The 114,127-nt window shown below is 43.1% G+C and overlaps 1 protein-coding gene across 1 annotated transcript; it reads right to left on the bottom strand.

Annotated features, from left to right (window-relative positions):
* Window positions 1-41,065: 41,065 nt before the first annotated feature.
* On the bottom strand, window positions 41,066-92,771 carry CFDP1 (craniofacial development protein 1). The gene is made up of 7 exons (XM_072117724.1): window positions 92,599-92,771; window positions 81,381-81,540; window positions 79,014-79,236; window positions 78,341-78,471; window positions 57,502-57,621; window positions 42,515-42,673; window positions 41,066-41,479 (listed from the first exon to the last, which is right to left on the bottom strand). The coding sequence occupies exons 1-7, from the start codon at window positions 92,657-92,659 to the stop codon at window positions 41,389-41,391; spliced, it is 945 nt and encodes a 314-aa protein (XP_071973825.1). The 5' UTR covers window positions 92,660-92,771; the 3' UTR covers window positions 41,066-41,388.
* Window positions 92,772-114,127: the final 21,356 nt, after the last annotated feature.

The following is a 114,127-nucleotide window of genomic DNA, read 5'->3' as shown; positions in this document are numbered from 1 at the left end:
TTTTCTCATTTTCATGAAAATCGCCAAAACTCACATTTTGAGGGACAACTCAGCTTTCAAGTGACTTTGAAAGGCTTAAATAATAGTAATACCCCACAAATTACCCCACTATCGAAACTTCACCCCTCAATGTATGTAAAATAACTTCTATTAAGTCTATTAACCCTTTAAGTGTTTCACTTGGGTTAAAACAATATGGACCTGCAATTTAGAAACTTTAGAATTTTTTGGGAAAATACATTTATTTAGGCCAAAACTGACAGTTTCATAATAAATGAAATGATGAAACGCTCTGCAACATTTGATGCCCAATTTCTCCTGAGTGTGCTGATACCCCATACGTGGTGGTAAACTGATGTATGGAGCGGCCGGCCGGGCATAGGATCAAAGCAGCGCTATTCACAGCAGATTTGTATTGTCACATTGTACAAGCTATACATTTTAATTTTTTTGGTAATGCGAACATATGAGGGCTTATTATATACGGGATGAGATCTAATGTTTAGATAATTCATTTTGGGGGTCTATAGCTTATTCATGAGATTTTATTAACAATTAAGATTTTATTTCAAGGGGTACACAAACAAAATCATCAATTTTTATTTTGGATTTTTAGCACTTCAAAATACTTTATTCTCTGGTTCACTACGATTATGGCGATACCTCATTTATATAGTTTTTCTTATCTTTGCTCAATTTTACTGAGCAAAACCAATATTGGAGAAAATCGCATTGTTTTTACTATGGACAATTTTTCAGGGCCAGAACTTATGTATTTTTTCTGTTGTCAGATCTGATTAAGGGCTTATTTTTTGCAAAAAAAAGTTGTATCATATTAGGGAATGTAGCTTTTTTTGATCACTTTTTAGAACATTTTTTGTGATGGTGTTTGATGAAAAATTGTATATTAAGGGAAGTTTTTCTTTTTTTTTTTACGTCGTTCACCGAGCGGGTTCAATATGGATTTAGATTTATTGTACAGATTAATACAGACACGGTGATACCAAATATGTCAATTTTTGTGTTTTATATACTTTATTTGCATTATATGTGTGACTGGGGAGATTATGGGACTTTTATTTTATTTAATTATTATTATAAAATCATTTAATTTTTTTTTTTTTTTTTTACTTTTTTTTACTATTTCCGCCCTTTGGCTTCAACAAGCATTCATCCAATCACTTGTTTCAGCCTTTACACTAAAATGCACATGTATTGCAGTTTACAGTGTAAGTAACTGAGCATGCTGCACATGCTTAGTTACATACAGCCTGGTCCCGCTAGGAGGCGGAACCCGGGGAGAAGGAGAGCCGGCAGCCTCAGGGCACTCGCTGGACCCCGGGGCAGCGGCAGGAGGGATCGGATCCAGAGGTGGTACTCAGAGCCCTTTCTGTGGAAACTCAGGCATCGCCCCAGGACAGAGTTCACCAAATCTTCCTGCAGTCTCAGGCAACTTAAAGGACACCTGTCATCAGGTCTGTGTCACTAGTCCTGTCACCTCTACCTGTTGGAGCAGCTCACAAGGATCCCATCCCAGCCTTTATCTAGTTATTTCATACATTAATCATTGTAAAATCATCTATTCTTTATCATGTAAATGTGGCAGGTCACATGGTCAGAGGCAGTGATGTCACCCCTGTTACCCTTCCCCTCTCCTCCCCCTGCTCATGTCTGTGTGTAATGTATAGTAAAGCATGGCTAGTGTGTGTGTGCTGCATCTGCTGACATGCTGCATCCTCCTAATATACAGGTGAGAGACACAGACATGAGCTACACATGAATCTGACATGTTCTGCTATAACATGGCTGCCTGGACCTGCTGTATCTCTCCTAAACACACACACATGCACACACAGGCTGCAGGGGTGGGGCCACCAGCACCAGGAAGCACATCATTATACAGTCTCACTCCATTATACAGGCTGTCAGTCATGCACTGGGGGTGTGGTTGTGCCTCCCACTCATGAATAGAGTGGACAGCTTGAATATGCTAATGCTTCATTGGACATTTCACAGGTCATTTGCATACAGCTTTAGGACCTCATTGCTTAGGTTTACAGGCATGTAGAGGGACAATAAAGGGATAGAGACAATGCTCTCTAATGGCAGTTTATGAAAATATATTTAGTTTAGGGGGGTTATTTTGCATGACGGGTTCTCTTTAAGAGATTCTGCTCTCAGCACTATTTTACAGCGACACTTGACTGTTTGGTACTGCAGGAAAAGTGAGAAGGTGTTGACAGAAGTGCAGCTTTATATATTAGATGCAACTGTATACTAATCTAGACAAGCAGCTTTAACCCCTTCACGACTTGGCCTTTTTTAGTTTTTTCACTTCCATTTTTCACTCACCAACTTCAAAAATCTATAACTTTTTTATTTTTCCACATAAAGAGCTCTGTTATGGCTTATTTTCTGCGTAACAAATTGCACTTCATAGTGACGGTATTTAATATTCTATGGTGTGTACTGCGAAGCGGGAAAAAAATTCCAAATGCAGTGAAAATGGTGAAAAACCACATTTGTGACGTTTTCTTGTGGGCTTGGATTTTACAGCTTTCACTCTGCGTCCCAAATGACATGTCTACTTTATTCTTTGGGTCGGTACGATCACGTGGATACCAAATTTGTATAGGTTTTATAATGTTTTCATACATTTAAAAAAATTAAAACCTCCTGTACAAAATATTTTTTTTTTATTTTGCCATCTTCTGGGGCCAATAACTTTTTCATAGTTTGGTGTACGGAGCTGTGGATAGTGTCATTTTTTGCGAATTTTGATGCCGTTTTCATTACTGTAATTTTTGGGACTGTGCGACCTTTTGACCTATTTTTCAAAATAGCAAAAAAATGCCATTTTCGACTTTGGACGCTATTTTCCGTTACGGGGTTAAACATAGTGAAAAAACATTATCATATTTTGATAGATCGGTCATTTTCGGACGCGACGATACCTAATGTGTTTATGATTTTTACTGTTTATTTATTTTTATATCAGTTCTAGGGAAAGGGGGGTGATTTGAATTTTTAGGTTTTTTTATTATAATTTTTTTTTTTAAACTTTTTTTTATTTTTACTTTTACTATTTTTCAGACTCCCTAGGGTACTCTAACCCTAGGTAGTCTGATCGATCCTATCATATACTGCCATACTGCAGTATGGCAGTATATGTGGATTTTACTCCCCATGCATTACAATGTGCAATTAGCACATTGTAATGCATGGGTTAAAACGAAGTAGCCTCGGGTGTTCGGAACACCCGAGGTTACCATGGCGACGGATCGCCGCTCCCCGTGACGTCATCGGGGAGCAGCGATCCACGACAAGATGGCGGCGCCCATGCGGCGCCATCTTTTTGAAGCCGCCGGCAGCATTGCCGGCGGCGATCACGGAGAAAACACCCGCGATCGGTGCTAGCACCGATCGCGGGTGTTACCGGTAAGCCTTTGCTGCAATATGCAGCAAAGACTTACCGGCTATGGAGAGGGCTCGGCCCGCAAGCCCTCTCCATGCACCGGGACCCGGCGCGCGCCGTACTAGTACGGCGCGCGTCGGGAAGGGGTTAAAGGGGTTTTCCCATGAACGAAACTTAGGCCCTATCCAGTGCTGAGACCCCCACAGATCCCGAAAATGAGGGGTCAGTCGGACCGCCGAGCTTGACACTTGGCAATTTCCATCAGCTCCATATAGATTAGTGGGGAAGAACGGTCATGTGCAGCCATCTGCTCTATTAATCTGACAGAGCAACGACAGACTCCTTGTTTCCCGATCTGTGGGAACCGCAGCACTGAGACCCACACAGATCAGCAAGTTAGGCCTTATCCCACGGATAGGGCCTAACATTTGTTTGTGGGGAACCCTCTTCAACAATTACATTTTAGTGCTAATTTTAGTGTACAACTACAATGTCCAATGATTGTAAAGTGGCTTAATAAGTAACCACCCTTCTTTTTGGAAATAAAAGACGGTGTATGCTTAATAAAGATTGAGTTAAAATGTTTGCAAATTTTATTCCGTTCTCCTATATATCAAGCTTTGCAATGTCTTAATGCATTAGAACAAATGATTTTATGAAAATGAAACTAAAGTTTAGTGGATTGGTTGTGCGTGTCTGATTCAACTAGATAGGTGAAAGGCCTATATATAGCTTTCCCATCTTGGCCACCTGCTACCAGTCTGTTATCTCTACCTACAAACAAAAAGATATTTATTTTATACAAAACACTGAGCCAACTTGAATGATAATATAAATCTAATTTAGCAACACTGCAATTAGTTTGAAAGTATTGCCTTTGGTATGGCTGCAGTTGACACATACCTGGCACACTGCATTATGCTGATAACATTACAAGACCCTTCTTTCACTCTTTACTTCCCTAGATTCACAAATTTATATGCACATATGACATCAAAAATCAGAGATCTGACTATGAATAATTCTGTCTTAATTTCCTCTCTCACACACATTCTTTCACGCTTCAAATTTAATCCTGGACATAGGTTTTTATTCTATAAAACATTCTCTGGTGTTATCAGTCACATAAAATCAGCTTCTCCTTACCTGTTACCAACTGAAATAAAGAAGAAATGCAAGATTGCATGCATGTAACATACATACTTTGAGAGGCAGTTTGAGAGGAATTTTTGACAAGATCTGTGGTTATATGCTCTTTGTATGTGCAACACCCCTGCCAATGCTTAGGCTAGGTGCTTGTTGCAAGTAGCGCCCTGTCCTTGTCAGGATCTATTTGGTGAGCTACTGCTAGGTAAACTTATTTATTGCAGCTGTAGCCACTGCCTGGTAAGGCAAGAGTTAAGCATGCCAAATATTGATATCCAATGAGATTCCTCGTATTATTGTAAAGCAAGCTGGAAGCTGATTGGAGGGTGCTACCACCTGACCAAGGGAATATATAAACCCCTAGTGGGCAGAAGCACATGGTTTGCAAACTTAGAACTAGTCAGAGAGTGAGAGACTCCATTTTGAAACACTTGTCAGAAAATCAAACAGAGGAGAGTGCAGCTTCTTCAGAGTAGCACCAGCCAGTGTCATAATACCAGGAAGGAGAGGTGCCTCAGGCCACTGCCTAGCACCCAGGGCACGTCAGGAGGCTAAGCCCCCAGAACAGAGCTCCACCATCCACTCTCGGCTCCAACTTTACCAGCCATGCCTTAAGTTACTACCAGGCTGTAAGCAACCTTCCTACATTCCATCTACCTTCCAGCTTGCTTAATCTGTTATGACTACTTTTTGGCTGTTGACTGCTGTTTAAAGTTGAATAAAGAACTGTAAGTTGATTTGCACAACGTGCCTCCGTGTAATCCCTGGATCAGGCTGCTTCAACATCACGGGTTCCCCATCATCCATCATCCAGGGACTCCTACATACACCTCAGGGGTTGCCCCAGGGAGAAACCTATTGGATCAGCCTCTCCCTCCATATTTATTGCACATACCACCTACTGGAGGCCTGCCAGGCTGTAAGCCCGTCCTCCAGTCCCAATACCAAGCACCGTGACCATAGTGTGCCCAAGGCCGCATAAGCCAGCAACCCGGCTGTCTACAACCACCCAAGAAAGGCTAAGCCCCGGTGGGGGATGTTGCAAGGCGTTTGTGCCTTATACTGGCACTTTGAACTGTCGTTTTTTAAATACTGTGCTGCCTTACCCTTCTGCCATATGGGTTAAGGTTCAAGTGTGATTGTGCTTTACAAGATAGTGTGTGTTATTTTACTGCCACCTGCTGTAGAGCACTGCTTCAGCACCTACTAGGTTAATTCCTGCAAAGAACTGTGTCAATTATGCTACATCTGTCGCTGCAGCACTGAAAGCGTTAACCTCTATGCTGCACAGCAAGGAGTGACAGCCTGCCAAAATCCTCACTGGCGGGAAGCTGAGGTTGCTCGCCAAGACCCTCCCCCTGCACGTGTGGCTTGAAGTACTTTGGAGGAGGGCTAATCGGCCATCTTGGATTTTTTGAGGTGTCTGCTGACCCTGTGTGCACCAGCCGGAGTGCCGACACAAGTGCTTTACCTTCAGAGAGGAGCACCTCCTTCCTGCCGACTGTCCAGAGAAGGGACTATTGTGCACCAGAGCTGGCTGTATTGGCTTACCTCCTAAGGAATACTGACTGTGCTTTAAAAGGACCACGTCCCCATTACCAGCCATCGCCCATAGCAACAGACATTGCTAAGCCTCCTAGCCCCTCAGACTTGGGGATACTAGATACTAGCCTGACCATGTTGGATTAGGAAGAAGACATTGTGCTAGAGCGACTCCTATTGCCAAATACTCCGGATAGCCTGCCTAGTTCTACTACGATCAGTGCTACCACAATTATTGTGAGGGAATCTAATCCATTTTTGAATCTGTTCTTCTATCATGTATCTATACAAAGATCTTTGGCTCTATTGATAGAAAAGATCCCTATGAATAGCACCATCCCCCCAAGGACACTGATCATCTTTCAGAGGCTATTGGAATGTGGGTATGGTCAGTAGGCTCCTTTGTCTCAAGAACCTCTAAAAACTGTCTGCAACCTAAATAAATTGGAATCCTCTCAAACACTTGTGAAGGTCTGAGTGATTCACCGAGCAGCTCGTACTATACATTAATTTGAAATCACATCTGAGTAAGGAGATTTTTCTCTAACAGTTATGCCCATGACTATGCCCTACTATCTCGGAGCCCCCTGCTTACCCCACTATGAAGGGAAGTTACACGCTCTCTCCGAGTTCAGGACAAAGATGCCAGCCACCTTCATCCTGTACCTGCTCACAGAAGAGCAGAAAGTGGGCATCCTAACCGGGCAATTAAAGGGACCCACTCTCTGGGAAGACAAGTCTTGGCCCCGAGCAAAATGGCAAAATGTGGTCCAAATTCTCAATAGGCTGCACACCACCTTTGAGAAATGTACTGACGCTGAGCTGAAACAGAAATTCTTTGGAAGAAGACAGAAGCCACAAGAATCTCTTAGAGACTTTGCAGGGAAAGGGCAACAGGAGACATGGAAGGCTATCATCCGCCTTGACACTAAAGAGGTTGAAAATTCCGACAAAGCCCCGCAGGAACAATTTATTAATGGGCTTCTGGAAAAGCATAAATGTCAATTAAAAATGCTGTCTCTTCAACACTCTCAGGCTTCTTTCCTTTAGTTTAGGAAGATCGCGACTGACATCCATGGAGAAAGCTTGCCTGCTAAGCCCCAGGAGGAGCCTGAGGATCTGGAAGATGCCGCTCTAGCCTCTTCTCCAGCGCAACTGGTGTCACACACTGGTATTTTTTGGTATTGTCACACACTGGGGTGCGGGAAGAGTCTCTGAGGCTAAAGTCTGTGGACTCCCTGGACCATCGCGGGGGAAATGATTCTAGCCGCAACCCGGGAGCGGAGTCTAAGTGGACTCCTGGTCTTCGCCAGAGCCCGCCGCAAAGCGGGATGGTCTTGCTGCGGCGGGGAGCCACCAGGTTGCTCCACGGGTGCGACTAGTCCCGCGGTGGCAGCCAAGGTAGCGACACGGGAAGGCAGGACCACGGGAAGGCAGGACCACGGGATAGCAGTACCTCGGAAGGACGGCTGGCAGGACCTCGGAAGGACGGCTGGCAGGACCTCGGAAGGACGGCTGGCAGGACCTCGGAAGGACGGCTGGCAGGACCTCGGAAGGACGGCTGGCAGGACCTCGGAAGGACGGCTGGCAGGACCTGGCATAGACGGCTGGCACGACCTGGCATAGACGGCTGGCACGACCTGGCAAGGACGGCTGGCAGGACCTCGGAAGGACGGCTGGCAGGACCTCGGAAGGACGGCTGGCAGGACCAGGGCCGGTTCTAGACAAAGTGGGGCCCTGGGCAAAACTAAAAATGGGGCCCCAAAATAGAACTATTTTATGACCAGCCACAGTCAGTAGAAGGCTCCTTTAGTATGGTAGAACAATTGGAGATAGATGATAGGGAGATTGATAGGAGATTGATTGGTAGCACGATGGTTCAGTGGTTAGAACTACAGCCTTGCAGTGCTGGTCAACATCTGCAAAGAGTTTGTAAGTTCTCTCTGTATTTGTGTGGGTTTCCTCTGGGTTTCCTCTGGTTTCCTCCCTGTAGACTGATGGCTAAGAATCTGAAGGGGGCTACATTTCAGGGGGTTATATCTCTGGCTCTGTGGCTCACTTCTTTTTTCCTATGAAAGAAGAGAATCTCCTCTTTTATATTAATCTAAAATTGCACCTGATATTCTCACATTAAACCTGAATATCTTTGGAAACAAAATTCAAGATTCATTTGAAAGAAAAGATTCTCCCCTGGGCCCTTGGCAATTCCCCACTTTGCCTACCTGTAGCGCCGGAGGCTTTCTCTTCAGCAGAATGACCTGAAGATCTGGCAGGGGATGCTGGGAGTCGCCGGGCTATATAGTAACCTGGAAATGCCAGCACCAATAAGGAAGACGCTGGCCCTTTAAATTCCTGGAGAGTCGGGTGCTCGCAGCCTGGAAGGAAGGAGGCGCGTGGTCTACACGCCGGGACCCCAGCAGAGCCAAGAGCCTGGAGAGGTGAGTACAGGCAAGGGCAGCAGGGCAGCACATACAGCGGAGCACGGGTGCACCCGCGATCTGCGACATGGATCACGGGGGCACCCGCGACACAGGACCGGACCGGGGGCTGCACAGCGGGACACGGGTGCCCGCGCGATCCGAGACATGGATCGCGGGGTCACCCGTGACAGTTCCCCTCCCTCTAGGGCCCCTCTTCCCTTCTTCTTTAGCCTCTTCTTCCATCTCCTCCAATTCATCTTGGTGACAGGACACCTGATGGGGGAAAGCAGAAAGAAGACAAACCCTAATGAGATGTTTGGACAAGCCGAGGGTATCATGAGAACAACTTGGACGTCTTTTGGCCTGAGACTGGAGTGGCACTTGGAATGCTGGTGCAGCGCTGGGAAGCTGCAGAGCCTGGAGCGACTCTTGGGGAGGAGCAGGCTGGAGTGACTCTCGGGGAGCTTAAGAAGCAGCACTGGGAAGCTGCGAAAGCTTGGGCATAGCTGGAGCAGCACTGGGAAGCTTCAGAGGCTCAGACGGCTTTTGGAACACTGGAGACGCCTCTGGCAGGGCCAGAGGAGACTCTGGGAAGGCCAGAGGAGACTCTGGAGCGGCCTCTGGGAAGGCCGGAGGAGACTCTGGAGCGGCCTCTGGGAAGGCCGGAGGAGACTCTGGAGCGGCCTCTGGGAAGGCCGGAGGAGACTCTGGAGCGGCCTCTGGGAAGGCCGGAGGAGACTCTGGAGCGGCCTCTGGGAAGGCCGGAGCAGCTCTGGAAAGCTGCGGAGGATGAGGCACCGCTGGAGCAGCTCTGGGAAGCTGCTGAGGCTGAGGTGCCGCTGGAGCAGCTCTGGGAAGCTGCGGAGGCTGAGGCGCCACTAGAGCTCTAGGAAGCTGCGGAGGATGAGGCACCGCTGGAGCAGCTCTGGGAAGCTGCGGAGGCTGAGGCACCACTGGAGCAGCTCTGGGAAGCTGCGGAGGATGAGGCACCGCTGGAGCAGCTGTGGGAAGCTGCGGAGGGTGAGGCACCGCTGGAGCAGCTCTGGGAAGCTGCAGAGGATGAGGCACCGCTGGAGCAGCTCTGGGAAGCTGCGGAGGCTGAGGCACCACTGGAGCAGCTCTGGGAGGCTCTGGAGATACCGGGACCAAGCAGGACAGGCGAAGTAGCCGAGCTTGAGGTGGTTCAAACCTGGACTGGATTTTTGCCAGGAACTTGGTATGGGTAACCATGTCCGGGTCACCACTATCCCATAGAGGGTAAGCCCGTCCAGCGCCTCACCAGAGAGCAAAGAAAAAACAAAATGCCAACTTAGTACATTCTGTGTTGGACTGGGAGGACATCAGTTTGATGTGCAGCGAGCACTGGGAAACAAAGCTCCTGCAAAAATTGGGGTTGCCATCAAATTTGTTAGGCATCAAAAATTCGGGTCCAGAGTCTACTGCCGTAAAACATGGCAGGGTGACTGGAGCAACAGGAGGAGGAATCGTGGGAGCCTGCTTTTGGGAGACAATCATCCGTTGAAGGGTAGCAGCGAGTTTGTCCAGGAGTTCTTTTTGGGCAGCAATTTCTTGCGACTGTTGGGTAATACGGCTGGGAAGGTCACCCAGAAGCTGGCGTGGGTCCTTGGCACAGTCCAGGGCTTTAGCAGGATACAAGACCTTGGCGGAGTCTATGGCCGGATCTTGCTGTCAGCACTTAACAAAGGTACAGGTCATATATTGTGTGTGCTTTCTGTGTATATATATAACTTTATAAGAGTAATTATAACATAGTACTTATTATAATATAGTAGACTTTATACGTGTACCTATAGATATTCCAGGTGTTATGTGTTTTACCATATATATACATAGCTAAGTGTTTACAGTGAGTGTGTATATATTAGTGTAACATGTATAACCTATAGCCGTATCCCATTCACACGTGGATCTCTGCCCTGCACGTGTATTGGAGTTGATATATAGATGCTATTGTGCATGAGTCTCTATATGTACATGTATATGGTCAGGTACTGGATGTGACTCCTGCGTCAGGATATATCCAGGAGCTTCTGTAGTGTTAACTATATATTGTATATACATACACATTACTGTGTCTGGGAGGGGTCAGGAGAAGAAGGTTTGTGTGTAGTTGTGTTCTCTATGTATTTTGTATTGTATTTTATGTAGTTACTTTGTCACATGTATGTTGTTAGTAAAGTCTTTTTGTATATAAGTATCTGCGAGGGTTGTATGTTATTCCTGTGATATATGAAGGACTGGAGTGGGTGCTTATGGTAAATAGCACAGACTAAGGGGCTGGACAGAACCACCGAAGCCTAGAGGAACTGAATAGAAACCCAATCCCCCAACCCCCCTTTATCAGTGTGCGGTGCTTAGCAACCAAATATCGCAATACTTATCCACCTCTCATACAGGGTCATATCCAGCACTCGCGTGCCGCTGATCACAATGCTCTGCCGATTGGATACACACTTACCGACAGGTACGATGGGGGGTAATAATGGGAATGGGGCATCCTATAGAGCACTTCTACCCTGAGCAGGAGATGGAACGCATGGGAAGCCCTCTATCTCCTTCACAACTATTGAATCACCCTGATGATATACGGCCTAAGACGCTGACCTATGCAACTTTGACTTATGCACTAACCTGTAATATATGAGAGTTTTTTGTTATCCTGGGGATATGATTTTATAGTCATGGCTGAATACGTTTTATGCATACATTCATACAATTGTTATAGGCACTGCATAGCAGTTGCTATTTTTGGTATGTTGCCTATCTTGTTTACTAATTACTAGGGGTGACTCAGACATTGTATATTTTTGTTTGAAGGAGGTGTGTTGTTGGCCAACCTTACATGGTTGAACCAACCAATTAATATGTACTTTATACATTTTTAATTGCTTTTATGGTGTCCAACATGCCTGTGCTGGATGAAATATTTTTTTGCTTAAATAAAGAGTTATAGTATATTGTTAAAAAAGCGAGAATTAGACTTACCGGTAATTCGTTTTCCATTTAGTCCACTAGGACAGCCCACCTGAAGGATTACCCCTTGACCTCTGGAGAGACAGGAAGAAGAGAAGTTAAATGTCCCTACCCCTGCATCCCTCTTCAGGTTCTACCAAATAACTACACCAAGAAAGGATGCAAGAGATTTGTTAGTATGTTACTTCACACACAAACAAAACCAAATAATAATATCTTGAGGGTTGGGAAAAATGAAAAATGGAATTACCGGTGAGTCTAATTCTTGCTTTCCAAGACGTCCCCCATGATGGCCCACCTGGAGATGTACCAGATGATATTAGGAATTTTTTAGGGAGAGACTACTGCTTGTAGGATTTTTCTACCAAACGATAAGTCTCTAGCCGAGTGTAAGTCCAATCGGTAGTGTTTGGCAAAAGTTCCAGTGCTGGACCAGGTCGCAGCTTTACATATTTTATCAAGAGGTATTCCTGCTCTTTCTGCCCAGGAAGTGGCTACTGCCCTGGTAGAATGGGCTTTAAGGTTCATAGGTGCTTCTAGGCTTTGGAGGGCATAACAATCCCAAATAGCTGGTTTAATCAAGTAGGTGATGGTAATTTTTGACACTTTTCTTCCTCTATTCTTTCCCTGGAACTGAAGAAACAAGTTTGATTCTTTTCGCCAAGCATTTGTCATTTCTAGATAGTGTAGTACTACCCTCTTCACGTCTAGAGTATGCCAGTTGGCTTCTCCTGGAGATTTCAGATTTTGGCAAAAGGAGGGGAGGATAATTTCCTGACTAGGAAAGGATGAGTCAGTTGTTACCTTGGGAAGAAAACTGGGATTGGGGCTTAAAGAGAGCCTATCATCAGAATTTCTGAGATAAGGCTCCTATATAGAAAGTGCCTGGATCTCACCTAATCTTCTGGCTGTTATAGCAACAAGGAAGGCAGTTTTTAGTGTAACGTTTCTTACACTTGAGTTCTGTAAGGGTTTGAAGGGTTCCTGCATGAGCCCATTTAAGACTATTGAAAGTTCTAATGGAGGTGTTTTGATGGGAATGTTAGGTCTAAGTCTAGCAGAAGCTTTTATAAACCTTTTTACCCACCAATGTTCAGCCAGAGAGATGTCAAAGAAGACACTGAGGGCTGAGATCTGGGCTTTTAATGTGCTGGTCTCTAGGCCTTTGAATAAACCTGCTTGTAGAAATTCCAGGATCTGTTGTATATTGGGAGATGGGAGAAGATAGATTAGGTATTTCAGGATGGCAAAAATAAACAAATGTTTTCCAGATTTTTAAGTAGATAGCCGAGGTGACTGGTTTCCTACTTGCCTGTAATGACTTTATCCGGTAGCCCTTTAGCTCTCAACATCTGTTTTTAAGGATCCAAGCCGAAAGCTGAAATGTTTCTGGGTTGGGATGATACACCGCCCATTGATACAGGAGATCTTTCCTCCAGGGAAGTACTAATGGTTCTTCCAATGCCAGTGTCCGTACCTGTCCATCAACCGCGCAACCACAACCAGGCTTGGCGCTAGCTGTCAGACTAGGTAAGTGGTGGCGAACTCACCCTGCGACGTCCCTGCAGCTAAGGCCCTGCCTAAAGCAGATAAACCGCCCTGGTAAGGGCAAACCCACTATCAGGAACCTAACTGACGGTCCCTGAGTGACCCTACATGGAAAACTTACTTCGTCTGGCAGATGCGTGATGGTGGAGTGGACAGGTAACCGGAAACAGATATAGGTCAGTGTTCACACTGGTAACAGAAACCGACACAAGACAGACAGGAAGGTGGGGTCACACCAGAAGATAAACAATACTGAGGGACAAACAACAGATACCGACAGACAAGCGGAGTCAAACAAACCGGGTCAAAACCAAGATGGCGGCAAAGGTACAGAATCGTATAGCAGATAGAATGGTCAGTAGGCAAAGCAGAAGTCAATACACAGAATAGCAAGAAATGCAATGGCAAGAGTATTAGATATACAGATTGGACTGCAATACCAGCACCCAATGGGCAGGATATAAGGCACACTACCTCCAGCACTGACTGGCTCAGCTGTCCATCACTCAAACCGCAGCTGCATACAAAACAAGTTCAAAGACACACCCAGCTTTCCCAGGAACAGAAATGGAGCTGTCAATCACGGGCAGCACTGGGTGTGGTTTTCCAGCAAGAAGCCTAAAGCCTGTTCCCATCAATACAATTTGCGCGTTCTGACAGCCAGGTTTCTCAATGCTGGGAACCAGCTCTTCTGGCCATAGAGGCATAATCAGAATGATCTTGAGTTTTCTTGTCTTATCTTCTCTATTGTTCTCGAGATCAACGGAAATGGAGGAAAGGCATAAACTAGTTTTACCTGCCAGCTGTGACTGAAGGCATCTAGAAGATATTCTGGGCTGTTCTTTTGTAAAGAAAATTAATGGTCAACTTTTCTGTTTTCTCTGGTGGCGAACAGGTCTATAAGAGGGGTTCCCCATCTTTGGGTTAATTGAAAGAACACCTCATGAGGGTCCAGCGTGTGTCTGCTTAGGAAGTCCTCTTCCCTGTTTTCTGACCCCTACTGGTGTATTGCCTTCAGGGAGAGGATGTTTTCTTCTGCCCATAAGAAGAGGTTTTTGGAGAGATTGAGAAGAGTTGGGGAGCGTGTGCCCCCTTGGCGTCTGAGATGGGCCACTGTGGCTGTGTTGTCTGACAGTATTTTCTGCTTGAGACCATTGGCCCTGGACCAGAATTCCTGAAAGTTTTGCTTTCAACTGTCAAGATAGTTGTTATGGACCAATTGATCGATTTTAACCCTTTGGTCAGATTTTCCGTAGTTTTCCACCAGTTTAGAGAATTTTTCACATAGAGGGGGATCTTTATTTTCTTCTCCACTTGGTTTAGATCTTTATCCCAAGACATAAGGATCCCATTTTGTAGATCTCTTGTGTCGTTTTGGGACAATGAAACATAGGTTATACAATCTGTGAGAAGTCCCAGCAATTTCATGGCCTCTCTGACTGAATCACGTTACCTGGGACACAAGGTGTCAGCACCTGTCCAGCAAACGCGCAACCACAACCAGACTTGGCGCTAGCTGTCAGACTACGTAAGTGATGGCGAACTCACCCTGCGATGTCCCTGCGGGCTAAGGCCCTGCCTAAAGCAGATAAACCGCCCTGATAAGGGCGAACCCACTATCAGGAACCTAACTGACGGTCCCTGAGTGACCCTACAACAGGACAGGGGACACTTACTTCCTCTGGCAGCTGCTGGATGGTGGAGCGGACAGGTAACGGAAATACAGGTATAGACCAGTGGTCACACTGGTGCACAGAATACAGACACAGGACAGAACAGGAAACCGGAATACAGGAATAGACCAGTGTACACACTGGTCCACAGAATACAAACACAGGACTGAGACAGGGACAGATATATACAGGACTTCAGGCAGATATTCACAGGTCAGATCCAGATAGGATATACACAGGTCAGGTCAAGATCAAACGGGTAATATACAGGTCAGGTCAAGCAGATATACACAGGTCAGGTCAAGATCAAACGGGTAATATACAGGTCAGGTCAAGCAGATATACACAGGTCAGGTACAGATACAGGTACAAGGCAGGATAAACAGAGACAGGTAAAACTGAGCTCGATACACAGATAGGACAAGACTAAAATTAACCAGCAAGCCTGATGGATACAGGTACAGGAGGGATATACACAGGTCAGACTCAAAATCAAGCAAGATAAACACAGGTCAAACTCAAAATAACCAGCCCCGTATGATGGGAATGGGCAGGTATTTAAAGCCGATCCCGGACACGCCTCCAGCAGCACACTGGAGGAACTGTCCATCAGGCTAGTAACCCTTGCTGGGCAGGACAGAAATGCAAGGAGCAGGGTGTGGCTCAGTTAATCCAAACACAAGAATTAAGCCACAGTTCACACACAAATACGCCATGTATTCCGCCAACTGCGGATAGAGGGACATTCAGGCACGGACGTTACAGTACCCCCCCTTTTATGAGGGGCCACCGGACCCTCACTATTCCCATAGAGGTTGGGAGGAGGGCTTCCACGAAGAAGTGACATGATGCCTACCCTCTGGGCATCATTATCAGAAGACTGGGACCCAAGGTGGAAATTCAGCTTGCAACTCTTCCTGAAGGGAAAAATGTCTCCAGCGAAGAGATAAGAAAGCTTAACCTTAGGCTCATACACAGTCTGGACAGAAATCAAAGGGAGGCGCTGTTCATGCTGCTGCACACATTCAGACAGATTCTGCACCATGTGAGCCAGACTCTGTACCTGACTAACAACAGCTTCCATGGCCTCCATAGTGTAGGTAAGGCTGGTTATTATGTCAGCACCCGTCCAGCAAACGCGCAACCACAACCAGACTTGGCGCTAGCTGTCAGACTACGTAAGTGATGGCGAACTCACCCTGCGACGTCCCTGCGGGCTAAGGCCCTGCCTAAAGCAGATAAACCGCCCTGGTAAGGGCGAACCCACTATCAGGAACCTAACTGACGGTCCCTGAGTGATCCTACAACAGGACAGGGGACACTTACTTCGTCTGGCAGCTGCTGGATGGTGGAGCGGACAGGTAACGGAAATACAGGTATAGACCAGTGGTCACACTGGTGCACAGAATACAGACACAGGACAGAACAGGAAACCGGAATACAGGAATAGACCAGTGTACACACTGGTCCACAGAATACAAACACAGCACTGAGACCGGGACAGATATATACAGGACTTCAGGCAGATATTCACAGGTCAGATCCAGATACAGATAGGATATACACAGGTCAGGTCAAGATCAAACGGGTAATATACAGGTCAGGTCAAGCAGATATACACAGGTCAGGTACAGATACAGGTACAAGGCAGGATAAACAGAGACAGGTAAAACTGAGCTCGATACACAGATAGGACAAGACTAAAATTAACCAGCAAGCCTGATGGATACAGGTACAGGAGGGATATACACAGGTCAGACTCAAAATCAAGATCAAGCAAGATAAACACAGGTCAAACTCAAAATAACCAGCCCCGTATGATGGGAATGGGCAGGTATTTAAAGCCGATCCCGGACACGCCTCCAGCAGCACACTGGAGGAACTGTCCATCAGGCTATTAACCCTTGCTGGGCAGGACAGAAATGCAAGGAGCAGGGTGTGGCTCAGTTAATCCAAACACAAGAATTAAGCCACAGTTCACACACAAATGCGCCATGTATTCCGCCAACTGCGGATAGAGGGACATTCAGGCACGGACGTTACACAAGGCTTAGGGCTTTCTCTTCTGGGAGAAGTGAGCATTCATGTACTGAGTTTAGTAGAATACCCAGGAATTTTATTTTGGTGCTCGGTTGAAGGTTCGATCTTTCGTAATTCACTATCCAACCCAAATGCTCTAGGAATTATAAAGTTGTGTCCCTCTGAGATATCAGATTTTCTTCTGAACTGGATATTAGAAGGAGATTGTCCAGATAAGGTATTAGTAGAATATTCTTCAGTCTTAGAGTAGCTACCACTTCTGCCATCACCTTGGTGAATAGCCTGGGCCCTGAGGAGACCCCGAATGGTAGAGCTCTGAACTGAAAGTGTACTATTCGGTTTTCTGGAGACAGGATTGCGATGCTCAGGTATTTTTGAGAGATGGGGTGGATTGGGACGTGGTAGTATGCGTTTTTCAGGTCTATGGTGCAAAGTGGCGCGTTTTCCAGAATTAAAGGTTTTGTAGATCTTAGGGACTCCATCTTGAATTTCTTGTATTTGATGTGTCTGTTCAGGTTTTTTAGGTTTATAATCATCCTGTAGAATCCGTTTGGCTTTTGTATTAGAAAGAGGAGAGAATAGAACCCTCTTCTCACTTGATGGGATGGTACAGGGGAATTCACATTCTTGTTTAGCAGAGATTGCACTTCTTACCACATGAGAAGGTGGAGTTGTTGCGATGTTTGCGGTGGTAAAGAGTTCAGTTCGATTTTGTAACCTTCCTGCACTACTCCTAGGATCCATGTATTCTTTATGTTTTGGTTCCATTGGGGGGGGGAAAGAGCAAGTCTCCCCCCCCCCCCCCTGGCGTCATTGTTTTCTGGCAGCATTGGGTTGGCTACTTTGGGAGGTGCTGTATCCCCTACTTCTACTTCCACTTGCCTTGCTTGCCTTTACCCTGGTAAGATGGACAATTTTCTTGGGAATCACAAAAAGAAGGTTTCTTCTGGGTTTTATGTTCTGGGAATCCCTTCTTTTTGTCTGCTGCTTTTTCTAACATAGCGTCCAGTTCTAGGCCAAATAAGAATTCGCCTGTGAAGGGTATGCCGTATAGGTTTGACTTTGATCTGAAATCCCTCGACCATTCTATCAGCCAAAGGGCTCTACAGTCTACATTGGAAAGGGCTCCTTCCTTAGCTGGAGAACCTGACACATTCCCCCGAAGCATCAGTGATGAAAGTGATGGCCAACATTAGAAGAGGAAGACTCTCCAGAAGTTTTTCTTTTGGGGCTTTACTGATGATTTGGTTTTCCAACCCATTGAGCCAGCAGGTCATGGTTCTGGCGACTGAAGTGGTTGCGACGTTTGCTTTTAAATTTAGCATCACTGACTCCCACATCTTTTTTAAGATGCTTTACGATTTTCTGTCCATAGGGTCCTTCAGTGGAGTTGCATCCTCCATGGGGAGGTCGGTCTTTTTGACTACCTTTGTGATTTGAACGTCAACTTTTGCAATCAAATTCCACAGTTGAGATTTTTCTTCATCCAAGACCAGTCTATTTCTGAACTCTTTAGCCACTGAGTCATTTTTATGGTTCTTTCCATTCCTCACGAATAAGGTCCTCCAGCACACTTGACTGGGAAGACCCTCTTTTCCTTTGCTTTTTGACATCCGAGGAGTTCATCCTTTACCGACTTTGTTTCCACAGGATCTTTAATATCCAGAGTCTCCCCAACTGCTTTTAGTAAGGAATCTAAGTTATCCAGAGAGAAAGGAAACCTAGATTTGGTTTTCTTATCCTGTATTTACAGGATCTGCTCCTCTTCGCCCTCCTGGAAAGAACAAGAAGCAACCTCATGATCTGAGTCTATCTCTAGGATGGGGCCAGGGGCTTTGAATTTTTTTTTTTTGGAGGAGGTCCTTCTGAAAGGAGAGGGATACTACTGTGTTTTTCACTACCGACTTAAACATGGATCTTAGCTCATCAACAAGAGACGTCTTTTCCTCATGCATGATACTCTGTTTCCCCGAAAATAAGGCACTGTCTTATATTAATTTGTTCTCCTAAATTATTTTCAGGGGATGTCTTATTTTTCCATGAACAACAATTTACATTTATCATTGAACAAAAAAATCAACTTCTCCAACATCATTGTGACTCTCCAAACTCTAAATTTCATGCTGTATTTCTTGTGACTCCATTTCTATTAGAATCATTGGACCCAATCTCTCATGTTTAGTAAAAGCACTTTCCATAAATGACCCTTCTTATCCTGGTAGCTGCTGGTATCACATTTGCAGTACAACAGCCAGTGATATAATTCCATGAATTCTTCCCCATGTCCCAATCTTCTGCAGCATCTAAAAGATTTACCATATATATTCGAGTATAAGCCGAGTTTTTCAGCAGAATTTTTGTGCTGAAAATTCCCCACTCGGCTTATATTCGGGTATATAAAAAACAAAAACTCAATGCTCACCGTTCGGACGGCCTGGGCAGCTCCGCTTCCATCTTCATGTCCGCGGCGGGTTTGCGGCAGCTCAGTCGGCAGCGCCTCTTCTTCTTCAGGCCGGCGCTAGGACCGCGACATCTCTGTGCACACGGAGATGTCGCGGTCCTAGCGGCGGCCTGTAGAAGAAGAGACGCTGCAGACGGAGCTGCCGCGGACCCGCCGAGGACATAGTATCATAGTATATAAGGTTGGAAAAAGACAAGTCCATCAAGTCCAACCTTTAAGAATTAAATAAATGTTTTATCCCCATAACCCGTGATATTTTTGCTCTCCAGAAAGGCATCCAGACCTCTCTTGAACATGTACATAGAGTCCGCCATAACAACCTCCTGCGGCAGAGAGTTCCATAGTCTCACTGCTCTTACAGAAAAGAACCTTTGTCTATGTTGATGGTAAAATCGCCTCTCCTGTAGGCGTAGAGGATGGCCCCTTGTCTTGGTCACAGGCCTAGGTATAAAAAGATCTTTGACATCCTACCTGTCCGTTCAGGTATTTGTACATTGTAATAAGGTCTCCTCTCAGTCGTCTTTTTTCTAAACTGAATAATCCCAAATTTTGTAATCTGTCATTGTATTCTAGTCCCCCTAATAGTTCCCCTAATAATCCTGGTTGCTCTCCTCTGCACCCGTTCCAGCTCTACTATATCCTTTAAACTATGTCTTTATCATGAGAATCTATTCCTCTCTTGATACATCCCATAATTTTATTTGCTTTAGCAGCAGCCGCCCGGCTCTGGTCACTAAAATAAGTTTACCATCCACCAATACCCCCAAGTCCTTTTCAGCGCCAGTTTTACCAAGTAATTGACTGTTTAGCACAGGATTATACTTTTTGTTTCCATGGCCCAAGTGCATAAAATTACATTTATCTACATTAAACCTCATCAACCATTTCTCTGCCCACTCCTCAAGCTTCCACAAATCCCTCTGTAATACTAAACTATCGACCTCATTATTTATTACTTTACACAGCTTAGTATCATCTGCAAATATTGAAACTTGACTGTGTAAACCCACTACAAGGTCCTAAAAAAAAAATATTAAAAAGAAGTGGCCCCAATACTGACCACTGTGGCACACCACTGGTAACGTCAACCCAATCTGTTTTCTATCACTAAGCCAATTAGTTACCAAAATACACTAAGCCTATTCCCAGCAGTCTCCTTTTATATACCAATCTTTTATGTGGCACGGTGTCAAATGCCTTTGAAAAGTCCAGAGCTGCCCGGGCCTTCAGAATGGTGAGTACTGATTTTATTATTTTTAGGGGCTGGCAGGCTGTGTGCAACATGGGGCTGGCAGGCTGTGTGCAACATGGGGCTGGCAGGCTGTGTGCAACATGGGGCTGGCAGGCTGTGTGCAACATGGGGCTGGCAGGCTGTGTGCAACATGGGGCTGGCAGGCTGTGTGCAACATGGGGCTGGCAGGCTGTGTGCAACATGGGGCTGGCAGGCTGTGTGCAACATGGGGCTGGCAGGCTGTGTGCAACATGGGGCTGGCAGGCTGTGTGCAACAGGGGGCTGGCAGGCTGTGTGCAACAGGGGGCTGGCAGGCTGTGTGCAACAGGGGGCTGGCAGGCTGTGTGCAACAGGGGGCTGGCAGGCTGTGTGCAACAGGGGGCTGGCAGGCTGTGTGCAACAGGGGGCTGGCAGGCTGTGTGCAACAGGGGGCTGGCAGGCTGTGTGCAACAGGGGGCTGGCAGGCTGTGTGCAACAGGGGGCTGGCAGGCTGTGTGCAACAGGGGGCTGGCAGGCTGTGTGCAACAGGGGTCTGGCAGGCTGTATGCAACAGGGGGCTGGTAGGCTATATACTGGGAAGGCTGTGACCAATGAATTTCCCACCCTCAGCTTATACTCGAGTCAATAGGTTTTTCCAGTTTTTGTGTTAAAATTAGGGGCCTCGGCTTATACTCGGGTCGGCTTATACTCTAGTATATACGGTACTAATACTAATGTATGACATGGGGGGAGCTGCTGCAATGACAGCCACTAGGTCTTATTTTCAGGGGAGGCCTTATATTTCTAAGCCTGAGCAAAATTGTACTAGGTCTTATTTTCGGCGGATGTCCTATTTTAGGGGAAACGGGGTACTATCAATACAGTCCTTGCATACAGGCTTCTTATACGAGTCAGGAAATTTGTTAAGACAAATATTGCATCTACGGGATTGAGGAGTCTTAGACTTAGACTTATCCTCCCTTTTTTCCTCTCTTCTTCCTGTCCCTGCAGAAGTCAAGGGGTAATCCTCCAGGTTGGCCATCATGGGGGGCGTCTTGGAAAATTGTCTTATGGCACACTTCCAGTTTCTTTAGAGTACATAATTAATACATTGTGTGTTGACATATATCTAACCTTTCCGGTTGTGCAGGGTCTATTGTATAATTGTTAACAATAGTCAAATTAGTCATAGGGCCCCCACAATAGCCAATATAGCCCTCTTAGTAGCTAACATAGTGCTGCCATAATAGCCAAAATAGTCAGAAGGTCCCACAGTAGCCAATATAGTCAGTGTACCACGGTAACGAATATAGTTACAGGGCTCCACAGTAGCCAATACAAGGACAGGGCCCTATAGTAGCCAATATAGTAACAGGACCCCCTTTGTAACTAGTTTAACAATGCATTCTAGTAGCTAATATGGTCACAGACTAGTGCCCCACAGTACCCAGTATCATCACAGTAGCCAACAATAGCCATTATGGTCACAGTGCCCCCTAGTAGTTAATAGTAACAGTGCCATTAATAAAAGTGCTCTCAGAGAGAGAGAGACAGCTTTGTACTGCACCAGATTTATTACAGTGTCTGATACTAGATGATAAATCTCGTTTAGTATGACTGTCTCCATGTAGATCTGCAACACCCCTGCCAACGCATAGGCAGGCTGGTAGTTGCGAATAGTGCCCTCCTCAGGAGCTATTACGGAGATTGATCACCTCCCGAGGAAGGTTCTGGAATCTAAATATGATGTAATTGCAGCTGTAGATACTGCATGGAAAGGCAACAGTTAAATTGGTGTAAGTAATTATCCAATAATGTGGCTATATTGTTAGCTGGAGTGTAATTGGAGAGGTGCTTTCCTTTAAAATAAAGTTTATTGCATATACCACAAACTATACACATTAGGATCCCTAAAACATACAATAATCATGATAGTCATAATACAATAATATTTGTGAACATCAATCCAATACTTCCTTAAACCACATAGGATGCTTACAAATATCAAAACTTCAGAATACGTCCAAAATCAGTAATCCCTGATTACTGAAAAACTTACATCAATGTTACATCCTAATATCTTTTAATCACAACCCAAATACCCCCCCCCCTGTCTTTTTCCAGAGGGCAAGAGCATGGGAAGAAAGAAAAAGAAGAGAAAAAAAAACCTTCCCTTTTCAACAGGCTTCCATTTTTTTAAAAACCCCCATAGTCTTATATACAAAAAAAAAAAATCATTCTCCCCTGATCAAAATTCATCCTTTAAATCTTCCTTCTTTAAATATTTGTACCATATGTCTTATTCCTTTACCTATCCAACTCTTGAAACCCCTTACTTTTCACCTTTCACTATCATATTTTCCCAAATTGGTGTGAATTCTAACCACTCATTGGTACCCAATAATGTCTTACGATAATGTCCAACAATTCATTGCTGTAGCAAAAAGTCTATCTTTTTTTGACTCTGATATGTGGACTGTCTCCATTATCTCTACCATTTTCAACCCTCTATCCTGGAAATCAAATTGCCTAACAAAGCCCCTTGCTATTTCCTCAAGAGTATCCTTCAGGATTGCCGCCACCAGAGAGGCCAAAAATACAGTCTCCAGTCTGGTAGGGCCAAGCCGCCTTTATTTTTGGGACATTTCATGAATCTTTTACCAATTCGTACCCACCAATTCGTGAATTCCGAAATAAATACAGAGCCTGAGGTAAAAATACCATTTCAATCAAGGTAATTCTTGCTGCGTAAGAAAGTTTTAATTTAGCCCAAATTTTGACTTTCGCCCTCCATTTTCTAAATAGAGGTGTTATATTTAACTCCACAAACCTTTCCAAAGAATTTGAAATTACAATTCCCAAATATTTGAAAGTTTTTTCTCCCTCTATCATTTCCACTGGTAGACCCCCAAGGGCATTAGCACAGATTTCGCCCAGTTAATTTTAAGCCCTGAGACTCTCCCAAATCTTTGGAAAATGTCCTTAACCATATTCAAAGCTGAAAGACTACCATGTCGTCCGCATACAAAGATTTTCTCCATCACCATCCACAGAAATTCCTATTCTACACAGTCGAACGCCTTGGTTGCATTGAGGAAAAGTATCCCCCCCCATCCCGGGCCAGCACCGGCAACTCCATACATGCATACAGCCGCCTCAGATTACACAAGGAAGTTTTACCCTCCATAAAACCACATAGATCATCACTCACAACCTCTCTTATAACTCTTGACAGTCTCCTGGCCAAAACTTGTGCCAAAATTTTAACATCTACAATCAAGAGAGAAATAGGTCGGCATGCATTGGGATCCGTTCTATCTTTATCCTGTTTGGGAATTAATATAATATCAGCATCATACATGGACATAGTTAGTTCTCCCCTGTTGATCGATTGTTCATATATTCCCAATAACTCCTTGGCTAATACTTCCTCATATCCGACAGTCAGTCAGGTCCAGGTGCCTTTTTCCCTGGGAGATCCCTAATGACCTCTTCGATCTCCTATAATGAAAGAGGGGCTGCCAATAGTCTTCTACTCTCTTCTTTTAATCCACCCCTTCCAGGAATGATCTAATCTCGTCTTTGGATACTCCTGAAAAAAACTGCAAGATTTCATCTTCCTCTCGTGTTTATTTATGGTAGCAACAATTGTTTGATTTGTACCCTTCTCCTTTATTAACCTCGCTAGAAGCTCACTAGGCTTTTCTCCTTCTAAAAACCACTTGCTCCTACATACCAAGGATGAGCTGTAGACTTTTTGCCCAATGTGCGTTTCATACTCTTCAATTGCTTTCTCCAATATTTCTTTACTCTCCTACGTGGCTAGATCCAGGTACGCACTTTCCCTTTTTTCCACTTCTCTCTTCAAGCTTTCTCCCCTTTGACAAAATTTATTTAAATTGTAGCAACTTCTTTAATATATATTTTCCCTCAGGGCTCTTTTACCACTATCCCACTGCTTTACCTGACCCATACATCACTGGTGATGTTCTATTCTAGTGAGGCAATCGATCTTATTTAAACAAAAAAAAAATAAAAAGGATGCCCTGGAGCTGGAGAGGGTTCAATGTAGAGCCACAAAAAGTATAAGTGGTATGGAGGGTCTCAGTTATGAGGAAAGATTAAAACAACTAGATTTATTTAGTTTGGAAAAGAGACGACTACGAGGGGACATGATTAATTTATATAAATATATGAATGGTCCATACAAAAAATATGGTGTTAAGTTGTTTCAGATTAAATCAAATGACGAGGGGGCACTGTACCGTTTGGAGAAATCAAGGTTTAATCAGCAGAGGCGACAGGGCTTTTTTACTATGAGAACTATCAATCTGTAGAATAGCCTGCCTCATACGCTAGTCACAGCAGGGACAGCAGAGAGCTTCAAGAAGGGTCTAGATGCCTTTTTACACCCAGATAACATTGATGGTTATATAGAATTTTTTCCCCCAAATCCCTTCCTCATGCAATCCCTTCCCTTCCTTGGTTGAACTTGATGGACAAGTATCTTTTTTCAACCGCATAAACTATGATACTATTTTCCAACTATACCGCTCTTGTTTCTTTTCAGCTCTAATTTGTATAATCTGAGGAGTGATCTGAGAAGACCCGAGTCCCATATTACAAATCCATTCATTCCCCAGCGCTAGATCAATTCTGGAAAAGCTTCCGTATACCTTAGAATGGCAGGAATATATTCTGCAAATCATCAAGTTATTTCTTTGGACTATCTCATGAATTTTTTCACGCGCTCCGTATTCAAACAGTGGTGGAATATAAATTGATGCAATAAGGCATTCCACCTCCTGGAGTATGCAATGTAAAAGCACAAATCTTCCCTCTGTATCTATCCACTTATCACAACATATAAATTTGCAGGTATCTTTTATCAATATACAAACCCCCCTAGAGTATACAGAATATCCTGACATGTAAATCTCCTCAACCCATTTCTTTTTAATCCAACTCTCTTCTTCTGTCAAAATATGGGTTTCCTGCAGACATAAAATATCTGCATTGTAACAGGCTACAGCACTAAATACTGCCAACCTCTTAACCCTATCTCTTAATCCTCTCACGTTCCAAGACACAATTTTAACCATTTACATCTGGTGAGAAGAAGAAGAGAGGGGGAAACAGTGAGGAAGGAGAAAAAAAATAAGCCATGCACTTGCCCTGCCTACCCACCCCCACAATAGTTTAGCCCAATAGTTACCTCATCCCGTAACATGGACTCCTACTCTAGCATGACCTGCCCCCTCCCTTCTTCTCTGTACTAAAGTTTCCTATCTATCAGGTGGAAGGTTCATGTCCATCCAACTGTGAACTACTTCTGCACTAAAGAAAAAATGTGTGTTCTCTTTAAAGATCACCCACAATTTTGCCGGAAACAACAGTGCATATTGCACATTATATTCCCTTGCCCCTCTTTTACAGTCTCTAAAACTACCCCGCACCTTTCTTGTTAGGGCAGTATAATCTGAAAAAAGCCTAATCTCTCCCCCTTAACTCTGCTGCTTTTCTACTTGCCTGCATCACACTGTCTCTATCACTAGCGGACATAAATTTAATCAGGATTGGCTGAGGCGGACTACCTGGATGAGGGGGTTTAGACGGAATCCTATGGGCTCTTTCAATAAACTGCTTACCCCAAAAGAATTATTCGCCAAACATTTAATATTTGCTCTCCATGATCCATTCTCCATATCTACCAATTTCTCCTTAAACTGTTTGTTGTCCTGCTTCACTTCCTTAATCTCTGACTGCATTTTACCTATGGTTTCCTCCACTCCTTTTACCTGCTTTTCAGATGACTTAAACTGTAACTGTCAATTCTGAGCAAAAAAAACCTAAAATACATAATTCTACTCCAGGTGTCCCTGGGAATCATTCCTCAAAGTATTTTCCCTCCCGGACCTCATTTAGAACCTCTTTTGGCCCATAGCAACAGTCCTCCTGTCACCTCATCACAAGCTGCTGACCAATGACACAATGGCTATCTATCTATCTATCTATCTATCACATATCTATCTCTTATATGTATGTATGTATGTATGTATCTATATATATTCCATTTATATCTATCTATCTATGTGTCTCTATTGATGTATGTGTCTCTATCTACATGTCTCTATCTATCTATCTCATATCTATCTCTCTATGTGTCTCTAACTACCTATCTATCTATGTGTGTCTATCTACCTATCTAAGTAATACTTCAGCACAGCACATGAAGGCACAGCTTGGAGATTGACACTTCCTTGTGTGAGGTGATGGGGGGGGGGGGTGGCTGCAGTTTCTTTCTGTGTGGATTAGTTGTTTATACACAAGTGTAGGGAAAGCTGATGAGAGAGAAGTGTAGGTGTTTGGTCACTACATTAGTTAGGGCTTCTCAATGCACATGACTGCTGGGGCAGTAGGACATGAGGTAATCAGCTGTATGCAGGGAGAGGGATGGGGGCGTGTCTCTCCTTCTGTAGTCTCAGCTTCTTTATGAAGACGGAATGTCCATAGTAATGGCTATCTGGGCAGTCACTGACATCTAGGGGTAGTCTGCAGAATACAAGAGGAAGGAGCAAGGTTCGGATAACTAATCCAATTGCAAAATTACCTGCCCTACAACATATCAAAAGTTTTTTGAAATGACGGATACACTTTAAGCCTTTCTTTCACCTTATGCATATCATCTCTAAAGAGTGTAATTTCATTTTTTAACCCTCCAACCTCTCCTTCCAAATCCGCAATGGACATATTACAGGTGTCAATTGCTGCCAATATCTTGTCCACTGTGGATATGGACAGCTTCTCTCCCTCCTCTTGCACCACCTCACCCTTCTCTTGTGTACTCTCCTCTTCTTTCCTCATAGATCCTACCTCCCTCCCTTCCTCCTCGGAAGGGGAAGATACCCCACACCATTTTCCATAAACGTTATCACTTTTTTATCCTCTTTAGGGTTCTTCCCCTTGGGTGAGATATTTTTCATTGTGAAAGATTCCCGATTTCCAGGCCAATTCTTTCTGGGAACTATTTCCTTTAGGTGCATTAGCTCCCCGTGTGAACATAGACCTCAGCAGCACAGTGAGGCAAGTATCTCTGACTCTGGTGGTGAAGTGAGCACATCTATGGCGAATTACTCATATAATATATATATTCCATACGTGGACAAAAATGTTGGTACCCCTCATTTAATTGAAGAAAAAACCACATTGGTCACAGATAGCTTGAGCAACTGACAGAAGTAAAAATAAAGGCAGAAATTGCTTTCAACCACGCTTCAACAGAATTAATAAAATAATATAAAACTCATGAAACAGGCCGGGACAGAAATGATGGGACCCTTAATATTTTGTTGCACAACCTTTGCAATCAAATGATTTCTGTAACTGTCAATGATTTCTGCACTTCTAAACGGGTATTGTGGACCACACTCGTGAGCAAACTCATTTTTTTTAGGTATGTTTGGTTTAAAATGCATAAAAACAAATGGTAGATTTCCTTTAACGACAGGGATTTTTTTGTTTTGCATTTCCATTTTTCACTCTCCACCTTCAAAAAGTTCAGCGCCGCGTGAAGGCTTGTTTTCTGCGTAACAAATTGAACTTCATAGTGACAGTATTTAATACTGTACTGGGAACAATTCATGGATCTCTGTACATCAGTCTAAAAAAAATATCTATACTAACCTTCAGGCTTCTTTTTCCCGGCCCAGCGGCTCGGTCTTCTCCTCTTTTGGCCTTGGTACATCATTATAATGTTCATGTGAATGCTTTTAGTGCTCTGGCCTCAGTGCCCTCAGCTGATGTCACAACCAGGAAGTGTGCACCCACTTCAGGAAATGCTTAAAGGATTGTACAGATAGGCCTGATAGATATAAGAGGCTGGAGATCCTGGGCTAGGAAGAAGCATGATATTGGCATCATTGGAATTATTATCAAAGGCTCTCTCTAGCTGTGCTAAAAGAATTTTTGGTCAAGTAACTTTACAGTTACACTCCCCCCACCCCATACTTCCCTTCAAACAGAGATTAACACCCCGTGACACACACCAATAAATCCGTCACAATTCTCAGATTATAGATAACACTATACCACACAAACATATACAGTAACCCAAGGCATCTACAGACACTACCTAACATGATACCAACCGAAGTTACCTTTCCTGTTAACGTAGATTCGGACAAAGGAAGAAACAACAATACACTCACCTCTGCCAATTCCATTAGCTCGATTTCTATTTTAGAGCTTCCCCCCAACACAGAGAGAATCTCCCAGGAAAGGGATTGGAAAGGACACACTTGTCCCACCATTACAGTGGGAGTACAGTGAGTCCAAAAGCCACCTTGCCAATTTTTTTCCCAATGGTCACGAGAACCAAAAGAAAAGAAAGACCCGAGGAAAGAGGGGGAAGGAAGAATCGTCAAAAACAAAAATCACTTACTAAAGATATTAAAATCTTTAACCTATTATTATTCAACCTAACAAAAGAAGAGACAGATTTACTAAGCAAAGGTCTATCTTTTTGCCCCTCCTCCCAATCAGATGAATTCAATCTCTTTCTAGACACGAATCAGTTCATCAGGAAACTGATGCACCACTTTGCCATTTGACAAGACAAACATCCCCAGACAACAAACACCCAGACCCACCAGAGGATCAGATGAATTTGCTCACAAAAACCTCAAACCAAAGTCCTATTTCAATTCTATACATAACAGGGGCCCACATATCTTATTTATCTGTCTCTACAAATTTTAGATCCCTAGACAGATCAAAACAAAAGATGACACACCCAATCTAACAAAGGGAGAAAAGAGATCCCTTATTGACAACCCCTCTATCATTATCAAACTGGTAGATAAAGGGGGCGGTACATTTATCCTAAACAGAGTTGACTATATCATGGAAAGCCAGCACATCCTATTAGATCCCCAATACTACAAATCCTGGATCATGATCCTGGACCTTTTATTTCCATTAGTAAACCAGGCATATAAATGTGGCATCCTTACAAAAAAAAGAAAAAACTTCTCTCTAAAAACCCACAGACAGCTTTTTTATTATTTGCCAAAAAATACATAAATACCCCAATAAACCACCTGGATGCCCCATCATATCAGGGATCAACTCTGTCACATCTAACCTTTCCGAATATAAAGACATTCTACTACAGAGATACGTCCAAGCCCTGCCCTTCTCAAATAATCCTGTATTTGGAACACATACAATGGAGACCATACTTCCTCCTAATAACCATGGATGTATCATCACTATACACAAATATCTAACACGATATGGGTATTCAAGCCGTCTTGCAAATTCTCCAAACCAGCTTCCTTCCACCTGCCACGGCACAAATAGAGTTCATTTTGGAAGGCATTAGATTAATTCTCAAACACAATGCTTTTTCATTCCAGAATGACATCTTTTCACAAGTCAAAGGCACGGCGATGGGGACTAGATTTACACCTAGTTACGCCGATTATTTTATGGAGGTTTTCGAACAAAACCATATAATAGGAAATTCCACATTTAACCACCACATCCAGTTTTTTAAATGCTTTATCGACGAACTGTTCGTCATATGGAAGGGCACAGAATCACAAGCTAAAAAATTTGTTGAACTCCTGGGGGATCTCACTGACAGCAAACCTATCTCTGACACAAATTGAATTCTTGGATCTTTTGATCATGTAGTTAAAGGAGGTTCCCACCCGGCCACTAAAACTTTCTTCAAAATTGTTGATGTTATCAGTTTTTTGGACTTCACCAAAAGAAATGGTTGCGTAATGTGCCGTACAGTCAGTGTAAGACAATACCTTTCAAATACAAACACAATCTAAAATCCTCAGAGACAGACTTCTCCAAAAAGGCTAACCCTCAAAACTCCTCTAACAATTATTGGATGTTTAAATGAAGCACCCGAAGTCCAAATGGTCTCAATGAAGGAATTGAATATACATGATTGAACAATGTTTTTAATCTATATCCAATTTTGTTATTCTTTTCCTTAGGTATACATTTTCATTCTATATCACCATAATATGGCATTATGAATATATATGATAATTACTACTAGCATTTGAGAGTTGCATAATTTAGCATCAAGACCTCTCATCATCTGTAATTGCCATTTATTTGTATACAAATGAGCCTGAGGGGCTCCAGGCTCCATTAACACCATTAGCTCCATTAACAATTACAGTCCTTCATCCTGGTGGTAGATGCCCTTTACGTATACTACCTAACAATAGCTACACCCACCACTCATAATCATAATATAATAATCATACCCCTTCTCCATCACTCTAATATGCCCAAATATTTATTGCTCTGCTTCCATATCCACTAGACACCCACCAATTATAAAATCCCCAAATAAGTATCAGCCATATTATTTTAGACAATAACACCATTTATTCATTTACAATTGTGAGTTTATGGTAATTCTGTCAGTCATACTTATGTTTTCAGATGTTACCAATAATTCCTATAATGTACAGGAGTCTATCCTGCATACTTGGCTGTGCACACTAATAGCTGCTGCTTACAGGGATCTCGCCCTTGTGCATGCACAGTGCCGTGTCTCCATTCAGGGACCGTGAGCGCTTTCAAAAACTTCTGTTCACACAGGCTGCCAATACACATTCGGCACCATATTACACCCCAAGCCTGAAAACTCCAGTCACAAACAGCTACAAATAATGTTCTACATTTTTTCCCTTCCCTTTAGCACTCCCGGGCTTTTAGCCTACAGTCAACAGTGCCCCACAGCTGATACACCTAAAGGTAATTATACTGCTAAAATTATCTGGTCCTATTAATTCTTCTCATGACATTTTACAAATCCACAATACCTATGCAAATGTCTTAATTATAAATTCCTTTTTAGTCACATGATTTACTATGAAAATATGTATTGTTAGATAAATATTTATTTACTATATTTTCCGGAATATAAGACGCTTCTTACTATGGGACGCACCCCAGATTTAGGCCTCAAAAAAAGGAAAAAATATATTTTACACCAATTAAAATATCTCTGTCACACTTAAGCACAGCACACATAGCTCTGCTTCATCTATACATTTACACACACAGTCTGCTTCATCTATGCATTAACACACACAGATCAGCTATACACACAAACAGAAATAAGAACACACTCCACACTACTACATACATTGTGCATTACTATACACAGTAGGCACTGCCAAATACACACACACTGACCGGGTGCTACTATACACATAAATACACACACACAGCTCTACAGTACTATACACATAACACACAGGGAACTACTCTACACATATAAGGAACACACAGGAAACTATACATGAATACACACACAGCTCTGCTATACACACATAAGGAACACACTGGGAACTACTCTACACATGAATACACACAGCTCTACTATACACACATAAGAGACACACAGGAAACGATTCTACACATGAATACACACTGCTTTGCTATACACACATAAGGAACACACTGGGGCAGATTCCTAATATTATAGTATCATAGTTTATACGGTTGAAAAAAAACACTTGTCCATCAAGTTCAACCAAGGAAGGGAAGGGATTTAATGAGGAAGGGATTTAGGGGAAACAATTCTATATAACATAACCATCAATGTTATTTAGGTGTAAAAAGGCATGTAGACCCTTCTTGAAGCTCTCTGCTGTCCCTTCTGTGACCAGAGCCTGAGGCAGGCTATTCCACAGATTGACAGTTCTCATAGTAAAAAAGCCCTGTCGCCTCTGATGATTAAACCTTGATTTCTCCAAATGGAGACAGTGCCCCCTCGTCTTTTGATTTTATTTAATTTGAAACAACTTACCTCCATATTTTTTGTATGGACCATTCATATATTTATATAAATTAATCATGTGTCCTCGTAATCGTCTCTTTTCCAGACTAAATAAATCTAGTTGTTTTAATCTTTCTTCATAACCGAGACCCTCTATACCCCTTATAATTTTTGTGGCTCTACGTTGAACCCTTTTCAGCTCCAGGGCATCCTTTTTATGGACCAGTGCCCAGAAATGGACAGCATATTCCAGGTGTGGCCGAACCAGTGCCTTGTATAGTGGTAATATTACATCCTTATCCCGAGAGTCCATACCACTTTTGATACATGACAAGATCCTACTGGCTTTAGAGGCAGCTTATTGACATTGCATGCTGTTATTCAATTTATGATCTACTAGTACCCCCAGGTCCTTCTCAACAAGCGACTCTCCCAGATTTACTCCCCTAAGGATATATTTTGCCTTTGGATTATTAGCCCCCAGGTGCATAACCTTACATTTATCCACATTAAACCTCATTTGCCAAGTGGATGACCAAACATTCAGTTTGTCCCTGCAGCCTATGAACATCCTCCATAGACTGTATTACACTACACAGCTTGCTGTCATCTGCAAAAATAGACACAGTGCTATTAATTCCTACCTCTATATCATTAATAAATATATTCAATAGTAGTGGGCCAAGCACAGAACCCTGGGGTACACCACTCATAAGTGGTGACCAATCGGAGTAGGAATCATTGACCACAACTCTCTGGATACAATCCTTCAGCCAGTTCTCAATCTAATTGCAAATGTTTTCTGCCAAATCAATAGCCCTAATTTTACCCATCAGTCATCTATGAGGGACAGTGTCAAATGCCTTTGCAAAGTCCAAGAATGCAATATTCACAGCTGCTCCTCCATCCAGGCATCTGCTCACCTCCTCATAAAAGCAGATCAGGTTAGTTTGACAACTTCTATTCTTATAAATACTAATAATTAAACTGCTAACTGAGGCATATCGTGTGAACACATCCCACCTATGGGTGGCTTTAGACTCAATGTGGCCTCCTAAATGTAGACACCAAAGCTGCTATGGTTCAAAATGAATCATAAATAACCTATTGTGTCCACACAGGGTGAACAAACCAAAGCAAAAACACATAAAAAAGATAATGTGAAAGAATCTTTATTAATTAAACATACCAAGACAATGTTAGTAGACAAAGTATAAAAAAAATGTGCAGCCACTGAGTATTGATGTGAGGACAAAGGAATCAACCCTTAGGGCATTACAGAGACCAAACTATTGAGTATTACATAGTAAAGGCTTAAACCACACTTACATTGTAGTATAAAGTGTACCAACTGAAGCGAACACTGCTTCATTGTATGAAGTGCATCAGTGTGGACAGCCTGAGCAAAACAGAGAATGCTTTCTTACCCATATTGTAGATTGGATTGGTGTCTGTGCCCTGGGTGACTTCAGCCCCGACGCACGTTTCGGCTCAAACGTTTTGCATTGATGTACTTAGCAAACAAATCCCAAGAAATTTTTTATCTATGGCCACCTGTCTTTCATTTTGTATTTTGGCTGATTTGATTTCCTTTTTACAGATTTTGGTAAGTTTTTTGTAAGTATTGAAAGCCTCAGGTGACCCGTCAGATTTATATTTTTTAAATGCCCTCTTTTTCTCATTAATTGCCCTTTTAACTGTAGCTGTAAGCCACGCGGGGTGTAATCTAGCCCGTCTATACTTGTTACCTATTGGAATAAATTTAGAAGTATAATGACCCAGAATAGATATGAATTTCTCCCATTTAACATTAGTATCACCATGTGACAGTATCTGATCCCAGTCTATATCCTGTAGAGCAGCCCTGAATTTCTGGAAATTAGCCCTCTTAAAATTCAAAGTTTTTGATTTTCCCACCTGTTTCTGCTTTTTACAGTTTAAGAGGAAAATAATTATATTATGATCACTGTTCCCAAGGGGTTCCCGAACACTGACATTTTGGATAATCTCCTCATTGTTAGAAATCACAAGGTCCAACAATTCATCACCTCTTGTGGGATCTTCTACAAGCCGCTTCATAAAATTATCCTGTAGAAAGTCGATAAAATGTCTCCCCTTCACAGATGAAGACAATCCCTGACCCCAATTTATATTTGGAAAGTTAAAGTCTCCCATTATCACTACGTTCCCCTCCTGTGCAGCCTGCTCCATCTGTTTATATAAGTGACCCTCTATTTCCTCAGAGATGTTAGGGGGTCTATAAATTACACCAAAAATAATTTTCTCACAGCTCTCCTGGTTTCGAATTTCAACCCACAATGTTTCAGCCTCCTCACACTCTTCTGAGACTCCTCATTCACAATCGCTTTTAAGTATCTTCTGACATACAGACATACACCACCTCCCCTCCTATTTGCCCCGTCTTTCCGAAAGAGTGTAAAATCTTGAATATTAACACCCCAACCATGTGATGCATCGAGCCATGTCTCCACTACACCAACATCTAACTGTTCCTCTAATACCAGAGCCTCAAGCTCAGTCATTTTGCCTGTGATACTCCTGGCATTTGTGAACATACACTTTAAATTTTACACATTTTTTTTATCTGATTTAAAGTTATTTTACTGGCACATATACCCTCACCACTGTTTTGCAACTGGTGGATCTCCTTATCCACTGCCTTGGTCCCACATACACCGCCCACCTCACCACCCACCAACATAACCTGCCCCCTCTCTGACCTGTCTACCCCTTCAGTGTCTTCCTTTTCCTCCTCCCCCGATCCTAGTTTAAATACTCCGCCACCCCTGCTAGGATCTTCTCCCCCAGCACAGCAGCCCCCCATCCATTTAGATGCTAGTTATCTGGGGAAAACAGCTTGTACCCCAATGAAAAGTCAGCCCAGTGCTCTAGGAACCCAAATCCCTCTGCTCTACACCAGGATCTGAGCCATGCATTTAACTCCCTGAGCTCCCGCTGTCTGCTCTGTGTAGCGCATGGCACTGGTAGCGTTCCGGAAAATACTATCTTGGAGGTCCTATCTTTAAGCTTTGAACCTAATTCTTTAAGATTATTCTTCTGTCTCCTCCACCTACTATCTATTCTGTCATTGGTACCAACATGGACCACGACAGGTGGGTCATCCCCAGCCCCTCCCAGTAATTTATCCACCCTTTCCACCACATGCCGAACCCTGGCCAGGGAGACAGCAAAGCATTCGGTTATTCTATCCGTCTTCCTTATTATAGAGTCCCCTACAACCACTAGCTGCCTTGGCTTACCTGCACTCCCATCCACCCTATTACTAGCTGGTCTGCTCCCCTGGCTGTCAGGGAGAGTAGGATCTGCTAGGGCTGCCATTTCTGACACTGATGTCCTTACATCATTGCACAATTTTGCAATTTTGCTTGGATGTTCAGAGTCAGAGTTGGCCTTCCTTTTCTTTGACCCCTTTCTACCCCCTCAATTTACAGTAACCCAGCTACCCACCTGGCCCTGCTGGCTTTCCTCTCCACCCTCCACTTCTACCCCGCTTATTGCTTGCTCAGTGAGCAGCATACTCCTCTCAAGACTGTCGATTGCTCGCAGCCGTGCAATATCTTACTCCAGATCTCTAACACGAGCTTCTAGTAGAAAAATATGGGCACATCTGTCACAGCGGTATTCACCCTGGAACTCTTGCTCCAGCAGTGTAAACATGCGGCAGAGTGTGCACTGGAGCATACCACCAATCTTGCTAGCCATATCCTAGAAACAAAAATGTGATGAGTATATAGATTAAGATATATAAAATGTAGATTACTTACAGTCCTGTGGACTTCTCTTTTTCAAACTCTGCTTTTTTCAACTCTCCAATTATGTTCACAAGCCACTTAGAACCACAAGCCAAAATTGAGCAAGCTCAAAACTGAGTAACTCCCACTTAATTTATCAGGTGTGAGCACTAATCCCTCCTTCCAATTAGCAGACCAGGCAAAGAAAGGAAAAAAAAAGCTATTTAAATTGTAACACTGAGAAAAGTGCCCTGCTATTACCTATACACTCAGTCCACAATCACCCAAACAACAGGTCCTTAACACACACAAAAATCTTGAAAGATTAACTTACCCGGTGCAGTCGCAATCCTGCGGTACATTGTCCGACGAGGAGTCGGGTCTGCCGGGATTCACTAAGGTCCATGCGCCTACTATCCACCAGGTGTCGCTGCTGCGCCGAGGTCCGCCGGAGTTCACCTTCTTCTTGCTGGTGCATGTAAGTGTTGATCTTGCGACAGAAATTCTTTTTTAAATTCCGAATCCGTCGGGTTGTCCGACAGCCACGGCCCCAATTTCTGTCGCGTGAAAGCCGGCGATCGTGTGCGCCAAAATCCTGGGGCAATTTAGTGCAAATCGGAAATATTTGGGAAACCCGATGAAAGTGCGCGATTCGGACGCTTAGTAAATTAGCCCCACTAAGAACTACTCTGCACATGAATACATACACAGCTCTACTATACACACAGGGAACTACTCTACACACACAAAACTCCCTTCCTTCCCAACTTCTTCTTCTTACCCTGTCCCAGTGCAGCATGTCCCCATTCTTGGCAGCATCAGGACCTGTGGTGATATAAGAGGCATGTGATCAGTCACATGATTCTGACATCACCGCAGGTCCTGTAGGACACCCAAGAGAGGAGAGAGCAGTGCAGCGGCTCTCCTCTCTGGGAGATCGGATGAAGCGCTATGTCAGGGCATCGTACAATCTCCATTACAGCGGTCAGGAGGGTCTGGCAGTGCTAGATCCTCCTGACCTTCGGTCTATAAGACACAGGCACATTTTAGCAAGATTTTTTTCTTGCTAAAAAGTGCATCTTATATTCCCAAAAATATGGTAGATTGTTTATGGATTGCACGTCCAACACTACCCGTTTTTTTCATTTCATTTATGGGGGAGCCCTCTGGTGCACCAGCAGAAGTCTCGCCAGGGGGAGACTTTTGCTCAGGCCCCAGTCATGTCTGGGGGGGGAGGGGTTGGTCTCTCTCGCCTAGTGTTAGCCCTAGTCCACTCTGTAGGTTGAAATTTCCAAGTTTTACAGAATATTGCCAAAGGCAAATACGATTCATCATATTTTCAAGTACTTGATAAAATATAACTTTCAATGTAACGTTAATAAAATAATTTTTTCTGTGTAAATAAAGATTTAAAAACCCAATATTTGTGTTGAATTGATTCAGTTGTTACTAGATGGGTTTAATTTATTATATAGACATATATTACATACTGTTCCTGTTGGTTAATAGCAGTGGTGGCAAACCTGCCTTATGAAAGTTTATCATTGGAGCTCCGGCCAGGCAGAAAATAGTGTTGCACACCGAGAGCTCCAATGATCCTGGCCCATTGCAGCCTGAAGCTGATTGGCTCTGCTCTCACTAGTTTTGCCTGCCTGGTTTAGTGTCCCAAATCCCCCTGTATGACAGCTGTATGTAGCCACATATGTACTTGCCTGTATCTGAAGTGCTCATCACCTGCACAAGGCAGCCAGGACAACCCAACAGAAAGCACCCTATGCACAATGTAACCGGGTGCTATGCTGCATCACTGACAGTGTCGTGCAGGTGATGAGTGCTGTGGACAGAGGCAAGTGTTTATGTGGCCACTGACAGCTGTCATATGGGTGATCCCAAATCCACTTGTGCCTCCACCCCATAACAACCACTTTGCCCTACAAACCACCTGCCAAATTGGATTCCCCAATCCTTCACCATGCCCCTTCTTTGTATTTACCACATACAAGTTAAACCCCGTAATGGAAAATAGCGTCCAAAGTTGAAAATGGCACTTTTTTGCCATTTTGCAACATATAATAAAATGTTATGAAAAGTGGTCAAAAGGCTGTACAGTCCTCGAAATGGTAGCACTGAAAACGTCATCTCATATCACAAAAAATTACACCACACACAGCTCCGTACAAAGTGTGAAAAATTTAGCGGCAAAAAATTAGCACCAGAAGATGGCAAAATTATCTTTATTTTGTACAGGAGATTTTAATTTGTGTAAATGTATACAAACATTATTAAACCTAAATAAATATATTATCCCTGTGATCATACTGACCCACAGAATAAAGTTGACATTTCGTTTGGGGTGCACAGTGGAAGCTGTATATGGTGGTAATATTCCTCACCGAATGGCAGTAATGTGATATTCATCATTTGTATGGCATAGTATAGCAATATTATTGGTAACATTGGCCTTTCTATACTCTTTATTACCAGAATGATGCTATTTATGTGGGTTTTAAAGGTGGCATCATGATATGGCAGCATTATTTGTCTTATTGTAAGGTGGTATTGTGGCACTATTGGGCTAAATTTCTGTGTTGGCATCTTGTGATTGCAAGAACGATTGCTTGCCACTGTTGCCAATATCCCCAGATTGATACAATGTTTCACAGGAATCCACTGCCTAGTGTAAACAACTAATAGTCTGTGCTCTACCTAGTACACACTACTAGTAGGCTATCCTGCCTTATTTGCAGCTTACAACGACTGCAGTTTGGAGCTTTACATCGATCAGCTGCTATGTCATTTCTATTCCACACTCATATTGTAGTTAAAATACAAAGCTCTATTAGCCCCAACATGTTTCGCCAATTCACTGGCTTCATCAGGGGAAAATGGGCTATAGAAATTTCCAAGGAGATGAAAAAAAGGTTCTTCCCCTTTATTTAACCCCATAGCGCAATAAGACGTACCTGTACGTTTTATTGCGCATGGGGTAGTATGAAGAGGGTTCACGGGCTGAGCCCTCTTCATAAACGCCGGGTGCTTGCTTCACAATGAAGCAAGCACCCGTCGCTAACACCCGCGATCGGTGCTTGTACCAATCGCGTGTGTTAACCTTTTCATCGCCGCCGGCAAGGCTGCCGGCGGCATTAACGAGCCGGCGGCGCGTGGGCGCCGCCATCTTGGCTCCGATCGCCGCTCCCCGTGACGTCATCGGGGAGCGGCGATCCGTTGCCATGACAGCCTCGGATCACACAATGATCCGAGGCTATCATGTTTTAGACCATCTATTACAATGTGCGATCTGCACATTGTAATAGATGGTGTGCAAAATCCCCATATACTGCCATACTGTAGTATGGCAGTATATGGTAGGATCAATCAGACAACCTAGGGTTAAAGTACCCTAGGGAGTCTGAAAAATAGTAAAACATTTTAATAAAAAAAAAATAAAAAATAAAAAATTATATTAAAAAAACCTAAAAATTCAAATCACCCCCCTTTCCCTAGAACTGATATAAATATAAATAAACAGTAAAAATCATAAACACATTAGGTATCGCCGCGTCCGAAAATGCCCGATCTATCAAAATAAGAATGTTTTTTTTTACTGCGTTTAACCCCGTAACGGAAAATAGTGCCCAAAGTCCCAAATGGCATTTTTTTGCCATTTTGAAAAATATAAAAAATCAATAAAAAGTGATCAAAAGGTCGTACAATTCTAAAAATAAAAGCATTGAAAACGTCATCAAAAGTCGCAAACAATGACACCACCCACAGCTCCATACACCAAGGTATGAAAAAGTTATTAACGCAAGAAGACGGCAAAATGACGAATTTTTTTTTTGTACAGGAGGTTTTAATTTTTGTAAATGTATGAAAACATTATAAAACCTGTAAAAATTTGGTATCCATGTGATCGTATTGACCCAATGAAGAAATTAGACATGTCATTTGGAGCGCACAGTGAAAGACGTAAAATCCACGCCCACAAGAAAACGGTGCAAATGCGTTTTTTCACCATTTTCACTGCATTCAGATTTTTTTTCCCGCTTCCCAGTATATGGCATAGACAATTAAATGCCATCACTATGTAGTGCAATTTATAACGCAGAAAACAAGCCATGACAAAGCTCTCTACATGGAAAAATAAAAAAGTTATGGATTTTTTAAAGGTGGGGTGTGAAAAATAAAGACACAAAAACGAAAAAGGGCCTGGTCCTTAAGGGGTTAATGCACAATTTAAAATGACAAAAATTGTTTCACGTGGCTATTTAAACATAGAAAACAGTGGTGGTAACAATGGTGAAAATTTCATACTCCTCCACGGCTAAGAGGAGTATTATTATCCTTCTGGAAAAAATGTAAAGACTTCCTCTAGATGTGAAAATCTGGCACAGATAGCCACCAAGCAGAGGCAGGAACTTTTACCCATTTTTGCTTGCCAAATAGCTGTACCTCAGTCACATTAGTTGGAGGACAGCTATTTTAAGACATGAGAATCTTTTTATTTGAACCATTCCACTGTAGCTTTGGCTATATGGTCCTGCTAGATTGTGAACCTGTGCCCAGTCTTATGTAGTCTCAAACTGATTTTCTCCAGGATTTCCTTGTATTTAGCTTCATTCACCTTAACAACTATGACCAACTTCCCTATCCATTCTGAAGAAAAGCATCCCCACAACATTATTCTGCCACCACAGAATGAATAATCTTTAGGATTTGTAGAATGATGCAGAATGTGATGGCGCTATGTAAATAAATGGTGTGTATGAGGTTTTCAGGATGATGTGAAATTTTGGCTATTCTCCACATATAACGTTTGTCATTTAAGATTTTGGTCTCATCTGAACAGCACACCTTCTTCCCAAGGCTTACTTTGTCCCTTATATTTTTAGAACAGGAATTCTTATGGCTTGCTTTCAAAAATTGCATTTGTCTTTCCAATCTTCCATAAAAGGTCATATTTATGAAAAAGGTTATGTCAACACGGCCGTGTGCTCGAAAACTTTGTGGCCTAAAAGCATCAGAAACCTTCAAATGCACAAGATTTATTAAAAAGCACAAGTCTTTCAACAATCTTCAAAAACTACAAATTTCACTTGTGGAAAATATGGCAATTTTAATAAACAGGTGTGTCCACACTATATACATACACAATTCTGGAGCACCATTACAGACGGAACAGTAACTCAAAACTAATAATTTTCAAGTGACATTTATTTTTCCGAAGAAAAACCTTAAAAAAAAAGTTTAAAATGTTTATGTGACCGTTCGATTATACAGATTTTCATTCTGAACAAAAATGCTAACTCCGACAGTTGTTTGTGGAACTTCTTCACATTCAGTAACCACTAGGGCTTCATATTTTTTAGCCTTATTTCTCTTTCAAGTTCAAATTGCCGGTAATCTACTCGTTCCAGAAATGCTTTCCTCTCAATATATCTGGAAATAAAGAGAAAGAAAGTATTAAAATAAAGAGGCAAGATCACACACCAGTGAGATTCCCTCTTAGTGTGAAAAGGTCACTATAAAATTGAAGTGTCACCTGCAGGCTCCCAATGATATAAAGCAGGAGAAACTGAAACGTTTTATATCTAGATTTTATAGCCAAAGTCCAATGAGTGACTGACAGTCCTTTCTTTCAGTCAGTCACTAATGACTAATATACCATAACAGTTCATATGGAAAACTTAATTTCTAAGATAGTAAAATGATGGTATCATATGATACGAATTATTATATACCTCTGATTGTAAATAAGCCCTCAGACTTGGGTAAAGTTCTTGTTGTGTCTGAGGGGGTTACATAAGATGATCTCTTTCGGAGAATACAGCAGTTACTTTCCCTTCAGGCAAGACGAAACTAGCTATGACAAGAGCATGCTGAATCAGGTCAACAGGCTATACAGTGTTCAATGGTGGAGCTGTGCCAGTGGAGCACACTGAAACATCTAGCACCAGAGGCAGACAAGCCTTTGTACTGTTAGGCTACATTCACACAGCCATATGGGGGACGGACATACGCCATATATATGGCCCCCGCAGACATCAATGGGCGCACGGCACCGAACGGTAGTCGTGCTAGCAGCTCACATGCAGCACCGTACCGCTCTATATAATGGGAAAAGATAGGACATGTCCTACCTTTCCCCGTAATACGGTGCCGTGCGCCATACATCGCTGTGGAAAGGGGCGGGGGTGAGCAGCAGTATGGTGGGCACAATGTCGTGTGAATGTAGCCTTAATATGGAGTACCTATTTAGCATTACTACTCATGAACGCCCGTTACTCTACATTACGTTTGACTAGCTAAGACCCATTTCAAACACACAGTAAAACTGTGATAATCCAGCAATATGGGTTTACAGTCAGAAAAACTGAAATTCCAAAAATGTATGTAAATGAATGACAATTGAAGTTGGCACAGCATGGTCTACATAGTGATTTGCTGTAATCAATGTTTGGAACATGCTCTTACCCATCTTTTCCCCTATTGTGTTGAGCCAATTCTTCTCCAATTCCCTCTTGGTCTTTAAAAGACTCCCAGTCCAACTTTGATTTCTCCAGTGTACTCATCTTCGTCTTTTTGGAGCCTAATTTTCCAAGTATACTGCTCATACCCACAGGTCTCTTCACCCTGTAAAATACAGAAACACAGGTTTCTGCAGGATTCATAAGCAAGACTGGACCCCAGAGGGGTTTTATGACTGAGAAAAAAAACAGAAATTTTAACACTTCGCTCTAGACAGTCCTTGTGACTTAAAGGAAACTGGTTATGAGGAATTAGTCCCACAAACGAACAGACGGCAGGACAGTGCCAAAAATCTGAGATTTCCTTCTATATCTAGTAAATTTCAGTATTATGTAGAAAAATTACTTTAGACACCGAATACAAAATAAGAAGTAAGAAGGCACAGAGGTGGAGAAGAATTACACTGCGACACTCACTGAAGCTCTACAGCTTTTTCAATCTGCTGATAATGTAGGAGGGCAGAAAGCTACCCCATATATTTTTGGTACCGATAATCTATCCAAAGGAGATTTTTTTTTTCTTAGATTTAAAGAATCTCAGGCAACCACTTTGATACTTTGCATTCACACGCATAAAATTTACTTTTTGGTGATGTTCACACAAAAAGAAAAAAAACCATTTTAGGATTATTCACACTGTTTTGATGTGGAGCATTGAAGTAGATATCTTTTGCTTATGAAAAAAAAAAAAAAAAATTAGCAACAGACTCCAATTAAATGAATGGGTGGAATTTTTCTTCAGGTCTAAATCTAAAGATATCATAAACCTATGTCCTGTCATTTTTTGTGTGGTTCCGCTGGCTCAGCAAGCCATAGTGGTTGCAGAAAGAGACTTCCTCTGAAAGTCTCTTTTGGTATCTAGCACCAAAACATAAGCACATGATTCTTGGGGCCTTAGAAGATTGGGTCTGTTTTACAGTCAATCCTACATACTTGATTGAGATCTGAGCAATTTGTTAACAATTTGAATGGGGAAGTAAGAGGTCTCCTTACGGAGACTGCCAATTATGGCCCACGTGTAGAATCTTGTAGCCATGGGTATTCTAGGAAAATATGCAAAGTTTTCCAGGATGGGATAAGGAAAACCATGCCTCTTTCATCTACCTTGTAAGGCAGCTCCCTTGACATCAAGCATGACCTACAAGAAGCCTTATGACATGATGCAGGATTAAAACCAAACTAGTATATCTATTCCAGAAAGAACAGACTCCCAACTGTAGACAGCACTGTTTCGACCTGATTGGGTGTCCTTAGTACAGCGCAAGGAACTAGTTTGGCTGAGTGAGAGGCTTGTAACTGGGGTTGGAAAGTAATAGTTCACCTTACGGAGACTGACAATTAAGGCCACCATGTAGACGTGTGGAGACCTATAGCCATGGATGCTCCACTAGGGGGATTTTGGGAAAATATGCAAAGATTTCCAGGAAAAGGAAAACCACACCTCTTTTAGTCAGCTTCTAATCAGGTCAAAACAGTGCGAGTTCATGTGCCGAAGGGGAAATATGCCAGAGACTCCATCAGTGCATTAATTCGCACATATCGGACATCAGAGAAGAGTTGGAAAGAATGGGACTATAAATCAATGCAGAGATTTACAAAGTGGTCTTAGCATTCATGCATTCAACTACATGACTTTGACCTGGAGGCCACAAGCAGATAAGAGCCAGAGCTCTCTCTAGACTATCCTCACAGGTTTTTAGCATGTTTATTGCCGTCCTATCGTAAAAAAAAGATGCCCCTGTATTTATCAATCAGTTTCATGTCAGTCATTGTAATGTGCAAATCACACATTGTAATTCATAGGTTAAAACCAGACAGCCTCGAGTCTTCATAAGCAACATGATGACCTCACAGGGGGCAGTGATCGAATCTCGCAAGCACCGCCAGTATTTATATGCATCCGGCAGTTTTGCACGGTTGACACCCAATTGGTGTCCGACCATGGGTGTTACCGGTGGGCATTTGCTGCAGCAAACACGCACCTTGTATGAAGAAGGCTCAGCTCATGAGCGCCCTCCATAAATCCACAGTCAGAATGTGACGTAATACTACATCACATGTGGGTAAGGGGTTGAAAGTGAAATATTTATACAATTAAATACTTTTGAGGTACACACCCTTAGACTTTTCCGCCCATTCTCTATGTGTGGCTGTAGTATATCGTCCTCCTGGCTTACCCTATCAGTTCCTTGACCACCTTGCCTCTTGGCTCTCTCATTTTCTATCCAGTGACATTCCAACCATCATCATGGGAGACTTCAACATCCCTATTTACACTCCCATTTCCCCTCCTGCCTCTCAGCTCTTAGAACTAACTACTTCTCTAGGTCTTTAACACCTCTGCAATTCCCCTACTCATAATGAGGGAAACATACTCGATTTGGTCTTCTCCCAACCATCTTCAATATCCAATTTTACCAATTCTTCCTTTCCACTTTCAGACCACAACCTCCTTTATTTTACTTTCAATAATTCTTCACCTTCTCAGAATCCGTCCACCCATCATTCATACCAGAACCCACGTGCAATAGATGCTCACCAACTCACAGAAAACTTACAGTCTGCACTGTCCCCCATCTCCTCTTAAACCTGTCCAAACCTGGCTACTAACCACTATAATCAGAAGTGCACTAGATGAGATGGCACCACTCACCATCCGAAATTTTCAACACAGACGCAGGCAACCTTGGCACACCGAACAAACTTGCTTCCTTTGGCAGTGCTCCAGGATTGCCGAGAAAATCGCGCACAGACTTTCTACACTTCAAATTTATGCTAAAAACCTATAACTCTGCCCTTCACCTTGCTAAACAGATCTATTTTAGTAATCTCATACTCTCTCTCTCTAACAACCCCAAAAGGCTCTTTGATACTCTTCACTCCTTACTAACACCAAAGGTGCAGCCACTGGTCACAGACCTTGGGGCTGAAGATCTGGCCACCTACTTTAAGGACAAAATTGATTGCATTTGTAAGGAAATAATTGCTCAATCCACTCACCCCACTAATCCCCTTCCTCTGGTATCTTACCTTGTTCACTCTCTTCCTTTGAGCCAGTCACAGAGGAAGAAGTGTCCAGGCTCCTTTCCTCTGCTCGACCCACCCCCTCATATCTTGTACAGTCTCTATCCCCAGCAGTCACTTCTCACCTTACTAAAATCTTCAATCTTTGTCTCTCTCTTCTGGTGTTGTCACCTCTTTACTAAAGAAACCTTCACTGGACCCATCCAATGCTACTAACTATAGACCAGTTTCTAAACCTCCCTTTCATCTCCAAACTCCTGGAACGCCTGGTCTATTCTTGACTAACCCGCTATCTCTCAGCTAACTCTCTTCTTGACCCTCTGCAATCTGGTTTCCGTTCTATGCACTCCACTGAAAGTCTCTAATGATCTCCTCACTGCAAAATCCAAAGGTGACTATTCCCTCCTCATCCTTCTGGATCTATCGTCAGCGTTCGATACTGTTGATCACCAGCTCCTCCTCAGGATGCTTCGCTCCATTGGCCTAAAGGACCTTGCACTCTCTTGGTTTTCTTCCTATCTCTCTGATCGCACTTTCAGTGTCTCCTTTTCTGGATCTTTCTCTTCTCATCTTCCTCTCAGTGTCTGTCTGTGTGATCACTATAGCACCAAGGCAGCAGGCCCGCTGTCCTGGGGTTGTGCTAGACTCTGAACTCTTCTTTTCTCCATATATTCACTCTCTTGCCGCTTGCATCTCAGAAACATCTTCAGAATCCACCCATTTCTAACAATTGAAACTTCTAAAATGCTAATTGTTGCACTTATTCACTTTCAACTAGACTACTGTAACTCCCTACTAATCGGTCTTCCACTCACTAAACTCTCTCCTCTACAATTGATTCTTAATGTAGCTGCCAGGCTCGTCTTTCAGACCAAACGCTACACAGATGCATCCAGTTCGTGCCAATCACTGCATTGGCTGCCTGTCTCCTTCGATATTCACTTTAAAATAATAACCCTCATCCACAAAGCTCTGAATAATGCTGCACCTACCCAACTCTCTTCTCAGTCTATTGCCCTTCCAGTGCTCTTCGATCTGCCAGTGACATTAGATTAATCTCTACCTTAATTCGAACCTCTCATGCACGTCTCCAGGACTTCTCCAGAGTAGCTCCAATTCTCTAGAATGCCCTTCCCCGGACTCTAACACTTATCCTCACCCTCCAAAGCTCCATCATATGTCCTATTTCCCATCAGTTATCCGCCAAACAGCAGATATATACCAAGCTCCAGGCTTCTCTGAATCTGCAGTTTTTTTCACCTTGGACCCTGTAAATAAGATGGCGGCTGATGGCTGGTTCAAGCAGCAGAATTTTTATTTATTAACTTGTTTATTAAATTATTTTATATTTTTCCCTTATAAAAAAAAAAAATTACTGGACCAGTATACAATCTCTTGTGTCAACACCCTTATAGTCTGTAAGCTCTTGTGAGAAGGGCCCTCACTTCTTTTGTTCAATGATTGTTTGTGTAATGTAATATAATATCTGTATATGTCCCCTATGATTTGTAAAGCGCTACGGAATTTGATGGCGCTATTATTATTATAATACAACTTTATTGATCCACTGGAAGGAAATTATTTTGTACATAGTGTTCCGGCAATTGTTACACAGTTAGAAACAGGTTTAACGATACAAATACATAAATTCTTTGAGAGGCGCGTTCTTACATGTTGCTAGTTCCTTGATTGCAAACAAACAGTTTCAGGACACACCACAATACAGGTTACATGATCACGGTACTTTTTACGTACAATTACGGTACAAAAATATACCAGTCTGAATAACACAAAGACACATACTAGACAGACATGTGTAGTGGATATTATAGTGTTGTTGTGAAAGTGTGGTGTACTGCTAGACTTGGTTTGGCAGAAGACACACTGCCCTTAACTCCGCTTTGCCAAGAGCGCTTAAACTGCCATTTGTGGCAGGTTGTGGCTGCCATTGGAGCCTTGGTGCAGCATTCCTCCTGACTTGCGGTAAGGCTTTGGTTGTTATCAATTATATTTCAGGTGCTTGATGAAGCAGCTACTGGTGCTATTGGCTGCCACGTTCTGGTGCTCTGTTGCAACCAGTTGTGCAACATGGAGCCCCTGCTGCTGATGAACCGCTTAGTGTGGGGTGATAGAGTGAGAGACCAAGTTAATACCGCAGGGCGTGGTGAGAGGGATGGGGAGGGGGGGGGTTCAAATGCCCCAGTCCTCCAACAAAGTACTTGTTTAATATGACACCAGAATTGTGATTCAAAGTGCAAGGGTTCAGGAGATGTTTGAAGTGTGCCCTCTCTCAGCTGAAGGCAGAATATAGAAGAAGCTGCAGGAAAGATTTTCAATTCACATAAGTAAAAGCACCCTCTCCATCTGTAGCTGCCCGTCGCTGTACATTTTTATAACATATTTTGGCAAAAATGTATTCAGTTTTACCACAAAAAAAAAAAAAAAAGCTTGTCTGTAGTCAACAATTGGTAAATCTTACAAAGAAAAAAATGTATCATTTCAAGTTAAAGTCTCACATGTCATGAAAAACAACAAAAGTAAAAATTGTTATCATTTAAACATAAAAAATTGACCTGGACATTCAGACACCGATGACCATCGGTCACAAAGGGGTTAAAACCGCTAAGCTTCATGCTCTTTTGTGCAGCTGAGAGACTTTCACCTCTGCTGATTTGGTGGGTGTCATTTCAGGCAAGCTTTGCAAAATGCAATGAATGATAATGAGAACTTCTCCCTGCAATGCAACACTGCACTGCCCTCTCCAATATCCCTGCATTGTACTTGTCATTGATCCATGCTTGAAAATAACATTTTTATTGCGGTGGCTGCATACCACATATGCATACTTAATACCATTTCAGATAATGGAAAACAACCGAGCCAAGGAAAAAATAAAAAAATAAAAAGTAAACTACACATATGTTATACTTCTGGAGTCTGCTTCACTGAAACAAATAGAGGACAACAAGGACATTTTTCAACAAAATCAAATAATTTTTATAAAAATGTTTCAAATAATATAAGCAGAACGCCAGCCATCCTACCTCCCACAAAAATACAGACCCAGTGGTTGCCATCTTGGCTTGGATCGTCGCTCCCCAAAATGTCTTTGGGTAGCGACGATCCTTTGCTACGCCTCGGGTCACAGATGTGTAAAATACCCATATACTGCCATACTGTACGATCCATCAAAATTTAGTTGACAATGCCACTTTTTTGCTATTTTGAAAAATATTTAAAAAATTTATATCGAAAGAGATCGAAAGGCTGAACAGTTATAAAAATTGTAGCATTGAAAAAGTCATCAAAAGTCGCAAAAAAAAAAAAAAAAATGACACCACACACAGCTTTGTGCACCAAAGTACGAAAAAGTTATAAGTGCCAGAACATTGCAAAATGAAGAATTCTTTCTTTTTGTACAGGTGATTTTAATTTTTGTAGATGTATGAAGAGATTATAGAAGCTATATAAATTTGGTATCCCGGTTACCCTGTACCGATAAAGTAGACATGTCATTTGGGGCGCAGTAAAATCCAAGCACACAAGAAAACAAAGCAAATCCATTATTTCACCAATTTCACTACATTTGAATTTTTTTTCCTGCTTCCCTGTACACGGCATAGAATATTAAAGGACACCTGACATCAGGTCTCTGTCACTATTTCTGTCACCTCTACCTGTTGGAGCAGCTCACAAGGATCAGCCACAAGGCTGACAAGGCCACATCAGCTCACAAGGATCAGCCTTTATCTAGTCAATTCATACATTAATCATAATAAAGAAAAAGATGATTTTATAATGTAAATGAGGCTGGTCACATGGTCAGAGGCAGTGATGTCACCCCTGTTACCCCACCCCTCTCCTCCCCCTGCTCAAGTCTGTGTGTAATGTATAGTAAAGCATTGCTAGTGTATGTGCTTTATCTGCTGACATGCTGCATCCTCCTAATATACAGACATCAGCTACACAAATACCTGACATGTTCTGCTATAACATGGCTGCATCCTGGAGCTGTTGTATATCTCCTATACGCACACAGGCTGCAGGGGCCACCAGCACCTGGAAGCACATGGAGGAGCCATTACACCATTATACCTCACACCATTATACAGGCTGTCAGTCAAGCACTGGGGGTGTGGCTGTACCTCCCACTCATGAATAAGCTGGACAGCTTGAATATGCTAATGACTCATTGGACATTTCACAGGTCATTTGCATACAGCTTTAGGACCTATTTGCTTAAGTTTACAGGCATGTAGAGGGACAATGAAGGGATAGAGGCAATGCTCTCTAATGGCAGTTTATGAAAATATATTTTGATTAGGGGGTTATTTTGCATGACGGGTTCTCTTTAAATACCGTCACTATGAAGTGCAATTTGTGCAATTTGCCCCTACCCTTGAGGGTGCATTTACATGTGGCATTCTGACGCATGTTTTTTTCATGTTACTATGCGTTTTCCAGATTTTAAAGCATTTTTATTAATTGCTGAAGTGTAAGCAGCTGTGTGTCCTAGTGTTAACTGATTACACTTCAGCAATGAAGAAAAATGCTTTCAAAGCAGGAAAACACTTTGTAACAATGAAAACATGTCAGAATGCATGCCTCAGGACACCATGTGTAAATGCACCCTTAAAAATAATACATATTTGTACACACACGTCTTTATACAATCACACACATTTATATATATTTATGCTCATATATACATGCATTTATATACTTCCATACACACACATAAAGTTCTACTCTCATACACACACTTTTATATACTCTTACACTTATACATAAAACAAACAGGTGTAAACTCATACACACTCATATACACTCACCGGCCACTTTATTAGGTACACCATGCTAGTAACGGGTTGGACCCCCTTTTGCCTTCAGAACTGCCTCAATTCTTCGTGGCATAGATTCAACAAGATGCTGGAAGCATTCCTCAGAGATCTTGGTCCATATTGACATGATGGCATCACACAGTTGCCACAGATTTGTCGGCTGCACATCCATGATGCGAATCTCCCGTTCCACCACATCCCAAAGATGCTCTATTGGATTGAGATCTGGTGACTGTGGAGGCCATTTGAGTACAGTGAACTCATTGTTATGTTCAAGAAACCAGTCTGAGATGATTCCAGCTTTATGACATGGCGCATTATCCTGCTGAAAGTAGCCATCAGATGTTGGGTACATTGTGGTCATAAAGGGATGGACATGGTCAGCAACAATACTCAGGTAGGCTGTGGCGTTGCAACGATGCTTAATTGGTACCAAGGGGCCCAAAGAGTGCCAAGAAAATATTCCCCACACCATGACACCACCACCACCAGCCTGAACCGTTGATACAAGGCAGGATGGATCCATGCTTTCATGTTGTTGATGCCAAATTCTGACCCTACCATGCGAATGTCGCAGCAGAAATCGAGACTCATCAGACCAAGCAACGTTTTTCCAATCTTCTACTGTCCAATTTCGATGAGCTTGTGCAAATTGTAGCCTCAGTTTCCTGTTCTTAGCTGAAAGGAGTGGCACCTGGTGTGGTCTTCTGCTGCTGTAGCCCATCTGCCTCAAAGTTCGACATACTGTGCGTTCAGAGATGCTCTTCTGCCTACCTTGGTTGTAACGCGTGGCGATTTGAGTCCCTGTTGCCTTACTATCAGCTCCACAAGATGTCTGCCCATTCTCCTCTGACCTCAACAAGGCATTTCCGCCCACAGAACTGCCGCTCGATGGATGTTTCTTCTTTTTTGGACCATTCTCTGTAAACCCTAGAGATGGTTGTGCGTGAAAATCCCAGTAGATCAGGAGTTTCTGAAATACTCAGAGCAGCCCTTCTGGCACCAACAACCATGCCACATTCAAAGGCACTCAAATCACCTTTCTTCCCCATACTGATGCTCGGTTTGAACTGCAGGAGATTGTCTTGACCATGTCTACATGCACTGAGTTGCCACCATGTGATTGGCTGATTAGAAATTAAGTGTTAACGAGCAGTTGGACAGGTGTACGTAATAAAGTGGCCGGTGAGTGTAGATGCCAAAGCTTTTTCTGCCCAGGAGGAAGAGACGGCTTGAGTAGAATGAGCTTTTAGTTGCTTGAGGACAAGTAGTCCTTAAGGTTGGTAAGCTAAAGAAATGGTACACTTTATCCAGTTTGCTATTGTGGACTTGCCTGCTGCAGGGCCCTTGCGGTTTCCCTGTAATTGCACTAGGAGATGATCCAACTTTTTAGTAGCTACCAAGTATGTTAGGATACACCTTCTCCCATGTGTGGCATTTCTCCTCTTTGGTGGAGGTAGGATGGTTATAGAATGACAGCAGGACAACTTTTTGTTGAAGATGAAATTTGTACACTACTTTAGGAATGAAACAAGAATAAGGTCTTAGGATAATCCTGTCATCTAGAATCGTGAGATAGGGGTCTTTGCACCAAGCGGATTTCTCCAATCCACTTAGCTATTGTAATTGCTAGTAAAAAGCAGTTTTAAAAGTTGTTTGAGAGAGATTTTTTCTAGCGGTTCAAAGGGATCGATAATTATATGGGATAGGACCACTAAAAGATCCCAATGGCAAGTCATAGTGGAGGTCTCGTTCTTTCTGATGCTTTTAAGAATCTTTTAATCCATGAGTTTTCAGATCACGATGTCCAAAAAGGTGCTAAAAGCCGCCACATGCAACTTCAGAGTGTTTGGTTTCAGGCCTTTTTCAAGGCCCTCTTGGAGGAAATCTAGGATAGACGCTGTGCTGGCAGATAGTGTTCCTGACTTTTCAATAAACCCTTTGAAAGGCAGTTCAACACCTTGATACAGGACATAATCTCATTCCTGCTCTTTAGAAGAGTGGAGGCTGGGACTTGTGGGAGCGTTAAGTAGTCTCCTTTCCACATTTGCAGAAGTACCAGGAACCATTGTCTTCTTGTCCAAAAAGGAGCGACGGAGATCACTGATGCACGCATTTGTTGGATCATCTGTGGGGTCATGGTAATTAGGATGGAAAACACAAAAGGAAGGCCCCGGGTCCAGCACTGGGCTAGGGCATCTACCCCCCCCCCAGGGGGAGTCTGTAACAGATAGCAAAATTTTTGTACTTGCCGGTTCTCCCTTGTAGCAAACAAGTCCATTACTGGAAGGCCCCACCTTTCCACTAGGAGGGAAAAATATTGGGGTTGAGTTTCCATTCTCCTTCTTTCACTTGGACTTGACTTAAGAAGTCCGCTCTCTGGTTTAGCGTGCCCTTCAGGTGAATGGCCGAAATAGAGAGGACATTCTCCTCTGCCCAGTGGAAGATGTTGAGCGTTATCTTGAGAAGATTTGGGCTGTGAGCGAGATAAGGAAGTTGTCGAGGTAGGGTGTTATTTGGATACTGTTCATATGTAGAAACCCCACAACTTCTATCATCACTTTCGTGAATATTCCTGGCGCAGCATTTTATTCAAAATGGCAAAACTTTGAACTGGAAATGAAAAATCTCGCTGTTCAGTTCTGCTGCTAACCTTTGGTACTTCTGGTAGTGGTGGCTAATCGGCACATGGTAATATATGTCCTTTAGGTCGACTGTTACCCTGAACACATCCTTCTCTTTCACACATTCCTTTCCATCTTGAACCTTTTGTAGATTAAGTGTTAGTTTAATTTTCTTAGATTTATGATCACCCTGAAAGTCACATTTCGGTTTCCTCCTTAGGAAGATAGGCGAGTAGAACCCCACCGTCTGTTGAGGTACTTGGATAATCACTTTTTTCTCCAATAGTGACACGATCTTGTTTCTTAGGAGATCCTGCAACCCGGCAAGTTAAAACAGAAAAAACCTGGGGGTGGAAGATCTATTAATTCCAGCTTGTATCCCACCTTCATCAGGTCCAATATCCATGGGGAGATTGTAATTTTCTCCCATTCCTGGTGGAATTCTTTAAGCCTGCCATCGACCGGATGGAATCATTGGGATTATGATTTACTGGTGGATGTTTTTTTGAAAAAGATATTATTGGGCTTTCCCGTTTAGGGACTTTCCTGTGCTGGGACTTCTAATATGAAGGGTCATTCCTAGGTTGATTGTTAGTTTGCATTTGGTTGCGAAAGGCCCAAGGTTGGACTTGATGGACTTGCGTCTCCTTCCAGCCTTATATACTATGATACTATGTTTATAACATTTCTGTTCCTGTTCCCATTTCTGGGAATTTTTTCTCTCTCTGAGGCTTTTTCCAGGATGTCATCCAGTTCCAATCCAAAGAGACGGTCACCTTCACATGGGATTCCCATCAGTTTATTCTTTGAGCCCACATCTCCCGACCAAGTTCTTATCCAGGTACATCTTGCCTTATTGGATAAGGAGGCTGCTCTAGCAGACAGTTTAATCACGTCTTCTGAAGCGTCTGCTATGAAGTTCGTAACTTTATAAATATTTGAAAGGATGAGAGCATCTCCTCCCTAGAAGTTCTATTGGCAAAGTGTCCTTCTAGTTGTTCCAGTCATAAGGCCATGGACCTGGCAGTGCATGTTGCCGCCACGCTGGGTCTAAGGATTGCGGAGAAGGGTTTCCGATTTTTTATGCATGAGATCCTTAAGAAGGCCTGCGTCCTTGAACGGCAAGGACGCTTTCTTTTGAGATGGCTGCAATAGGGGCATCTATCTTAAGAATCTTGCTCCAGAGGTCAGCGTCTTTGCTATCAAAGGGGTATTTCTTTTTGATGTTTTCAGAGATTGTAGCTCTTTTTTCTGGGTCTTTCCATTGTTTGAGGATGAGACATGATATGGTTTTGTGTACTGGGAACACTGGTTTTCTTGGAACCCCACATTTTATCCTAAACGGTCATAGGTTGGATCGGGTCTTCAAGGTCCATTGTTGTATAGACTGCTCTAGGCATCACATCCATGTCCTCCATACAACACAGGGGTAGTCCCTGTGGGGTCTTCTTGAGAGTCGAGGAACATAGGAACATTCTGGTTGTTGAATGTAGGCTCTTTATGTAGAAGGCCCACTTGTGTCATCTTTACTCTTTCTTAGAGCAGACACAACCTCGTCTTTTTAGAAACGAGGGCGACTCGTCCGTCACAACTTTCTTGATACACTTTGTACAAAGGGCCTTTTTATAGGATGAAGAGAGTGATTTATTGCAAATACCACATTAGTTTAAGAGGACTCCTGCAGGAGAGAGCAAACCGGGTATTTGGATATACATGATAAGTAATGTCTGGACCTGCGTGTCCTGCGATTACAAGTGATGCTAACTTGCTTAATGTTACAATTGTTCAATAAAGAATGATACAAAAAAAAAAAAAAAAAGTTATGTTTTATATGCGCTCACCTATTTCTATGTTTATATATCAGATGCATAGCTGATGTTGGATCAGCTTGAGATTGGACCTAGGCCGGCATTGGAATACACTGGGTGTCAGCTGTAACAACTGCCATCCCAATGTAACACCCGGGGTCGGAGTAGTCTCCGATCGAGGGCGTTCAACTCATTAAATGCCCTGGTCAGCGCAACCGCGGCATTTGGCGTGCCTTACATGGGTCTCTCCCCCACGATCGCTCCCCCCCTCACCGTCTTCGCCACAATGGCAGTGCCTGTAAGATGCCGCCGATGGCAGCATTGTAAAAGGCATACTGTCAGCGTAAGCATGTGCATAGGCTGACACAGCTAATACCCTGCAATACAAGGGCTATATATAAGCAGAGCTTGGTTTTTTCAGTACAATTTGCATGCTGAAAAACTTGGCTTATATTCAAGTATGTACAGTATATGGGAGGCACAATGTGCTAAGTTGTGGTGTGAGAGTTATATATAATTTTAATGGGGGAAGAATGTCCATAGTTATTGTGTTGGGGTATATATGACATATGTGGGGGTCAAGTGTGAGGAGTATATAACCATGTCTGTTTTATAAACCCACAGAGATGTGTTGTGGCTCGAAGAAGTTTCCTGGAAGATCAGAACGAATAGAAGAGACATCATCAGGGATGTCATCGGCAAGTTGTTGGATTACTCTGCAGCCTCTGAGCAGGACTGGTATCTGCTACTTTATGGTGATGATATGGTAGTAAATACTGGTCTGTGTGTATAAGTAATTGTCCCTTCACTATGTAATGATCCTGATGTAGCGGTATTTTCAACATATATTGGAATTTAGGAACCAATCTTAAAACTAAAGATACCATTGTTTTTAATCGCAAGCACTTTGAAACAGATATTTGAAACAGCATATATCAATGGTGAATCTATGGCATGGGTGCCAGAGGCAGCACTCAGAGCCCTCTGTGTGGTCACCCACACCATTGGTCAACTCTGGGGTGTACTGTGGCAAACAGGATTCCTGGCCTCCTACTTCCTTCCCAGCCAGGGTCGGACTGGCCCACCGGAGGGCCGGTGGATCCTCCGGTGGGCCCCCGTTACCTCCATTACGGCATTGGCCTCCATACCCATCTTAGGCACTTGCCTGCAGGGTCGGATTGGCCCACAGTAGGCCACAGGTACGTCCGTTACGTCAGGCTTCTCCATCTCTATCTGAGGACCCCGCCAGTGCGCGACAGCACTGGTACTCGATGCGGCTGTAAGCGGCCACTCGAGTACCGTCTTTAAGGTAATGCACAGCACGCACTTTTTTTGTGGCATGCGTTGCACTGTGACCCCTGATGCGCGGCAGCGTGATGATGTACTCACGCTGCCGCAAGTCTTTTTCCTATCGGTCGCATGGTAGTGGGGAGAAGAGAAGTGGAGGACGCAGGAGCGCTGCTAAAGGTAAGCGAGTTTTATTATTTTCAACTACAAGACTAAATATATTATAAGGGGGCCCATTTTAGAACTATAAAAACAGTAAAATTGACCACATATAATAAGGGACCCCATTGCAGGAATAAATACATATATTAAAGGGGCCACTAGAAGATTAAATATAATAATGGGAGTGGTTGCATGAATATATATATAATTAATGGGCACTAGAGGACTATAAGGGGGTGGGCATTGCACATATATTCAGTATAGGAGTAGTAGTACTGTGTCAATATATACAGGATAGGAGTAGCAGTACTTTGCCCATATATACAGGATAGGAGTGGTAGTACTGTGCTGTGTACTTTTATACATGATAGGAATAGTAGTACTGTGCTGTGTACATATATACATGATAGGAATAGTAGTACTGTACACGTTTCAGGGAATAGAACCCCTTAAAGGGAACCTGTCACCAGGAGACCCATTTTTAGCACTCCCCCAGTCCCCACAGAGCATAGTACATACACTGCCAAAGTGTTTTTGTATAAAAAATTGGTTTTACAGAAAAAAAAAGATATGTTATATTGGACCTTTCATTAGCATCTGCTGTGTGACTAGGCAGTTGCCAAAAAGGAGGGACTGGAAAGGAGCAGCCTTGGGAAACATATGACCATTTCAAATATATGAATAACTCCCCACACTCGGGATTGGCTGTAGAGCAGCAGGGGGCGTTGCCAAGCCCAGTGATGGGTGTTTTCATATATTTGAAAAGGTCACATGTAGAAGCTGTTCCCCAAGGGTGGGGGGAAACTGCTCCTTTCCAGACCCTCCCATTTGGCAACTGCCTAGTCACACAGCACATGCTAATGAAAGGTACAATATAACATATCTTTTTTTTCTGTAAAATATTACAAAAAATTTTTTTATACAAAAACACTTTGTCAGTGTATGTACTATGCTCTGTGGGGACTGGGGGAGTGCTAAAAATGGGTCTCCTGGTGACAGGTTCCCTTTAATCAAGCGGACAAATACTATGCCAAGGATACAATACAGATCCTCCAGGGCATTCCATTGAAACACAACCATGTGTGCATTTTTGCAATAACCTCTGCATTCTTACTTTCTACCCTGACAACATTCTACCACATAATTTTTTTCATCTCTTGAAGACTTTTTTTATTCACAAGAACTCACCCTGAACTGGCTTGGGCACAAGTCCTTGAAGGTGAAGGAGCTGGTTCCAGCTGTCCTTTTTCTTGCTGCTTGATGAATGCCTTGGCTTCCCTGGATGTACAATGCACTTCTTTGGATACTCTGTTGAGAAAGCACAAAAACAAACACTAAATCTGCTGCCTTCTCATTTTAGGATTTTTTTTTTTTTTTTTTTAATAGGAATTTTGGCTTGTTTAAGGTAACCTGGACATATATAACTGACTGGTCTGGAATGGAGACCTGTATTTAAAAAAAATACTGTACTGTAATTTTAACGGTGTTTATCTCCGCTTGTGTTTCACCTAGAAACGCACCCCAGTGTTTCTAGGTGCCACAGTTCAGGAAACTGTTTAACCCCTTAGTGCTCTGCGCCGTAGCTGTACCGTGCCAAGTGCTGCGAATAGCGCTAAGCGCAGTACAGCCGGTTCAGCTCTGCTGGTTCAACTGTGCACAGGCATCGGGGGTCGCGGGATGTAACCGGTAATCTACCGCTGACATCCCCTGGTAACACCTGCGGTCGGAGTGGGCTCCAGTCGCGGGTGTTTAACCCGTTAAATGCCGCGGTCAACGTGACCGCGGCATTCGTGGGTCACCGATCGTTGCCATGGCATCTCTGGGGTCCGACCCCAGAGATGCCTGAAGGCAGTGCCTTTAAGATGGCATCTATGACGTCATCTTAAAGGCACAGTGTCAGCCTTTGCATGTGCATAGGCTGACACTGATAATACCCTGCAATACATAAGTATGTCCCATGGTGGAACAAGTAAAAAAAATATATATAAAAAAAATGTTTTTCAATAAAAAATAAGTTTATAAATCACTAAAAATGTCCAAAACATATAAAGAGACATACCGCTCAAAAAAGTCTAAATCATACCACAAACCCCACATATATGGTATCACCATGTCCGTAACAATCCGTAGAATAGAATTAAATAACTATTGAACCCGTACGATGAACACAAACTTTAAAAACCTCGCCAAAAATTATGATTTTTACCTACTGAATCCCACTAAAAATGCAATAAAAAGTGATCAACAAAACATATGTACTCCAGAATGATACTGTTGCAAAGTACAACATGTCCCACAAAAAACAAGCCACCAACCAGCTCTGTTGCCAAAAAAGTGAAAATGTCATGCCACTTGGAAGACGGCGATGCATGATTATAGGGTGATTATACGGATATACGTTGAACACGAAAAAAAAGTAAAAAATACAGAATTTATGCTTTTCTACTCGAGACCTAAAAAAAAGTTCCTAAAAATTTTCAACAATAGGGGATACCAACCCCAAAATGGTAACACTGGAAAAAGCATCTCATCCCGCAAAAAAAATGCCGTCACATTGCCCCAATAACAAAAAAGCGAAAATTTTATAGCCTGCAAAAGGGGCCAATAAGGAAACTAAAATCCTGGCAGCTGCATTGCGCTCCTTCCCTTCTGCCTGAAACCGCGATGATTTAGAATTTCGAAAATGGCAAATTTTTCAAAAAATGTATAATTTTTTCTTTTTTTGTAAATAAATGCAAAAAACTTATCAGCCAAAATTTACCACTAAAATGAAGTACATGTGGGTAAAAAAAAAAAAAAAAAAAATCTCAGAATCGTTTAGATAAGTAACAGTGTTCAAAAGTTATAACCATATAAAGCAACACATGTCAGAATACAAAAAAATGGGACTGAGCCTTAAGCTACAAAATGGCTGCGTCCTTAAGGGATTAAACTTGGACGTTGTCTAGAGAAGAGATTTTCAACCAGTGTGCCGCGACACATGGTCAGGTGTGCCGCGGGGAAAGTTCCCCAAACTATGGTGCCCCCTGTGTTTTGTTTCCTGGCAATGCACAGCGATGCGCAGTTAGGGCTTCTTACAATGTAGGAGACGTGTACAATAACACATGCGCAAGCTTTAAACCTCGAGCAACAAAATGACGTCACCAAGGCCGGTGCATCATCCTGAGAGCGGAGAGACTCTCGCATTTGCCCACCGCCAAGGTAATGCCCACCAATAATGCTGACTATATGAGCTTTTGCCTGAGTATATGAACTGTTGGCAGAATACTCAGCATATGAGCTGGTACTTTTAGTACTCCAGCAGTATACTGCATATAACAATGAGAAATGTAAAATGAGAAATATTATAGTCATGAGGCTGGAGTACTACAAGTACCAGCTCATATGCGGAGTATATGAGCTGGCACTTGTACTCTGGCCTCATGGCCATAGTACTTCTCATTGTACCCCTTTATTATGTGGCTCATATACTGCAAAATAATCAGCACCATATACTACAAACAGGGAGAAACTGAGAACTGTTTGGGGAGAGCTTCGTGTGTGTCTTTCCTCCATTCCTGCCAGGATATCCCTTTTGTGTTTATCGAAACAGGCCCAGGTTTCACACTGAGTGAGTAAAATAAATTTACAATCTCTTTTATTAACCCCTAGGGGACTCAGCCTCTTTTGGCCTTAAGGACGCGCTCCCATTTTTCAAATCTGGCCTGTGTCACTATAAGTGGTTATAGCTTTGGAACGCCATGAGATATCCAGGGGATTTTGAGATTGTTTTCCCGTGACACATTGTACTTCAAATTAGTTTAAAAATTTGGATGAAATCTTTTGCGTTTAGTTATGAAAAAAAACTAAAATTAGCAATAATTTGGAAAAATTCTTTGTTTTCAACGTTTTAAATTCTCTACTTTTGATGCAGATAGTCAAGCACCCAAATTAATTCCTAACTTACATTTCCCAAATGTCTGCTTTATGTTGGCATGGTTTTTTAAGATTCCACATATTTTACTAGAATGTTATGAGGCTCAGAATTTAGGTATCATTTTTCACATTTTTTGTAAAATCACCAAAACTTGCATTTAGATGGACCTGCTCAACTTCTAATTGACACTGAGAGGCCTAAATAATAGCGAGACTCATAAATTACCCCATTATGGAAACTACACCCCTCAACGTATGAAAAACCACTTTTAAGAAGTTTGTTAACCCTTTAGGTGTTTTATAGGGGTTAAAACAAAACGGAGGTGGAGTCTGCAAATTGTAATGTTTTTTCACAATACACTCATTTTGGGTGGAAAATTAAACATTTACAATGGATTAAATGAAAAAAGGCTCCACAAAGTTTGATACCCAATTTCTCCAGAGTACACGGATACCCCATATGTGGTAATTTTGGGGAATCTATAGCTAATTGGTGAGATTTTATTAACTCTTTGTTGGTGGAGGAAATGAAAATCATCAATTTTTGGGAAAATTTTTATGTGGTTTTTTTTGGGCCGTTAACCATATCATAAAAATAGTATATTATTTTTATTCTATGGGTCACCACAATTACGAAAAGACCTCATTTATATAGATTTTTTATTTTTTCCCATTTTTACTGAATAAAAAGTAATTTGGCAAAAATGTTGTTAATTTTAGCATCACCGTCTTTCATATGCATAACTTTTTTATTTTTTGCCTCACAAATCTGGTTAAAGGCTTATTTTTTGCAAGAAGGATTGTTCTTTTAAATGGTCTTATTTTATAGTGCATAACATTTTTTAAATTACTTTTTATAGCATTTTTTATAGGGTATTAATTGAAAATGATCTTTTTTTGGAGCTTTTTTGGGTTGTTTTTTTTACGGGGTTCACTTTGCAGATCTAATAATGATTCTGTTTTATTATGCAGATTGTTACGGACGCAGGGATACCAAATATGTGGGGGTTTTGTGTATTTTATTAAATTGTACTGAATAAAAACTAATTTGGAGAAAATCTTGTTCATTTTAGCATCACCATCTTTTCATATGCATAACTTTTTTATTTTTTGGCTGACAAATCTGGTTAGGGGCTTATTTTTTGCGAGAAGAGTTGTTCTTTTTAGTGGGCTTATTTTAGAGTGCGTAACATTTTTTAAATCACTTTTTAGAGCATTTTTTATAGGGTATTAATTAAAAATGATCTTTTTTCGGAACGTTTTTGCGGGTTTTTTTCTCCGGCGTTTACCGTGCAGGTACAGTAATGATTCTGTTTTATTATAGAGATTGTTACGGACGCGGCAATACCAAATATGTGGGGGTTTTTTGCGTTTTTGTGGTTTTTAATACTTTATTAAGTGTTTTTATGGGAAAGTGACATTTTAGGGGCTTATATTTTAATGTATTTATTTTTTATTTATTATAATGTGTAGTGTTTAGTGTTTTTCACTTTTTTTACTTATACTTACTTGAACTTGAACCAGTGATGCTCTGATCACTGGTTCAAGTTCAATACACTGCTCTACAATACTATTTTATTGTAGAGCAGTGTAAACTGTCTGAGCATGTTTGCGCATGCTCAGACACTTTACAGTCAGACCCGGAAGGGATCTGACTGGCAGGGACATCGGGCAGCTCCGGGGCACATGCCAGTCCTCGGAGCTGCCCAGAAGTGGATCGGATCCCCCGGTAAGCGGCGCGGGGGATCCGATCCACAGCGCAAACACCCTTACAAGCCGCGGTCATGCTTGACCGCGGCGTGTAAGGGGTTAACACCCGTGATCGGAGTCGGCTCCGATCGCGGGTGTTAGCACAGGCTGTCAGCTGTGATAGACAGCTGACAGCCGTTGCTTCTGCCGGCTCCGTTCGTGAGCCGATGCCAGAAGCAGGACGTTATAGCACGTCCCCGTGCGCTTAACATGTAGCCACGGGGACGTACTATAACGTCCTGGTGCGCCTAGGGGTTAACTATATGTATAATATGACTTCTTTAGTGTCATTTTGTGCTATTTTGGTTGGTGGTGTGCCCCAGGATTTTCTAAGTATAAAAAGTGTGCCGCAGCTCAAAAAAGGTTGAAAATCACTGTTCTAGAGATCATAATATAAATATAAATCTCTCTCTCTTATAGATATATACACACACACACACATATATTTATATATACACACACACACACACACACACACACACACACACACACACACAGTACATACTCGTTTATAAGCAGAGTTTTTCAGCACAAAAATGTGATGGACGGGCTGGCTGTACGCTACAGGGGGCAGGGCTGGCTGTACGCTACAGGGGGCAGGGCTGGCTGTACGCTACTGGGAGGTGGCTGGCTATATACTAGGGGGGGGGGGGGGTGCTGTGAACAATGCATTTCCCACCCCTGGCTTATACAACAGTTAATAGGTTTTCCCAGTTTTTGGTGGTAAAATTAGGGGCCTCGGCTTATACTCTGGTAGGCTTATACTCAGGTATATACAGTATAAATAAATATTGTATATACATACAAAAAAAAAATCTAAATAAATATAATTTATATATACACATACACACACATACAGGCGGTCCCCGGGTTACGTACAAGATAGGGTCCGGAGGTTTGTTCTTAAGTTGAATTTGTATGTAAGTCGAAACTGTATATTTTATAATTGTAGATCCAGACCAAAAAAAATTGGCCCCAGTGACAATTGGAGTTTAAACATTTTTTGCTGTAATGGGACCAAGGATTATCCATAAAGCTTCATTACAGACACCTTACAGCTGATCATTGCAGTCTGGGACTATAGTAAAGCATCCAGAGAGCTTCATCAGAGGTCAGAGGGGTCTGTCTGTAACTATGAGTTGTCTGTAAGTCGGGTGTCCTTAAGTAGGGGACCGCCTGTATATGTATACACACTCACTGGAGATCAAAAATAGAGAGCAGCGCACAATGTCAAGGTCATTGCTTAGTCATATGTGAATGTATCCCAACATGAGTAAAATAGAAGTGTTTAAGCGTATTTCATAAATTATAAATATTCAAAAGGACAAATTGAAAATGTAAATGAGATAACTCTAAAAGAACAATGATTAGAGAACACTTTCACTTCGTTATTGGTGGTTTTCTGGCATCTGACAATATGTTTTCACCGACTTTGCCAAAATGGTATGCCATTCCAAAGTGACAGAAATAGTCCAGCAGCAGGATGTCCAGATGAAGGCCAAAGAGTTGACACGATCAGTCATAGCAAGAGAAGTTGGTAATTCCAAGTCTGTGATTTCTAGAATAATGCAACTTCACAACATCTTAAAACTCATTCAAGTCCCCAAAGTTAGCCCTCAAAAGAAAATTCAAGAATAGGAAAATGCAGAGAATCTCAGCTGGAATTGCTCACCAGCTCAGCATTAAACAGGGTAAGGATTTGTCTCATTAATACAGTGACCACTCTGCAGTGACCTGCAGAAGGAATCAAAAAGACTAGAGACAACTTGCTGAAAGCTTGGGGCACAGATCGTGATGTCATCGGGGAGAGTCAATCGGTTGCCATGACAGCCTTGGGTCTTCCTCACACCGGCGGTTGTATGGCTTCTGGATGTTCGTTACAATGCGAACAGTACTATATCCTATGTAAAAAAATGCCATATACTGCAATCCAAAACTTATCGTAAACGCAATGTTGACAGATGGGTTAACAAAATACAAACGGTAATGTAATTAGGCAAATCACCTCTCCTCAGCTGTTGTAATGCGTTTCAAGACGCAATTAAAACGCAATGTTAGGGGAACAGACGGGGCAATCTGTCACAAAGGCCGTGCATACTGAGTGTTGTTTGAAGGGTGCTCGGGACCGGCATGTTGCGGATCGGGTTGACAGATTACTAGGAGAGGCTGGTGAGGAACCAGCGGTCATGGTTCACATGGCACTAATGACAAAGAGGTAGATGGAAGGTCCTCAAAAATTATTTCAGGGATTTAGACCATAAGCTCAGGGCAAGGACCTCAAAAGGTAGGTAGTTTTCTCTGAAATACTACCAGTACCACATCAGAAAGGCAGCGGTAGATCAGGAAGGAACTCTTAATGTTGGAGCGCAAATATGATATAGTGGGTATCAGCGAGACATGGCTGCACAGTAGCTATGACTATGTTACTATAGATGGTTATAGTCTTTTTTTAGAAATGGTGAATTCGTACTCACCGATAATTCGGTTTCCATCAAGTTGTCCGTCATGGGACCAGGACTATACTAGGAGGATGCCCCTTGTCCTCTGTGGGGACAGGAACAAGAGAGGTTAAAGGCCTCCCACCTGCATCCTCCCGCCAGGGTCTACCAAATAACTACACCGGTGGAAGTCTTTTAGGGTGGGATGACAGAACGCAGAATCCTTCCTTCCGACGGAGAGGTCTTGAGCACTTGGTAGGTCTAAACGGTAATGTTAGACAAAAGTAGAGGGTGAAGCCGAGGTGGCCGCCCTGCTCTAGGGAGGCGCCTCTTCTCTCGGCCTGGGAAGCCGACATGGCTCGAATAGAGCCTTCACGTTAGTAGGAACTTCTTTCCCTTTGTTCCATATGACAGGCGGTGAAAACTGATTTCAACCATCTTGCTAAAGACGTCTTGGAGGCTTTCTTCCCCTTATTCTTCCCCTCGAACTGAACAAACAGGTTATGGTCTATGTGCCAGGAGTTTGTGGCCTGTTGGTAAGCTAATACAGAGCGCCTTACATCAAGACAATGCCACAAGGATTCCCTGCTTGAAGTGGGGTTCTCACAAAAGGACAGAAAAGCGATCTCCTGTTCTCTGTGGAACTTGAATACCACTTTGGGGGAGAAACTTGGATCTCAAGTAAGGATAATCCGGTCAGAAAGAATACCCATATAAGGCTCTTTAATGGAGATAGCCTGAAGTTCTCCCAACCTCCTGGCTGTGGTTATTGCAATAAGGAGAGTGGTTTTTAGCGTTAAATTCTTAAAGCTAGCACCGTCTGATGGCTCAAATGGTGACTTGGAAAGGGCATCGAGGACCAAGGTGAGATCCCAGGTAGGAACCCGTTTAAGGATCTCTTGACCCATCTTTGATCTGCAAGAGGATAATTGAAAAAAGCGCTGAGAGCCGAAACCTGGAACTTCAGGGTGCTGGTAGATAACCCTAGTTCCAGGCCTCTCTGAAGGAAGACCAGGATCTGAAAAATATTTGGGTTAGGCTGAGAGGGAGGATTATCCCCCACAAAAGGTGACAAACTTTTTCCAAATCTTGTGATATATGGCAAATGTAACCCTTTTTCTACTTTCCTCGAGAGTAGATACTACAGCCTGAGAGAGCCCCTGGGTCTGGATGGAGAATAGGTCCTTGGTACAGAAAATCCTTCCTCAGAGGTAGTTTCACTGGCTGTTGTAGGGAAACTGTGTCAGAAGGGGATACCAGCTTTTCTTTGGCCAGTTTGGGCAGATAACTAATATTCCAGCGAAAAATATAGAGAGCAATTTGAGTGGTTGAGTGAGTGGTTAATAGGTCTGTTTGAGGATTTCCCCAGAGACTGGTAAGCCGAAGGAAGACCTCCTGGTTGATGCATCACTCGTTGTGAGGGACCTCCCTCCTGCTGAGGTAGTCACCTTCCCGGTTTAGGACTCCTTTCAGTTGAGTCGCTGATAGGGAGAGGATATTCTTTTTTGGAGAGAAGATGGTGCAAGTTAGAGAGGAAAGGACTGGAGATCTTGTTCCGCCTTGCCTTCTTAGATAGGAGACGGCCGTGGTGTTGTCGGATAACATGTGGACATGACAACCTTAAAGGTGAAGGGCATTTGTCCTCAGAGCTTCCAAGACTGCCCTTGACGGCTTCCTTGACTGGGAAGGGGTCCAGGATCCATGGGCGAAGTGAGAAGGGAAGGCAGTGCCAAGGAACTCCTTTCTCCAGATTTTTCATCTTTAGCCACCATTGGAGGTCCCTTTTTACAGAGGACGGGATGGTGACTTTTTTGTCCATGCCTGAAGAGCTTCTGTTCCAGGACCAGAGGATCCAATTTTGCAGAACATGCGAGTGGCTTTGGCTCCAGGCTACCGATGGGAGGCAGGCGGTAAGGAGACCTAGGATTTTCATCGCCCCTCGGACAGATATGGAAGCCATCCTCTGGCATCTTATATTTTCTGCTTTTTCTTGAGGGAGAAAAGACATCTGATAAGCGGAATTCAACAACACTTCAAGAAATTTCTTGTGGTTGGAAGGTGTTAAATATGACTTGAGTGTTCATTAAATCCCCCCAGATCTGAGAGTTTCTTTATGGTAATTTCTCTTGCGACCATAATATCTGATTTAGTTTAGTTTATACGGTTGAAAAAAGACACTTGTCCATCAAGTTCAACCAAGGAAGGGAAGGGATCGGATGAGGAAGGGATTCATGGGAAATAATTCTATATAACATAACCATCAATGTTATTTAGGTTTAAAAAGGCATCTAGACCCTTCTTGAAGCTCTCTGCTGTCCCTACTGTGACCAGCGCCTGAGGAAGGCTATTCCACAGATTGACAGTTCTCATAGTAAAAAAGCCCTGTCGCCTCTGATGATTAAACCTTGATTTCTCCAAACGGAGACAGTGCCCCCTCGTCTTTTGATTTGATTTAATCTGAAACAACTTACCTCCATATTTTTTGTATGGACCATTCATATATTTAAATAAGTTAATCATGTCCCCTCGTAGTGGTCTCTTTTCCAGACTAAATAAATCTAATTGTTTTAATCTTCCTCATAACTAAGACCCTCCATACCCCTTTATCATTTTTGTGGCTCTACGTTGAACCCTCTCCAGCTCCAGGGCATCCTTTTTATGGACCGGTGCCCAGAACTGGACAGCATATTCCAGGTGAGGCCGAACCAATGCCTTGTATAGTGGTAATATTACATCCCTATCACGAGAGTCCATCCCACTTTTGATACATGACAAGATCCTACTAGCTTTAGAGGCAGCTGATTGACATTGCATGCTGTTACTCAATTTATGATCTACTAGAACCCCCAGGTCCTTCTCAACAAGGGACTCTCCCAGATTTACTCCCCCAAGTACATATTTTGCCTTTGGATTATTGGCCCCCAGGTGCATAACCTTACATTTATCCACATTAAACCTCATTTGCCAAGTGGATGACCAAACATTCAGTTTGTCCCTGCTGCCTATGAACATCCTCCATAGACTGTATTACACTACACAGTTTGGTGTCATCTGCAAAAATAGACACAGTGCTATTAATTCCTACCTCTATATTATTAATAAATATATTAAATAGTAGTGGGCCAAGCACAGAACAATGGGGTACACCACTCATAACTGGTGACCATTCTGAGTAGGAATCATTGACCACAACTCTCTGGATACGATCCTTTAGCCAGTTTGCAATCCAATTGCAAATGGTTTCTGCCAAACCAATAGCCCTAATTTTACCCATCAGGCGTCTATGAGGGACAGTGTCAAATGCCTTTGCAAAGTCCAAGAACACAATATCCACAGCTGCTCCTCCATCCAGGCACCTTCCTGTAATAGATGAAGTTGTACAGAAGCTTCAAGTTTATGGTCAGCCGGCTTGATCCGTTGAGCTTCTTGACCAGAAACAGCAGGGAGTAGAACCCCGACCTTTCTTGATCCTGAGGAACCGGAATCACCACTCCTGAGTGTATGAGGGATGAGACTTCCTACCAGATGAGAGAATGAGTAGAAAGGGAAGCAGAGGATAAGGGAGGAATAAATCTTGAGGCGGGGGGGGGTACATTGAATTCTATTCTGTATCCAGTCTGGACGATGTTCAGGACCCAGGGATTTGATGTAATATTTAACCATTGAGGTAGGCCCCTACCCCCCCACCCTGGCATCACTGCTTTTTTACCCCAGTGTTGTCAGAGGAGTTGAAGAAAAGAAAGGGTAGCTCCAGCGACCCAGTTTACCTTTCCCACGAAAGGAATCCTTGGGGTTCTTGTAGGGACAAAAGGAAGCCTTCTTGGTAACCGCCCTGTTCTCTGGAATCCCCTTCTTATTAGAAGCCTTCTCCAAGATGGCGTCCAGCTCTGGACCAAAGACAAAACTGCCGGTGAAGGGAACACTGAAGAGTTTGGATTTGGAGCCTATGTGCCCTCCCCATTGCTTCAGCCACAGGGCCCTTCTTGTCGTGTTAGAGCGCCCTCTTAGCTGCAAACCAAATACCCTCGGCGGAGGAATCTGCTGGGAAAGCAGTGGCGGATCTCAAAAAGGGGACTACTTTCGAGCAGAGCAGTTCCCTCCCAGATGTGGGACTCTAGTTCCTTCAGCCAGAAAAAAAAAAAAAAAAAAAATAGTTCTTGCTACTGAAGTGGCTGACATGTTGGACTTCAGGCTGAGCATGGAAGTCTCCCAGCCTCTTAAGAAGAGCGTCAGATTTCCTGTCCATGGGATCCTTGAGCTGCGCCGAATGCTCAAAGGGAGGGTTCATGTTCTTGACTACTTTAGTCATCTGGACTTCCCTAGTCATCTAGGGAAGGAGTCCCAATCCTTAGAGACCTAATGGTCGAAGACGAGACGTCTCCCAAAATTCTTAGAAATTATGATCTTCTCGGGATCCTTTCACTCCTCTGTGATCAGCCCCTTTAAGGTATCATTAACTGGAAAGACCCGTTGCTTTTTGGCCCTGAGGCCATCGAACAGCTTGTCCTCCAGAGACAGAGGGATCCTCGTCTTCAATTTTAAGGGTCTTGCGAATAGCCTTCAGGAGATTATCTAGCTCATCAACATGAAACAGGTGGAGGAATTCTAGCTTCTGACCTAAATCTTGAGAATCCTGCCCCTCCGTGTCAGCAAAAGAACATGAAAGGGACTCTGAATCACAGTCTTCTTCATCAGAGGAAGAAACAAATGCCAGTCTGGGTTTTTTTCCTGCCTTGCCAAAGCAACCGATGAAACCACTTTCTCTTCAATAAAGGATTTTAATTCCTCCATGAAGGACATCTTTTCTTCACGCATAAAACTCTCAATACATGGCCTGCATATGGGTTTCTTATATGAGTCAGGTATGGAATGAAGATACATATTACATTTCCTAGCAGCGATCCCACTCTTCTCAGAACGGTCAAACTTGCTAGTTTTTTTCGGATCTGTCTTCTTTACCTTTCCCTTTAGACCCTTGATCTTTCTCCTAAAGGGTAGGGGGGTGTAAGGAAGATATTAACTCAGGGTTCAATTAAACAGACTGAAACACATTAGAACATACCATACAGCACCACTTACAGGAACAGGCGGGTGGAGTAGGCCCAATTCTGCCTCATCAGCCATAATGTGTCTGGGATGGCAATGAACGTATACAGCATGCACAGTTCAACGAGACTATCTAGCTATATGAGGCTTAAATACCTTATCGGGGAGCCCATCCCCATGCAGTGGCCACCATGACGCTTCGCAGAGCTTTCGTGATGGTCCGACATCACTTTCTGTAGTGGCCCGGAAGTCGTCACGGAGCGCAAAGGACGCATGGGAGCGGAGCCCAGCGGAGTCTTGCATCCTCGTAGGCCGCAACCCACATCGCCGCTGCAGAGGATGGAACGCCGGATCCACAGATGACCAGGGAAGTACAAGCCGACCGAGGACCGATCCAGAGGGGAATTAAGACTTAGGGGGGCCGGCGTAACCCCAGGTAAGCATGCGACGTCTCTCCTCCCACTTAGGAGGAAAGAGACTTCTCTTTACCTGACCCCTGTAGGGACAGGAAGAACACTGGTGGGAGGATGCGGGTGGTCGGCCTTTAACCTCTCTTCTTCCTGTCCCTACAGAGGTCAAGGGGCATCCAAGTGGGCCGTCATGGGAGGCTGTCATGGAAATGTTAATTTTCAGAGGGAAGCTGTGTGATCCTTATATTTTATAGGGGTTAACATTTAAAGGATTCTTTGGTTATGATTTATGTATGATCTTCTGATGATATGTGAATGTTATAGGCTATAATGGCAACAGAAACTAAGGCCAGTTTCACACAGTACTATTGTCATCATTATTTTGTCAGCACTCGGAAGCCAAAATCAGAAACCGATATTAAACATGGAGGGGGAGATTTATCAATCAGTTTGCATCAGAATTATGCAGTAAAAAACTGACTGAAATTCGGTGTGCCAAATTTGTTAAGGGTTTTAGAGCATTTTAGGCACTTTTACACTTGAATTGGAGCATGACATTGGGAAAAGGCTGAGGAGCAGCAATCAAGTCCAAAAAATAATTTTGGTGCAGCAGACTAGACTAATAATTGGTGCAAAGTGGGATTCGACATTCTTAAACTACTACAGATTTATCATCTAGAATCAGACACAATAATCAACCTGGTACAGCAGAAGCCTTTAGTAGTACTCTGCACTGGTCTTGTGTGCATTAAAGGAAATCTACCATTTGATTTGATGCATTATGAGGGAAAACATACCCCGAGACTGCTGTAGCTACACTGATGCAGGATCATTTCTTGGTTAATCCCTGAGCTGAGTGGTTTTGCTGATAAAACAATTGTACAATTATGATAATGAATCTGTCTCGCTTGCTTCTGTGGCTGGCTCAGCACTGCTCCTAGTACATTAGTTATCCACTGCTTCAGAGGATGATGTAATCCCTGGGTTGTGCCTGAAGGCCGAATAATCAATTGCTGCACCATCCCCCAGCTGCTGTGTATGAGTTATCAAGCTCAGGTTGATTAGTCATGTCTTGATTAAGCTCCATGTGTAATGACAAGCTGTGTAATGTGTTTATCTAGACAGCCAGCCTCACCCAGCTTTTCCAAGGTCCTGAATGTTATAACTGTTTTTTCAGCAAAACCACTCAGTTCAGGGATCAATCAAGACATGATCTTGCATCAGTGTAGCTACAGCACTCTCAAGGTATGTTTGCTTCATAATGCAGCCAATCAAATGGGAGACTTCCTTCAATTTATCTACCCCAGAGTAAACACAAATATTTTCATAGTACCTTTATCAAAATTTAGTTGCTTAACCGCTTGCAGTGACTTAGCGCTCAGTGTCCGATATATCGGCCGCAGAACTGATACCGGTTCAGCTCAAGATCTGAGCCGAACCGGCATCTGGAAACATGGGGTGCCAGCTATGACAAATAGCCGACCCCCCCAGTGTATCACGTTAGACCCCCCCAGTGTCTAACTCGTTAAATGCCGCGGTAAGTGCGGCTGCGGCATTTAACTTCCCTTTGGGGGGGCTGCGAGCGGCCCACGTGCCATTTCCTCGGGGGGGGGGGGGGGGGGAGGGTGTCGCCGATTGTTGCTGTCAGGACCCCAGAGCTGCCTGTAAGAACTGCCTGAAAGATGGCGTCTCTGACGTCATCTTAAAGGAACAGAGCCATAGACTGACAGTATTGCAGAGTATTATCATGAACAAGCAATCAGATGAGAAGAATAAAAGTAAATCATTATTGAACCCACATGATGAACTCCGTTAAAAAAAAAAAAAAAAGTTATAAACCCTCAAAAAATTATGATTTTTACCTATTCCAACCCACAAAAATAAATGCTATAAAAAGTGATTAAAAAAAAAACTTATGTACTCCAGAATGATACTGATGCAAAGTACACCATGTTCCACAAAAAACAAGCCATCAACCAGCTCCGTATCCAAAAAAGTAACAACGTTATGCCACTTGCCACGGCAATGCAGAAATTATAGATTTTTATTTGATAAATTTATACTTTTCTACTCCTGCCCTCAAAAAAAATAAGTTCCTAAATTTTCAACATTAGGGGATACCAACCCCAAAATTGTAACACTGGAAAAAGAATCTCATCCCGCAAAAAAAAACAAAAAAAAAAAAACGTATGGCCCCAATAACGGAAAAGCAAAAATTTTATAGCCTACAAAAGGGGCCAATGAGTAAACTAAAATCCTGGCAGCTTCAGGGCGATCCTTCCCTTCTGCACAGAATCACTTTAATAAGTAACAGTGTTCAAAAGTTATAACCATATAAAGCAACAAGTCAGAATCCAAAAAATCGGGCTGAGCCTTAAGCTATAAAATGGCTGTGTCCTTAAGGGGCTAAAGGGGTTAGGCCAAGAAACAAATTACTCCAAAAAGCTCTCAGAGGTTAAAATATTTCCAAAATATATATGTAATGGTTACCTAGAATTAATCCCTTAAGGACGCAGCCATTTTGTAGCTTAAGGCTCAGCCCGATTTTTTGGATTCTGACTTGCTTCGCTTTATATGGTTATAACGTTTCCCATTTGTCTACTTTACATTTTCATAATTTCTGAAATGTTTGGATAATTTATTTTGATGTCACGCGGCTTACAAATAGAATATCGCTTTTCCGGATTTTCAGAATTGACTATTTTGGGGATAAATACAGTTTAGAATGAAATTTTACATATTTAGTATCAAAACCCCCTATATAACCAACCCATTTTCAAATCTGCACCCCTCGAGCTATCAGAAACAGTTTTTAGGAAGATTGTTAACCCCTTGAGATCTTCATAGTAATTGAATCAAAATGGAGGTGAAATTTAGAATGGTAATATTGTTCCCTTATACATTCATTTAGCCCTAAAATTTACACATTTCCAAAATATGAAAAGAGAAAACCCACCATACAATTTGTTCTGCAATTTCTCCTGAGTACAAAGACCCCCCACATGTGGCTGTGACTTGTTTTATGGGCGCACAGCGAGGTGCAGAAGTAAAGGAGGGCCCTGCAGCTGCCAGGATTTTAGTTTCCACATTGGCCCCTTTTGAAGGCTATAAAATTTTCGCTTTTTCGTTACTGGGGCCATGTGATGCCATTTTTTTTTTGCGGGATGAGATGCTTTTTCCATTGTTACCATTTTGGGGTTGGTATCACCTATTGTTGAAAATTTAGGAACTTTTTTTGAGGGCAGGAGTAGAAAAGCATCAATTCTGTACTGGATTTTTAACTTTTTTTTTTTTGGTGTTCACCGTATAGACTAATAATTATGTTATCTTTATTCTATGGGTTGATACGATTACGGGGATACCAGACATGAAAAAAACCCTAATGTGGGGAAAAATCTATCATTTATGTATTGCCGTCTTCCAAGTGGCATAACATTGTTACTTTTTTGGCTACGGAGCTGGTTGATGGCTTGTTTTTTGCGGGACATGTTATACTTTGCACCAGTATCATGTCGGAGTACATATGGTTTTTTGATCATATTTTATAGCATTTTTTGTGGGATTGAAAAGGTAAAAATCATAATTTTTGGAGGGTTTATAACAGTTTTTTTTTACGGCGTTTATCGTGGGGGTTCAATAATGATTTACTTTTATTCTACGGGTTGTTACGGACGCGGTGATACTATATATGTGGGGTTTGTGTTATGATTTAGACTTTTTTTTTAGTTATATGTCTCTTTATATGTTTTGGGGGTTTGGGGCATTTTTAGTGATTTATGACTTTATTTTTTATTGAATAACTTTTTTTTTTTTTACTTTTTCACTTTTATACCATGGGACATGAACAAGCAATCATCTGATTGCTTCTTCATGATAACATTTTGCAATACTGCAGAATATTGCAGAATATTATCAGTGTCAGCCTATACACTTGCATAGGCTGGCACTGTGCCAGTAAGATGACGTCACAGACGCCATCTTACCGGCAATTCTTGCAAGTAACTCTGGGGTCCAGATCAGACCCCAGAGTTGCTATAGCGACGATCGGCGCCCCCCGAAACGGTTCGGGGGGCCGATCATGGGGGAAAGACCTGCGATCGGAGACAACTCCGATCGCGGGTGTTACACTGGGGTGCCGGCTATCAGTCACAGCCGGCACCCCGTCTTTCCTGATGCTGGTTCGGCTCAGATCTTGAGCCAAACCGGCATCAGCTCAGCGTCCGATATATCGGACGCTGAGCGCTAAGTCACTGAGCGCTAAGTTTAAGAGGTTAAAGATACCTTTCTATTTGTTATTATGATGCTTGTTCAGTCTCCCAGATGTGGGAGGGGCCTAGCCGGGCACATGCACAGCTCTGACAGCGGCAGTTATCGTACAACTCATTGGCCTTACCTCCGCGCTACAGAGCGCTCAGCCTTCAGAGTCTCCTTCTGTGTTCAAATAGTCCCTGCACTTACTGATCCCGATCATAAGCAGGAATAGATGTTATAGATGTTTTATGTCACCTACCAAAGCCCTGACACTGCTTTCCTTTTCCTGGTCACTATATACTTGAATAAGAGATTATAATATATATTACACACACACTACACTGAGGAGTGTCAGGATATAAAGAGATATATATCCAAAATGAAAAAAAAACAAACAAAAAAAAAAAAACGGCAGAACTCCAATTAGTGAATACAAACGTGGCGTATATTTCACCTCTAGCAACTTTTGTCAAGCAATGTGTGTCATGATACATAAAGATATTTATAGTCACAAAGTGATGACATCATATATAAGGTAAACAACATATAAAGTGATCCATACATACATTTACAGCGCATGATCGTATGTAATTTCATTCATATACGAATTGTGCGTCCTCTGCTATGATATAGCGCTCATTGATATACATGATCGTGTAATCAAACATAAGAAAATACAATTATATTTACAATAATATTGTGATTCACCTGTGTGGGCACCTCCTCCTGACATTAACCAAACAAACACTGTTCTCATCTCCATAGCGCAACTGCGCACGTTCGTGAAAAGTAGTGGAGAGCAGATACTCTAATGCGCATAAGCAATACCGATAAGGTATTGGATAAGGGTATACCTCTGGAGCAATTATCCCTCATATGTTCTGTAATAGCATAACATATTAAAGTTTTATCATTGCTCTCTAAATGCCTACTACATATTGTGTATTGGAGCCCAGATAAAGATCAATATGGAAAGTATTTGCAAAAGCGCTAGGATATCCACTGACTATATATCGTATGCTGACAGAATAGACATGCAGCTAGAATAAACAGTACAAAACGGCACAAAAGCATTGTTCCGATCTAGCGGACCTCAGGCACAAAATCCAATAGAAAGAAACGATGCCCGCGCTTCAGGGGATATGCAGGTAAAAACAGTATTCCTTTATTGCGGATCCACATAAAATCCAAACATGGCAAAGGTACAAACGTGTGGTGGCCCAGGTATGGTGACCTATGCGTTTCGCTCGCTTAGGCAGTGGTTCTCAATCTTTCTAATGCTGTGACCTCGCAATACAGTTTCTCATAATAATAATAATAATCTTTATTTATATAACGCCATCAAATTCCGTAGCGCTTTACAAATCATAGGGGACATATACAACTATATTACATTACAAAGAACAAACAGTCATATAGAACAATAGGAGTGATGGCCCTGCTCACAAGAGCTTACAGACTATGAGGATGAGGGGGTGACACAAGAGGTTGTATAATGGTCCAGCCATTCTTTATAAGGGAACAATATAAAATAATTTAATAAATAATTTACTAAACAACGATGTTGCTGCTTGAACCAGCCATCAGCCGCCATCTTATTTACAGGGTCCTAGGTGAAAAAGACTGCAGAAAAGCCTGGAGCTTGGTATATATCAGCTGTTTGCCAGATAACAGATAGGATAGTACATAGGATGGATTAGTAAAGGGAGAGTTGACATTTCATGCGGTTAGCGAGTGTGATATATCATGTTGCGGTGACCCCAAACCATGTACAAGAATATTGTATTTGTGCCAAAAAATGCAATAAAATCGTGCTTCCGATGGCTTTAGGCGACCCCTGTGTTTTGGTCGTTTGACCCCGGCCGGGGTCGCGACCCACAGGTTGAGAACCACTGGCTTAGAGCTTAATCATGGTCTTGGATTTTATGTGGATCCGCAGTAAAGGAATACTGTTTTTACCTGCATATCCCCTGAAGCGCGGGCATCGTTTCTTTCTATTGGATATATATATATATATTTAAACACAGACAAGTATGTTATATACACTACACTCCTCATTAGAGTGTGTGTAATAATATACATAGACACTATATATTCTGGCTCCTGATGCTGGTTGTGTGTGTGTGCTAATTCTAAATGTGACTAAAACAAAAATCATTGGGGACATTCAGCATACACTGGTGCATTAAGCACCAGCATTTGATGTAAACCCCAGAAGGCCACGAGCTGTAATCTGCTCCTAAGTGGAGCACCATCACCAATCCACCTGACACCAGACATTCGCCCTTTACACCGACTAGTTACTGACCTCAGAAGTGACAGGCCATGAGAGTTGAGGTCACTGCTGAGGTCAGTGATTGGCTGCAGTGATATCTTGCCCTTGTAGAACATCCAGCAGCTGATGATTAAACTATGGGTTTAGGCAAGTAGCTGCCTGGTAGCTGACACTAGCCACAAAGGGGCACATTTACTAAGGGCTGTGCACCCGTTTTGTGTCGGACTTTGCACATTCTTTTTAGTGTAAACTGCTTGTACATGTATATAAGAAGTTTCCACGTCAATTATGTGTCACATGATTTTACATCATTTTACATGCAAAATCTGACAGAAGTGTGTCACAAGCCCTATGTTAAAGGTGCACTCTGTTGGGGCAATGCAGGGGGCGACAGATTCATGAAGAACTGATGCCAGAAATCCTGAATCTGGCGCACCCTGCACTATAGACAGGCAAACTGCACTTAGTACAGACTGCACTGTTCTTAGTAAATGTGCCCCAATGTCTTCTCACAACATCATGGTTGGTCAGGCTGACATGCATGTCAGAGGTCTAGATAGGTGCAGGACAGGCAAAACCCGCGTGTATCGTCACTCCAAAGTGACTTCCTCAGGAGTAAGTGGAACTTATGTGTGTGGTTTGCCTCCCCGCATTTATCACATAACACTTTACTGTCAGCCTGACCGGCCATGATGCTGCGAGAATACATTCTTTTGCTCTACTGGTATGCAATTATTTTACCATCGAGTCAGATGTTTCTGATTTCATTTTTTTGTCATACCATTTATTCGGAAGGTCCAGGATTATATTTGACACTTGTCAGGAGTGAGGGTACACAGCTTTGTACTACTCTTTCCCTGAAATTAGGTGCATTAACATGGACCTTTTTAGTGGTTTTTATCATTTTTACCAATAAACTTTGGCACTTTTGTATGTTACTTCGGGCCCTTTAATTGCATATTGTGACTGTGTGACTAAATCATAGCTTGTATGCCAGTTTTTAGGCGTGTACCTATGTATTGTGAAAAGATTGCTAGATAGAAAATAGATAGATGTGAGAGCTCAGCCTGTTGCTTGTGTTATCTCTGCAGCCTCCTGTGTGACCTGACTAATAGTGGAGGGAGGAAAGGGCTGCCACATTGCTATGATCCATGTTAGAGGAGCTCTGTCCTCTGTGCAGCAGATGCTGTAAGCCCTGGTGAAGTGGAGGCTGGAAATAAGCAGTGCAAATCACATCCTTCACTCCTGTAGATGTCTGAGCTCTCTGCCCCTCCTCCTATCTCACTTCCTATTGGCTGCAGCGCGTCAGCTGATCTCTCAGTGTTGAGAGGAGCTGTGAATCCACCAAGGAATATGCAGCAGCTGGCTGAATCTTTGATCAGCTGTGACTCAGAACAGACACAGCAACCAGCAGGGGGAGCCAGCATCCATTACAAAAAGGAGTTCTCAGTAAAGCTGCATATTTTGTAATAAGTGTAAGGGTGAAGACATTTTTGGGCCGTTTTTCCAAATTTGCGCAATTAAAACTGACAAAAACGCATGCATTTTCAAAAAACTGATGTGTTTTGTACGATCTGAAAACGCACTTAGTAAAAACGGCCCAAAAACGCCACGTGTGTCTTCACCCTAAATGCTGAAAGTACAATGTATTGGGCTTAATTACAGCCATGTGCTATGGTGGCACAACCCTTTTAAGATAAATCTTGTTCATTCTCCAGGAGTATAACAGTAGGTTCACTCCCTTTAGACTAAAGTAGCTAGTATGGAAACAATGAAATATAATACTCCTGGAGCAATGGAGTGTCAGAAAACCCAAAGCTAAAGTAAACATATGATATATTTATGTCAGCAATGTTATTGATTAAAATATAGGTGGTGTACAACTTATTGCGGCCTTAAAGAATCTCTTTAATTGCAGTCAAGTAAACTCTAGAAACTCTTACCTGATTTCTTCCCCAGCAAAGTCAAACACTTTAGTAATGGTTACTTTTTTGGAGTCATCTTTCCTCTCAGAATCCTCCTTTGAAGGCTCGCTGGAGTCTTTGTTGGGACATTTGTTTTTTTCGTTCACTTTCTGATAGGAGACATAACACAACGTTAAAAAAAAAAATTCGGGCACCAAAACAATGGAACCAAAGTAAAAATGCATGTCCCTGATCAGTTAACCCCTTTGCAACTGCCAATTTGGGGGGGGGGGGGGGCAGGCAGGCTGCATGCTACGGGGGGGGGGGGGCAGGCAGGCTGCATGCTACGGGGGGGGGCTGGCTGGCTGCATACTACGGGGGGGGGGGGCTGACTGGCTGCATACTACGGGGGGGCTGGCTGGCTGCATACTACGGGGGGGGGGGGGTTCTGACTGGCTGCATACTACGGGGGGGCTGGCTGTGACCAATGCATTTTGCACCCTCAGCTTATATTCAAGTCAACAGATTTTCCCAGTTTTTTGTGGTAAAATTAGGGGCCTCGGCTTATATTCGAGTATATACAGTGTATATCCACTACTTCAAAAGTAAATATTCACTGTATATTAGTTTGCAATTTTGGACCGCTAATCCTGCTGTAACCCATATGTATTTATTTATCTTAATGCAAGAAAAATTCTGAATTCAGTAATACCTGGTTATTTTGTGATACAGAAACAGTAGGCTCGCATTTTGGAGGTTTTCCTACATCAGAAAGAAAACTTGACCATAGATCGTCCTCTCTTTTCCTTTTTGCCTCTTCAATTTTTTTTTTCTTCAACTCATCCAAACTCCCTAAGTTGCTGTCCTCCTCTGTGTTGTCATGATCCTTATCCACTTGGCCTTCGTCTAAGGACAGCACAGCTTTCTTCCTTTTCCTATAATAAGAGGAAGCTTTATTCTCATATCATTTAAAAACATTATATACTTGTTCAATTCCAAGGACCATTGAAGGAAATCTACCATCAAGATGATAAACCAGGGACATAGATACTCATAGATCCAGGCACTATGATATTTGTTATCCATGGAGTCCTTCCTTCTAAAATCAACTTTCCATTCTATACCACAGGGTAATTTGCATAACGTTTGTAAAGCACCATATAAAGTTAGGATAAAAGAAGTCCTGGGGAACACGCATCTACCATCAGTAAACTGATGGTTGATCTCCTTTAAGCCACAGTCGACTTCTTTGTGATTTAAACATTGCTGTGGCTGAAACTCAACCTATGAGTTGCAAAGGATAATATCCACAGCAGCTTCTGCAGGAATAATTAACATTTCACTTATTTGCTGTGGATGAAAACACTCACCGCCATGCAGTATAGTTACCGGGGCTGGAGTCCTGGATGTCTCTGTAAGATCTCGCTTGTCTGCCATGCTGCACATCTGACTTGTAACCAGCACTCAGCAGACCCCCTCTTCCATTTTTAAAGAGAACCCGTCATGCAAAATAACCCCCCTAAACTAAATATATTTTCATAAACTGCCATTAGAGAGCATTGCCTCTATGCCTTCATTGTCCCTCTACATGCCTGTAAACCTAAGCAATGAGGTCCTAAAGCTGTATGCAAATGACCTGTGAAATGTCCAATGAAGCATTAGCATATTCAAGCTGTCCACCTTATTCATGAGTGGGAGGCACAGCCACACCCCCAGTGCATGACTGACAGCCTGTATAATGATGTGAGGCTGTATAATGATGTGCTTCCTGGTGCTGGCGGCCACACCCCCTGCAGCCTGTGTGTGTGTATAGGAGAGATACAACAGCTCCAGGCAGCCATGTTACAGCAGAATATGTCAGATTCATGTGTAGCTGATGTCTGTGTCTCTCACCTGTATATTAGGAGGATGCAGATCAGCAGATACAGCACACACTAGCAATGCTTTACTATACATTACACACAGACATGAGCAGGGGGAGGAGGGGGGAGGGGTAACAGGGGTGACATCACTGCCTCTGACCATGTGACCAGCCTCATTTACATGATAAAAAATATATTATTTTACAATGAATAATGTATGAAATAACTAGATAAAGGCTGGGATGGGATCCTTGTGAGCTGCTCCAACAGGTAGTAGTGACAGGACAAGTGACACAGACCTGATGACAGGTGTCCTTTAAAACTCCCGCCAAGTGGGCGTGGCCCCTGACCTTACTTCCGGTCAGACTGCAAGCGGCGAGATGAACACAGAAAAAAAAGTGACCAAATACAGAAAAAAAACACTTTTCCTTTAAATAATAAAGAAAGGGTGAACCTCACCGCTTTAGAAGATATGCGGCCCGCTTCGGGCGCTCGTAGCCGAAACCGGAAGTGAAACCGAAGTGAGCGCGCTTTCCACTCACCCCCGTTGTCGGCAGCCGCCGGTTCCTACAAGCAAAGTTCCAGCCGCGGTCCTGCACACACAGAGGAAGGAAGCGCCACAATCCTCATCCCCACACGGGAGGATAGAACTGACGGCGTCCCACACTCCTTTCATGGAGAAGGGTAAGTGAGACACCGCAGGGACACCTTCATCACGGCGTGCTCAGGTCTCCTTCCAAGGACAGGAAACCAAACTGAGGTGGAGTAGGAGGAGCCTCTTTTTATGCTCAGGTTTCCTGTACATAAAACGGATCCCTATCTCTCTGGTGGTGCCGTCGTGATGAAGGGGAAATTCACATTGGAAAGGCAAGTTCACAGTTGAAGATTTTTTTCTGCATAGACATCAATCTAATGCTACTGCATTAAAACACAGGGTTCAAAAAGGGTTTTAGACAGTTTTTAAACACTTTTACGAGTAGTTCAACGAAAATGGCGTGGCTTCATGAAAGTAGAGTTATACAGAAAAAAAATTATGCCTATGCGACACAATTCTGATGTAATTTCCTGGAGTAAACTAAGATGTTTACATTACACACATAAGGGATGACCACGAAACTACAGAGCTGCAAACACTTTGGACCACACTTACAAACGCTAGCAGGTCTTGTGAGACTGTGTGGAATCGGTTACCACTTTCAGCATTAATATCTGCTTACCTAGCTGAAAGAGAATTCTTATTCTTCTTTTTATCTTTATTTTGGGATAATTTGGGAAGATGGGATGATTTTTTCTCTCCACCCTCTTGCTCATCAACGTCATCATCATCATCATCTTCTTTCACCAACTCATTCACATCGTCTTCACTGTATTCTCCTCCTAAGACACAAAACAGTTATTCACATTATTAAATTGTTATAATTGATGTTGTTATTTGCATACAACTACACTATTAAATTAGGTTGTGAAGTTTTAGGCTGGGTTGAAACCAAGTTTTTGCTATACAGTACATTGTAAGGACACATTGGGAATCCACATGACACTGATGTATCGGACTATATGCTTATACAGTGGGCAGAGATCGCGATAACGCTTGTACATGTGTCTATTACACTTGTACAGGCAGATTTACTCTTCAAAAATAGCCTGATGGTAATAAATCCGGTTCGTACTATTCTCCTCTCTCCTTCTGATTGGCCGCTACTTGCAGTATATTCACTGCAGTAGCACACAAGCTACTGCCTGTGATCATTCCTCTTTTAACACCATTTACATCTAGTTTATGGTAAAAGAAGTATTACTACCATTCAAGAAAAAAGTTTCCTCTTTTATGGAAAATGAAGTCACTGGCATCCTTCCTCCTGCTGAGTGATGTTTCCACTAAGTGGAGGCTGTAGCGATCGGAAGTTTGTCTCTTCTCAGTGAGCTGGATCATTAGGATCCGGGCTATAGGGCGGGCTATACTGAGCTATCGGCTCCCTACCCAGAGCCAGCTTGTACATAGCAAATTTATTATAAATATAATGAGGGACGAGTCAGGGGGAGGAGTAGGAGAGATTCCAATAAAGGTCACATGTCGTGTACTCCTGCTTGTCCCAACCCTCTTTAACCCCTTACCGACAGAGTAAGTACGTCACGGGCGGCAAGGACTTTCTGCATCGTGATGTACTACTATATCCTCTGGCACCAGCTGCCGAACTGAGCCGCTACCAGAAGCTGCTAGTGTCAGCTGTATATTGCAGCTATATGCACCTATGATCGGAGATTCCTCTGATCGCGGGCATGTGTAGTGATATAAACCCCTCCGCTATTGATCTGCCCTCCGCTAGCCGGGTCCCTCAGCATGCTCAGTGTGTTACATGACACAGTGTAATACATCTGTATTATACGGTGTTAGGTGAAGAAGAGCTTGAACCTAACTTAAGAGCGATCAGAACATTGCTTGTTCAAACAAACCAAAAAACACATATTTGGTATCGCCAAACAATTGTCCATAAGAATCTGTACAATAAATCAGTAACATTATTTGACCCACTAGGGGAACGCCATAAAAACGAAACACGCCAAACATGTACATTTTTCATAAAATCCCTTTACAAAAATGTTCCGAAAAGTAATAAAAAAAAGTTATGTGCGACAAAATGGTACCACTGAAAAGGACAACTCAACACATAAAAAAAAACCTAAACCAGCTCTTTCAACCAAAAAAATAATAAAGTTATGGAGATACGAAAATGAATAAGATTTTCTCTATATTACTTTTTCTTTAGTAAAATTATATAATAATTAAAGAAAAAAAAAAATTATATAAATTAGGTATCACCGTAATCATAATCTATAGAATAAAAAACAGTAGTTACTTACCGGTAATGATGTTTCCTCGAACCACGACGGCACCAACCAGAGAGAGGGATCCGCCCCCAGGGACAGGAAACCTGAGCATAAAAACATGCTCCTCCTATTCTGCCTCAGTGTTTACAGAGACTTGGAAGAGCCATATCATTAGTACATCAGAAACATATAATCTATATATCGTTTTCCATGTATGCGTAATTTATATATATATAATATATATTTCTGTTTTTTTTTTTTTTTTTTTTTTTTTTTTGTATGCAACACCCGTGAATTATCCTATATAACATAGATTTTAGGAAAGAACACCCTGGGTGGGAATATACCAGGTGCCGTCGTGGTTCGAGGAAACATCATTACCGGTAAGTAACTACTGTTTTCCCCTTCACCACGACGGCACCAACCAGAGAGATTTTCAGAGAAAAAGTATTAGGGAGGGATAACAGAGGAGAGAACCTTCCTCCCAAAAGAAAGTTCAGATGACCCCGCCACATTCACCCGATAATGTTTGAAGAAGGTGTGGGGGGTAGTCCAACATGCAGCCTGACAAATTTGGTCCAAGGAGGCATGTCTGAATTCTGCCCAAGAGGTGGCTAGTGCCCGGACAGAATGGGCGTGAATATTCTCTGGGGCAGATTTCTCAGCCAGTTCGTAAGCCAATTGTATAGTGACTCTAATCCATCTGGCGATGGTTGCAGATGAAGCCTTGGAGCCCTTGTTTCTTCCTGAAAAGAGAACAAATAAACTATCTGATTTTCTCCAGGATTTTGAAACCTCTAAGTATTTGAGAATACTGCGTCTAACATCAAGGTTATGAAAAGATTTTTCACCTTCTGACCTAGGATTTGTGCAAAATGATGGAAGTATTACCTCTTGGGACCTATGAAAATTAGAGACCACTTTTGGCAGAAACTCAGGGTCGGGTCTTAGAATAATCCTATCATGTAGGACAGAAAAGTAGGGGGGTCTACATGACAATGCTGCTACTTCACCTACCCTCTTTGCCGAGGTGATGGCTGTTAAAAATACTGATTTTAATGTAAGAAGCTTAATTGGGATACTTTCTAAAGGCTCAAATGGGGGACCAGATAATGATTTCAGGACCAAAGACAGGTCCCAAGGGGGGAGTCTAGATCTAATAGAAGGACGAAGTTTCACTGAGGCCTTAATAAATCTAGATATCCAGGGATGACTAGCTATATCCTGGTCATAAAGAGCTGCTAGGGCTGACACCTGAACCTTCAAAGTTGCTGGTTTTAACCCTTTTTCAAGCCCCAACTGTAAGAAGCCTAGAATAAGCTTAAAGTCTGGGTGATCTATGTGTATGTCATGATTTCCTACAAATGAAAAGAAAGCCTTCCATGTTCTAAAATAAATTTTGTAGGTGATAGGCTTCCTGCTATTCTGCAGAGTGGATATTACCCGAGAAGAAAGTCCCCTCTTTTGTAAGATTAACCTTTCAAGAGCCATGCCGTTAAATGAAGCCCTTTCACTTGAGGATGACAGATAGGACCCTGGAATAACAAGTCTTTCCTGTCGGGCAGTATCCACGGGTCTGCGATTGACATATCCCTGAGACTTGAAAACCAAGCACGGCGTGGCCAAAACGGGGCAATGAGAATCACTCTTGCTTTGTCCCGTTTTATCTTCCCCACCGTTCTTGGTATTAACACCATGGGAGGGAAGGCATAGAGTAGATGGTAGTGTCCCCAATTTTGGGAGAATGCATCTATGGCCAGGGGATGGTCTCTGCGATTCAGGGAAAAGAAGTTTTTTACTTTTCGATTCCCTTTGTTGGCGAAGAGGTCCACTTCTGGATACCCCCACAATTTTGTTATCATGTGGAAAATTTTTTCGTTCAGAGCCCAATCTCCCTGGGAGATGAAATTTCGGCTCAGAAAGTCTGCCTGGACATTTTCTGTACCCCTTATATGTACTGCACTTAGGGATTTGAAGTGGACTTCTGCCAACTGAAAGATCTGGGAAGTAATTTGCATTAGGTGTAACCCTCTTGTGCCTCCCTGTTTGTTTATGTAGGCCACAGTAGTGGTGTTGTCTGACCTTACTAACACCCTCTGTTCCCGTAAGAGTGGAAGTGCTGCTTTTAGCCCTTTTAGTACTGCCAATAACTCTTTTGCATTGGAAGATAGGCTGTCTTCTTGTGGTTCCCAGTTGCCTTGAAAAGACTGATCTACTACTTGAGCCCCCCATCCCCAGGGGCTGGCATCTGTAGTAATTATTCCTTCCCAGTCTAACACCCATGGGAGACCTTGTGTTAAGTTTTGGGGAACTAACCACCAGTCTAGAGATTTTAGTACTATGTCGGGAATTCTTATTTTCTTGTCTAGGGATGTTGGACGCTTGTCCCATGTGATGAGGAGAAAATTTTGGAGTTCCCTTGTATGATACTGAGCCCAGGGGACCGCCTGAATGCTTGCCACTAAACAACCCAGAAGAGACATGGCCCCTCTGATGGAGATTTCGGGAGTGGAGATTAGGTCGGTTACTCCTTTTGTAATTTTCTCTTGCTTTTCTAGAGGAAGGAAAGTTTTTTGACACTGGGAATCCAGCAGCACCCCCAGGAAACTTTTTTGTGTTGACGGGGTTGTACAAGACTTTTCTAGGTTTCTGACCCAACCCAAGAAATCTAGGATTTTGCATACCCTGTCTACCTGGTTCCTTACTGCATGTTCTGAGGCGCCCACTAGTAGGAAATCGTCTAAGTACGGGATGAACAGACCTGGCTCTTTTCTTATAAAGGTTGCCATTTCTGAAATAACCTTTGTAAAAACCCTTGGTGCGATGGCTATGCCAAAGGGAAGTGCTCTGAATTGGAAATGCAAGATCCTTTGACCTACTTGAACCGCAAGTCTTAGGTACTTCTGGTATTCCGGATGAATTGGAATATGGTAATAAGCGTCTGCCAGGTCTATTGACGCCATGAAACATCCTGGGAATAGCAGATTTACCGCAGACTTTAAAGTTTCCATTTTGAAACTTGGGATCTGAAGATGTGAATTTAAACCTTTTAAGTTTATTATAGCTCTTAATGACCCGTTGGGTTTTTTCACCCAGAAAAGAGTTGAATAAAAACCTTGACCCTTTTCCCCCGACGGTACCTGACACAGTACCTTTTTGGAAAGAAGAGTAGCAATTTCTGACATCATTGCTAGTCCACCTTTTCCGGACGGGACTTTTGTAATTCTGAATCTCTGAGGAGGGAACGTTGTAAAGTCCCAGGTTATGCCTTGTGAGATGGTACTTAGGATCCAATTGCTGTCTGATATTGTTTTCCAGGCCGGGAGGAAAAAGGAAAGTCTTCCTCCTACCTGGGGCCTTATGTCATTGTGGATGGGAACGGGCCGGTTTGGGCTGATTCCTAGACTGGTTAAATAAGAACCCTCTATTCCTCTGTGGTCTGGAGGAATTTGGTCTGGAGTCTTTCTCTCTCCTTTCAAACCTTGCCCTACGAAAGGACCGAAAGGATCTTGATTTATAAGGAACATAAGGGGAAGGGAATCCTTTCCTCTTATCCCCCGCTTTTTCTAGCAAATTATCCAGGACGGGACCGAATAAAAAATCTCCATTACAGGGTATATTACACAGTCTGCTCCTAGAGGCCAAATCACCCGACCAGTCTTTTAGCCAGAGGGCTCTTCTTGCAGAGTTTGATAGTGCCGCAGATCTTGCTGATAGTCTCAGACTATCAACCGAGGCGTCTGCTAAAAGAGCCGCTCCTTTCTGTATATTTGCAATAGAGGACTGCAGACTTTCTCTAGGGACTTTATTTTGTATATCATTCCCCAATTGGCCTAACCACATCAATACTGCTCGGGCCGTGCAAGCGGCTGCCACAGCTGGTTTGAACGCATTTGTCGAAGATTCCCAAGTTTTTTTAAGGTATCCATCCGCTTTCCTATCTAAAGGATCCTTTAGGGAACTAATATCTTCAAAGGGTAGGAAAGCCCCACGGCCCATTTTTATGATCGAAGCATCCACTTTAGGTGGAGGGCCCCAGGATGAAGTATTATCCAAATCAAAAGGGTATTTCCTTTTAATTGCTCTGGAAATAAAGGATTTCTTGTCAGGGTTTTCCCACTCCTTTGAAATTAATGTGGAAATAGTGTTATGAATGGGAAAAGTGCGTTTTTTCTTTTCCGCTAAACTTTCAAACATAATGTCCTGGACTGACTTTGGCTCTCTCTTTTCCTCAATGTCCATAGTGGCTCTAATCATTTTTAACAATTGATCAGTGTCCTCCGTTAGGAATAAAGGACGCCCCGTCAATTCCTCCTCAGAGAGCGAAGAGGTTGTTTCATCCTGAATAATACCCTCTTCTTCAGAGTTTGAAGGGTCTTCCGGGGCTGTTACAGTGGAAGGACCCGGAAAATTTTTATCCGGTAATATAGGTGCCGGATTAATCGTTTCTTTTACTGTCAATTGGACCTCTTCTCTAATTACCGAACGAAGGGTCTCCAGCCATGAGGAGGATTCCTCTGAGATAATCTTTCCAATACAGGAAGCACACGTATTTTTTTCATAACCAGACGGCAACTTCCTACTGCACATCCTACATTCCCTGTGGTGTGTTTTCCTAGTGGCTTTCTTGGGAGTTTCTTCTCCCTAAAACCATTAAGAATCAGAACATTAGTGTGTGTAAGTAAAAATGCCCCATCTGGTAACTCACCACACCTTCATTACCGGAGCTGGGTTCTTCAGGGGTTCAGGGAGCTCACGCTTATCCGCCATTCTCCTGGCCTGAGCTGCAAAGCACCAAATGCTTACTCCTGCATGGCGCTTAAATGTGAAGAGAATCCCGCCAGGCCACGCCCCCTTCCGGTTCCAGCTTTGCCGGCTCGTTCTTCTATTGCATATACACATATGCACAGAACGAGCCCAGCCAGCTCCACAAATACCCCGGTGGATATCTCACCGGTGGGTTTTCTCTTCTTTTCCTCCTGTCTTCACGCTGCCCACTCCGTTCCAGGCAGCGCCGATGCGACCCGGAAGTGAAGAGCAAGCACTTCCGGTCGCGCGCATCAGCCACCACAGCGAGGTGCAACACAGGAGGAGAAGGACCACGTGGAGCCAGCCTTCTCCAGAGAGACACGACGCGCCCCCCCGGTAAGTCAGAACTGCGGGCACCCGACGGAACCAACCAGAGGTTCCCTCAGCCCACGCTCAGGTCCCTTCCAGGGACAGGAAACCACTGAGGCAGAATAGGAGGAGCATGTTTTTATGCTCAGGTTTCCTGTCCCTGGGGGCGGATCCCTCTCTCTGGTTGGTGCCGTCGTGGTGAAGGGGAAATGATGTTATTTTTATGGTACCGTGTACGGCCCCCCCCAAAAAAAATACAAAAAGAATATTATTATATAATTATATTATAATATATATAATTATAATTATATTATAAGAATTATATGATATAATTCTTATACAGGCGGTCCCCTACTTAAGGACACCCGACTTACAGACAACCCATAGTTACAGACGGACCTCTCTGCCCACTGTGACCTCTGGTGAAGCTCTCTGGATGCTTTACTATAGTCCCAGACTGCAATGATCAGCTGTAAGGTGTCTGTAATGAAGCTCTATTGATAATCCTTGGTCCCATTACAGCAAAAATTTGGAACTCCAATTGTAAATGGGGCAAAAGAAAAAAATGTGGCTAGAACTTCAATTATAAAATATACAGTTTTGATTACATACAAATTCAACTTAAGAACAAACCTCCGGACCCTATATTGTATGGAACCCGGGGACTGCCTGTATGTCCAAATTGCCAAAAATATAAAAAAGATATAGCCATTAAAAAGTGACAAAGCAAATCTGCTCTAAATGGTGTAACTTCCCTTTAATGCCATGGTGTGTGCTCATACAGCAGGTTACCACCACATATTTTTGGAACACTCAGGACAAATTGGGTATCTTTGTGGAGAGTTTTGGTATTTTATCCACTGAGAATGTGTACATTTTTTTGAAACACATTCCTTTAGGCAAAAAAATTGATATTTCAGAATTGCACTCTATTTTGTTTTAACCCCTGTAAAACAATTAAATGGTTAACAAACTTCATAAAAGTTGTTTTACATATGTTGAGGGGTGTAGTTTTTATAAAGGGGTAATTTATGGGGTTTTACTTTTATTTAGGCCTCTCAAAGTGACTTGAAATCAATAGCATGATTTTTAGTTTTTTATGAAAATGCGAAAAATTGCACCTAAAGTTGAAAGCCCCACAACCTCCTACAAAAATGAGAGGATGCATAATGCATTTATTTTGCTGTTGTGACTCAAGGAACCAGCTGGACCCAACCATTTCCTCCTATAATCCACCGGGTACATCCACTGAAAACAGTTGGCAATTTGTGCCGGCTCAGTCTCTAACCCCGTCAATCTCTGTGCCGTATGTGTATGGCGCAGAGGTGTGGGGGTTGTATGAAGATCTCTCACGGACTGAGACCTCTTCATACTCAGATGGGGTTTGTTGCATATTGCTGCCAGTGGCATTTAAAATTGGCAGCACATGGGCGCCACCATCCTGGATCCGTCAGACCCGAGGCTGTCTCGTTTCTGCAGGCTCATTGTAATGTTTACTGTGCAAAAATGCCATATACTGCAGACCCTAGAGCAGTGATGGCAAACCTTTTAGAGACAGAGTGCCCAAACTACAACAAAGACCCGCTTATTTATCGCAAAGTGCCAACACAGAAATTTAATTTGTGATTTATACTCCCTTCTCTGTCACAGTTTTCATTAATACCAGCACCCTGAGGACACCAATAAAGCAGAAAATAGTCCCAGGTAGAGCTGTCACTTTAAAATACCCCTTTGCACAGCAAGTCCTGGACTGTCTGGGACTGCAGGAAGATACCTGGAGTCATCTCTGGTGATGGCCTGAGTGCCCACAGAAAGGGCTCCGAGTGCCACCTCTGGCACCAGTGCCATAGGTTAGCCATCACTGCCCTAGAGAGTCTAATAAAATATTAAAATAAAAGTTTTAAAAAATAATAAAAAAAGTAAAAAAAACTAAAAGTTCAAATCACCACCCTTTCCCTAGAATTGATATAAAACGTCAATGTTTTATTAGAAAATGAGCCCCAGTGTGTTGATGATAAATGTCCTTGCACACTAACCACGAGTGCAAAAAAAAAAAAACACAACTGTATGACAGCACTTGTGAATGTGTATGCTTATCGAATATGAGCAGAAACTGCACGCTAGTGAACAGGGGCGGAGTGGCCATATGACCCACCTTGGAAAATCCCGGTAGAGCTGTTGGGGCGGGCTGCCTGGCTGGCTGCACGTACACAGGGGCGCGCTGCCTGGCTGGATGCACGTACACAGGGGTGCGCTGCCTGGCTGGCTGGCTGCACGTACACAGGGGCGCGCTGCCTGGCTGGCTGCACGTACACAGGGGCGCGCTGCCTGGCTGGCTGCACGTACACAGGGGCGCGCTGCCTGGCTGGCTGCACGTACACAGGGGCGCGCTGCCTGGCTGGCTGCACGTACACAGGGGCGCGCTGCCTGGCTGGCTGCACGTACACAGGGGCGCGCTGCCTGGCTGGCTGCACGTACACAGGGGCGCGCTGCCTGGCTGGCTGCACGTACACAGGGGCGCGCTGCCTGGCTGGCTGCACGTACACAGGGGCGCGCTGCCTGGCTGGCTGCACGTACACAGGGGCGCGCTGCCTGGCTGGCTGCACGTACACAGGGGCGCGCTGCCTGGCTGGCTGCACGTACACAGGGGCGCGCTGCCTGGCTGGCTGCACGTACACAGGGGCGCGCTGCCTGGCTGGCTGCACGTACACAGGGGCGCGCTGCCTGGCTGGCTGCACGTACACAGGGGCGCGCTGCCTGGCTGGCTGCACGTACACAGGGGCGCGCTGCCTGGCTGGCTGCACGTACACAGGGGCGCGCTGCCTGGCTGGCTGCACGTACACAGGGGCGCGCTGCCTGGCTGGCTGCACGTACACAGGGGCGGGCTGCCTGGCTGGCTGCACGTACACAGGGGCGGGCTGCCTGGCTGGCTGCACGTACACAGGGGCGGGCTGCCTGGCTGGCTGCACGTACACAGGGGCGGGCTGCCTGGCTGGCTGCACGTACACAGGGGCGGGCTGCCTGGCTGGCTGCACGTACACAGGGGCGGGCTGCCTGGCTGGCTGCACGTACACAGGGGCGGGCTGCCTGGCTGGCTGCACGTACACAGGGGCGGGCTGCCTGGCTGGCTGCACGTACACGCTGCACTGTATTGCAGTAAATGGAGTCTTTGCATGTGATTCATTACAATGAGTCACTGGCCCATGTAACGAATCTTCTAAAACCATTCAGCCTCGGGTCTGACGAAGACCCGAGGCTGTAATGGCAACAGATCGCCGCCCCCCCCCCATATCAGAGGTAACACGGTGGCACCCATGGGCCGCCACGTTTTAAGTGCCACCTGCGACTTTGCCGGCGGCAAAGAAGAGGTTAACACCCACCGACTGCGGATGATTGCAATAGGTCTTCATACACCCTTTATAGCTCTGCGGCAGATATATCCGTCGCAGAGCGTGAAGGAGTTAAGGTGTGTTCTTTTAAGAAATAAGCATTATTCCTGTATAAGGGAGGCAGTATGAGTCTTTCTCTGCGGTGTACATGTTGATTAACCCGTTCACGACCCGTGACGTAATAGCACGTCACGGGTCGGCCACGGGTGCATGGGGAGGGCTCACGCGCTGAGCCCTCTCCATAGCCGGTAAGTCTTTGCTGCATATTGCAGCAAAGGCTTACCGGTAACACCCGCGATCGGTGCTAGCACCGATCGTGGGTGTTTTCACAGCGATGGCTGCCGGCAGCCTCAAAAAGAAACTTATATACATAAAATAAACTTATATACTCACCCTCCGTTGGCCCCGATGTCCGCGCGGCTTGTCTTCAGTGTTCCGCGCCGTCTTCTTTCTTCTGCTGGGCGCCGCCATGCTTTTCCCAGCAGCGGCGCATCATACTAGGCGCCTGCCGGGGAAGATCAATGGCGGCTTCCTACTACACGGCATGGAATATTAAATACCATCACTATGAAGTGCAATTTGTTACGCAGAAAATAAGCTGTCACACAGCTCTGTACATGGAAATATAAAAAAGTTATGGATTTTTGATCATGGGGAGTAAAAAATTAAAATGAAAAAACAAAAAAGGGCCAGGTCCTGAAAGGGTTAAGACAGTTTGTGTGGAGTTTAGTAATTCAACCCACATCACATGGCCACGCCTACTTGTTTTGGCCCCGCCCACAGAATTGTGCCACTTTAATAGTGGACCCAGCCTTGCCCTGGTATGGATGGGAGCCTGTCACCTAGACAATCTGGCACAATGCTGCCCAATAATTTATAACATAGTATTTGTATCATGCCTTTAGATTTTTCAGATTATTTAAATCACTTTCCACATTTAGCACCCGAGGCAGTAACACTGAATTGAACTTAGGCACAACCATCCACCAGGCGCTGCCTCTCTGCTCATAATCATGTATTATCACTGGAGCCGAAAGAAGTATATCATAGAAGAACCTGAACCTCAGCACCATGTATGTACACAGCAATATGCACCTACCGGAGGGAACGTAATCCTCATCCTCAGAAGAGGAATAGTCCTCGGAGTCGCAGTCAGACATAACCTTAAATTACTCTCGGCCCCACAGACCGGGTCACCGTACTAAACCGCACTAACCTCCCGGTAACACAGCGCATGACTAAAACCACAGCCGGGTATACAGAGCATGCGCAGTGAACCGCCTCAAAACAAGAGGTCCATTCAGCGGCTTTCTACGGCGCATGAGCGGAGGATGCACAAGCTGTATGCGTTACATAGTGACAGTCATATGTAGATCTATCCTGCGCTGAAGATGAAGATGCTCGCCTTTCAGCCGACTATTGAAAATGAAGAGCAGCGGTTCATGGGAAGCATATAAGCAGAATGCCTCAAAATCTGTTGCTAATAACGCTGCCATCAAATGGGATTTCCAGTAAAGATAGCCCCAGCATTGTTATCCCCCCCCGTCCAAGCCCAACCCACTGTTAGGGGATATAGATGCGTTAGTATGAGAGCCAAGGGTCTGACAAAGTGGGTCAGTCGCTGCTAACTCCTAATGGTTATGGTTCATGACGGTCAAAAACCACAATTTTGCAACAGAAATGCAGATTACCTTATAGGGACAAACTAAAAAAGAACGAAGAAAAGTAATGAACATTAAAACTAATTAATAAAAGTAAAGACATAATTCCCTGAGTGTCCTAGATGGGTAATGAACAGGTTGTATGTGTAGATTAAAGTGGAATGAACACATATTACAGGCAGTCCCCTACTAAAGGACACACAATTTACAGATGACCCCTAGTTACAGACGGACCCCTCTGCCCACTGTGACCTCTGGTTAAGCTCTCTGAATGCTTTACTATAGTCCCAGGCTGCAATGATCAGCTGTAAAGTGTCTTATGAACATTTATCTTGTATGTAACCCGGGGACTGCCTGTACACATATTTAGCTGTGTACAGAATTCCCTAAGCATCCTTTTTTTAGTATCAATTTAACCCATTAGCACTCTGCGCAGATATATATCGGACGCTGAGAGCAGTGACTTAATGCTCAGCGTACAATATATCGAACACAGAGCCGATGCCGGTTCAGCTCAAGATCTGAGCCAAACCGGCATCGGGATACATTACATTTTCAGGCAGATAGATTTACCACCTAAATAAGTTGCTGAATAACATTTCCCATATGTCTACTTTACATTTTCATAATTTTTGAAATGTCTGGATAGTATATTTTGATGTTGCGCGGCTTACAAATCGAATATCGATTTTCCGTATTTTCAGAATTTACTCTTTTGCTGATAAATACAGTTTTGAATGAAATTTTAAATGTTTAGCATCAAAAAACCCCTATATAATCAACCCATTTTCAAATCTGCACCCCTCAAACTATCAGAAACTGCTTTTAGGAAGATCGTTAACACCTTGAGATCTTCATAGTACAGGCAGTCCCTAGGTTACATACAAGATAGGGTCTGTAGGTTTGTTCTTAAGTTGAATTTGTATGTAAGTCGGAACTGTATATTTTATCATTGTAATTCCAGCCAGAACTTTTTTGGTCTCTGTGACAATTGGATTTTAAAAATGTTGGATTGTCATAAGAATCAGGATTAACACTAAAGCTTCATTACAGACACCTTGGATAACTGTTACAGCTGATCATTTTAGCCTAGGACTAAAGCACAATAAATTACCAATATCCAGAGGTCCGTTTGTAACTAGGGGTCGTATGTAAGTCGAGTGTTCTTATGTAGGGGACCGCCTGTAATTGAATCAAAATGGAGGTGAAATTTAGAATGGTCAAATTGTGCCAGTTATATGTTCATTTAGCCCTAAAATTTACAAATTTCCAAAAGATAAAAATAAAAACCCACCTTACAATTTGTTCTGCAATTTCTCCTGAGTACAGAGACACCCCATATGTGGACGTTTCTTGTTTTATGGGCGCACAGCGAGGCGCAGGAGGGAAGGAGCGCCCTGCAACTGCCAACTGTGTTTTTGTTATGATTTATACTTTTTTGGGGGTTATATGTCTCTATAGGTTATGGGGCTTAAGGGCATTTTTATTGATTTATTACTTTATTTTTTATTGAATAACATTTTTTTTAATTTTTCACTTTTTCCACCATGGGACATGAACAAGCAATCATCTGATTGCTTGTTCATGATAATATTCTGCAATACTGATGTATTGCAGGGTATTAGCAGTGTCAGCCCATGCACTTGCATAGGCTGGCACTGTGCCAGTAAGATGACATCACAGAAGCCATCTTACTGGCAGTGTCTGCAGGCAGTGCTGGGGACCAGATCAGACCCCAGCACCTCCATAGCAGCGATCGGCGCCAGGTTTGGTTCGGGGGGGGGCGATCGTGGGGGAAAGACCCCCGCAGAGGCATGTTAGACACCCGTTACACTGGGGTGCCGGCTATTAGTTACAGCCGGCACCCCGTGTTTCCTGATGCCGTTTCGGTTCGGTTTAGCACCTTTCATATCAACAGTTCTATTTGATGGAACATCAAATGTCAAAGGGATTTCTTCCATATTCCCAATCTGGCCTACATCATAGCCCGTTTTCTTCCTTTGATCAAGTACAAATTTGTGAAAAGACACAATCTTAGACCCATATTCTTTAGCCATTTTTTGAGCAATTCTAGTTTCGGTGCGCATAGCAAGACCACATCTCTTCAAAAATCTGTGGCACCATGATGGTGATCCAGTGAAGTCCTCAATACCTTTCTCAGCAGCGAGTTGTTTGGCTTCATGTATGATCATTTGGGTAGAAACAGAAAGGCCATTGTTCCTGTGATCCACTCTTTTATGTCCACTTCTAACTGTGCCCATTTTGCTGAATGGTTTATCTGCTTTTTGCAGCTGATTGTCCTGTTTCCTCAACTCTCGTTTCCATGCTCTTTGGCATATCTTACTACCTGTAGTTTAAAAGGAATTTTATACGCTAGCCTTTTCTGTTTTGACATCTTTTCAAAATTGGATGCAGCAGGGGACTAAGCTGTACAGTACATCAGCACTGTCATAATTCAAGACTGAAGATAAGAAAATCAGTGGATGATGGCATGTGGGGATATCTTGGGGCATGTTTATCAATCTGTTTTCTTTGCACATTCTTTTTATTGCAAATGACTTGCACAGTAACAAGTGACTGAGAAACTTTTGTGTTGTACCCGATCCTTTTGTGGCGCAGTTGCACTAGACATCGCTTGATACAAATTATAGGGCCTTCACGGTGCTCAGTCGGACCATGTACCAGATTTACGGTAACAGGCAAAGTCAGAAGTGTGTGTCGCACAAACTATGTGAAAGGCGCACCAGAAAAAAAAGCAGTGCACGGAGCACCAGATTTATGATATGCAAAACGGGCACCAGAAATCCTGAATCTGTCGCCCTCTGCACTATACACAGAAAAACTGCATATAGTGCAGTTTGCACGATTTTTAAAAACATGTGCAAGCAGTTTTCACTGAAAATAATGGGGTGTATTTACTGAGCAATCAGTAAATCACATTTTTTACCACTTTTTAGGGGCATAACTTTCTATTTTTCTATCCACAGGTCTAGTTGAGGGCTTATTTTTACTAAAAGAGTTGTTCTTTTCAGTCGTATCATATTAGGGCACGTAACTTTTTTGATCACTTTTTAGAACATTTTTTGTGAGTTTATTTCATGAAAAATGTATATTTGTATTGCACTTGTACACTTGTATTGCAATGTACAATTTAAGCAACTGAGTATGCTGACGCATTCTTAGTTACAGCACGCTGGACGCCCCAGGGCTGCAGCAGGAAGGGTTGGATCCCCCAGTAAGCTCACTAGGGTTTCTGAGACACAGGGGACAAACTTACATGCCGCGGTCATGCTTGACCACGGCGGGTAAGGGCTTGAACACCCGAGATTTGAAAAACTCAGATCTCGGGTGTTCAAGCCCTTACCCGCCGTGGTCAAGCATGACCGCGGCATGTAAGTTTGGGTCAAGGCTGTGATGTCACAGCCGATATCAGCACCAGCGGGGACCAATGTCCCGCAATCTTCTTCTGATGTACCAACGTAGAAAGGCGGCATGTCAGAAGAAGTACCCTTAATCGCTAGAAAAAGGGGGGTGAAAAAGCGCTACCTGGTGTAATAAATTCAAAAATAATTTTTTTGAAAGATTGTATTAAATCGCGCTCACCTTAGCGCGTTGTGCAATCAGGCACAACACTGTAGAATAGCACATCGGGTGCAGCCTAGTCCTTGCCGGTTGGGAAACACCGGGTAGAAAGCATATAGTGTCCGGAAGGCAGGAGGGAATTCTGTCCTCACGGTAGTTGGTAAAAGGACTATACTCACGGCGCTTCTCCGATCCAATAGAATGGTTTTTATTTGAACATATAAAATCAATATAAAATCTTTAGACAACGCGTTTCGCGTCCTACTGCATGGACGCTTCCTCAGGTCTAAGTTACATTTGCTAGCCCAGCAATATAAATACCCATCTTACAGGAAATGATGTCAAATGATGGTCTGACGTATAAACAATTAATATTTCATCACAAATAGTTAATTACTATCTTATACAAAAATAAAACATATTCACACTCCTTTCCTCAAAGGGGAGAATCTTCTAAGAACTGGTTTGTTCATAGGATGCTCGGTCCCGGAACCGGCGTTTGAAACGCTGGTGGAACGCACCTAAGCGTAAGTGACGTCTCATTCACATGACTAGTCACGTGATCGACTTCAACTCCATTAAATTAAAAGTATCCCGTACTCTATTATGAGTTAATGGAGTTGAATTCGATCACGTGACTGGTCATGTTCCGGGACCGAGCGTCCTATGAACAAACCAGTTCTTAGAAGATTCTCCCCTTTGAGGAAAGGAGTGTGAATATGTTTTATTTTTGTATAAGATAGTAATTAACTATTTGTGATGAAATATTAATTGTTTATACGTCAGACCCTCATTTGACATCATTTCCTGTAAGATGGGTATTTATATTGCTGGGCTAGCAAATGTAACTTAGACCTGAGGAAGCGTCCATGCAGTAGGACGCGAAACGCGTTGTCTAAAGATTTTATATTGATTTTATATGTTCAAATAAAAACCATTCTATTGGATCGGAGAAGCGCCGTGAGTGTAGTCCTTTTACCCACTACCGTGAGGACGAAGTACCCTTAATGGCCGCCGTAAAAACATGATACAGCGGTCATCATGGGGTTAAAGTAAATTTACTATTTGTTTTCATGCATTGAGAATGCTGTAGCTACACTGATGCAGAAATATATCTTGTTTAATCCCTAAACCAAGTGGTTTTGCTGAAAAAACTGTTATAAAATTATGATAATGAGGCTCTGTCGCTCCTTTGGCTGGCTCCGCATTTCTTCTCTTACCCTAATTTTGCACTGCTCCATAACAGGCAGAAGTAATCAATCACTGTACGGCTGCTTAATATGAGCCATCAAGCTCAGGTTGATTAGTTCTGTCTGGACAGTTCAGGAAGCTCTGTGTAATGTGTTTATGAACGGCAGCCAGCATGCAACCCAGCTTTCCCAAGGGCCTGAATTTTATAATTGCTTTTTGAGCAAAACCACTAGGATCAGGGATGAAACGAGATGTTTGGTTCACAATGCATGAAAACAAATGGTAGATTTTCTTCAACTTGTGTCCTGTATATTAAAACAAAGTGCTCGGACTGAGCACGGGATTTAACTTTCAGATTGTGCCGCAAGACAATGCACTTACATGTACCTGGAAGAAGAAGGTGAATTCCGAAGTTATAACCAATTATCGTGACACATGTCAGATTCGAAAAATAGAGTCTGCTCATTAATCTGAAAACAAGGGTCGGTGATAAGGGGTTAAAGGTTTAATAAAAAAATGTAATTGACTCATAATATATTGTACTTATGGCATGTACAGTACATAAGTAATATCTTATTTAACACTATAAGGTCCCCTGCACAAGAACATTGTTTTGGGACATGTGCTGGCCATTGTTTCCACAGCTAGCTCACATTGCCATGTATTGCTATGGGCTTTAAGCCCCTAATGACTGCTGTATCGTGATTTTACGGCGGCCATTAAGGGTGCTTCTTCTGAGGCGTTAGTGCGTCAGAAGAAGTTTGCAGGACATCGGATCCTGCAAGTCCCTTGTCAGGCTGTGATGTCACAGACCTGGCACTAACACTTGGGATCATAACTCTGATGCTGGGTGTTTAACCCTTTAAAGGCCATGGTGGGCAGCACGGTGGCTGAGTGAGTAGAACATCTGTCTTGCAGCGCTGGAGTCCTGGGTTCAAGTTCCACCCAGGTCAACATCTGCAAGAGTTTGTATGTTCTCTCCGTCTTTGCGTGGGTTTCCTCTTGGTCCACTGGTTTCCTCCCACACTCCAAAAACATACTGGTAGGTTGTTTAGATTGTGAGCCCCATTGGGGACAGGGACCAATTTGTCATGCTTTGTGCAGCGCTGCGTAATCTGTGTGCACTATATAAATAAAGGATTTTTTTTTTAAAAAAAAAAGCATGACCCAATGCTGGCTCCTCTTCACGCCAGGACCCGGTTGCAACTAACTAAGCCTGTGTCAGCGAGCTCAGTTATTTACATTGTACAGTGAAATACAAGTGTATACATATTTGGTATCACTGAGTCTGTATCAGTCTGTCCAATAAATCTAAATCAATATTGAACCCGCTCATTGAACGAAGTAAAAAAACACGAAAAACTTCCTGTAATATACAATTTTTTATCAAATATAGTCCGTTAACCCACGGAGCCAACGCAGGCAATGACGTATGCCAACACCTGGGAGCAGAGTCTAATTTGCACCCGGTATTCACAAGAGCCCACAGCAAAGTGGGTCTGACTTACTGAGCTGGGATACCACCAGGTCGCTCCACAGGCACGACTGTGCTTGCTGTAGTGGCCATGGTGATGTACAGAATCGGCAGGAAAAATCGGAGTCATGGTCAGGCAGAAGGTCAGGACAGGCGGCACAGGATCAAAGTAGGGGAAGTAGCAGAAGGTCAAGCCGGGTGGCAAAGATGCAAGGTCAGGAATAGAAATAAAGGTGACAACGGATCATCAGAGAAGTCACAAAATCAAGCTTTCTCTCAGGCTATGAAGCACAAAGATCCGTCAGTGGAGACCGGAATGTGAACGCCGAAGCACAGAAGTCGGCCGGCATGGTGGGCCACACGGCTGCGCCTGTGACCATAGACATGGGTCACAGGAGCACCCGTGACATGGGGCCTTCTCAAAAATAAAAAAGTTCTATTGATTTCTACCTCAATATCATTAATAAATATGTTAAATAATAGTGGGCCCAGCACAAAATCTTTGGGGACACCACTCATAACTGGTGACCATTCTGAGTAGGAATTGTTGACTACAGATCTCTGGATGCAATCCTTCAGCCAGTTTTCAATCCAGTTGCAAACGATTTCTGCCAAGCCAATATACTTTATTTTACCTTTTATGTGTCTATGAGGGACAGTGTAGAATGTCTTTGCAAAGTCCAAGAACACAGTATCCACAACTATTCCTCTGTTCAGGCATCTGTTCACCCCATTATGAAAGCATATTAGGTTAGTCTGACAATTTCTAGACTTAGAAAATCAATGATGGCTATCACTTATACTATGTGATGTCACATACTCCTGTATGTAGTCTTTTAGTCTCCAACATTTTACCCTTAAAGGAAACCTACCACTTGTAGTGGCAGGTTTCCGATGGAAATACCGGGCACCAGCTCAGGGTGAGCTGGTGCCGGAGCTTATTTTAGTTAGTGTTTTAAACCGCGGTATCACGGTTTAAAACACTTTTTAAACGCTATAGCCGGCGCAGGCAGGTACGCGCTCGGCGCTTACCGTGCGCGCGGCTACATAGGAAGTGAATGAGAGCCGCGCGCATGGTAAGCGCCGAGCGCGTACTTGCCTGCGCCGGCTATAGCGTTTAAAAAGTGTTTTAAACCGGGATACCGTGGTTTAAAACACTAACTAAAATAAGCTCCGGCACCAGCTCACCCTGAGCTGGTGCCCGGTATTTCCATCGGAAACCTGCCACTACAAGTGGTAGGTTTCCTTTAATGGCAGCTAAAGGAAATCCGCTTTTTTCGTAAATTTTTCGCTCCCAGTCTTTAAAAATCTTTAACTTTCTCAATTTTTTCATGTGCTGCATGAGGACTTATTTTATGTGTAACAAATTGTACTTCTTAGGGATAGTATTTATTATTCCAAGCCATGTACAGTACTGGGAAGTTGGAAAAAAAATCTAAATGCAGTGAAAAAACGCATCACTTTTGTGGGCTCACTTTTTACGGCTTTCACTATACGTGTCAAATGATACGTCTCCTTTATTCATTGGCTCAGTATGATCACAGGGATACCAAATTTATCCAGGTTTTAAAGTGTTTTAACACCTTGGTGCTCCCGCAGTTCGAGTGCAATGTACATTGGATGTCACATGACACGAAGATATCGAGATGACACTTCAAATCAGTTGCGACCTGCCAATCGCTACAATTGGCCAGTCAAGTCTGACTGACCAATTGGAGCGTTTTGAAGCTAACAAAAGTGAATTTTAGCTCCTTCCCACACTCCAGCAGCAACATTTTAATGTGAAGGAAACCGCGATGTTCCGGACCCCTGAAGGACATGCAAGGTCACTTAATTATTCTTTTTTATAGACACTCCGAAAAACGCACGGGTTCTGAGAGGCGCAGGAATGGCACAACAATAAATCCCAGCACTGAACTCAAGGAGCTGCCGCCAGTTCTCCTCCGTAAAAGGATTATATAGAGTGAGGAACCAATCCGGTAGCAAGTATATAAGCGAGACTGGGACCTAGGCATTTGTGGATCGAGATAAAAGAGCAACACAGGTTAGATTTTATATTTAATTGCATTAAAAGCACACTAGACAAAACAATATATACAGTAGAGATATATACAGTTACAAAATACAAGGTAGCACTGCAAGTAACAGCGGCTCAGTAAGTTTGTTACCTTTGGTGAGCCTAATGGAACCTGTTAGTCCACACCTAGAGATCCTTCTCTGCTCTTGATGTTAAAATGGTTCCCAAAGACAACGCTGCCTTAGAGGTACCTGAATATATCAGGTGCGGACACACCTCTGCCCACTCAACAGGAGGGGTCATGGGTCCCTCCTACCTGGTATTACAACCAGAGCCTTGGAGAAGCAATAGCTTCTCAAGGAGAAGTCGTAGGGTCATGGTTCTGGCATCATTGGATCCAGGGGAATCCCTAGATTGCATTGTTACCAAAGCTGACCCATTTGCTATGGTCTTATCCAGAGATATCAATATTTCACCTCCAGAAATTTCACCTCCTTGATCACCTGAATATCACCAATCTAAAAATGTATTTGTTCTTCTGGTGAGATGGACCATAACTCCATAACTGCCCCTATTCAGCCTAGGAGTTTGAGAGTTTTTATGGTTCTTTGTTTGAGACTTGGGGGGGAATGCATGGAGATGATTCAGCTGCAGATTCAGTCCTTTGAAGCTACACCTCCTAGAGTAATCGTAAACAACCTAGCTCAATTAGGCCAATTAAGCTAAGGCTGGGAGAAAGTGGTGAATTTACGAACTGTAGGGCCTCCCCTCCCCCTGGTCACATTTATAACAACTTATCTGATCCCTATCTGTCCCCTCCTGCATCCTATGTGTGATCACACCTTTCATCCATTTTTCCTATCTCATATCTGTCCTTTCCAAACTCAAACACACTTTTCAGCATGCAGTGTTAGCATTCTGCACTGGATGCACTTTTAAGTGCTCCTTGTGAATAGCATTGCACAGTATCTTAAGCGGTAGTTAGGATGACTTAGGGCTAGCTGGGTGCATTTTTACCACCTTTTTGCGGGTGCACTTTTTTTTCTTTGGTGCCTGGTCGATGCTTGGGCAAAATAATTAGAAGACACAAAAGCTAGCCACAGTGCAGTGACTATGTATTGTGTGTTAAGTACAAGGACAAGAGAGAGGTCATAGTATATAAGGCTGGAAAAAGAGGCAAGTCCATCAAGTCCAACCTTTAAGAATTATACAAATGTTTTTTCCCCATAACTTGAATAATTTGTCGCCAAGACCGTCTCAACCAAATGGTTTGCTGTCTCCCTGGTGCCCGGGTTCGGCATGTGAAGGAAAGGGTGGATAAATTACTGGGAGGGGCTGGGGATGACCCAGTTGTCGTGGTCCATGTTGGTACCAATGACAGAATAGATAGTAGGTGGAGGAGCCTGAAGAATAATCTTAAAGAATTAGGTTCAAAGCTTAAAGATAGGACCTCCAAGATAGTATTCTCCGGAACTCTACCAGTGCCATGCGCTACACAGAGCAGACAGCGGGAGCTCAGGGAGTTAAATGCATGGCTCAGATCCTGGTGTAGAGCAGAAGGATTTGGGTTCCTAGAGCACTGGGCTGACTTTTCATTGGGGTACAAGCTTTCCACAGATAACTTGCACCTAAATGGAAGGGGGGCTGCTGTGCTGGGGGAGAAGATCCTAGCAGGGGCGGGGGAGTATTTAAACTAGGATTGGGGAGGAGGAAAAGGACGACACTAAAGGGGTAGACAGGTCAGAGAGGGGACAGTTTATGTTGGTGGGTGGTGGTCAGTGTATGGGGGAATAAGGTAGTGGATAAGGAGATCCACAAGTTACAAAACAATAGTGCGGATATATGTGCCGGTAAAATTACTTTAAATCAGATAAATAACTGTGGAAAATGTAAGGTGTATGTTCACAAATGCCAGAAGTATCATAGGCAAAATGGGTGAGCTTGAGGCTCTGGTATTAGAGGAACAGTTAGAAGTTGTTGGTGTAGCAGAGACATGGCTTGATGCATCACATGATTGGGGTGTTAATATTCAAGGTTTTACACTCTTTCGGAATGACGGGGCAAATAGGAGGGGAGGTGGTGTATGTCTGTATGTCAGAAGAGACTTAAAAGCGATTGTGAATGAGACAGTGGTCTCAGAAGAGTGTGAGGAGGCTGAAACTTAAAGCCAAGAGAGCTTTGAGAAAATTAATTTATAGACCCCCTAACATCTCTGAGGAAATAGAGGGTCACCTATATAAACAGATGGAGTGGGCTGCACAGGAGGGGACTGTACTGATAATGGGAGACTTTAACTTTCCAAATATAAATTGGGGTCAGGGCTCTTCTTCATCTGTGAAGGGGAGACATTTTCAACTTTCTGCAGGATAATTTTATGGTGCAGCAGGTTCATAGTATCATAGACATTATAGGATCCTGATGTGACATGTACAGCTGGATCATTTTACACAAATGGAAGCAAAAAATACAGTATTTAACAATAGTTCCAACATAAATGCATTACATAAAATCCGAAAAGGGATTGCGCCTCAGATGTATAGACGGGAGTGCCGGCAAATCCAGCCAGGAACCCCATATCCGTTCAAATTTTGCATTTGCTCTTTGTTTACAATAAACACTTTTTTCTAACCGTATAATGTTGTTCAGTTTATTGATGTACACCTCCAGCCCTGGTGCAACAGGGTGAAGCCAGTAGATAGCAATGAGCTTCCTAACCTGGTATAGCATTCTACTAATTACAATAGTTACCCCATCTTCCAAATTATTCTGGCCAACAGACAAACCAACCGGGTTGCCATCTACGTCACTCCATATACTTTAGTAATTAGATTTAATACGCTTTTCCAGAACCTCCCCAACATTCGGTATTCTGAGAGCATATGTAATATATGGGCACCTTCCATAAGCATCTTGGGCATGACTCTTCTTCACGTAGTGTGAGAAAGTAAGAGGTGTTGTGTGGGAAAACCTCTGTCATACAGGCAGATGAAGGGTGTGTGGTAAAAGCCCTGGATTTGTCTGCAGTAACCCATGGGTTAATGCAGACATGTGGTAAGCAGGAGTAGTCTGTTTGGTCTATGTTGGCCTAGCTAGCATATAAGAAAATTTGGGATCTGAACACAATGATTAAACCCTATGAAGGGCTACACACACAGAGCCACCCACAGACCAATCCCACAGCACTTACTACAAAATGCAGATGTATGACGGCTGGGTGCGTGTATATGTGAACTGAAGTGGTGTGTCCACAATCAGCAGGCTGGGCATAAGGGAATAAAAGGATCTATGCACAACTTGTGCAAGGTGTCCTACTATGCCAAAAAATGATAATGATGCCCTTATGACACATACCACCCAAATGGACCCATGCCTGTAGATTACCGGTAGGATGTGGGATGGGGATGAGGGCTCAGGAGGAGTCGTCCCACGCGTTCCGCCGCCAACCGCCGCTTCCTCAGGGGTGCCCCATAGATGTAGTACCCAAGTATAAATACCTGTGATGCCTGATGTTAATGTGCGGCCGGTGCGTGTGTGCCGGGGCTGCGTCAGAGGTCATGCCCCTGGAAGTGGGAAGCAGCATGCCGCGGGGCAACGTCACATCCGCTGACGCGGGTGGCTTCCCGCACATGCGCGCTGCAGTCCCGTATCCGGGCAACGCCGGTGACGCTGCCGGATGCCGAATAAGAACATGAAGATGGATGGTAGGTATATGCCTGTATAGGCGAATTATTAATAAAGTGCAGGTGCATTATTAAAGTTAAAATTACAAATAAACAAGTGATACAAAAATATTACATGAAAGTGCTTATTCCCTCCATAAATGGAGATACAAAAAAAGGCAAAAGATAAAATTCTATATAGAAGGTGAGTTCAAAATATGAAAGACCTACAATTCATGTTATTAGGCCAAGTGAAAAAAAAAAACTTTTTGTTTTATAACATGAATATAGTAATAAATCCCCAAAGTAAAGAGTAACCAAATATAACAGGCACACACTGACATCCACTCATACAGAATATATGCATGGGCCCATGCACACTCGGCCACCACTCATACAGAAAATATATACAATCACGCAATATTTCATATTAGATTTACACAAAATCAATATACATAGTGGGTACTAGAAGCTTGTCAATATGACCGTATCTATTACATAATATATGACTGAAGTCAGGCTTGAATTCTCATGGTGATGGAATGGGGGTCAGGATAATGCAGATCAGACAGTTTTATAACAGCATCAGATACGACGTTGGAGTCCAAAGAGGGAGACACAGGAGAGAATCTTCTATAGAGTCAAGGCCTAAATCAGAATGCAGTAATGAGCTTCCTAACCTGGTATAGCATTCTACTAATTACAATAGTTACCCCATCTTCCAAATTATTCTGGCCAACAGACAAAGCAACCGGGTTGCCATCTACGTCACTCCATATACTTTAGTAATCAGGTTTAATACGCTTTTCCAGAACCTCCCCAACGTTCGGAATTCCGAGAGCATATGTAATATATGGGCACCTTCCATAAGCATCTTGGGCATGACTCTTCTTCACGTAGTCTGAGAAAGTAAGAGGTGTTGTGTGGGAAAACCTCTGTCATACAGGCAGATGAAGGGTGTGTGGTAAAAGCCCTGGATTTGTCTGCAGTAACCCATGGGTTAATGCAGACATGTGGTAAGCAGGAGTAGTCTGTTTGGTCTATGTTGGCCTAACTAGCATAGACACCTTTGTAATGTCCGTACTGGGCCTGCTTATTATGGAGTAGGGGTAAGCTGGTAGTGGGACTCCTACTCCATCCGGGCTTCAGTCCTGGGTTTCTGTGTAGCCCACAGGTGCGGGTCACAGACCTCGTTAGAGCCTGATTTAGTCTGCAGGCCAGAAGCAGTAGGTGAGGAACTACCTGGATAGCTGAAAGCTGGACCGTGTTCACACAGCAAAGGTAACTGAGTGCCTCCTGGTATTCTGCTGGCCAAGAGCATGTGCCAGGCAGCCTGGTACATGTATAGTTAGGGGCTGTTATTGTATTAGGCAGTGCCCAGCCGGGCAGGGTTTATTTTGTACTTTGTTATGTGCCTAAGCCAAGGCTGAATTTGTGTTTTGACAAATAAGTGTGAATAAACACTTGATTTTTGGACTTTAACTCTGCGTGTGTCCCTGCTTCCTGCACTGCTACAAGGCATCTACCAGAGCAATTCCCCACAGTAGACAAACTCTATGTAGCCAGTGATGAGTGTGATACATTTTATGCAATAAGTATAGTTGTGTGGTTTGTGTCATGTGACATTCCACACCAGCTATATATAGGAGATTGCTACTATCTGTATTTAGCTTGAGGAAGGCTCACACCTTGAGCCGAAATGTCGCTTTGAACATGGAATAAATCCACTTATCTTTTTTCACAATTCTACGTCTGGAGTGCGGTTATTATCTTTCTATATACTATAATACTGAATATATAAAAGTGTCTACACTAAGTAGAAAAAAACGCCAGCTAACTAAGGAACCTTCACCAGACAACGGAACTCCCGGTGCTCTGGTGCACAGAAAGAGATCCAACCACGGCCGATCTTGACACAGTAAGAACAGGACCAGCACTCGTGAGAAAGTCCAATGGAAAGTCTTATCAAATCTTCCTTTATTCAGGTAAAAAATGCATTTTCGAACACGGAGACCACAGGGTTAACAAGTTTCGAAAAGAAAAAACTCCCTCACCTGTGTGTGACTGAGGACAGAAAGCCCCTACAAGTCACGCAGGTGAGACTATAATTTATATATGTGAACAAACATGATAAAAGAACACTTCATTAAAAATACAATCATAGTCATAATGTTTACAAAGACTCAATGATATCAATGGTATGAACTGTACAACCGGAACGTCTACATAATATAGGACTCTCTGTGTCGCTAAGTGCGCACCGCTGAGAGTCCTATAAAACTAGTTAGTCTAATACAACAAAATTAGCATATGCAACACCCTCGCCGATGCAAGGCAGAGCTGTGTTTGCGAATACGTCCCACCATGTAGCTTGCAGCCTGTGTAGGGTCTGACTAGCCCCACAGCATGTCACTACATAGTCCTTGTAGGACACAGGGGAACACTGCAGTGGTAGAACCTGCCTGGTAAGGCAGGAGTTAAGTGTTTTGTGTGATGTCATATGTGTCAGCCAATCACATGTGTTACACCTTATGTCTGTGAGCTGAGATGTAATTGGAGGAGTAGCCACCACCTGACCAGTGGGAGTAACAAAACCCCTGGAAGGAATCCAGTGAAGTCTGTCTTAGGCTAGAGCTGACTCAGCTCAGTTCAGCTCAGCAAGTCTATGCAGCCAGCATACCAGACAAGAGCAGGTGAGCCTAGCCCCTGCCTGAGTGTAGTGAGTTAGTGAGTGAGGAAAGGGGTATCATCCTACCTTTAAGGGTGATACCTGAAGCAATCCAGGATAAAGCTGAAGCATCCTTCCAGGACACAGCTATCTTCCAGCCTGCCCTTTGCATCCAGGCTGGTGATCTACATCCTGTGGCTCCCTCCAACTACATCTCCAGCACTCCACCACCCTGTTAAGGCACGTTGCTACGGTTCCTGTCGGTTCCAATAAAGAACTGTAAGTTGTTTTTGTTCAACGTCTGCCTCCGTCTGGTCCCTGCTACTACGGCTGTCACCATCACAGGCACCCTGTCCACCACACAGAGACTCATACTCTAGACACCAAAGGGTTGCCCCAGGGAGAACCGCTATAGCAGCCTCTCCCTCATCATTTCTTGCCAACACCACCCTGCTGGAGACCTGCCAGGCTGTAGGACAGCCCTCCGGTTCCCCATACCAAGCACCGTGACACTAGGGTGCCTAGGCCGCAACCGCCAGACACTCAGGTACTGCGGGCCCCGGCTGACTCCAGGCCCCAAGCAAACATCCCGGTGGGGGATGTTGCACATACTTATGGCTCGATAATAAAAAAGACCTCCAACAGTAAATGAAAACATCAATAAATCAATAAATTTAGTTCATAAAACTATTATTATTATAATTTTAGTTGTTGCTATTGAAGTACTAGTTAAGCCCTTATAAAGACGCTATATGCTTAAGTCATTTTTGTCGTGTTTGTCATTTGGTATGACAAACAGATGTGGTAAAGAGAAACTGTATCACACGTTAATTGGGATGTATCTAATATCTTTTGCATAACAATGCCCACCTACAGAATATTATTGATGGATCAAATATACTATGCATAGGAAAACCACAAAGAGAGGGAAGGATCTATCAATAGGTGAGAATCAAGTTGTGCCGCAGAGACCTGACAGAACTCTGCTCTCCAATATAAAGATCCAAAAAGGTTCCTGATTAATTTCCTTTTGATACGTTCCCCCCCCCCCTCCCCCCTGGTTGGACGTATAACCTTTTCTTTGCCCATCCAAGAAAAATAACGGGTAGACTTTTTTTGTGAACTTCTCTGAATTGTTTAGACACCAAAGAAATACTGACCGTATCATCTGACAGATGCCGTCTTATTCCGACCTTAAGGTGTACTGATGTGCGCCCTATATACTGTTTGTTGCTTTCACCACATTTAATTGTGTATATTGCATTGCTGGTGTTACAATTAAGATACAATTTAATTGGAAAACTTGCATTAGTACTGTAGAGCAGAATGAAAAAGATTTACTTACTTCAATACATGAGCAAGCCCTGTGTATTCCCACATCTGTAGCAACCCAAATAAGTGAGCCATGTTCGATTCATATTCTGACTATTAAAAAGACTTGGAGACAGAACACTACCAAGAGTGGGTGCCCGTCTGGCCACACATTTGACCCCCTTCATCCAAAATGACCAACAGGGTAGAGTCTTGTAACTAGATGGGAATGTACTTCCGTATTATTCTACTTGTCATTAAATTGTTTACTGAACACTGTTAAAAATACCAATGGACCTGAATTTCCTATTATTGGTATTAGATTTTTTTATTATTACCCAAAAATGTACGTTGTTCTAAGCATTCAATTTTGTTCTCCGCATTCTTGACTAAATCCTTATCATAACCTCTCTGCTGCAATTTTTCTTTCAATGCTACTTTTTCTTTTCTGAAGTCGTCATCTTCAGTACAATTCCTCCTCAATCTAACAAATCCACCATACGGTATATTATTAATTACATGAAGAGGGTGGCATGAGGTACCGTTTTCAGTGTCCAATCGTATCCCCAAGGGCTCGTCCCTTTCATCCAATCCAAACATGGGAGATTGTGTGTCACAGGCACTGGAGGCGTGGCCTGGGCACGTCTCCCTGTTTTTGCAATGCGCATGTCCGTGCATCGCGCACCAGCAAAGCTACACTGCACATGCCCAAGGACTTAATTCCCAGCTATTGCGGTTGCCGCATGTGCGCATGACAGGGGACTTAGTCTCCTGTCCGAGCATCGCACTTCGGCAAGGCTCAACTGCGCGTGCCCAGGGACTTAGTTCACAACTATTGCAGTTCCCGCAGATACGCTTGACCGTAGACTCGGTCTCCGGTACTGCCGATGGTCTCATGTGGGCATATATATATGTATCGGAGCAGAGCTCTATTTTCATAGGAACTAGATCGTAAGTATTGATTTCCATCTTTGATTAATTGTCCACTTCATGCTTCCGCAGGTGTTTATTAGCCTCCCGTCCATGGACTGGGATAGGGGGGGGACATAGGTGTATTTAATGTATATAAGATGGACTAGTCGTTATAGGTGGACTAAGGTGGATCCCCACATTCTCCCCAATGTTATTCGGTCTAATCGCATATGTCATCTGTAATGGATTACAATCACAAAACTTCATAGTCTGTTTATCTCTATTTATCAGGTAGGTCCATTGTACATTATATTCAAATTTAGTATCTCATTGTCCCTTACCTATCAGATGACCCAAGTGTGGGTGTGCCTTAGTGAAATGATCAGGTCCTATCATTTGTTCTTGGTCAATGTCACTTTTCATAAAAATGCCGCAAAAGTGAACCCCTCGTTAAGGCCTTTGGGGCTCAGTGTTCCCAATCGGTAGATCCATTTCACCTCTAGTTGTAGAAGTTGGCGATCTGGGTCACCCCCTCTAGGGCCCATTTTGATGCAATCAATGCCCCAGAAACGTAACTGTTCAAATTCGCCCTTATGTACCGATTGCATATGTCTGGATAGAGTTGTATCCTTATTGGTTCTCACGGTGCTTAGGTGTGAGGATATTCTTCGTCTCAGCTCCTGCACCGTCTTATCTACATATAGTAGAGGGAATTTGCATTGCGCTATGTATATGAACCCAGTCGTCTTGCAATTAATGTAATGTCTGCCCTGGTAGGTATGAAGGTTAGCGAAATCTGAGAATTCCTTTCTTTTTGTCATATACCTACAGAAGGAGCATCCACTATGCATCTGATGGGGCCTCTTTCTTGTTTTCTGGGGTCACTAAGCGTGTCTTCACGACTTATTAACTTAGCCCTTTGGTAGGCTCTATGTAAAGTCTTCTTAGGGTATCCCCTTGCAGGAAACCGCTTGTATAATTCTTCACACTCCCTCTCAAATTCTATATCCGTGGAACAGTTTCTCCTAGCCCAGAGATACTGTCCAAAGGGTATACCCCTTTTAAGGGGGGTCGGATGCCAACTGTGCCAACTTAATAGGTTGTTAGTTGATGTTTCTTTCCTATAGATGGAGGTTTGAATTTTTCCATCTTGGTCTATATTGATATTCAGGTCCAGAAAACAAATGTGCTCATGGTGTATTTCTGAAGTGAAACGCATACCAATCTTATTGTCGTTGAGGTGATGGACAAATTCTTTAAAAGTGTTGATGGGTCCCTCCCAGGGCCAGATTAAGGTTGGTGGGGGCCCCTGGGCGCAAAATATGGTGGGGCCCCCATTAAATGTAGTCCAGAAAGGGAACAGATATCGCTATACAAAGGCCCCCAGCAATCACTATATACAGTCCTCAGCAATCACTATATACAGCCCCCCAGCAATCACTATATACAGCCCCCCAGCAATCACTATATACAGCCCCCCAGCAATCAATATATACAGCCCCAGCAATCACTGTATACAGCTTCCAGTAATCACTATATACAGCCTGCAGTAATCACTGTATACACCCCGGCAATCACTGTATGCAGCTCTTTCAGCAACCACTATATACAGCTCCCAGCAATCACTATATACAGCCGCCCCCAGCAACCACTATATACAGCTCCCAGTAATCAATATATAAAACCCTCCAGCAATGATTGTATACAGCCCCCAGTAATCTATATATACAGCCCAAATAATCCCTGTATACAGCTCCCCCAGCAATCAGTATATACAGCTCCCCCAGCAATCAGTATATACAGCTCCCCCAGCAATCAGTATATACAGCTCTCCCAGCAATCACTATATACAGCTCCCCCAGCAATCACTATATACAGCACCCCCAGCAATCACTATATACAGCACCTCCAGCAATCACTATATACAGCTCCCCCAGCAATCACTGTATACAGTACCCCCCAGCAATTACTATATACAACCCTCTAACAATAACTATATACAGCTCCCCCAGCAATCACTATATACAGCTCCCCCAGCAATCACTGTATACAGCTCCCCCAGCAATCACTATATACTGCTCCACCAGCAATCACTATATACAGCTCCCCCAGCAATCACTGTATACAGCTCCTCCAGCAACCACTGTATACAGCTCCCCCAGCAATCACTATATATAGCTCCCTCAACCATCACTATATACAGCTCCCCCAGCAATCACGATATACAACCCTCTAACAATAACTATATACAGCTCCCCCTGCAATCACTATATACAGCTCCCCCAGCAACCACTATATACAACCCCCTAACAATCACTATATACAGCTTCCCGAGCAATCAATATATACAACCCCCTAACAATAACTATATACAGCCCCCTAGTAATCACTATTCGAACCCCCAGCATTATTTATATAAAGTCCCCCTATAACAACTATATACAGACCCCATAATAACTATAAACACCTCCTATAATAACTATATACAGTTCCCTATTATAACTATATACCCCCCATAATAACTATATGCACCCCCTATAATAACTAACTACGTACAGTCCCATTATTATAACTATACACAACACCTCCTATAATAGCTAACTATATACCCCCCATAATAACTATATACCCCCCATAATAACTATATACACCACCCTATAATAACTAACTATATACAGTTCCCCTATTATAACTATAAACACAACACCTCCTATAATAACTATATACACCACTCTATAATAACTATATACCCCCTATAATAACTGTATACACCACCGTTTAATAACTAACTATATACCCCCAAAGTAACTATCTACCCCCTATAATAACTATATACACCCCCTATAATAACTAACTATATACCTCCTATAATAACTATATACACCACTCTATAATAACTAACTATATACCCCCTATAATAACTATATACACCACTCTATAATAACTAACTATATACCCCCTATAATAACTATATACAACACTCTATAATAACTAACTATATACCTCCTATAATAACTATATACACCCCCTATAATAACTAAGTATACAGCCCCCATAATAACTATATGCACCCCCCTATTATAACTATATACACAACAGCTCTAATAATAACTAACTATATACCCCACCAATAATAACTATATACAGTTATATACAGTTTATTTTATAAATAAAATTGTACATCACCTTCCTCCGTTCCCCCGATGCGCGCCGTCCTTGTGTTCTTACCGCGCGGTTATCTTTGGAGGTGTACCAAGATGGCGGCGCCCTGCTAGCAGGCAGCGCAGTGACATCACACGCGGCGCCGGCGCCGTGACGTCACAAACGGCGTCGGCGCCGTGAACACAGGGCGCCGCCATCTTGGTTTCCACGGATCATCAAATGGCAGAGCAGGGAACTTATTGTTCCCAGGCTCTGCCATAGCATTAAGCATTTCTAAGCCCCATGTGCGCCCCATGTGCGGCGGTCAGCCCGGACCCAAATACATAGTGGGCGAATCGGGTGGTCATGCGACCGCTCGAATCGCCCACATTTGGTGGGGGCCCCTTTAAGGGCAAAGTGGTGGGGGCCCCTGGGCTCGAGCCCAGGGAGCCCCCCCTATGATCCGGCTATGGTCCCTCCCATAGGATCAGGATATCATCGATATACCTTCCCCAGTAAATGATATTTTTAGTGAAATGTATTATATCATCAGAAAAAACTATCATTGATTCCCACCACCCTTAAAAGGGCACAGCAATGTTGTACAACCATCCGTTCAAAAAACTAGCAATACTGAGGAGAAAAGAAAATGAGCACCAATGGTAATAATAAACCCACAATTTTATTAGGTATGATTAAAAAAAGTAACATATAAAATGACAAAGTGATTACATAGCAAGCATATGTGGGTGCTGAGCAGCAGAGAGCGTTCAGTGGGCTATGAGATTATAGATATGTAATAAGCAAAGTGCCAAAGTACATAAAACTGAACATAAAGTAGAGAGGTATCATTGCATCACAAATATTAGTGGAACACAGCCATAAAACCTAGTGGTAATACCTCAGATCCAGTGACAATAAAGTGCATGGAGGAGCCGCTGCCCAGCACCTCCCCGACACGTGTTTCGTCCTCTCAGGACTTTGTCAAGGGGTGGTGCCAGAAAGGTGTGAA

The sequence above is a fragment of the Engystomops pustulosus genome, chromosome 7 (genome assembly GCF_040894005.1).
Source record: "Engystomops pustulosus chromosome 7, aEngPut4.maternal, whole genome shotgun sequence".
Taxonomy (NCBI): domain Eukaryota; kingdom Metazoa; phylum Chordata; class Amphibia; order Anura; family Leptodactylidae; genus Engystomops; species Engystomops pustulosus.
This window is presented reverse-complemented; position numbering and strand designations above follow the sequence as displayed.

What these genes read in the sequence shown, in the direction of transcription:
- CFDP1 (XM_072117724.1), bottom strand. Translation starts at nt 92,659, where the DNA reads ATGTCTGACTGCGACTCCGAGGACTATTCCTCTTCTGAGGATGAGGAT. An exon ending in TTTGCTGGGGAAGAAATCAG is followed by an intron (nt 57,622 to 78,340) that starts GTAAGAGTTTCT and finishes CTTTCTCAACAG; the next exon opens with AGTATCCAAAGAAGTGCATT. An exon ending in TGTGCCCAAGCCAGTTCAGG is followed by an intron (nt 42,674 to 57,501) that starts GTGAGTTCTTGT and finishes TGTATTTTACAG; the next exon opens with GGTGAAGAGACCTGTGGGTA.